The 144,179-nt window shown below is 37.6% G+C and overlaps 1 protein-coding gene across 1 annotated transcript; it reads left to right on the top strand.

Moving 5' to 3' along the window:
* Window positions 1-40,635: 40,635 nt before the first annotated feature.
* Window positions 40,636-119,785, top strand: L3MBTL3 (L3MBTL histone methyl-lysine binding protein 3). The gene is made up of 22 exons (XM_070952654.1): window positions 40,636-40,642; window positions 58,635-58,746; window positions 65,734-65,845; window positions 68,759-68,918; window positions 70,285-70,408; window positions 71,263-71,347; window positions 72,768-72,859; window positions 75,582-75,686; window positions 76,094-76,229; window positions 82,282-82,373; window positions 84,497-84,648; window positions 87,562-87,638; window positions 88,961-89,046; window positions 90,982-91,092; window positions 92,497-92,611; window positions 93,217-93,319; window positions 100,923-101,072; window positions 102,573-102,710; window positions 110,970-111,058; window positions 113,083-113,246; window positions 117,636-117,698; window positions 119,212-119,785. Exons 2-22 carry the CDS (start codon window positions 58,645-58,647, stop codon window positions 119,353-119,355), a joined length of 2,400 nt encoding a protein of 799 aa, XP_070808755.1. The 5' UTR covers window positions 40,636-40,642; window positions 58,635-58,644; the 3' UTR covers window positions 119,356-119,785.
* Window positions 119,786-144,179: the final 24,394 nt, after the last annotated feature.

Genomic DNA, 144,179 nt, shown 5'->3' with positions numbered 1-144,179 from the left:
ACTAAGTCTATAATTTATCGCTTTGATAATCACTATTTATATGTAATCTTCTTCGTTTTACAGTTTTGTTTTAAACTAGGTTTAACTTCAAAAACTACTATTAATTCAGTCAGTTTCTTAGGCCATTGTCAGATGTATATCAGATCTGTCAGAGAAGCAGGCTAAGCATAGTGGTGGGTTGCCCCCGGTTCGGACCGGTTCGCAAGAACTGGTAGTAAAAACGGTGGGAGGCCCCACCCACCGCCCCGGTTGTTGTCATTGGCAATCACGCGCGCAATCCCATTCCGAACCAGTAGTAAAGGTAAGTAGAACCCACCCCTGGCTAAGCATCCTTCCTCCACAGAGTAACTAATTATGTTTCCACATCTTTAAAATAAAGCTGTTAAAACCGGGTACAATTTCAAATGTCTCATAAACCCAGAACCAGCTGAGATCTTGGTTGAAAAAGAACTTCACTTAGTTTCAGCCCTACATCAAGAGGAAGTATATGCGGAGGATTCCCAACTTGCACACCTTCCGCTGGGCCCTCAAGATGCTTTTATTTCAACAAGCCGGGCTGGCCTTAAATTTAAATTTTAATTGTTAATTCTTTTTTAAACATTAAATTGGGTTGTTTATTTTAATTATGGGCCAAACTATTTAATATTTTTAAATTGTTTTTAAATTTTATATTTGTGGGTTTTATGCTGGCTGTACACCGCCCTGAGTCCCTTTGGGAGAAGGGCGGTATATTAACTAACTAACTAACTAACTAACTAACTAACTAACTAACTAAATAACTAAATAACTAAATAACTAAATAAATAATACCGGGCTCTGGAATAAAAACACCAATTCATGCCAATGCAAATTTTATCCACACCATGGGCATGTTGTGTGACAAACCCCGGCATAGAGAGTAAGGGAGGACACCTTGATAGAAAAAGTCAAGAACTGTTATATAAGGAAAAAGGGCTGAAATATTTCTTAAGGCCTGGGAAGCAAGATAACATTCAGAAGTGACTTACTGCCTGATTCAGTGGATTGTAAGGGGGGCAGGCAGTAAAGTCCAATCGAACTTTCAAGATTCTGTTATTATAGTCTATCTCAAAGTAGATAGATTGTCCCCCTTTAGCAATTGCCTCATTTGGTATCCATTTGCAGTTACGAAGGTGATGAAAAAGTAACTTTATGACCAATACTTGCATTTACGACCTTTGCAGATCTGTAAAGCAAAGGAAAGCTGAAGGGGGATCATAAGCACTTAGCAACCACTTTGCTCAACTGAACTGCTGATCCCAATTATGGTCATTAAATGAGGACTACCTCTAGTTCTAATCTTCATGAAGAGTTGATTTTCTGGTCTGGTCTACCTTGTGGCGCTCACATCATGTCAATCAACAAGGGGGAGAGCCTTCTCTGTGGGGGCACCTACCCTCTGGAATCAGCTGCCCCCAGAGATAAGGAGAATCCAAGACCTCAGTGCCTTCCGCCGTGCCCTTAAAACCCACTTTTTCCAGCAAGCCGGGCTGGCTTAGGAAGAAATTTTTTAAAATTTTTAAATGTTTAATTGGTTTGTGGTTTTTTAAATTTTGGGCCAAATTTATATAGATTTTAATTGTTTTTAATATTTGTATTTCATGTTTTTAATTCTGGCTGTGCACCGCCCTGAGTCCTCAGGGAGAAGGGCGGTATATAAATTGAAAATAAATAAAAAAATAAATAAAATAAAAAGTTAATAAGATGAAAAGGGCAGTGAACAAAAACTCAACAGAACTTCTCTCATAACTCAAGGTAGATGTTATAGTTGGGTATCATCAGCACAGTAATGATGCCATCCCCCAAACTGCTGAATGACCTCCCCAATTTCATGTAGATAGAGATGAGGACTGACTCCTGTGGTATCCCATAAGTTAGGGAGCATAAGATTGACTTCTCGCCCGTGGCAATAGGCTGAAACCTCCCATAGAGTGAAAAGGGATACTTACTAGACTGGCTGTGGAGATTGGGGGTGCTGTTTTAAACTACTGCAAAATAGCACCCCAACTCTCTGCAGCCAGTCTAGTATCTTCCCCTGCCAGGCTCCAATATACGAAGATGAGAAGACACCTGATCATTGTTAATGAGATCATTGATGTTTTGCCTTAAATACATTGTGTTCATGGTTTAGTACGGTATTAATGTATAGATAACCTTAAATATTCCAGTTCACCTCTTTTAATATATTTAGTTTTTTAAAAAATCCTGACTGGAATTAATCGTACTGAATATTGGTTAATATTCAAAAACTATTTGTAAGGAAGCCATCTTTCAGGCATGTGAATTACCTTGCACTATGTGATTTTGAGGGATGCGGTGGCTCAGTGGCTAAGATGCTGAGCTTGTTGATCGAAAGGTCGGCAGTTGGAATGTATGGGTTTTAATGTTTTCTTTTTAACTTTTGTATGGGATATTGTTCGCATTGTTTTATTCTTTGTTGTTAGCCACCCAGAGTCCCTCAGGAGTTGGGCGGCATAAAAATGGTCAGTGGTTCGAATCCCTAATGCTGCGTAACAGGGTGAGCTCCCATTACTTGTCCCAGCTTCTGCCAACCTAGCAGTTCGAAAGCACATAAAAAATGCAAGTAGATCAGACAAGAAAATATCAAATAGCTTATGAATGAATGTTAAGTATTAGAAGTATTATGTTATCTATAATGGAGTTAAGGTTTCAGGGGTGGAGTTAGTAGTCTGAGGATAGGTAGGTTAATTTAGCTTATGATTGTTAATTGAAATACCTTGTATTTTGCTCTGGGAAGTCTGGGGGGGAGGGTGGGGTGAGGGGAGGGAAAGGGTGGTGGGAATATTGGGGGGGAAATTCTTTTTTTCTGTAAAACTTTTTAATAAAAAAAAATGCAAGTAGAAAAATAGGGACAGCATTCCATGCGCCTTTGTCATTTAGTCATGCCAGCCACATGACCACGGAGTCGTCTTTGGACAGCGCTGGCTCTTCGGCTTAGAAACGGAGATGAGCACCACCCCCTAGAGTCGGGAATGACTAGCATATATGTGCAAGGGGAACTTTTACCTTTATCTTTATGTGATTTTGAAAAATTCCCTACTGACTTGCTCAGGGATGGACTCAATGCACATACAATCAATGGTGGTGAGAGTTGAATAGAATCTATTACAGATGAAATGAGTAAAATAAGGTACACTGTTGTTTGGTCAGCTACATGATAAAATGTATCCCCGAAAACAGACAATAAATAATGACACACATCATACCTTTGATGTAGTTCAAAAGATGGGATCTTGGAGCTGTGTGCTGTAAAAACAATTGATACCGGAAGTATTCTCTACAGCAGGGTTTCCCAAACCTTGGCAACTTTAAGATATTTGGATTTCAACATCAAGGGTGGCTGGGGAAATCTGGGAGTTGAAGTCCACATATCTTAAAGTTACCAAGGTTGGGAAAACCCTGCTCTTAGAGTAAGTGGTAATCAAAGGTATCTGCCAGGGAAGTTGCAAAAAAATAAAAATAAAATAAAGATGGTTGTTTTTTATAGTCACATCATGGCATCCAACTTCACTTCTTTTATAATTCTGCAAAATAGCAATAGCACATATGCTTCCACAGCAATGCCAGGATCAATCCATTATTTGAACTGTGTCAGCTATCTTGGGCTTCCAAAATGCCCAATCTCCGGGCTCCAAGTGATTAGCTTGATGGGTATTGAGTGAGCTGGCCCAGCATATTTTACTGTGAAAAATGGCCTCCGGAGGGGGTGCTTATTAATGTTTGTGTCTACAATCCACAATCTAAAGCTCTGCAGAGCAAACTATGTAATACAGACCATTGAAGAATGAAACCCAAATAGGAATATGAAACTATCAATATCCATAAGGTTCACACCATGGAGAGAAAAATTCTTATGGAGAAATAATCTCAGTATTTTTAGAGTGATTTACCCCTGATTAAACATTATTTTGTTAATGATGTGACTTGGGACTATGTAAAGGAATGCAGTCTTATCGAATAATCCCATTCATGCCTACTCAGAAGTCACTCCTTTTATATTGAATGCGAATTACTGTAATGTCAGTAGGAATAGGACTGCAGATTTAGTCATACATGTGTTTATACACCCATATGTAAAATTGAAATATACATTTCTACCAAAGGTATTATTCAGCTGGTTCGCACTGGTTCGCACGAACTGTTGGTAGAAATTTGGCCAAGGTCACTGAACCGATAGCGATGGCCGGCTGGCCATGCCCCCGAACCGGTCCCCCGGTCACTGTTTGCTCACCCCGCCCGCCATGTTCGTTGTTGCCATGTTCTTCATGCACGTGCATCCATTGCCTTAGAAGTCCAATAGGATGCGCATGCACAAAGAACATGGCAGTGACGGCAGCAGTTTTTTCGGTGATCTCTGGTACTTTTTGGCAGCCTGTGGCCAGCTGCTGCAAACACAAAGCTTGGGCATGGCTGGGTGGGGGTGTCATTTGACTGAATGGGCATGGTGTGAGTGACGTCCAGTTGGCCACACCCACACCCACTCATCCCTCCACCTAGCCACAAGCACCAAACCGGTGGCAAAAATTTTTGAAACCCATCACTGATTTCTACTTCAGCTTTCCAGTAAAAATAGTATAAAGCATCCAGCAACAGTGATGCAATTAAAACAGAGTAATAAACTATAACAATCCAATTAAAGCATAAAATCATGGAAGGTGAAAGTTTAGTCATCAGTACTTTCTATATGGAAGTAGACTACATTACAGAAAAAACAACATAGAAAGTCAGTTAAAACCAACTTCAGTATGGTTACAAGTCTGCTTATAAGCAAAGATGATCTCTGGAGGAAAAAATCTTTACTAAGGAAATGAGTTTAGTGGAGATGGGTCTATCTTGAGTCTATGGCAATTCACCATGGCCAACTTGCTACAGCCAACTTGCCGCAGGACAACTTGCCATGACCAACTCACCACGGGACCATTTGCTGTGGGACAAGAGTTACGCTAATATCAAAGAAAAGGTGGAATCGAATCAGTAAAGAAAGGATGCAAAAGGAGGGATTGAATGAAATGTGAATGACAAAAATTAAAATATTTTTTATTTATTTTGAATAATTAAATTTAATTGTTAAATTGTCCTGCGGCTAGTTGACCAGTGGCAAGTTGGCCATGGCGAGTTGGCTCTGGCAAATTGGCTCTGGTGCAACGAGTTTACTTTGGCAACTTGTCCCATTTAGGGCTATCTTATGCAGTAATAAAATGCACTTACCTTCGCTACCAGTTCGGGAATGTGAGCACGTGTGCTTGCTATGCTCGCACGCGCCTCTTCTGCGCATGCGCAGAGCCTGTGCAGTGTACCAGTAGCGCTGGCAGTACACTGCGCAGGCTTTGGATGTAAAACAGGATGCAATGACGTCCCGGGAGGTGGGCGGAGCCTCCTGCCGCCAGCGCTACCAGTTCGCGCAATCTGGATAGATCTGGCCAGATTTCACCGCTGATCTTATGCCTTCCTAGTCAAAGCCATCCAGAGCCTAAGAGCAACCAATGAAAAGGCCTTCTCTTCAGGTCTTGTCAAATATGCTTTTAGTTGGTGACAGACTAGATAAAGAGCTTTTTTCTGAGAATTCCAATACACTCCGTCCCGAGTCACATCATTAACAAAATAATACTTTGAGAAATCCCTAGAAGTATATTTATGGGGTTAATCAAATGTTCATGCCCTACTTTTCTGAAAATTGTTCACGGGCTTGCAAATACAATATCAATAAGCCTGATAAAGACAAAAGCAAAAGCCGTACATTAAAAAAAAAAAAAAAGCCAGCAGCAGTACAGCTTTAAAGCAGAAATGACCCACTTAAAAATAAAAGTTATAGAGATAAGTTAAACATTGAGAGACTGTTAGAAATGACTCAGTAGACATCAGAGGCTGACTTCCAGACTGTAGGCTGTCAGGATAAATGAACAATTTTCATAGGATAGAAGTAAAAAGAAAGCAAGCTAATTGCAGATCCTTATCAATTCCTGTAGTGGGAATAGAAGGGCCATATAGGTGGAAGCGAAAAGGCAGTAAAAGATCCGGAACCTAATGATTTATGACTATATATTCCTTTAAGGGGATGTGCTCTGTAAGAACTGTATAAAAGGAACTCAACTTGAAATGAGCAACATGCTTGATTTGGAATCTATTCCAGAGCATCAACTATTCTGAACAGAATAATGCAAAAATATCTATATCTGGTGTCATGGAGAACACCAGTGTCCCTGGGACAACAATTTTGTCAGCAAAAAACAACCACAAAAAAACTCCACCTCTTTTGACAGTAGACTGTATCTACTATAGTGGAGAATTTACTCTCTTTAATGCCACCACCATGGAGCCCTGACACTAAACCACAGTATCTGTTCTTACGTGTGATAAAAACAAGGGTCAGCTAAACCATAAAGTTAAATAAGCACTGGATCCCACCTAATACATATTTAGCAAATTTTACATCATTACAAATCTGAATTTTATTATAGACAACCTGATATTGATAACTATAAATAAATAAATAGTGGCTATGGAAATAAAGCAGAAAAGAGACATGGTGGCGCAGTGGTTAGAGTGCAGTACTGCAGGCTATTTCTGCTGACTGCTGATTGCCAGCAGTTCGGCAGTTCAAGTCTCACCGGCTCAAGGTTGGCTCAGCCTTCCATCCTTCTGAGGTGGGTAAAATGAGGACCAAGATTGTTGGGGCAATAGGCTGACTCTGTAAACCTCTTAGACAGGGCTGTAAAAAGCTCTGTGAAGCGGTAGATAACTCTAAGTGCTATTGCTATTGCTATGTGGCTATGCTTTATTTTTTAATAATCCAAAATATTTCACCAGAGGGATAAATTCAATATTATTCAACTAAGTTTCTGTTTTTTTGTAGCAGAAGCTTCCTTTTCCAACTTCCATGTTTCCGTTTCCCAAATCTCATCCAAAGGATTCTTATATCCATGGAAACAAATCTGGGAGTGTCACCTGAGAAGCTGTATGTGGGGAAAGGAATTAAACGTATCTGTTCAACCCAATAACATCCATTTCTCATTAATATTTATTTACAATAAATTTCCATGTTGGGATTATTGCTGTTATCTTCCTGCATCTGATCACTTACTGAAATACAGTTGTGGAAGGAGCCTTATTAATCTTTTGCAGAAAAGCAACAAATGGTTCTCTAGTATTTTAAAGACTAACAGCTATATTGAGGCATAAATACAGCTTTAAGGACTAGTGATGACTTTATCTGGCCAAGTGGATTGTAGTGCTTGAACGCTTATGTCACCTTACATTTGTTAATCTTTAAGGAATTCATCTCCTTGTTCTTAGGCAATTTAAATCAAAATTATTTCTTTGCATTTGCCAAACCCACATGGAATCCTTAAAGCAAGGGATTTTTACTCTTTGCCCGCAAAATACAATTTTCTTCTGAAAGCTCCATTCTATTTATGTTTTTAATAGGGACCAGGTCACCCAATCATAAAGTACGATTTACAAACAAATAGATCATAAAAGTGTCCCATTTTAAAACAGTAGCTATTTTCATTCAACTAAATCTTGGCTTGAAGTATTCATTCATTCTTTAGAATCACTGAATGCATTTTGTACATGTTTTTAGAAATGTAGGATGGATAGCAATTTCTTTTATTATCAGTTTGCATGGAGGTGGTGAAGAGAAAAGAAGGGAAGGGATTTTTGTTGTTCCAAGACTTGCCGTGGCCTGGAGCAGGGCACTGATTGAATTTTATTTTGTTTTGCACTCTTCTTATTGATCAACTGGTGGGAATGCATTGATTGACTTGCGGTGTTCTCTGTTTCTTCTGTGTGAAGATGAAAAAACAATGCCATGTTGCATATTTATTTTTTGAGTATGAGATGCATATCCTAATATGGTTTCAATTTAGTCAAATCAGTTAATTTAATAATCATATGCATATTATGTTACATCTAATTAATTAGGTTTTCTCAGTTGTTCATTGTTCAAATAATGAGCCAGGGAAGATGATAATATAAATCTGGCCCTTCTAACTTTCTGTTACTTCAAAATGATATATTCCAGCTGTGCTTACTATTAGCTTTTAACCGAGAAGCTGGGTTTTTATTGTTTTGTACCCATCCGATTACGGAATGCTCAAGAAATTCAGTGCTATCCTTTTTTCCTTCTAGGATCAGTCCATATTCAACTATCAGTCTTCCTTTCTGAATCCAAAAATCCAATATTATGGGAGAACTTGATCTTTGTGTGCAGACCAGGGGTGCCAAACCCGATTTCATTGAGGGCCACATCAGGGTTGTGTTTGACCTCGGAGGGCTGGGGGGAGCGTGGCCGGGGGCATGGCTGGGGGACAGGGCATGGACAGCTCAACAGCACTAATCAAGACTCCGTTTTTGGCTGCGGCGCCTCCTGAAGCCCTCTGCCAGCGAAAATGGAGCTCAGGGAGGCCACGCGTGGCCTGCTTGAGCTTTGTTTTTGCTGGCAGAGGCACCGTGGGCTGGTCCTTCACTGTTTCCAGGGTCGGCTCGCCGGCCAAATCTAAGCACCCTGCGGGCTAGATCTTTGAGTTTGACACCCCTATTGTAGACCATCCATCTACTATTTTGCTGGATTGTTAGCATTTTGTCATATTTTGTTGTTTGTATTGCATCAACTAATTTGTTTAGAATTTTGATACAGGTAGTCCTCAATTTACGACCACAATTGAGCCCAAAATTTTTGTTGCTAATTAAGATATTGGTTAAATGAATTTTGCCCCATTTTACGACCTTCCTTTTGCCATGGTTGTTAAGTGAATCACTGCAGTTGTTAAGTTAGTAACACGGTTGTTAAGCGAATCTGGCTTCCCTGTTGACTTTGCTTGTCAGAAGTTTGCAAAACGGGATCACGCAAAGCCAGGACACTGCAACTGTCATAAATATGAGTCAGTTGCCAAGCATCTGAATTTTGATCACATGACCATGGAGATGCTACGATGGACGTAAATGTGAAAAAGGGTTATAAGTCACTTTTTGCAGTGCAGTTGTAACTTTGAACGGTTATTAAACAAAGTCTTGTTAAGTCACGGACTACCTGTAGTCTGTTTTATTATATTCTTTTCCCTTTCTCAGTCTTCCCAATCTGTATTTGAACTCTTGGCAATGAGAAACAATGGTAAAAGTTTCTTTCTTGGTTTGAGAATACGTTTGTTGTGCAGTGTCAGTTCTTAAATCAGATAATCCACAGGAAGCCTTTTTTTTTTGTCAATACAACTCTTTCTCACCATCAAGGATCTATTGACCTTTAGCACTGTTCCTCTGCTTGCATCAGAGTATTTTGCCCTTGCTCCTTGTGCGAGGGTAGCTTTCTTTACTTCAAATATTTAGCTAATATTATGGTCTTGGGGCAATTTACAATTTTTTCTTTCAAATCTCTGAGAAGAATTATGATGTCTACTAACAGGCTATAAATCTGAAGAACTGTGAGACATGACATGCTTTGCCTCTAGTTTTTTGGAGGCAATTGCTACCTTTGACTGTGTCGGGCCTTCCATATTAGGTGAATTTTGATGTTCATTGTGCTTCTTTTCAGGATAAGGCCCAAATAACTAACTTCTTCTTTGTGTTTATGTATTCATTCATTTGATTTATACTCTGCTTTTCTACACTAAACAGAAGCAAAAACAGACTACAAAATAATTAAAACACAGTATTAAAATTGATAATAAAATGATTATTAAAACCATTAACTATCCATCTTGCTTTCTGTTCTAGCTTAATTTTGTTGTTGTTGTATTCTCTGTTATCCTGTTATTGGTGCCTTAAACCTCTTGTCACGAGCTTGCATCTTGTTATTCAAGGAGGTAAAAAATAGCTTATTTAGCTAGGCTGATTATACGTATTGATTTAATTTGGATCCTGTTTCTGTGACTATTATTATTTTTGTGACTTCCTTTGTTTCCCCTATATTCCCCCTTTTGCAATAAACTCCTATTATACCTATAGAGCTGCTTTATTGGCTTTAGAAGGAAATTTCTCATTTAAAACTTCCTTGTTTACAAAACTGCATGATTACATAACTACTACTTACGTTTCAGGACCAGTACAGTACAAAATTTGTCAAGATTTGGGCAGAAAAATTCAAATTGCCTTCCTTCTTTTAATTAGAGTTAGGTTCAAGGGAAAAGCTCTGGATAAAATAGCTAAGAATTCTCCACATCAAGGGAACAGCGGCTTCCTATAATCCCTTACAAGGAAACTCTAGGAAAAAGAGATACATCAGGGAGTTTTTAAATTACTTTTCTTCCAACTCATAAAAAAATGTCTGCAACTGCTGGGATATATTTTTAAGATTTTACAAAAACTCCAAATGGCTAGTGGGAACTAAAACAAGGTTTCCAAAATAACTTGGGAATTGGAAAGGCAAACCCATAGGCAGCAATGAGTGATGTGTGTGTGTGTGTGTGTGTGTGTGTGTGTGTGTGTGTGTTTGTGTTGGTTTTAATCATAATGGAAATTAGGAAGAATAGAATGGACATGCGAAGAATCCATGGCATGTCCAAGATGGTGCTTTGTCGCTAGATCCGCGACTTTTGAGGTGATGTCCTGGCCTAGGGAGGCTTCAGGGAGGCCAGTCTGACCATCTATGGCCCCCTGCCCGGGTAGAGAAACGTCCAGGGAATGTTTTGAGGGCTTTTTCCGCCCTCTGGGTCATCCCGGCGCTGAGAGGGATGGCGTTTTGGTGGAGACGGTTGTTCGAGCTTACCAGCGGCTGGCAGGATGACGGGACGATGGCGCCCGACGATGGCGGCGCCAAGGTGCTCCCGTTGGGGCTTTCCATTCCCCTGGATGCCTCGGAAAAGATCTGTAGAGGCTAGGGGAGGCTATGGAAGACGTTGAGAGGGCTGATGGCTTCGATTCATCCAGGTACTGGATGAATGGGGGTTGGAGGCACCGGGTTGCGGTGGTTCTCCTCCTTTCTCTCCAACTGGTTGCAGTCTGTGTTGACAGGGGGACAGAAGTCAACCCCAAGGTCCCTTGTATGTAGGGTGCCACAAGGATCGGTCCTCTCGCCCATTCTGTTCAACATTTACGTGAAGCCGCTGGGCGAGATCATCCGTGGTTTTGGGATGAAGTACCACCAGTACGCTGATGACACTCAGCTGTACATCTCCACCCCGGATCACCCCAATGATGCCCTTGAAGTGATGTCCCGGTGCCTGGAGGCTGTGCGGATCTGGATGGGGAGAAACAGACTCAGACTCAACCCATCCAAGACCGAGTGGCTGTGGTTTCCGACGTCCCGATATAGTCAGTTGGTGCCATCACTGACTATTGGGGGCAAGTCGTTGGCCCCCACAGATAGGGCTCACAACTTGGGTGTCCTCCTGGACTCACGGCTGTCTTTAGAAGATCATTTATTTATTTATTTATTATTTATTTATTATTCAAATTTCTATACTGCCCTTCTCCTTTCGGACTCAGGGCGGTGAACAGCCAAGATAAAAACATCTATACAAACATCACAGTTAAAAAATAAAGTTAAAATAATTTATAAATTTGGCCCATAATTTAAAACTTGTCAATTAAAATCAATATTAAAATATTAAAACTAACCCTAAAATCAAGACAAACCGGCTAACTGAAAAAAATAAGTTTTTAGGGCCCGACGAAAAATCCGAAGATCGGAGATCACTCGTATCTCTGGGGGTAGATTGTTCCATAGGGTAGGTGCCATTTGACAGAAGTGGCCGGGAGGACTTTTTATCAGGTCCGCCTGATTCGCCAGTTGCGTCCCTTTCTGGATCGGGACTCGTTACGTACAGTCACTCATGCCCTCGTCACCTCACGCCTGGACTACTGTAATGCTCTCTACATGGGGCTCCCCTTGAGGAGCACCCGGAGACTCCAGCTGGTCCAGAATGCAGCCATGCGGGTGGTTATGGGAGCAACATGGCGCTCCCATGTGACTCCCCTCCTGCGCAAGCTGCACTGGCTCCTGGTGGTCTTCCGGGTGCACTTCAAGGTTTTGGTCACCATCTTTAGAGCGCTCCATGGCTTAGGACCAGGGTACTTACGAGACCGCCTTCTGCCACCAGTAGCCTCTCACCGACCAGTATGCTCCCATAGAGAGGGACTCCTCAGGGTGCTGTCGGCTGAACAGTGTCGACTGGCGGCCCCCAGGGGGAGAGCCTTCTCTGTGGGGACACCTGCCATCTGGAATGAGCTCCCCCCGGAGATACGGAGGATCCCAGATTTACGCACTTTCCGCCACGCCCTCAAAGCATTTTTATTCCAGGAGGCTGATCTGGCTTGACTCTCCCTTTTAATTTGCTTTTAAGTTTTATACAAATTGGGTGTTTTTAAATTTGTTTTTTTTGGGCCAAAATTATTTAATATACTTTTAAATGGTTTTTAACTTTTGTATGATGTATTTTTATCTTGTGGCTGTTCACCGCCCTGAGTCCTTCGGGAGTAGGGCGGTATATAAATTAAATTAAATTAAATAAATAAAATAAATAAATAGACATGGAAAATAGATCTGCTGTGGTCCAGCTTCCAATGGAATCAAAAAAAGGAATATAATATTCTTTAGAAATACAACTGCGAAAGGAAGAATTAAGAAAGCAGGTTAAAAAAAAGAAGACAGAGAACAAAGACGAAAGGTAGCAAAATGAAAGAACAATTCAGCTATAAAAGAAAAAGACTTGCTACATCATAGCACATCATGTGCTACATTCACATGATCTACTAACTGCAGCATGAAGTAAAAAAACAAAACAAAACCCAAGGAAAAGGAGTCCCTGCGGATTTTACTCCACTAGTTGTTGCCAACTATAGCGGTGGTGTTTATTACCATTTCAAGGCCATTGAGCCCGTGCTGTCTGAAGGTATTTCTACGGCCATGTGGTGGGCCATAGGCGCTGTTACCTTCCCACCGAAGTGGTACCTATTTATCTTCTTGCATTTGTCGGCTTTCAAATTGCTAGGTTGGCAGAAGCTGGAACAAGGATGGGAGCTCACGCCATTGTGTGGAACTCAGGTCTCGAACCTGGGCTGCCAGCTTTCCAGCCAACAAGCCCGGCATCTTATCACTGAGTCATTGTGCCACCTGCAGCGTGAAGATGCCCTGCTAAATATTTCTAAAGGACATGGTCTCAGGATGTTGTCTTTGTCCCATTCAACAGATAGCTGCAGAAGCAGCTTAAAGCAGCTTTAAAGCAGTTCAAGTTTTAAAGAAGTGTTTTCCCTTTCTTCCACAAGACAGATCTTGTCATTGATACAATCTACAATGCTTCACTGGTGATGATGGTGATGATGAACTCAGAACTGGGATCTGCCCAGCTCCAACTGGTCAGTTGATTCTCCTGGAGTTTGCCTTTTCTTCACTGGCCATTATCCCTGTAGCCATTTTGACATAAACTGCAATACAGACCCACACCTGACTCCTGACTTCTGAGGCATCAACCCATGTCAAGCTCTTAACATTAATCAGACAGCATTAAAATGTGCTGATCAGCCATTTTATGGGTTCCCTGTAGGTATGGCTTCAGATGGCTGTACCCTTCTGAACAAGGGCTAAATTGGGTTTTAAATATGTGTTTAGTGTAGTTTTAAAAAGCTCTGAACTAATGTTTGTAAAACTAGACTTATGTTCTTTTGTGAGATGAATTATCCTGCAAGGCAGAAGAAGTCAATCTAAACTAGGAATCTGTAGAGATTCTCAGTCATCCTGGTCGTGGTTGTCCCAAAGATGCTTTTTCAGGAGGCAACTGGACTTTCTGGTTTTTTCTTTTGAAGACGTTTCACTTCTCATCCAAGAAGCTTCTTCAGTTCCAACAGGATTTCCCACTATCCTGTCCAAGCTGAAGAAGCTTCTTGGATGAGAATCAAAACGTCTTCAAAAAAAAAAAAAAATGAAGTCCAGTTGCCTCCTGGAAAAGCACCTTTGGGACTAAACTAGGAATGATGGTTAGGTGATGCCAGCTGGTTCTGTTACCAAGGAACACATTATTGGTTCGGAACAGATCGTTGGTTCTTTTGATAGCATGTTTTACAATGGCCATGTTTATTTTTATTATTTCAAGGTACTGTTTTGTCCATTCTTGCAATATTTTATTCTTCTCCATGCTACTTTTACTCCTAATCACTCATTGCCATCACTTTCTTGTTTCCAATGTTCTTTCATTACACTATAGAGCCTGAAATTAATTCCCAAAGAAATATAGTCTAATTTCATACTATACACTTACTTTAGCTATCTTACTGATGAATTCTTTTTGTATCATACCTCTGTTAGGAAATGATTAGTATTAATAAAATTGCTACTAAAGAAAACTAGGCTTCGATGTGGAGATATGTGATGCCACAACAAGGATTTGAGAGAGTGACTGTTTGCTGATAACGGGAATAGATGCAACTCAGGTTTTGTTTCTCAAAGGGCCCAGATTTTGCTTTTCTATCTTCACCAGGGTCTTCTCCATAGCTCTTAGGTAACTTCCTCTTTGCTGGTTTGATCCAGAACATCATAAATGGAACATTAGACTTGACTGTACAAAGTCTTCCCCTAAAGGCTGACTTTCATTTATCCCTTTTGCTCATTCTGTAAAGCTGAAAATAAATACTCAGAGAGCGGGAAAAAGACCTACCTAGGAAATCTATGCAGAAGGCCAAGATGAATGTCTTCAACTCTCTAAAAGATGCTTAGTGCTATGCCAAAAGAGGGCTGAATCCATGTTTAATTACAGCCTGAACAATAGTTGACACCAGAAATGGTATTCAGCCAGTTCTGACAGGTTCTGAAGAACTAGTAGCGGAAACTTTGAGTAGTTCAGAGAACTGGCAAATACCACCTCTGGCTGGCCCCGCCCCCAATCTATTCGCTGCCTCCCAAGTCCCAGCTGATCGGCTGGATCTTCTTTTGTTGTCCTGCACAGGAGAACGGAACTGGAAAGCAGATTAGTGGGGTGGGGAGGGAATGGGGATTTTGCAGTATCCTTCCCCTGGAGTGGGGTGGAAATGGAGATTTTGCAGTATCCTTCTCCTGCCACGCCCACCAAGCCATGCCCACAGAACCGGTAGTAAAAAAAATTGAATCCCACCACTGGTTGACACACACAAGGAGACTTGCACTATGAAGCAGCAAAGAAAAAGATGATTATCAATCTCTTCCTCTTTACCTTGCAGGTCACCCATCCTTCAATTGTATCAGCTCCACTAGATAGACAACCAGATCAAGAAATCAGCTTCATATGAGAGCTAAGACTACTGTTATTGAGATTGTTTACAATAACAATCTCAGAACCTATGACCCATCCTCCAGCCTATTTCAGAACACGAGTCTTGTTATCACAATTTACATGAAGAGGAGTTCTTGAGAGCCTGAAAGGCTGCACACACTCTGTCTGATTTTTGAGTCTAATAAAAGTATTATCCAACAGTTATAATTTTTTTTTATAAACTACAGGTAGTCCTCAACTTACAACCTTTCATTTACAACTGTTCAAGTTACAATGGCATTGAAAAAAAAGTGACTTATGATTGTCCTCATGATTATCGCAGCATCTCCAAAGTGACCAAAATTTGGGCACTTGGCATATATTTTTGACAGTTGCAGCATTCTGGGGTCATGGGTTCACCATTTGTGACCTTCCCAGATGGCCTCTGATCAGCAAAGTCCATGGGGGAAGCTGGATTCACTTAACGACAGCATGATTCACTTAACAACTGCAACAGTGGTGGGTTCCTCCCGGTTTTCCCGAGTCGGTAGCGGTGATGATATGATGTCACCGAACCGCTTCTGCCCCCCCTGCTCCCCGCGCCCCCCGCCTATCCCCCGTGTTATTCTTACCTTTTATTTGGCCCTGTTGCAATATTTTCAGGATCAGACTCAATAAGATTAGTGAGAGTTAGAGGTTTGAATATATTTTCTTTTATTTACAGCAGGCATTCTATATTCACTGAATATTCACAGATAGAAGCAAGGAAAAAGATGCAGACAGCTCCTTATATATACAATGGGAGGAGCTAGATGTGGGAGTGGTGAATTATGAATACATTAAGGAGTGAAGAATAAATTAACCCCTGATACCCCGTTCATATACTATTTACACATTGGAGAATAAGGCATTTACATCTGACAAATCCCCCTCTAAATGCCGATTCGTTATGCAACACCAATTACATTCAGATTCAGGACAATACAAAACATACAATTTAGAAGTTAAATATTTGTGCTGCTTAGAAGGTAAAGGCTTTGTCAATATGTCAGCTAATTGTTCTGAAGTATCACAATGCACTGCTTTAATAAATCCATCCTGAGATAATTGTCTCACATGTTTAAATTTTATATCTATGTGTCTGGACCTTTGTCCAATGGCGTCAGATCTGGATATTTCAATGGCTGCTTTGTTGTCTTCATGCATAACAAAAGGCAAAGCAGGTTTTTTCCAAACATCTGAAATTAAATCATTAAACCATACAAGGTTATTTGCAGCTTTGGATAAACAAACATATTCTGCTTCTGTCGTTGAAGTGGCCACTAGTTCTTGTTTACCAGTGTACCAGTAAACTGGACAGTCATTTAAGAGGAATATATAGCCAGATGTGCTTTTTCTACATGAGGTGTCTCCAGCCCAGTCCGCATCTGCGTAACATGTAAGCTTTGGTTCTTTATTATCGTTAGGTTCTAACATTAAACAAAAGTCTAGTGTACTTTTCAGATATCTTAAAATTCTTTTAACAGCTTCCCAGTGATACATTGTTGGCTTGCTGACATGTCTGGATAATAAATTGAGTGGTAAAGCGATATCTGGTCTTGTCCAATTAGATATATAAAGAAGTGAACCTATGATTGATCTATAAAATGTGTTATCTTTGAATTCGGGAGAAGATTCATCAGTATTTCTTAGAAAGTCAGTTTGCATAGGAGTATCACAAGGTTTGGCATTATTTAGATTGCATTTATTTAAAAGTTCTATGATCTTATCTCTCTGAGTAAGTTTGAATCCTCTTTTAGTCTTATTAATTTGAACACCAAGATATTTGTTTACTTTGCCTAGAGATTTTAACGAGAAATGTTCATTTAGCTTAGTTACAAAAGTTTCTCTTCTCTCTTTATGGTTTCCTATGTATAAAATGTCATCCACATAAATCAATACAAATTCTATGTAATCATCACCCTTTTTGACAAAGAAACAGTTATCAGCAGTGGTAGCATTGAAGTCCATGGTTTTAAGTACTTTTACTAAACAATCATACCATTGTTTACCAGATTGTTTTAACCCGTATAAACTCTTGTTTAACAACCAAATCTCATTTTTGTTTGTGTATTGACTGTGAGGTGCTCTTACATATATTTCCTTATCTAGTTTTGCGTGTAGATACGCAGTCTGTATGTCATATTGGAATACATCAAGATTGAGTGCTGATGCTACCACTAGAGCTGTTTTGACACTCTCTGTTCTTACTGTGGGGGAATACGTGTCAGTATAGTCCTCCGGATATTTCTGTGCATAACCTTGTGCAACTAGTCTAGCTTTGTATAGGGTATTGCCTCCCTCTAAGTTCTTAATTTTATATATCCACCTGGTACCAATAATTGTTTTATCTTTAGGTGCAATTGCAGGTGTAAATACATTTAGTCCTTGTAAACTTTCCATCTCTTTTTTCATCGCTAATTCCCATTTTTCTTTTTCTTTACTAGGGAGTTTTAACACTTCCTCATATGTATTAGGTGTTGTTGGCTCACCATCCATATGCATTATATAATCCTTGTATTTATTTGGTATTTGATTTCTGGTGTTTCTAATAGTTTTTTTAGGTTTACTATCGTTATCATGCAAATATCTTGCTTCCTTTTTTGTTAGTGTATCTGTTTTTATTTTGTGTTGGCTATTTGTCCATGTTTTGGTTTTGTTTTTATATTTGCTGATATCTTGCTTTTCTATAGTCTCTTCCTCATGAGATTTTGTATCTTTGTTGTTATTTGGAAATATTTCGTTAAGATGTATTTTAGACCAGTTGGCCTGTTCATGGAACACAGCTGTTCTGGAGATTATAAATTTGTTATTATTATCAATGAATCTGTATCCTTTAGTGCCTGTCTCGTAACCCATAAATCTGAGTCTTCTGGATACGTTTTCTCCCTTTCTTCTTAATTGCTTAGGTATGTGTACGTCTGCAGTGACTCCAAATATGTGCATGTGTGCTAATTTTGGTTTCCTATTATACATCACTTCATATGGTGTCTTATTTACAATGCTGGACCAGGTTCTATTCTGTGTGTAATTTGAATAATGTAAGGCTTCTGACCAGAATTGTTTGCTTAAGCCAGCATCTTCCAATGTGCATCTAATCATGGTTTGTAATGTTGAGTTCTTCCTCTCCGCAATCCCGTTCTGGAATGCAGAAAATGGGCTAGATGTGTAATGTAACATTCCTTTGTCTTTTAACCATTGGGAGAATTCTTTAGACATGAATTCACATCCCCTATCTGTCATAATTTGTTTTATTTTGATATTGTGTTGTGTTTCTATGCGTTTGTAAAATTCTTTAAATTTTTGAAAGGTTTCATCTTTGTGTTTTAATGTATAAACAAATCCATAGCGGCTATAATCGTCTACTATTGTCAAGAAGTAACGTTTTCTATAAGTGATTGATGGAGTTAATGGACCAACTAAGTCCATGTGTACTAAATCAAAAATTTTGTTGGTTGATCTAGTAGATTTTCTTGGTCTGGGACTAGTTTTTAGTTTTGTAGATTTACATACTGAGCATTCCAAATAGTTTTCACAATTTTTTATTTTAACACCTTCTGCGTGTTCAGTCATTTTTTGTACTACAGGAAAACTGGCATGTCCTAACTTCCTATGTAAGATGTGAGCACACTCATCATGAATTGGTTTACCTATTTTTGGTTTTTTTTCATTGTGTGTATCTATGTGATCATGAGATATTTTACATTCATCATTGTCACTGTTGCTAATATTTTCATTATCTACTTCAATACAATCTTCCATATTTGAATCAATGTTATGCAACCATTTTTCCTTTGTTATCAGATAAGGTAGGCCTCCTTTAATCATCACAGTGCCTATATTTATTTTATTCTTCTCCAAAGTCGCTTTTCCTTTAGAAAAAACAATGTTAATGTCAGAATCTCTACTTAGTTTTATGGCACTTAGTATGTTATGAGGTATTTCAGGTATTAACAATACCCCCTCTATTTTTCCTAGACCAGGCAGGGTTACATTCCCTCTACCTAATACTTGAACCTTTTCTTGGTTAGCTACCTTTATTACAAATTTATCTTCTATAAATGAAGACAATATATTTTTGTTATTAGTGGTGTGATTAGTTGCTCCAGAATCAATAAGCCAATTATTGTTCTCATTTTGCTGTATGTTAGTGTTGTCTTGTTTATTTAATCCATTTAGTGAACCAGATTTTCTATCCTTTGAATTATCTCTGCCCCCTCTATTCTCTTTGTAATTTGGTGGGCTCCTATATCTATGTCTATCTGTGGAAGACTGTCTATAATTGTATTTGTTTCTATATTCTGACCTATGTCTTTCTTTTGAAATCTTGGGGCAATCTCTCCTATTGTGTTCCCTGGATCCACAGTTATGACATTTAAATGTTTCATTATATTTTTCTTGGAAAGCTACTTTCCTATATGGTTTGTGTTCTATGTGATTGTTAGAACGATTCCTTCTTGAATTGTCTTCTGCTATTAATTTATTGGATAGACTTTCTATGGATAAGTATCCTAGATTGATTGTGTCTAAATGTGTTATATAATTGTCCCATGATGGATCAAGTGAGTTGATAATAACACTTTTCATTGTTTGGTCTGAAATCACCTCCCCCCTCAAATGCAGCTCAGCTCTTATTTTGTTTAAAGATATTAAGTGCTCACTTATGGAAACCCCTGGTTTTATCCTAGATGAAAAGAAATCTTTAGACATCCTTGTGGTGGTAGCTACACTGTCACTGTGAAACAAATTAAACATGCATTGAATAATTTCTGAAACAGTCAGATTTGGCTTAATGCTGTGATACATTGCAGGAGACACACTAGATATTAATAAGAAAAATGCTCTATGGTGTAAATAATCTATTTTTAGAGTCCAAGGTCTTTTGGGGGGACTAGTGATAAAAAACAGTAAGTTTTCCTTCATAAAGACAACCTGGAGCTGTTGATACCATTCTTGCAAATTAATGCCATCTACCCTTAGCTTTGGGAAGTCACTGGGTAAATTTCCGACATTATTAGGTCCATTACTTACAACCTGAGGTAATCCGTGGTCTCGTAAATGCAGAAAGTTACAAAACGGCATGGGGATGCTCGCAACGAGCCTGCACGGTCTCCTCGCCAGTTCATGTCTTCCCGGGCCGTCTGCGTAGTCTTGCACATGCGCGTTGTCCATTTCTTCCTTGGAGTCGTCGTGAAAGGTTCTCCTCACCGCGGCTCGCTCGTTCCGCTCCTCCTCAGATGAATCGGTCTCTGGTTCGATTTTGGGAGTCCTGACGACGGCGGCTGTTCTTCCTTTTCTTCTGAGGGCGTTGGTGCTTGCTTCGGTCTGTGGCGTGGGGCGGTATCGGCAGGGCTCTCTGGGTTCGGGCGTCGGCGCTCTCGTAGTCAGGATGGGAGCGGGCAGGTCTTGAGGCATTGGCTTGCTCGCTCGCTTCTTCGTTAGCTTTTTAGTAATTTTTAGTTTTGGCCCAAATGCAGCAAAAAGCGTTTTCATTGCTGATTTTATTTGGTAGTTTGTTGAATCACCTTCACTTTCTGATTCTGATTCTTCTGAGGAGTTTGAATCTTCTTTTTCATTTTCGTTGTCTGATAACGTTTTTCGCACCAGAAATTTTGAATTGAGCTTTTTGATTGGCTCTGCTTCGCTCACCTTGGAGGCCTGTTGAAACCAAGATGGCTGCCATTCAAAATTTCGCGCTGGATCACCGTTTTTCTTCTTCACAATATTTTTTTCTGCAGTCATATCACTCACTGTTTTTGGGTCTTTAGACTTTTCATTAGTGATGTTTTTCTCTCTCGCTGCTCCGCTGTTCTTCAGCATATCTTGGAGGTTCGCGATGAGGCTTTCATCGTTCTTCTGGCTCTTTAATAGTTTTAATATTTCTGACCTGAGTTCGTTATTCTCTATTTCGATTTCCTCCTGGTCATCATTTTCATCTATAATTTCTTCGTCTTCAGTGGTGTATTCTTCGGATTCTCTCGAAATTGCGTTTGTGGATTCGTTGATTATTTCTTGTTCTGTTTCCATTTCTTTGCTGTATGCCCTGGTGTTGGGCCTATCTTTCTTAGACATTTTTAAGTTTTTATTGAGTCAATTAACCATCCTCTGCTACCAGCTTGTTGCAATATTTTCAGGATCAGACTCAATAAGATTAGTGAGAGTTAGAGGTTTGAATATATTTTCTTTTATTTACAGCAGGCATTCTATATTCACTGAATATTCACAGATAGAAGCAAGGAAAAAGATGCAGACAGCTCCTTATATATACAATGGGAGGAGCTAGATGTGGGAGTGGTGAATTATGAATACATTAAGGAGTGAAGAATAAATTAACCCCTGATACCCCGTTCATATACTATTTACACATTGGAGAATAAGGCATTTACATCTGACAGGCCCCACCCCCAATCTATTGCTGCCTCCTGAGTCCCAGATGATGGCTAGAGGGAAAAAAAACTGTTTAAACTCTTGCCGCGGGGCTTCAAAGGGCCGCCCTACAGCTGATCAGTGTTAAAAGAAAACAAATGAGTAGACCAGTGCCTGAAAAAATACATGGGTAGACCAGTGCCTGCAAAAATACATGAGTAGATCAGTGCCTGCAAAAATACATGAGTAGACCAGTGCCTGCAAAAATACATGAGTAGACCAATGCCTGCAAAAATACATGGGTAGATGGGTTCAGTTTTGCAAGCAGTTAAAAGCCTGATTGACCAGTATCTCTGTTAAATCCTAAATAATTGTCACATGACCATCAAGCCATGCCCATAAAATAAGCCACGCCCACAGAACCAGTAGTAAAAAAATTTAGAACCCATCCCTGAACTGCAACGATGCACTAAGCGACTGTGGCAAAAAGGGTTGTAAAGTTGGTGTGACTGACTTAACAGCCATCTTGGTTAGCAATGGGCATTCTGGTCCCAACTGTGGTCGTATGTAGAGGATTACCTATATTGAGAATTTAATGCAGGAATCGAGGGATACGGTTGTTACTTTTGTGTATATGTAATTAGTTAGGATATCTGAATCAATGTCCTTTAAAGTATTCAGCATTTGGCAATGTGAGAAAAATCCTTAGTATTCTTATCGGGGTAGTCTAGTGCTTTCCATCCATGAATGGATGTTTTAAAAGCAATCGAGAGCAAAATAGCTATAGCCCTGTAAGAAGTCAACGCATCAGTAAATGGTACAATTACAGGAATGACTCACTGAAAAACTGGCTTAAAGGGTTGAAGAAAAAGAATCTGGAGGAGATGATACTACTAACTGATGGACACCAAACTCCAGAGCAGTTCCAGAACATCAACTACTTAGGAATCCTGGCCAGGTTATAATGCATTAATCATTCTCATTCAGAGTAATAAAACTGGATAGCACAAGCATTAAGATGGCCCTTTGCAATAGCTTCAGTTAATAGGAAATATGTTCAATCTTTACATGCATATGCAAACCATTTAAATCAATATTGATGCAATAAATAGGATTGTCATTACTAGGCTCTGATAGGGGATACATCTACAAACATTCATTAGTGAATGTTATGTGTTTTCTGCAAGCCCTTTTGTGGTGGCTATGAGAAAACTGATGATTGATTCTTAGAATTTTCTGCAAATGTATTCTGGTCACAGAATTTGTAAAATTGTGTATTGCTCAATTTTTTAAAAAGGCATAGAGTGTGCTTGCCTATGTGTCTGCTCAGGAATGAATCCCCACTGAATTTAAAATTGCAGCCATTGCAGGTCAATTAATTTCTGGAATAGTAGTCAATAAATTAAATTATCAATTAAATTTGTGTAGATATAAGATCAGGATTCCTGATTTTAAAAATTACACTTCTTTACTCGAATGAATGATATCAATGTTCCGTTCCATATTTTTTAATACCTAATTCTGGTCTCTCTTATTTTGAAGGTTACTGATGAAGAGGAAGGCACAGCTGAAACATATTTGATAAAAAGAAGTTCTTTGGGTTTAACCTGAGATAAGGCTTGGTTTTGGAATAAAACCAGTCACACTTATGACCTTTTTAGGGAGGGAGAAAGAATATGACCATATTGATTTTCCTTAATCTCTTGATGACTTTTGGTGGTCATGACTACAATAGTTACCTAGATCAGCTCTGCAAAAGGCATGATTTTCACAATGCTTCTGCTCCTACCCATATCACAGTATTCAGAGGATAATGCAAGGTGATTGTGCCCGAATCCCACGGCAATTAGATTCCATTTTGTTCCCAAAGTTGTCATATCCAGATGACATTGCTGAAGGAGGTTTCAGCAGTATGTTGAAGATTCCCCACTTATTATTTTTAATATCATCTGAATAAGAACATTTTATGCATTCCTGGACACTGTGATGGGGACAATAAATTGAATCTGAGTTTTGATCAATTAGACTTTTCCACCTTCTTTTTTTCCAATAATTGGGAAGGTGAAATTGAAGATTGCACTCTCTTTGAAAAACCAGGAGTTTTATGTGGAGTAACTCTATTGATGGGAGCTTAAATGGCCTTTTTCCAGGTAAGGCTGTTTATCAGCTATATAACTTGCTCTCAGTGATCTCTACACTGGAAGTCTTCATCCTGGTTTATTGCTGTGTGCTGTATACGGGTTAGCATGAGAATGGTATCCAATGTAAAATGCAATGCAAAGTTTTAAAGAGTGCAGTCTGTTGCAAGCAAATACAGTGCTTATTCTAAAGACATTTTTCTGGCTGGTGATTTGCTGCCTAGTTTTGTTCAGAATACTTACAAAATTGTAAAGTATTAACCAGTAGTGAAATGTAAAATTTGTAACTACCGGTTCTGTGGGCGTGGCTTGGTGGAGGGGGGATTAATATGACTGAGTGGGCGTGGCCCACTTTTTTTTTTTTTTTTACTTTTAAAACCATTTTTTTCTACAACCTCTTCGGCTGAAGAGGTTATTAAAAAAATGCTTTTAAAGCCTCTGATGATCCCAGCTGACTTGCCTGATTGGCAGAGGCTTTCTTTTTTTTTTTTTAAAGCCTCTGACGATCCCAGCTGAGCCACACGATCATCAGAGGCTTTTTTTTTTTTTACTTTTAAAAGCATTTTTTCGGTCAAAGAGGTTGTAGAAAAAATGCTTTTTAAAATAAAAAAAAAGCCTCTGATGATTGCGCAGCTCAGCTGGGCAATGGTGGGGGCAGGAATTTTTGCTATCGGTTCTCCGAACCATCTACCTCCATCGCTACCGGATCGGGCGATCTGGTCCGAACTGGGAGCATTTCACCCCTGGAATTAACCACTTGGACCAGTAGTGGGATTCACTTACCTCTGCTACTGGTTCGTAAATGTGAGCACATGCATGCACAGAACCTTCTGCGCATGCGCAAAGCATCCGTGATGATGTCCTGCTGGGTGGGAGGAACTTCCTGCTGACGCCGCTACTGATTCACCCGAACCAGGTAGAACCAGTAGAAACCCACCACTGACTTGGACAACAAAAGGAGTCCTCCTTCTTGCCCATCAACAAAGATTTACTGGTGACTTCTCTTGAAAATTCTGCATTTGCCAATGCATCTGCTATGCAAGAATTTGACTCTGGACATTCTCGGTGCAAGTCTCGGCGCAATCCACCTCTCTGAGACATTTCCTGCCTAGTGAGTTATTTTTTGATTCCTCCTTAAAATCCATCCGGTCCCTAGTGTTCAGTTATACTACCTTACTGTATTTCTGAAGAAGTTTGGTATTCTCCTGCATCGTAGCTTTTAAGCAGTTCACGGCCTCAAGCATGGTATTTTAGAGGCTCTTTATTGAATTATTTATATTTTAATTGTACTTAATTTATTGTTAATGGTTTCCTTCTTTGAGATCGGTTTATGGAAAGTGGGTTAAAATGTCCCAAATAAAGTTTCGTTGGAAGAAAGCAAAATGCCTGACTGCTATTTTCAACACTATGTACTGTACATTGAAGCTAATGTCATACAGCTATGTCGTTGCTCGAGTTGGCCTGATCCCAACCGTGTCTGGCCAAATGTATGGAGTTTTTAATTCAGTGATATGGTTTCCCTGTGACATTTGGGTTAGAAGAAAGAGAGTAGTGTTTCACTTCCCCATTTATTTGTTAATAAGTAGGGGTTTTAAAACTTTAGGTTATGACCCCACAGAGGGGTAGTTAGATTGGAAGGCTAGTTTTGCCTCAGGCATGGTAATAGAAATTGGACTTTTAAGTATTGCTAAACTAAAGTATTGGTTTTCCACTTACCAGCCTTTCTTAATAAAATGACTGTAGCTACCCACATTAATGCAATGTTATTTGTGTGCTTTAAGTACCTCTTCAGCTGTAGCATGCAGAAGTATATCCATAGTCTTCTGAAGAATATAGAGATGTCTATATAATTGAAGCTCAGTATTTCCATCCATTATTTTTTGTTATTATTTCTAGTTTTAAATGGAAAAGGTTTTGTTGGGTAGTAAAAGAAAAATAGGGCAAGTATCATCAATAGTGATGATAAAGCTACGGCTAAGTCAAAGCAATAGGAATAAAATCATTTATCTTTTTATTCCACAAGTGTTTTTGCCACAGGAGAAAAACAACCTTAGTGCATTATTTGTCAAAACAACATCAACAGCAAATCACTGTCCATTGACAATATGAAGCCAAACAGACCAAAACCATCCATATGTAGAAACAAGTTCATGCCAAAATAATAAGATGATATTATTGTTATCTGAAACTGATTAAATGTAATAATTAAAAGTAAAGTGTGTATTTTATTTTGCTTAGACCTAATCCCAATAAAATCATTAGTTTAGTTTGGAGAAGGGTGGGAGAGTTTGCACACATTCTTTTATCCTTTTAAGAAGATATTATCCCACAACCTTTGAGAAGTCCTGCACTAGAGTGTAACTGTAGGGGTTCATAATTTACTCACATTTCTAATATTTCTTGTCTTTTAGACTATCCTAATGTTTTTGTTACAAAATTAAATTGGAAGGAACATTATATTGCTTTGAGAAAGATTGAGAAAAAGGATATAAGAGAGATATACATGCTAATTTGATGATAAATTGTGGCTGTTGTCTTTGAACTAATTAGGATCCAGAGTATAAAAACACTTACATTATCACTAGCTATTGAAGTAAACTCGTGTTCATAATAAATTATTAATACTGAATAAAACAGGCTTGACTATATGCACATTAAAACATGATGTACATACTAATTTCTGAAACTGAGAAAACTACATAATCAGCAGTTCTGCAGAAAAATGTTTGCCAGGACTCTGAACATTCTCATGCTTACTAATTAAAATGTCTGTGAATTATTATTTTTTTTACAAAATGTTTGTGAATATGACAAAGAAGAAGTTTAATGATATTTTGAATGCTGCAAAATGAAAGTAATTGAGGCCGAACAGAATAGCGAAAGCAAAACTTCACATTCATATATTGTAAAAGTCACTTGTGATGATCGACTTGAAGCAAATGATTGGTTTTTCATCCATGTTAGGCTATATAAATTAATTATCCTGAAAGCATAAGTGGACTGTTCTCTCCCTTTCTAGCTGATAGGGACAAAGAAATCTTTGGTAAACAAAAAAAAAAAACCCTTCACTTCTGAAATAAGTGAATGGAAATAACTAGGATCCCAACTGACGGAACAAGCAATGATCAAACCCTTTATGAAAAGACTCTTAGAATACAATTTGGATCTTTAGGCAATTCTGGTACCAAACCTATAGATTTATGTAAACACTATAGCTCAAGAATAACTTGTACTGCAGTAATATATGGATCCAACTTGCGATATTAATTACAATCAATTTTGAAACATGCTCCAAGTTAATCTTTGTACATAAAGTTATAGTAGCTATTTCTTATAATGGAGGATAAGTTCTTGAAACAATGCAGCTTTGGCAAGCACTGTTTCCTCTATTAAGACCCCATACAACTATTGTTGTCTATTTTTGAGTCAATGCTATAGCCTTGAGCTTCAATAGTTCTAATGTGAAAAGACGAGTGATATATTTTATTTATTGGCTACTTACATATAAAATCTTCCGGATGATAAAAGCAGCATAATGCTGAAAAATCCACCACTTTTGGATGAGAATGAGATGTTGTGACGCATTTAGAAAAGAGATTGGTTTTCATCAGTCTGGCACATCTTGCCAGATGTGGCAAGGGAGGGGGGATGGACAAATATTTTTTGTATGTCACTATATTATTTTTATATGTCACTATATTAAAAAGTTACCTGGATAATTTACTTTATTAGTTAAGAGTTCAGTTAATTAATTTGAGTTCAGTCTACAATAGACTATAACACTGTACCAAAAAGTACCAATTCCACCCCACCTAAACAAAGCCATACATATTTTTATAAAAAAACAACAACTGAGAGGCCCAGAATATATGACTTATTCAAAAAGTTTCAGTGACAGTCAACTCTTCACCTAGTTTTCAAAAAAGCTGTCAAACGCCTTGGAAATCAGGAGATTCAGGCAGTTCAAATGAATATAAAGATTTATTGCAAGCTCTCTACAAGAATCTGACCAACTAATGGTCAAAAAAAATGAGCGGGAGATAAGAAAGGCATTCAAGGTGGGCTGGATCTCTTGCAGGCACACAGGCAGTCATGATTTATGATGCTTAAATCTGGCCCATGGGTTGCCCTGGAAACAGCAAAGGACCGACCCACTCTGCTTCTGCCACTGAAAACTGAGCTCGGGAGCCTGTTTTTACTGGCAGAGTGTCACCACAACCGTGATGAGTGACACAACATGAGTGACATTGAGCTGGTCACGCCCACCCTGGCCACACCCACACCCCCAAGTCAAGTACAACCCTTATGTGGCTCTCAATGAAATCAAGTTTGACACCCTGATCTAGACAAAAAGGTTTTGGGAAGTCTTACTCATATCTGGTCTACTACTGAAAAGCTCTCTCTGAAGTTGTTTCTCACTCAGTTCCTTCAGCAAGCACAGCTAGAATAGAAACCCTGACAAAACTCTTACCATTCAGGAAGTTATGATAGGACAGAAGACATGTTTCTTGAAACCTGATTCAAGCTGATCAGATTTCTGAACTAGTGCATCTGAAAAAGTGCAGAAGTAATATTACAATTATCAATTAGAGTTGTAGAATTCCGGATGACTACTAGAGATAGGTAACTCCTTCCTCATCCATGTCTTTCACACGATCTAATGATCAGATGGATTATTGCAGATCAGATCTGATAATCTGCTAAAATAGATAAAATATCTACATCTGGTTAATCTGATAGTCCTGTTCTGGAACAAGTGTAGTTTCCAGACCATGTTTAAAAAGGATCCCATATAAAAGACACTGAGATGGTTCCATTGAATTAACATACAGTTCCATGCTAGTGTGTCCCTATATTTTTTCCCCTTTGGAAATTGTCTTTTTTTCATCTGTTCCTTCCCTTTTATGCAGAATCCACACCATCTTATTGTTACTCTCTTGCAGTTTCATTTCTCTAAATATTTTTCCTTTGTTGTTTCAGTCTTTATTTGTAGCAATCTTTTTGTGATAAGATACAGCTGCAGCTGCAACCTGTGCTGAGATTTTCAAGGCTCATGTCATTGTGATTTCAAATCAAGCACTTCTTATTTTCAAGTTCACAGCCCATGCATTATTTGCTGCTGATCCTAGTAAGGTGAACTAGTGGTAATTTGCCCCTGAAAAGTCTTTTTATTGTCACAATGTCAGTGGCAGTTGTGGTGGTGGCAGCTGCTTTAATTACTGACTTATTTTCCTTTCCCCCTTTTTAATGGCAAAATAGTGTCATAAAAACAGTAAATAACTATCTTAAAGGAAAACAGTGAGAGGAAATGATTAATTTCGCCTCCCTGCTAGGAAGAAAATCTGGATGAGACAATTTGCAGGTGGCAAATGAGAGGCTATTTCTCATTCATTCTCTAATTCTCACCTGATCAAGGGAAGAAATAAAAAAAAAGGACTGAAGCACAAACAAGAAGCTTTCATTTAGCATTTGAAAGGATATTTACTGAATAGAAGGGCATTTACTGAGAAGACATTAAGAATCTTAGGTGGTTAGAGGGAAGCAAAGCTGGATAAAATTGAAGAGATTAAGAGCTGTATAAGCCATCCATTTAGATTCTACTTGGACCTAAGTGGGAAAAATTGCACAGACTGCTAGTAAAACTGAAGGTAGAAAGCCACAGTGCAAAATGCTTGAACAATATCTGAAGTTGTGATGTTACACAGTTAACCAAATGAGTACTTGCTACAGGTCTTCCCATTTTTTCCCAGCACAATGGCAGTGTTTCTAAGAGTATTTATCATACAGTGCAATTTCAAATCTGAATTTCCCCCCAACTCTGACTGCGTGAACTTTGAATGGAAACCTCTTGAAATAAATGTGAAACGCCCACTTGCAAGTCTAAGGAGCTTGGTTCTTAAAGCAGCAAAATTTATAGAGAAAAACCAAGCTTTCCTAAAAATACATTTTCAAGGCTGTTTCAAAGTATTTCTGACTGAGACAAAAAACAAAATGTTGCTTTCTCTCTCATTTCACAAAAGCAACTGCTGTGGTAGCTGAATCTTAGTTCAATCCTAAGGATAGGAAGATATTCTTTAATGTATCATATTTGAAGGTAGCAGATACAGTTGAGTTGCAGGAGTTGAGTATGAATTTGCCTGTCACATCTTGTTCAGACATCAGCTATCTGCTTCTAATGCGGTGTTTCTCAAAGTTGGCTACTTTAAGATACGTGGACCAGGGGTGAAATCCAGCAGGTTCTGACAGGTTCTGAAGAACCAGTAGTGGAAATTCTGAGCAGTTCAGAGAACCGGCAAATACCACTTCTGGCTGGCCCCAAAGTGAGGAGGAAATGGGGATTTTGCAGTATCTTTCTCCTGGAGTAGGGTGGGAATGGAGATTTTGCAGTATCCTTCCCCTGCCATGACCACCAAGCCACACCCACCAAGCCATGCCCACAGAGCCGGTAGTAAAAAAAATTGGATTTCACCCTGATGTGGACAATGCTAGCTGGGGAATTCTGGGAGTTGAAATCTTCATATCTTGACTTAAAAGTTGCCAGGGCTGAGAAACACTGCTCTAATGAATGAAATGCTTTGATAGCCAAATAATTATAAAAATAAAAGCCAGTCATTCAGAATATTATGATTCCCCATCTTAAAGTATATACTCTGGAGGTCTGATGTGTAATTTTACTGATTGGTAAAATCAGTAAAATCAAATGGTTTGATGGTGGCCTCATACCTGGCCCACAATTGTATAGAGAAGCTATGTATGTACAGTGTGAACGTTCTTTTTTACAATATTGTCTTTTTAGAAGATATTGAGCCCAGACAGTTTTCTGCCTCTTGGTTTATTTTTTATTTTTTGTCACAGACTGAATCTGAAAATACTTTCCATTTCCTTCAGTTTCCAGTCTAGCAGCAAATATTCGGTCACTTTAAATACGCATTTTAAATAAAATATCTACATTGGAAATAGTAAACATATATATTAGACCTTGGTGCTCTCTGAGCTTGTTTGCTTGCAGATGATTCATTACCAACTAGGTAACATCATCAGTGCTGGTAAGAGTGGGATTTGTTATCTGTTTATGTACATATATGCTAGGCAGGGAAACTAAAAGTGACATGAGGAATTGTACAAAGTAGTTTCTTAATAGACAGAATCTTGCCAGACTAAATCGCATTCTGCATAAATATCTGATAAGTGATGTGAAGAATTAGGGAGGATCCTTTCTATGTCTCTTCCTGCATAGCAATGATTCAAGGCTGATGTGTCTCTTTGATCCTCCCTCCCATAACTAAGCACCAGATTCCACCACACTATATACTTATAGAATATAGAAATGTATAGCTATATACTTATACACATGTATATTCACAGTAGTTTTCCCAGTCAGTGTTGGTGGGGATGTGGTTTTCTCCTTGGTGATTTCTTAATCAGGGTATTATTTTTTGCTTGATTGTTTGTCTGGAATTAATCTATGTTTATCTAGGTGTTGATTGCTGAAGACATACCCTCTACAATTCCAACCAGCTCCTCAGAGATTAAAATCAAGGAAAAGCTTCCTTAGATCGCAGGAAGAATTTGATAAATTTAAAAGTGGGGTGGACTTATGGAAAGCTACAAAAGATCAATACTGGATGAATCCTGCAGAGGAGCTGGCACCTGGCCATGAAGAAAACTGGGAAGTTTGGCAATCACTAAATAGACTGTGGATAGATACAGCAAGATCAAGAGATATCTTGAATAAATGGGGTTACTTGGTGACTTCTGCCTACTGTGAATGTGCAGGCCTGCAGACAGACTACTACACACATGTACACCTGACCCCTTGAGGACCTTATGAACACACAACAGAATGCAATCAAAGTTGCACGCTTCTGGGCAAGCACTACTTTAGGCTTTTATATATTTTAAATTTTATGTTTGTATGTTTGTATGTTTGTATTTATACTTAACACATAAAATTTAATAATGTGCTTCTAACACAAATAAATAATACATAAATAAATTGCTGAGGTTGATGTGTTTTTGTGTTTTTTGTATGCAACAGGAATAAGGAAATATATATATGTATATGTATATGTATATATATGTATATGTATATATGTATATATATATACATACATATATATATGTATGTATTTCTCTTTAGCCAGAAGAAAAAAAAGCCCAGAAACTAGTGAATTGTGATTTCACTGAACTAGGGCTGCATAATATCTTAGTTTACGTAGGTAGAACCTGGCTAAAGAGAAATACACATAAAACCTACGAAAAATAAAGGAAAAACAAATATATATATATATATATGTTAGTTTTCTTTTAGATATTATATATGATGTTTTTCTATTTTATGATTTCTTGATTTTTTTAAAATGATAAGTATAATGTTTGGAGTCAGGCAACCTCTAAATTGTATATAACAAAGAAACACCATAAGGTATTTGTTCCTTTCTTCAAAGGACTGCTCTATTTAGTTATTTGACATCTTTAATTGAGGTGAGGATGTGGAGAGATAGTATCATGAATTCATTCCAATCTAGCCAAAGGTCTCAGACAAGTAACCAGAGAGAGCTACAGTATTTCCATGTGGTCAGCTAAATTGTCTATATTTCTGGGGGAGGGAGGTGCTAACTTCTCTGCCAGCCAGGAGGAGAGAAAATGACCTAGATAGGACCTACAAAAATGGAGCCTCTCTAGGCATCTCATTTCCATGGCTATTTTTATTGTGAGCGTCTGTAGCTAGGGGACGAGGGTGGGGGAGAGGCAGAACTGGTAGAAATGGACAAACAGCTGTAAAGTTGTTGATCCCCATACCTGTTTTTTCCTAGTAGAAGAATGTGAGAAAGGATCCAGTCTCTGAGCCTTCTCTATGGCAGTTGGGAGGACCTTAAAGAGGATATTGTCTCAAAGCATTTACCAATAGGCCAATTTGATTCACTCTTTTCTTATCCTTTACTCTGAAAGATACTTTTGGATTTAGAATAGAATAGAATAGAATAGAATAGAATAGAATAGAATAGAATAGAATAGAAGAATTGGAAGGGACCTTGGAGGTCTTCTAGTCCAACCCCCGGTTTAGGCAGAAAATCCTATACCATTTTAGACAAATGGTTATCCAATCTCTTTAGATCTTAAATAGGGCTGAACACAATCGGGACATCTTTAATAGTGCCAGTGCATGGAAGTGAGATAAAAAAAAGTTGGGAAAAATGAAATATCTTCATCACTTGTGTCATGTCAACTTCTATAAAGGCATAAAAACATTTCCTATTACATATTTCTATCCATTTCTATTCAGTTTCTAGTTTCAGTTTTTTGTCGGCATTCATGATTCCCACTCTGTCAAATATTAGTTACTTTTACTGAAAGAATGTGCTTCATTGGCATAACCACATTTTTCACCTTTATTAGAACTGTGCCGCTTTGAAACTCTTTAAATAAAGTATGGACTTTATTTCAGCAGTTCATGTAGGTTGGTGAGATTAGAGAAAGGGGCTCTTAAATTTAACCACAACCACGTTTGCTGAGTAGTAGAAAAAAATCACTCACTATTAACCCTATTATGTTTTTGTGATTACCTAGTTATGAAGTGCCAGTGTTTGCAACTGGTTGTGGATTGCAGGAAGAGCATTTGCTTATTGGTTTTCAAATTTTGTAGTAAGAGAGCAGGGAATTCCTCATAAGCAACCGAGCAGTTTCCTGATGAAAAGAAATGATAATCATGCTTTTTCGAAAGGCTTGTCTACCATTCTTGATCTTTTCCATTACATGTATTTCAAATCTCCCTGCTATTCATTGTGAGGATTTCTCTTCATTCTGTTACCTTGACGAAGATGCATTCATAAAACTGCATTTTCTGAAATAGAAACTGGATTCACATTCTATGCTAAACGTAAGTATCTCTTACAAACCATGGGGATGTCCTGCACATCATCATGCTATTGCAGGTGTGTCAAAGTCACGGCTGTGGGCCAGATCCAGCCCTTGGAGTGCTTAGATCTTGCCTGAGGGGCTGCCCTGGAAACAGCGGACTGGCCCGCAGTGCCTCTGCCAGCAAAAACGGAGTTCCTGAGGGATGCGCTCGGCCCTCCCAGACTCTGTTTTTGCTGGCAGAGTGCTAGTAAAACAAACTACTAGCAAAAGTGGCATTTGATCCCGAGTGATGTGAGCTGGCGATGCCCACCCTGGCGAAGGCCACTTCAGCCCCCCAAGGTCAAACACAATCCTTATGCGGCCCTCAATGAAATCAAGTTTGACATCCCTGTGCTATTGTATAATTAATGTGAGTTTAGTAATTGGCATCATTTTCTTGAGATTTTAACATGCATGATGTTACTTGCACTGCCCCCTCACCCATATGGTAAGTTATAATATGATTTTGTTGGTTTTGACTTAGTATGTTGTAGAATCCCAGCCTTTGTGATTAGAAAACTATGCCTTATAACTTCAGCTGTGCTCACATGATATTTTTAAGTCAAGATTTATTTGATCGTTGGTTTATTAAAAAAACAACAACCCATAGTTAGCTGCGTTCATACAACATACTAAGTCAAACCAAGCACTATCTCATTATTGCTTGCTTTTGTGTGTAAACCCAATCAATTACGACTTGCTCACTAAACTGATTAAACAAACCTGTCAGTATAAAACAGTATTATATGTCTCATTTATGTGAAGGCGACATTGGAGAGACATCTTTGGATTCTTCTGGTTTATTGCTTTCTGTTTAGTTTTTATTGGCTTTTATAATTTTAACTGCTTTGACGTTTTAGGCTGTAAATTGATGGAAGTCATTTTTGTTAAATCTGGTAGTATAGAAACAAAATACTCTGAAGGTCATTTTATCCAGTTTATTTCAGATTCTGTATCTTGACAAAAAGAAACATTCCATATAATAATGTGTTATAACTAACTTTAAGGCCTGGTATGTATATTCATGCCATACCATAATGCAATGTAGTTGTCCTGTCTTGCAGAGGGAAGCTTGCCATTACATAACAGCTATTGAAACGTTATTTATGATTTAGAATTTTGTCTGAAGGCATTGATTTATTTAAAATATTATTTCATGTTAACTGTACATCCTGCCTAAAGGTGCTTATAGCAGTGTCCATAGAGAAAATAAAAAAACCTCAAAATGGCAGCCACAACCATGTGAATGAAACTCTGTATGTTTTACATGCATAACAATCGTGGCATGGTTGTGGCTGCCATTTTGAGATTTTTTTTTAAACCCCCTTTTGAAAAACAAGCCATCTTAATGGCTTACAAAAAATAATTGTAATGTGTTCAATAAACCAGGGTTAAAGGAGTAGTATAAGGTATAAGGTATGAGCCCAGTCCACCTGCAGCATTCAGCATATAAAAGCTCTTTTCCTAGCCTAAAAACACAAAGACCTCTGACAAGCATTAGCATTCTGCAGTAAAGTCAGGCTGCTGAGCGGCCAACATCACTGACACTGCCAGCCTTGCTCTTCTTCTTTTCCCTTGCAAATTCTTCACATTTTATCAAATTTTTCTATAGTGGAGAGATAAAATAAACGATGAATGTATATTTCTAAAAATGAATGCATGTTCCCATGCTGCTTTAAAACATTTATAAAGAGATAGACAATACATGGCTAAGATTCAATATTGTCAGCATTTTGGGACTTTCGTTTATATCCAAGTACATGTGTGAGATAAATGGTGAAGTTGGATTGGCAATCCTGTAACAAAATATTCCCCAGTGTTGTTAAAAGCTACTTTTTTATTTATCTTGCTCAAATAACATACATTTTGACCAGCATATTTACTTTAGTTCATAGCCTCAGAGTTGTGTTTTGAGTCTGTACTGGCAGAGAAGGCCTGAAGCAAATAATCTATCTAGCCTTGTTACAGAACTAACTTTATGAAGAAACAACAAAAACAACAAGACGCTCTGACTTCATGTGATCAGCACTTAATTCATCAGACTGCCGTGTGACCAGAGTTTGAGATGCCATGGAGTGCATACATGCTTTTCAAGATTTAAATTTAAAAAGATAGAACGTATTTCATCTTGGCCTTTTGGCTGGGCCTATAACCATATCTTGGCAAGAACAATTGTTGTGCTTTATTACATGTTACACAAGAACTAACTGATTTTAAAAACAAGAATTATGATATCCTTTTTATAGAAGTATTATTCTGTGTTTTGTGCATGCATGGTATCAGGTTGCTCCAACAAAATAGTCATCCCATATGGTAGCCAAAAGATTACAAATATATAGGTTGAATTCGGTGGCTTTAAAGGCAGAGGGCTAAATCTTTGTTATGAGGGTCAAAAGTAGAAAGGTGAGAATGATGACTGTGTGTGCAGTGAGATTCAGAAAAATATTCCCATTGTTGTAATCAAAATTTCATTATTCTAATATCCCTCTCATGATTAATTGCTTATTTATGACTTTTTGTTTCCATTACAGTTTTATACAAAAATGCAATTTTTCCTAGGTGTTCTGTTTAACATGTTTGTTGTTAGTATTCAGCTAAGTTCCTCAACAGTAATTTTGAATCCCATGTTTGTGAACATAAAAATCCCATGTATAACATACAAAATTCTTGCTTAGGCCTATTTTTTTCCTTCCAAGAAGACCTGGGAAGGAATGGGATATATGTCCAGAATTAGTAGACCATGAATGACCAAGTTTCTTCATAGTCCAAATGGCTGGATTTACATGAGGTTTTAAAGCACTTTCTAACACAGGGGTCCCCAAATCCAGGCCACAGCCCACTACCGGGCCTTGACCTGTTCGGAAACAGGCCGCAGAAGCCAGGGGTGGGTTCTACTTTCCTTTACTACCGGTTCACAATGGGATCATGCGCATGCATCTTTTGCGTGTGCGCATGTTCAGATCGCTTCTGATGACGTCGGGGTCAGTGGGCGGAGCCTCCCGCCGGTTTTACTATTGGTTCTATAGAATCGGTCCGAATCGGGGGCAACCCACCACTGGTGGAAGTGGTGGGCAAGTGCAAAGTGGATGCATGTGCCCACCGCTTGAGCAAATGGAGCTGTACGTGTGCGCGCACTTGCCCGCCACTCACACAGAACCATCCTCTCTCCCTCCCCTCAAGCCAGTCCATCATATCTTGTGTGAACCCAGTTAAAGGAGTCTGGGGAATGAATTTGAAGCAATGTATGTTTTAGGGATTTTTACATATAGTACTAAGTACAGGTAATCTTCGATTTACAACTATTAGTTTAGTGACTGAAGTTACAATGGCTCTGAAAAAAAGTGACTTATGACTGTTTTTCACACTTACAACCATTGCAGCATCCCCATGGTCATGTGATTTGCAGTGTTCTGGGGTCACGTGATCACCTTTTGCGACCTTCTAATAAGCAAAGTCAATGAGGAAGTCAGATTCACTCAACAACAGTATTACTAACTTAACTGCAGTGATTCACTTAACTGTGGCAAGAAAGCTCATAAAATGGGGCAAAATTGACTTAACAACTGTCTTGTTTAGCAATGGAAATTTTGGGCTCAATTATGATCATGAGTCAAGACTACCTATATGCCTTTTTGCAAAGGTTATTAATATGTGGCATCATGCACTAAAATGAATAGATTTTTAAATTTTTTACAATAATTTAAATATGAGTTTATTTGTGTGGACACATTCACATAATTTGGCAATGTGTTAAATATATTTCTTAATGACAAACATTTAAACGTACAGTTTATTATATAGAGATAGTTTTTCATACTTTCAACATTCTGGCATTTCTGTTTATGCTTTTTAAATCAGATACAGTAGTGACAGTCTGCACTGATATAATCTTTGATGAGAAGATTAATAATAACTCTGATTCTACTGTGTCTAGAAATAAATCATGCTATTAAAACTCCACCCATTATTTCTAGGAAACAGTGTTTTGATCCTTTTTTCTTTGATGCTACGGAGTAATTCAGATTTCAGATCTAATAAATAACTTATTACATGGAAAATTTAGATGGAAGGTAGGATTTATACTTTGGATCAAATAGTAGGTGAAAATGTTTTTTTTTATCCTTTTCCACTATAAAGGACAAATATTATTTGCCTGGTATGGCACAGTATAGTAATTGTACATCTACTACAACTAATTCTTGATTTATAACAATTCATTTAGTGACCATTTGAAGTTACAATGGCATTGAAAAAAGTGATTTATGACTATTTTTCACACTTATGACCATTGCAGCATCCCCATGGTCACGTGATTTACATTCAGACACTTGACAACTAGTTCATATTTATGACGGTTGCAGTGTCCTGGGGTCACGAGATCCCCTTTTGTGACCTTCTGACAAGCAAAATCAATGGGGAAGCCAGAATCACTTAACAACCATGTTACTAATTTAACAACCGCAGTGATTCACTTACCAACTGGCAAGAAAAGTCATAAAATGGGGCAAAACGTACTTAACAAATTTCTCACTTAGCAACATAAATTCTGGGCTCCTTTGTGATGGTAAGTTGAGGACTATCTGATAATGCTATCCCAGTTTGGATATGTCATTTTCAACCTCAGAAACATCTAATCTACCTCAATTGATGATGAAATCCAATGGCACAACATTTCGTACAAATTACTCTTTATAAAATTCTGTTGGCATCCAATCATTTTCGTATGAAAAGTTTAATGGCAAAATGGAATAAAGAGTTAAAGATTCTGTTTTGTCTAGACTCTAGACAATGAGAACAGTTAATTTTAATAGCAAGAATTGAAGAAGATCTTAGAACGTGTCTTACTTAACAAAAATAGTGTTTTGAATTTATTGGGCACTGCCTATGTAGAAAAGACACATGAAAAGTGTTCTTTGAAGATGCAGTGAAATTGATGTTTCTTTTAAACATCTTGGTAGTGTATTATTAGAGTTCCATTTTGGGAGGAAGTTATTACATATATAACCTTTGAAACAAGGTTTAGCATTTTCACATGTTTAGATCTTACTGCATGAAAACTGACATCTGAACAAAAAAAAAAGTGGATTCTCCATGCTGAATTCATAGATAAAACAATTATTTTTCAGCCCAAGAAAGACATGAACCCAAGTACACAATGGATTGTAGAGTCAATGTCATTCATACATGTTTGAGTTGCCGTTTGGGGGAAAATAGGGACTATTATGTTCATTTGCGGCCTTGAGTTAATTATAAAGTAATAAAGACAGGATAAAAGAAAATCTAAGAAAGAAATAAAGAGTGTAATTAAATATGGCTAGGACTTTTTATGTAGTTCAGGAATACGTGCTCCATTTTTTTTTAATTTGTCTGGTTTTTGTTTTTCTTGCTTTTTTCTTTCTAACTTTATGGGACTGTTTGCTTTTCTTCCTCTTTTTTGGGGGGGAGGGGAGGGGGTGGAAGGTATCCAATCAATACAAGCAAAATAAATAAATAAATAATGCAATCCACCGCTCCAAACTGCGGGAGAGGGAGTTCAAGGCTGCCTTGCCCCTCCGACGTTTTCCCCTCTTGTTTGCTCTTCCACGGGTTTCCATTCTATCGCTATTGCTCCCGACGCACCTTTGAAGATGGTGATCTTGGCGGATCGGAGCGGCGACGCGGTGAGGGGGAAGGGGAAAAAAAGAAGAAAAAAAAAAAAACCACCCAAGATTACGGCTATCGCCCGCCTGCCTGCCTGCCTTTCCCAGAGTCTGAGACATAAAAGCGAAGGGAAGAAAAGCCACTCCGGCGGCGGCGGCAGCAGCAGCAACAGCGGCGGCGGCGGCGGCGGCAGCAGCAGCAGTTTCCCCTTTCCCCAGCCCTGACTCTACGGGCGCATGCTCACTTGCGCCCGCAGCCCTGGACCATATTTGTCAGGACTACTCGAGAGACGGAGAAAAAAAATAAAGAGAGAGAGAGAGGATTTGGGGGGGTAAGGAAGCGGCTGCTTCGGATCCGATTGCTAACCCATTAACTGCAATTGCACAATGCTTAGGATGGCTTTAAAAAATTGCTTCCGTTCCTTCGCTGGGGATGAAAGTTGAGAGAGAGAGGGAGAAGGAGATAAAGGAAGGCAAGCGCACCTCCTCTACCTCCCTCATGAAACGGGCAAAAGGGGGGCGGGCGGGTTGGTTTTTTTTTTTTTTAATTCTTATTCTTATTTAAGGAATTGGGAGGGAAGGCTCCCCTCCCTTCCACACACCAAGCGAAGGAAATGGAAGTAATCTGGGGAAAGTGGCCAGATGACTCTGAAGTGGCCGAGGAGTGGGTGGGTGGGTCGCGGGGAAGGGGGGGGGATCTTTCCTAAAATCCTAAGTGCGTGAGAGTGAAAGAGGAACAAAAGAGCGAGCGAAGGAAGAGGGTGCCTTCGCCTTCTGCGCCCCCCCCCTCCTCCTTCCCCGCCCGGGCTCTGCTTTTTCCCCCGCCCGAATTCTTGACGGGCATCGGGAGCGGAAGGGGGCAGAAGTGGCCGGGAAATAAGGAATCGGGCAATCCACAGTCGCCCACATATTGATGTGGGAGGGTTGTAGGGGTGGGTGAGCGATTTGCGGCGTCCTGCCCTACCGCTGGTGAGCCGCTGCCAGGGAATTCTTGACACTTCCCCAGGAATGCCGGTGAGGGGGGGGGAGGGAAAAAAAAGGGGGTGCCGCCACAAAGATTTGGGGTGTCGGGCGAGAGGGGACGGACGGGGATCCTGCATCCCAGCGCTCACTCTGTTTTGTTTCAGGGGATCCCTCGGGAGAGAGAGAGAGAGAGGATAATGGCTTGGGAAGGAAGCACCCAGGTTCGGCTTGCCCGTGGGATATACCGGTTGAATGTGTAGCATGTGTTGTGTCTCCTTTTGCAGAAGGGAGGGAAGGGGGAGGGAGGGAGGAGAAAAAAAAAAAGGCCTGTTCCGATCAGCGCGTAGCAGCCGCCGCCGCCGCCGCCAGCTTCGGAAGGGAGGATTTGTCCGCGAATTAGGGGGTAATTTCGCTTCCTTGTCTCCCTTGTGCAGCTTATGGACTTTGTGGCGTTGGGAGTGCGCGCGTGGCGGTGCACCCGTGTGCGCGTGTCTCGGGCTATAGAAATATAATACCGAGCTCCCCAATTCCGCCATTTTGGGCAAACTTTGCACACGCACGCACACACCACACGCGCAGAGAGAGAGAGAGAGAGACGCGCCTAGCAGTTTGTAGTGAGAGGGAGGCGCGCGCGGGGGCGCGCGCGCGGAGCGGGCGTGTGTGTGTGTGTGGGGGGGGGAGAGAGGGAGAGAAAGCCTCTTGATTCCTGTGCATGTCTTTCGCTAAGTGTAAACATGTGTATATGTGTGTGTGGGGTGGGAAGCGGGGCTCTTCCCGAGGGAGAAGAGTGCAATTCGAAGGTTGTCAGCAAACACACACACACAAACCCGGCCGGTGAAAGATACGGCGGATCGCTGCGTAATTTTCGAGGCAGTGAGAAGATGCCTCGTGTGAATTCCGCTTTGCCACTCGCACCTGGGTGCCCCTCGCGCTCTCCAACTTTGCTTGCCCGCCTCGCCTTTAAAAGCGTCTGCGCTTCCTGGGAAGCCTATGAATGAAACGGGAGCTGGAGACTCGCGTTGCACACTTGTTCGCCGCTCGTTGCGGGGGTGAGTGGGTGGGTGGCTGGCTTTCCTTCTGAAGCTCACTGCGAGGGTTTGAGAGAACCCGGGCCCGATGTGGGGCGCGCAAGGATAGAGAAAATAACAGAAATGCGTGCGTCTTTATGCGTGGGCGCTCCTGCGGCCCCTTCTGTTTTCTTCCTAGTCGCTTATATGGCAAGAGGAGGGAGGAGGGTGACGGGAAAAGTTTGAAAGGAGTCAGCGGTCCCCAGAGGGAAGACCCCTCTGTCCGCCCTCTTTTCCCGGCCTCAGGTTTGAGGCCGGGCTAAGGAGACCGGGGAGTGCGAGCCGTCTCCTCTCTCCCGGAGGGGGAATTTGGAGTCCGCCCAGGAGAAGCCTGTATCAAGTGAAGGGGGGGGGGGGGAAGAGAAAAAAGCCTTGACCCCCTTTTTTCTCCTTGGAGTCGAAGAGGGACCTGGGTCTCCCCCCCCACTCCCCAGGATGTGGGGAACGTGGAAGGGTGTTTCTAAAATGAGGAGGGGACAAAAGGCTTCTTGAGCTTGCTCTCGGCAGCCTCCCCTTCCCGGTTTCCGTCGCAGCCGCCGTAAGAAAAACGGGACTCGATTAACAAACAAGAGCCTTTCATTATGCAACTTCCTCAGTCCAGCGCCCGGTTTCTCTCCTCTCACTCCTGCCCCGCGTACACCTTGTTCTCCCCCCCACTTTTCGCCCGCCGTGCAACAATCGAGCCTCCCTTTCGGGCATTTCCCTGAAGATGGGAAGGAGGCCGATCGTAAAAAGTTATTTCGGGCGTCCCAGGGCGAGCTGATCCGAGCTACTTTTCATTTCTAAGGAGAGGGAGGGAAGGAAAACAGATCCCGCTGCAGCCTGAAGGTAGGCTTGCGCGGGTGTGGTGGGGGTGGAGGAAGACACTTGGGGAAGATGCAGGCAAAAGACGACACTTTTTCGACTTTCCCCCTCCCCCCGCCGCTCTTCATTTTAGAAAAAGTCGGGGTGGGGGGGAGGATCTGACGGGCTGATCGCAATATTTCTTCAGGAAAGTTTCAAGTGCAGCAAAAATGTAGTTCAAAACTGGCCAAGGAGGGACCCCTACTGGTCAGACGTAGGCATTCACCTTGGGGAGCAAAGTTCAAATTTAATCCTCAAGTTTTTACAGACTGTTTTTTGCTGGGTATGAACCGGCAGAGAACTAGGCAAACAGTTTGAAAAGCATGTCTTTATCTTCTCTTGTTTCCACAGTTTCTGTTTTGTATTTCAAGTATTAAAAGTAAGGAAGAGTGATTGCTATTTAAGAACTTGCAACTGCTAAAGGCTTAACAGGTAAATTTATCTTGCAGTTAGATACAATTGTAGCTACGAGCTTCTATTTTCTATTTAGGTTCCTTGTTAGTACTGGTCAATTTCATCCTTGTTTCTAATGCTAACAGTGATAGAAGACACCCCTAAAACAGTTTTGTTTTGTTCATTAATATAAATTTAGGCAAAATTATGAGATGCTCATTGCAAATGCACAAAGTTATTTATCAATTGAAACTTAGATTTCCTTATAAAAGTTGGAAGTAAGGTAAAAGTTATGTCTTCTGTATAGTTTGAAAGTGCATTGGTAGAAATGCTGAAACTAAAAGCTGGTTTGGCAAAAAGCTTAGGCAATGAAATTCTGTAAGGTAGAAAATTAAAAAATTGATGGAATATTTGTGACAAATCTAATCGTGTGGATTGTAACTCTTTAAAAGGCCTATTCTATGGATATAATGCGAAGAAGCTGTTCTCAGGCCATTTCCCTAGTAACTTAGTACCTTCAAGCACCATTCCAGCTATCTTTGACATAATATAAAGCCTGTTTATACTGAGGATACTGACTTTACTCAACTGGTTGATTAAAGCTAGCTGTTTAGATGGTGTTGAAATGAAGAAATTTTGTGAGATTGTTGTAAAATGCCAGAATCATAAAAAACATTTAGTCTCTGTTCTTCCTGTAATATTATTTACCATCCTTCCAGTTGTTCATTTTACTAAACAGAGTTTGTTTCATTCTATTTGGGCATTTCCAGTAATTGTACATGTGAAAAATCTGATGGGATAGTGGAAAATGGGGCCACTGAATGAATATTCCCAGGAGATGGCACTACAGACTTGCTGCTTGCCCCTTGGCCATTATGGGATTCTGGCCTTTATGCTTTTAGCATCTTTTTAAAGCTGATTTAGGAGGTCACTTGGTTCATGTCACTATAGCTGATTATGCCTAGGTCTAGTCTTCTTTCAACCAATGCTCTATTGACCACTGAAATCTTGAAAATGCTAAATGGACTATTGAAGATGAGTTCAGGTGAGACTATTATTTCCATTGATAGACCAAAAAGAGATTGAAGGAACATTTTGCTTTAGTTGGAAGGGTTCTACGTAGTTCATGCTTTGGGAAGGAAGGAATTATTGTTGTGTCTACCAATGCCATGGTTGGTGCAGAAGTTGAAGAAGAAAATTAAGGCTGACAAGGGTTGATTTTAGCAATATAGGGGTCCATGGCACAATACTGTAATCTTTTGTGAGGCTGCAGTTGATGAGTTACATAAAGTGCAGTTACTATCAATATATAATTCCTATTGCAACCAATTATATGAACATAACTAGTTTAAATTTTGCTTCACATTCTATTGTATATTTCACTGTGCAGAAATCTAGTTAGTGGGGACATAAAAGAAGGCCTTTTCAATGGCTACAATTAGTTTGTGGAGTTATGTCTGTAAAGAGTACAGATTGCCTCATTTTTGTTTGGTTTTGTGTGTATGCTTAAGGATTTCCTCTTTTCAGTGATTCAGTGATTTCAGATATGATTAGTTCTACTCTTTGATAATGATTATTTTTTTTGCTGTTGTTTTTTGGGAGGATATTTTAAACACCTTTAAACTGAATATTGTCTTGGGAGCTTTTTGGTGAAAAAGGGCAAGTCTTAAATAATCTAATAAATTAATATAAAATGTTTGAAACATTTCAAATTTGGTTATTAGAAGGCCTTTTTTAACAAATTTCTCCAGATGCATTTATTTATTTAAATTTATATGCTACTCTAAGCCAAACAATGCTATAAGCAGCTAATGATCCAGAGTTAGTAATCTCATTTTTCACCTATTCATTCTTAATTGGGAGAGATAGCCTTTCAATTGTAAGGATGGTATATTCTCATGAGGATGATACAATATAGGGAGATTTCCTTCCTCTTATTTCCATGAGATGCATTTTAGCTCATTGTAACTCTTGACAGTGCTGGGAATATTGCTAGTCCCTGACAAGTAGTATGACTTAATTTACTCTCCATTTAGCTCATTACTAAATCAATTAAATAAATTACATTAGGATAGCTTTTTCACATAGTCCGATGTATGTATTAGGAAGTTTCATGGCATAGTTGTTATTTTAAAATTTGTTTCATTGAATCACTCTGATTCAAACAGTACATTTCAACAGTATATTAAGTTGCGATCAGTTTTGGAAACGAGATTACTTGAATACAAGATAGTGTTTAATATGTTTTATTTAAGAGCTTGGCCTTGAGCTGTTCTTGAGTTGAAATGAACAGACTTCTCCTGATGCATGTTGACAAAAACAGTTTTCTGGTTGATAATAAGAATGTATTTCTTTCTACACATTGCTTATTTTACCTTCTCAGAATAGTCTGAATAGTGCTATTGCAAAACATATGTATTGATTAATGTTGAAAGGTTAAGCAATACTATCTCATTTAAAACTTGAGGAACAAGCTAATTGGCTGTAGAACAAATCTGTAAGTGCCTTAGTAATTCGGTAAATTAGATGCTTAAGAACAAAATAACTAATGCTAGAATTATTTTATCAATTTATTTCCAAATAAACTGTCTTTAGAATGAATTTATAAGATTTATGCTGAACACCAGACCAATGTAGCAGAATGGGATAACTAACTGAAGGATTCTATACATAACAGTGTGATTCCATAGCATAATATATGATCTATGAAAAAAAATGTTATTTATTTTATTAGTCATATTTCTATGCCGCCCACCCTCTGAGGACTCTGGGCGGCTTACACCAAAGACAGTATACTAAATAGCATATTGCCTCCTAACAATCTGGGTCCTTGAATGTTCATTGAGGATCTTTTGTTTTTTCTTTTTCCAAATGTGAATTTTTAGTCTTGTGATTGCTGTTACATACTGTCCTAAACTCTTGTCCATAGCTTGAGGGACTATCTAGTTAACTGTATTTTTGCACTAGGATGAATTGGATTGTGTATTAGCTGGCTTGCTGAACTGAAATTGTTATTGCAGCGGAGACCTTCATTCAACTTCAGAATCAAATATATTTCTGCTACAGTATAAGTGCTATGAAAATGTTTTTATGAATCCGTAGTTAATTTCTGATTTGATTATTGTTAGTTATCCATAGTATGCTATAAGCAAATCTATTCATCTCCCCCCCCCCCTTTATCTTAACAATATATATAAACAAAGGAAAGAGAAGAGATTAGCCAATACTCTTGTCTACAACTCAGAGGAGTTCCTTGATTACCTAACACAAGCCTTAGGCATGCAGGATACAGTAAAAAGAAAATTAATGGCATTTATACTGAAGCCAAATATACTGAAGACTCTGAGGGCTGGAAGCATTCCAGACTAAAATGGGGCAGCTTGCACTGTTGACATGCTTTCAGGTGAAAGAGTTATATCTGTGAGTGATAGCTTCTCATTTGACTATCTAGGACCAAAAGTTTTGGATTATGTGTACAGTGTGATTCTGTGCAGACTGCTTTGAAAATAAATACAGGTAGTCCTCCAGTTACAACAATTCATTTAATCACCGTTCAAAGTTACAATGGCGCTGAAACAAGTGACTTATGACCATTTCTCACAGTTACAACCTTTGTAGCATCCCCATGATCATGTGATTAAAATTCAGATGCTTGGCAACTGGTTCATACTTGGAACCGTTGCTGTATCCTGGAGTCACGTGATCTCCTTTTGCGATCTTCTGACAAGCAAAGTCAATGGGGAAGCCCGATTCACTTAACCACCGAGTTATTAACTGATCAACTGCAATTATTCACTTAACAACTGTGGCAGGAAAGGTCATAAAATGAGTCAAAACTCGCTTAACAAATGTCTCAATTAACAACAGAAATTTTGGGCTCAGTTGTGGTCGTAAGTCGAGGATTACATGTACCACTGAATGACATTCATCTTATTGCTAAACAAATAGTTGTAAGCGCTTTCCTAAAATAGATTGCCAAAAATAATGAAACTAATTATGACTATGCGCCATCAACTTCTGCGACGATGTACTGGTAGATCCCTTTTCTCCAGGATGATTGTTCCCAATCTGGTCTTTCTAACCTTCCAACAGCGTACACATTGCTGCTGTAATTGAGTTCTCTTGCTTGCCCTCTTGTTCATGTTCATTCTGCCTTTCCCAGATTTAGAGAGAGACAAGAAAATTAGGTCTCTGCCTAATGTGTCCAAATATGATAATTTGAGCCTGTTCATTTGTGCCTCAAGTCAGAACCCTGGGTTGATTTGTTTAATGATTCATCTGTTTGTTTTGTTGACTTCACCGCAGTTCCAAAACATCAATACTGTTTCTTCAAAGTCCAACTTTCATAGAGTGTCCCACGCAAAACCTCTGCCTGCACAGTTCTAATCTTTATAGGTATAGACCTAGGTCAGCTCCACTGTGTATAATATATCACATCAAAAAAGTAACTCCAAAGCATGGTTAAAAGTACTTTATTATATTGCCAATAGTAACAAAATCTCTGTGCTTTATTTCTGCAATCCCCAATCTCCTGCAATGCTGTGAAAGTTGTTTCCTTCTCTCTTCAGATTGTTATGGACTTGAGCTTTTTGCCTCATTCCATTAGGAACAGATCAGGATTGAACGGTTTGAAGATTGAAGATCAAGTACGGTTGCAGGAACTGGCTTTGTCTAGTTTAATGAGAAGAAGAACTAGGGGAGACATGATAGCAATGTTCCAAATATCTCAGGGGCTGCCACAAAGAAGAGGGAGTCAAGCTATTCTCCAAAGCACCTGAAGGCAGGACAAGAAGCAATGGGTGGAAACTAATCAAGGAGAGAAGCAACTTAGAACTAAGGAGAAATTTCCTGACAGTTAGAACAATTAATCAGTGGAACAACTTGCCTCCAGAAGTTGTGAGCACTCCAACACTGGAAGTTTTTAAGAAGAGATTGGATAATCATTTGTCTGAAGTGGTGTAGGGTTTCCTGCCTAAGCAAGGGCTGGACTAGAAGACCTCCAAAGTACCTTCCAACTCTTATTCTATTTCTTTTTTTCAAGCAATCAAGGTAATAGACATTACCACGTGTTATGGCAATAATTTCCAGATACTACGGTAGATATGCCCTTTGTGAATGATCATCTTCTTTATTTATTTATTTATTTGTTTAAATTTCTATACCGCCCTTCTCCAAATAGGACTCAGGGCGGTGCACAGCCTAAGTAAAAACAAAGCATACAAAATTTAAAAAACAGTATTAAAATAATTAGATATTCTGGCCGTAAATTAAAACAACCCAATTTAAAATCAATTTAAAATTTAGCTCAAGCCAGCCCAGCTAGTTGAAATAAATAAGTTTTCAGGGCCCGACGAAAAATCCGGAGGTCTGTTATTATACGTAACTCTGGGGGAAGGTTATTCCAGAGGGTGGGCGCCGTCACAGAGAAGGCTCTCCCCCTGGGGGTTGCCAGCCGACATTGTCTGGCGGACGGCACCCTGAGGAGGCCCACTCTGTGCGAGCGTACTGGCCGGTGGGAGGCTATTGGTGGCAGTAGGCGGTCTCGTAAGTACCCCGGCCCTAAGCCATGGAGCGCTTTAAAGGTGGTCACCAACACCTTGAAGCGCACCCGGAAGACCACCGGGAGCCAGTGCAGCTCGCGCAGGAGAGGTGTCACATGGGAGCGCCTCGTCGCCCCCATAATCCCCCGCGCGGCCGCGTTCTGGACCAGCTGGAGCCTCCGGGTGCACCCCAGGGGGAGCCCCATGTAGAGAGCGTTGCAGTAGTCCAGGCGGGAAGTGACTAGTGCCTGAGTGACTGTGCGTAGAGAGTCCCGATCTAGAAAGGGGCGCAACTGGCGTATCAGGCGAACCTGATAAAAAGCCCCCCTGGCCACGGCCGTCAAATGGTCTTCTAGAGACAGCCGTGCGTCCAGGAGGATGCCCAAGTTGCGAGCCCTCACCGTGGGGGCGAGTGATTCGCCCCCAATAGCCAGCGATGGCGTTTACTTTCTACATCATCATAGTATCTCTTTTTCAAGGCCATTGAACATCTGAGGCTTATTTCTTGACTGCTGGGTCTTTGATTGTTGACAGTCAGCCTGAAAAAGCAGGAGCTATCTATACTTCATCATCAGTTCTGGCTGCTTATACCTGTTCTCTATTAGTTTGATCTTTTTACTATGTGATTTTAGCCCCATGTTTTCACTTTGCTCCTTGACTTTCAGTACTAGATCCGGCAGTTCCTTTACAGCTGTGAGCATAATACAGTTTAATGTTAAGTCATGCTCTTCTTTTTTGAGTCCAGCCTCCATCAGGTTGAATAAACAGGGGGAGAACTCATAGCCTTGTCTCACTCCTTTTCTGATCTGGAGCCAGGCCGTATTGCCATTTTCCATCTGGAGTCAGGCTTCCTATCCTACATGCAGGGTTTTACACAATGATAATGAGATGTTCTGGGACTCCCATACACACATACACATCTATAGACATTCTAGAGCTTGACATGGTTGACACAAAGGCCTTTCTATAATCAGTGAAGCACATAATTGACTTATTTTTTCTTTTTCTTTTTCTTTTATTGAATTCTGAGTTATCCCAGTCTGAATCAGCAATCATATCTTTTATTTCTTGCCTTTTCTAAAGCCAGCTTGAACATCTGGCACTTCCCTTCCCATTTAGGACTTTAATCTGCATTGAATGATCCTGAGCATTATTTTACTAACATGTGACACTAAGGAATATTGTATGACAGTCTGCACACACTTTTAAATCTATCTTTTATATTGGTGCCTTCAGATGTCTTCAGATATTTTAGCTGTTATATTGTTCTACAGATTTGCTTCCATAATTTGAATAGAATTTTACAGATTCTTCTTTTGTGACTTACCACAAATTTCTACTCTGTCAATTCCTGTAGTCTTATGACAGTAATTATTTAACTGATCAAACTTCATTTTCTAGTACTAGAGGTTATTGTAAATACTGCAGGGATTATCTGCTAAAGTATTTGGGAGGTGGATATTTCTATTGTACAGAATGTCAGTATATTTGTTACACTTTTGCTTTGTCTTGTTTGAATCAGTTGCTATCTGTCCTATCCTATAGCATACAATTTGAAGTTGGAATTCTTTCTGAGATCAGAGATAGTTTGGAAGACACCCCCCCATCTATTTCCATCCTCGATGTTTTTATAGATGCCATTGTAATGCTGCATGTTGTCTCTTCCAATAACTCTGAAATTTCTTTGTCTTTCTTAGCTTGGACTTCTTTCTTCTTCTTAGCAATGTCCACCCTTTATTCCTGAAATCTAGTTTTCTGTTCTGTTCTTTGGCAGTCTCTTTTTCACATCTATCCTTATCAATTTCGTTGATTTCATTCCATAATTTTGGTCCCCTCTCTACCCCTGTAGTGATAAAATGAAGGACAAAGGCCTATGGTTGAAAGGTTGATTGAATTAAAACTCTTATTTATTGCTGATTATCTTGAATTAAGAAGAAAGGAATAATTCTACGAGAAATCTGCAAGACAATCAATACTGGGAGGTTTTTTTTATAATTGCCTATGGACTAAGCAGGCAGTATAAAAACCTGACTTTTGAATCAGCCTGTAAGGGAAGGAAAAATAAAAGAGATGAGATTTTTCTTATCCATCTAAAGTTGAGATCATTCAAGGGAAACTAGTAATTGGGAGTCCAGCTCTGAGCTTTCATCCTTCTGGCAAGCTTTTCTTTATGCCAGGAAACTTTTCTGAACAATCAGAAAAGCTATATCTCTGTAACAGACTGGATTTGAGCCTGGCCAGTTTGACCATGAAGTGGGCAGTTGGATTTGCAATTAAGCCTAAAGAAGGTAATTGGGCCATGGAGGATTAAAGTTAGCTCCTCCTATAAATTACCATTTTAGCCCTGAGAAACACAATGGGATTCTACAGCCTTGTTGCTTGCAGTTTTTTTTTGCTGAATTTCTATAACAATGAGAAAACCAGATTATTTTTGTCCAAATATTTAATTATACAATCAATTATATTATAATATATGTATCTTCCCATAGTGGAACAGGTCACGAAGTTGTCATGTGCCAGTTGTCACTTGAAGCAAAAATGACCAGGCTCAAATTATTCTACTTCAGACACATTACGCTAACATCTAAGACCTAATAAGGCTCTAATGCTTGGAAAATTGGAAAGAAAGAGAAGAGGACAATCAGCAGTAAAATAAATGAACTTGGTTACAATGGTGATGGATACACAGTTTGAAAATCTGAAGAATCGGGTTAGTGGATTGTCATGGAGGAAATCTATGTACAGGTAGCCCTTGATTTATAACCACAGTGGAGCCCTAAATTTTTGTTGCTAAGTGAAACAGTGAAGTGAGGATTGCCCTATTTTACAACCTTTCTTGCCATAGTTATTAAGCGAGTCAATGTAGTTAAGTTAGTATCAGCGTTGTTAAGTGAATCTGGCTCCCCCATTGATTTACCTTGTCAGAAAGTTGCGAAAGGCAATCACATGACCCCGGAACAGTGCAGTCATTGTAACTATGAGTCACAGTAGTCAAGTGTCTGAATTTTGGTCAGGTGACCATGGGGATATTGCGACAGTCATAAGTGTGGAAAAATGGTCATAACTTACTTTTTTCAGTGCGGTTGTAAACTTCGAATGGTCACTAAATGAACTGTTATAAGTTGAAGATTACCTGTATTTAGGTGGTTGCTAACAGTCAATACTGACTGGATAACACATAATTTACTTGTATGGAAGTTGTTTTTAACTCAGTGGTTCTTTTGATGAACAGGTTGCTAGAGCAATTAGTTAATTTTATATCTTTGTTTTCAGTTCAAGCCCAGTCATTTCTTGGAGATAAAATTGTGCCACAGCAACACAATTTTTTTGTATGTGTACATACACATACATACTTGTATGTGGAATTGCACTGGAAAACAGTGTGAAGTTGCGACTAAGTGTAACTATTGCTATGAATCCCCTTATGTGAATAACATTTCGCAAATATGTTTGAGTGATTTTTGTTATACACAGGGCAGATAACCAACATAGTTCTAGACTTAATTCAGGTTATTGATGTAATCCTATACAGATAGTCCTCGATGTACAACCACAATGAAACTCAACATTTCCACTGCTAAACAAGACGGTTGTTAAGTGAGTTGTGCCCCATTTTATGACCCTTTTTGCTACAAGTGAATCATGTGGTTCTTAAGTGAATCTGGCTTCCCCCATTGACTTTGCTTGTCTGAAGTCGGTTGGAAAGGTTACAAATGGTGACCACATGATCCTGGGATTCTGCAGCCATCATAAATAATGTCTGTTGCCAAGCATCCAAATTTTGATCACGTGACCACAGGGATGGTGCAGTGGTCGTAAGTATGAAAACTGGTGTTAAGTCACTGTTTTCAGTGCTGTTGTAATTTTGAACAGTCACTAAACAAATGGTTGTAAATCAAGGACTACCTGTAATGTCTTTCATCATCTGGTTCTCAAATATTTTGAAGAATAACTATCACTCTTGTTTTACTTGTCTTCTTAAACTTACCTTCCAATCTTATCTTTAGGCAAAATAAAATAGTGGTGAGCAAATGGCTTTCATCTCAATCAGTTCATGGCCTTGGATCAGATCCAGATTCTACACTATATTGGCCCTATGGAGGATGTACTTTGGCTTGACCCTTTAATTCAGCTGCTTACTGATTTTAGGGGTGTTTTTTTATTAATACATTTTTATTGACTTACATTGTTTACTTACATTGCTTTTATTTTATGACAGTCCTGGGAACCTTCAAGACCAGGGGTGTCAAACTCAAGGCCCAGGGCCCAGATCTGGTCTGCTGGAGCTTAGATCTGGCCCGGAGGGCCACCTTGGAAACATTGAAGGACCAGCCTGCAGTGCCTCTGCCAGCAAAAATGGAGCTCAGGAGGACCGCACGCCACCTTCCCAAGCTCTGTTTTCGCTGGCAGATCGCTGCAGGAGGCCGTCGCAGCCAAAAATGGAGCTCGGGACCGAGGGGTCCCAGTGCTCTGGGAGCTTGAGGGCCAGGCTAGGTGCTTGCCCACTGTTGCCTAGGGCTCTGAACAGCCTGCGCCGCCATCCAGGGTCCTCTGCATGGCCTGAGAGGGATAGGGAGGCTCCTCTGGAGGACAAGGGTTTGGTGCTCTCCCTGGTCTTGCCTTCCTCCGCTGGAGACAGTGGATTCCCCCAGCCCCGCCCAGGCCACCAGAGTCCCCCCCTGACATGAGTGACATTGAGCTGGCCACGCTCACCCTGGCCATGCCCACCTGGCCCCCTGAGGTCAAACACAACCCTAATGTGGCCCTCAATGAAATTGAGTTTGACAGCCCTGTTCAAGACAGTTAAGGAATAGATTAAATACAGTTTTAGCCAAGGAATCCTTTAGATGGTGATGCTAACAAAATTCTTCACCTATTCTGTATAGCAAGTATTAAATAATATGCTTGACCGTATCAAAGACATATTATCTAGTAAGCGAGATTTGCTTTCATACATAAGGCTGGCACTGTCTCTCCACTTTTCTGCCTTGATCTTGAAGATATGGCTAGTCCAGTGTGCCATAGTTGATCTGATTCACACCACTGAGGTTTTGTTTCAGATGGTCTTTTTCTTTAAGCTTAAATATTTAATGTTTAAGTATTTAAACATTATGTTTAAGTATTTAAACTCTAAGACATAATAGCACTGGCTGAAATTGATGAGATCTTGGCTAATGAGGATGGCTTTTCAGTCATTGGAACCCTATTCCTTGGTAATAACACTATATTGCCGTATCTCACTTGGGAATCTCATTCTTTTCATACTGAGTTTTTGAAGTTGGCATATTAAAACAACCTTACCCATTGGGGAAAACGCATTGGGCTATGAGTCCCAGAATTCCCACTTCATTGTTAATTGATACGGAATTTCTCTTTGTTCTCTGGATACTTCTAAACAAATGGCACCAGAATTCTGCATTTGCAATCATGCTTAGCTCACCTGTTCAGGACACAAGTAACTTGTTTACTGTAATCATTTGCATCCATAATTAATGCAACTATATAACTTAGCAAGAAATGCCAATTTGGTGCATGATCTTTAAAGAGCAAATGCTTTGGTTGACAAATCTATTTCATTATTTTATATTTGTGGGATACATATTATTTACTGTATCTGTATTTACTCATCTGAGCATACGACAGCAGCCAAATTATGTAATTTATTATCTTTAACATTTCTGTAGTTTGTAATATTTTAGAATATGTGTCCCTTACAGATATTTCTTTCATTTACTCAATGTTTTATCCATATGTTTTGGAATGAAGCTTGGCAACTATTTAGCGCGTCACAAAATTCAGATGACTCCCACACCACAATGTAAGAATAAAACGAAAGTACAATTTAAAATCAAAATGGAACCAACATGGATAGTTTAGGTAGGCCATATGGTTCATTGGGGGCACCATTATGTCCCATGGACAGCAGTATGTCCCATGACCTACTTCCCTTGGTACTTATTACTTTATATTGAAATTTTGAAGAGCATCAAAAGGTACTGTCGGGACATAAATATGGTACATGTTTTTGATTATTGTATTTAAGCACATTTGATTTTAGGTATGTCTGTGTACCTTTAAAAAGCAGTGGGGGGGATGTAGGTGATAGAGAGCATCTGTGATGGCTAGGAACAGTGACACTATTATCTCATTCACAATGAAAACAACTTGCATAGCTTTTAAGAATTGTTGATTTTGAACTACTGGACTTTAAGTGTTGCAGGAAGTTATTATGAGCCCTGATGGTGTAGTAGTTAGAATGTAGTATTGTAGCCTGACTGCCCACAACCTGAAGTTTGAACCTGATGGGGCTGAAAGTTGACTCGGCCTTCCATCTTTCCAAGGTCACTAAAATGAGAACCCAGATTGTTGGGGGCAATATGCCAACATTATAAACTGCCCCAAGAGTGCTGTAAAGCACTAAGGGGCAGTATATAAGTCTAAGTGCTATTGATACTTTATTGCTATTATATATAGTATATACAGAAATGATACTAAATTGAAGAATGAATTTTTTTAAAAATAAATATTTTACAGTAGGCATTTGTTAGAACACAATTGGGTTGGATGCACATACTGTATATATGGATTCACCTTCTGCTGTTTATACCTGTAATTATACAGAGTGAGTTCCTCATCTTAAAGCCTGGGCCCAAAATTTGAGAACATAGAAGGGAATTAGGGTACCACAGATTTTCAAGGCAGGAACTAATTCTTATTCACATCCACTTATGATATTGATCCAGACTATTAGGTCAAACTGTTTCTATGCACTGTATTAGCCATTATGATACAGACCTAAAACACCAATCACAGAAAAGTGATTGAGAGAGTGAGCTTTTGTGTGTTAATAGTTTGGCTGGATGTCATATTTTGTCTGTTGGTAATGAAAGAAATGTGAGAGGTCATTAACTTACATGATTTGTTCTTGTGAATTATTGATATCTTTTTGGAACAATATTTTAATGTATATATGTTTTTAATTAGAGGGAAAATAGGAGGGAGGAATACTATATTAGATAAGTTTCTGTGTGTGTGTGTGAGAGAGAGAGAGAGAGAGAAAGAGAGAGATTGTAGATGGATGGGATAAAAATGTAATAATCTCTTAATATTACAGATGTTAATTTTATGTGGAATACTCTTAGTCAGTTTCTTTTGGGTTGTTAGTCTAAAACTAGTGTTATACATGCACCTGTATGTGAGATAAAAAACACTTTGAAAACAGAATCTTGGACTGACAGTATTTTGATCTGATGCAGCTTTTTTTTCTCTATATGTTAAGGTTTATTTTCCTGCAAGTGTCGTTAGTTTCCCTACTGTAAGAGCCAGTTGATATTGTTTTGAAGGGTGATAGCTCCTTTTATTTATTTAATTTTTTTTGGCAAATTGCTTCATGGAGGTAAATCTGGTCAATCATATAATTAATTATGACAAGTTCTATAATTTAGTTAGTTTTAATTTTAAATGTTCGAAATCATGGCACGCTGAAGTTCTCAAGATCATTGCTTTTGTGATCATACAACAGAATAAATATTTGACTATGATTTGGATTGTAAACATCAATAAACATTTAATTTGGTTTATGTAATTATCATAAATACCTTCAATTTTGAAACTGTGTCCTAGATTTTAAAAAACCTATATTTTTGTACTTGTTGAAACCAATGAATTCATTATAATGATGGGTTCATAGCTAAAGGATATGTCCTGTTAAATTCTTGGTGAAATCTTTCTTACAAGGAAGGATTATTGTATCTCAGTTCATTATCTATATCTAAATCTATATCTTTTGGATCTGACTGAAATAAAAATAAAATAGATTAAATCTATATTTATGTCTCTTGTTCTTACAGCATCTGAAATTATAAATTAAGCAGTTGCATAATTAGTATCCTCTACTTACGAGGCAAAAGTTAAAATGGAGATTTTGGAATTAAGAATATTGGCTAGGATTGATGATGTTTTTTAAAAAAAATTCTTTTAAATATTTTTATAGCACTTCTCATGCCAAGCATCTGCCAGCTTTCTGTGCATTAAAATACTGTGTTTGCAATAAAACTCATAAAACCATTTAAAAATTTATACTTTATAAAGTATATAAAGTTATTATTGTAGCAGTGTTATTAGAAGGCATCAAATGCCAGGGTAAATGTTTTTATCGTTTAAAAAATATCCCCAAATAATATTAGGTAGGTTCAGGACTTCGGGGGAAGAAACAGCAAAACGAAGAGAGAACGGAGCCAATGACTATGGCAAAATGAAGAGCTGGTGAGTGAACCAGCTCTTCAGAATAGTTTTACAGTCGGGGAGATGACTTGGGATTGCATAAAAGTGATCTTCAGAAGGTTTATACCTCTGAGAGATAACAGAAGGTTATCTTGATCCAAACCAAGGCCTGTGCCTTTATGGACCTAGGATTTTCGTACTTCCTATTCTAATAACTTTATGAAATTGTTAACTGCTTTTCAGATTTTAGGAACCTTTGAAATGAGAAGAGTTATAGCCTTGAATGAGTTTCCTTTAATTCTTAGAGAAAGAAACTTTAAATATAAGTTTAAGGATTTTAAAAAAATTCTCTCTTTTTTGGAATAAACTGCAAAAGAGCGATCAATTTTGAAAAATTACAAATGGACTAAGTTGACATGGATTTGAAATAAAACTTTGGAATTAATTATATGAATGCTTCTCATGGGGAAAAAGCTATTGTTTTGAATTCTTTAAAAAAAAGATGGAACTTTCAAAGTTAGATGCACGCAGGGGAACTAAAGATAAGTAAAGATTACAATAAAGGACGAGAATATTTAAATTTGGTTTACTAAAACAGAATGGAGCAAAATACTTCAACATTGGATTTATTGTGAGATATTGGAAATAATGGACCCAGAAGTTAATTTCAAGAGTATTTGCCATTGCAAACAAACAGTGTTTTAAAAAAAGTTATGAAAGAAAAAGTTTTACTGGACAAGACTGAAACTGATTTGAAAGTAAATGACAGGTTATAACTATGATATAGAAAAGATTCTGCAGTGGATATACAAACCAGGTGATATCTTAAAAATTAAAAATTAATAACAAACCTAAAGAGTGATCTAGATAACTTTCCAAAATTGGATTTCCAATAGAGACTAGTTATAGTTTTGAAGAGTTTTGTGAGAAAGCATATAGAAAAAATAAAAATAAGTCAACTTCGAAGACATTAAAGATCAAAATTGTAAAAAAGTAAAACAAAGGAATATAAAGCAGATATTTGATCAAGCTTGAAATAGATACGTTATCTCTGGTAACTGTTAATGGACTTTGGCTCATCAGGACTGAACAACCAGGTTTTAAGGATTTCTTTACAGATAAGGGATGAAATATAGTAAGAAGAGATCTCCTGTTTTACTTTAAGATAAAGTGATAAGTTACTAAAATGTTTATATTTGTGATAAAGGGAGAATTTCTTTTCTTTTTCTTTCTTTTCTATTCTGTATATTTCTTAATTTTTGGCACTTTCTATTTTTTTCTTTTTATTCTTTTTCTTAGTTTGCATTTTTTCTTTTTAATTGAAATGTTTAATAAAATTATAATTAAAAAATAATAACAATAGCTTGGTCCACTAGGCTGTTTACAATTCTTTATGTGTTTTATTAAGTTGTTTCTTATAATGAGCCGTGGTGGTACAGTGGTTAGAATGGAGTATTGCAGGCTAATTCACTGTTGACTTCCAGGAGTTCGATCTTGACTGGCTGAAGGTTGACTCAGCCTTCCATCCTTCCGAGGTCGGTAAAATGAGGGCTTAGATTGTTGGGGGCTATATACTGACTCTGGAAACTGCTCAGAGTGGGCTGTAAAGCACTGTAAAGTGATATATAAGTCTAAATGCTATTGCTATTCATAGTACTTGGTTTCTGGCTTTAAAAAAAAATCAGATTCCTTGATAAATTAGCAGTTTTTATATCAGTAAAGTTGAAAATTAATTTTAATTGTTATATTGAATCATTTTGCGTAATGATCAAGGTAGTTTTTTATATCTTGAAAATATACACATGGATATGATTTATTGGGTTAGGGATTTTCTGTTTCCACTGTGAGTTGTATTGTGTTGGGGGGGGGTGCACTGAGGGAGCCCCACCAATCTCATTGTACATATGTTGTGCAGTGACAATAAAGGTTATTATTATTATTATAATGTTAAGGTCTTTATTCTAGCAGTGATAGGTAAATTTAACTTTTGGATAATTTCCATTAAACTCAGTGGGGCTTACTTCTGAGTAAGTATGCATGTTCTATCTTCTTTGCATTATGTTTTGACAGTCTCTGTGAATACAGACTTTTCCCAGGCACTCAATTGGATTAGTATCCAAGATGGTGAAGAATCCTAGTCAACTGAGAAGTTTCAAACTGTGACATTTTCCTGGCTTCTAAAGGGGTTTTGTGAATTTTGGAATCATGTAAAACTTGTTATTAAATAATATCGAACAGATGATTTAAAAAAAAAATCTGATAATGCAGTTTTTAGATAAAAAAATATGAAATTGAATTAGAGATATAACCTTCCTGGTTTATTTTACAGGGAATCCACCATGAATGAACCAGCTTGTAGTGGAAATGGGCAAGATTTTGATGTATTTAGTGTAATGGACTGGAAGGATGGAATTGGTACCTTGCCTGGAAGTGATTTGAAGGTACTGTAATTGCAGAGATGTACAATGTTTTATTAAAAGGTGTGATTATTTTAATTAGAGAACAAAAAAGTATGTTTAATTGTAAAATATTACGTAACAGTAAAATAACAGTAAAGGGAACGGTGCATAATATAAAAAAAGCAAACAAATCATCTAGTAAAAACAAGAACAGCATATTAAACTTAAGTCTTAACTTTAGCATCTTAATTTCAAAGTGTTAAAAGTAACAAGCTTTGGAAAGAAACTCTGATAGTTGGAATATCCCCACACAACTACAACTGTCCCAGCATATCTACGTGACATGATAAAAATTCTGGCAACTGGCATGTATTTAGAAGGGCTGCAGCATCCTGGACTCATATGATCTCCATTTGCAACTTTCCCAGTCTGCTTCCGACAAGCAAAGTCAAATGCGGGAAGCTAGATTTGCGTCATGACCATCACTTAACAATTGCAATGATTTGCTAACTAACTATGGCAAAAGTCATAAAATTGGGTGTGACGACTCATCTAATAACTGTCTTGCTTAGCAATGGAAATTCTGTGGTTGTAAATTAAGGACTCCCTGTAAGGATGTCACGTTCAAAACAAATTGAACATCATTTCTTATTCCTTCAAATCATCACAGTTTCTCAACTGTGAATGATTTTCAGCTTATATAGTTGAGTTTGCTTCCTGGAGTTTTATTAAGATGTTGCATAATATGGAGCACAAAGAAGGCTCTGTGACTTTCTCATCCATTGGACAATACAAAAGCTGCACGAATTCCTAATTCCTGACCCTTGTAGCTGATCTGAAAAGATAGCATGAATTCTTTTTTTTTTTTTAACTTTTATGAAATTTCTATACATATTAGTTAAGGATATTGAAAACTGGTAGAATTGAGGCAAATTGCCCATGAGCTATCCCTTCCTTCTTGCCATTTATTTTATATAATTTAGCTGCTTTAAGTGCTCTATTTAGAAAGCATTATATGAGATTAATTAAGATATTTTCATCAACAGCATCATCTTTCAATCATATCACACAGAAATTTGTGTGATATTAGTCAGCACTTCAATAAAGGAGGTTAAAATCTGGACGATACTGTTTTGAAAATTTTTGATAGCTTCTTTGTGTGTGAATTTTCTCTCTTTCCTCCAGTGATGGAAGATGATTTTGATTTTGTACTGGCTTTAGGTTGTTCTTTCTGCTTCCTCTAATTAGATAATTGTGCTAGTACTTCTGATACAAAAATGAATATTCCTCTCTTTGATTTCTCCGTTTTATGCTTTAGAAGCATTTCTAGTATGTTAAAATAAAATCAAAATTGTATCTTTCTAATAAATTCCTATAATAAAGTATACATTGGAAAGTGCACATCTATGCATCTATGAACCACTCATAGAAAGTTTGCTGGCCCAGTAACATGAGCATGATTTTTTAAGATTGAATTGCAATTATATGCAAGCTCCAACCAAACCATAAAGACATTCATTGTTATTTCATGGATTAAGGAACTGTTATATGAATGAAAATATTGAACAGGTACTCATTGGGAAAATGATGATAAATGGGATTGTAAAATGACATGGTTGTAAAACACAATGTCACATGACTGCTGACTTTTGACAGCAATTCTGAAGTTCCAGTTGCAGTCGTTAGGTGAATCCTGCATGGTCATCAGATGTGATGTCACGGGATTGCTATTTGCAGTCTCCTGCCAGCTTTCTAACTGATTTTGTTCATTGGAAGATGGCAGTAAAGGTTGCAAATGGTGATCATGTGACCATGGGACACTTGCAACCCTTGAAATTGAAAGCCAGTTGCCAAGGACTTGAATCACAGTCACATGACTGCAACATTGAGTCATGTGGCTGCAACATTGAGGATTGGCCATAGATCTCATTTAATGTCATCATAATTTCTAATGGTTGCTGAACAAATGATAGTTAACTGAGGGCTAAACCCTAGAAGTCACATCTCTGTATGCTGATATAAAGAATCATCTCCAATAAACACTGCAAAGAGAGTAACTTGTCAAATGTATCTTTTGATCACAAACAATAATAAAGAAATACATTTGTTTCATATTTATTTGGGGGTATATACAAAGATATAGTGCTTAAAACAATTCCAGTGAATAGCTGGATAGAGATTTGATTCCAAATTGTCTCCTCAGCTCTAATTCTACTTCTAGACTGCTGTACAACATTTCCATGCTCAGCGTTCAGAATGTTTAATTGAGGGAAATGAAATGTGTCCTATTAAGTTTTCAAGGATCATGCTGTTTTGCCTCTGGTGCTTTCATCTTCTCTCCTTCCATTTCTTGTTCTCTTCTTTCTAAGCTGAAACTTAAGTTTAGTGTTAGTCCTTTTGAATTTCTGAACAAATAAAGAGAGGATGTTTCACATCTATGTTTTATTCTTTTAAATAAGATGTAGGTGTGTGTTTGAGAAAAAAGCTTGGGCTCACCAGCTTCTTCCTGTTCAGAAAGGGCACATTTTAAAGACAGATTTTAACTTTCTGTTCTTTGTTGCCTTCCTTGTGCTGAGGAAATGACTTCTTCCTTCTATCTGCTTGCTTACATTTTGGAAAGGGGCTTTCTAACTAAAATGACTTGGGGTTTCCATTGGAAAAGGGATCAATGCAGCTATAATGCCAGAAGATTTTGTTATTAATTTATTATTTCTCCAAGTTGTTTTAAAACGTGACCAAGTCTAAATGTAGACCAAATGCACATTTTTTTTTTCTCGGAACACTCCTCCCACACATTCAATGCATAGAAAATATCTTACTTAAGCATTAGAATTTTTTGATTTTTCTACAGCACCTACAGTTTGTCATTGCTCATTCTTCTCTGGCTCCAGAATTTGTATTCAACTGCTTCTTCCCACCTAAATACACTTCGTACTTTACTCATACTGTACTAATCATGCACAACGCCTCTCTTATATTAATATCAGTTTTCTTTAACTAGGAAGATGTGGGAGGAACTCTCCTGCTTTCGAATAACAATAGTTTGGGAAAATCTTATTAGTAATGATATTAGATGAAAGATGTTACCCCTTGTTCAGCGGTAAAGGTATCATTACTTACAATACTCAAGGAAGTGGATCAATTTTATTTGGATTGCTCCACATTGCAAAATGCCAGGGCAGTTTTCAGGATAGAACTTTAAAAATGAATAGTTTGGAGAGGTTCTTTTTTTTTAAAGCTTTGTATCAAAGCTAGAGGCTCTTTTATTTTGAATATTTTATTTATACATTTTTATAAACAAAAAATTCAATGTCTACATGAACATTGTGTTGTCTGAGTACAGTTAATTTTGAGAAATAGTAATAATAGTAACAATCTTCATAACAGTCACATATTTGCTTATCCATTTCAATAAACCTTCCTTATATAATTAATCATTCTCTTTAAAATTCCAACTTCTGTTTCTGTTAGTTAGCCATTGATAAAATGAATCCCATGTTTAAAAATATTCTGTTTCTTCCTTCTCCTTAATTTTAAGTGTTAATCTATCCATTTCTACACATGCTAGTATTTTTTTTAAAATTACACTTTCTTCTGTAGTTTGGAGAGGATCTTAAGGCAATTCTATGAACTTTAAATCCTTAACTTGATTCACAACAGGTTGCTTTTGATAATTGAAATAGTGAATTAAGATTTGTATTAAGTGAGAAGGCTTAGAATCACACCAACAACAATCCTATTTGGTATATGCAAATTCTTCCTAACCACAAAAGAAAAGAGATCAAACAGAGGGTCATTCCAGAAAAAAATATTTATTAGTAGTACATTAAAATACAGGTCCCTTGAATTATCTAAAGCAATTCACACTGCACTATTGTTTTTCTTATTTTTAGTATAAAAGGGTGGATTATTTTTAGAAAGCAATTTCATACATGAGCCATTTTTTACAAGTGAAGACTGCCTGCAAGAAAATTGGTCTTTCATTCATTATTCAGATTTGTTTCAGACATTGTATGTTACAAAATATTTCAACATCCAAACTTGTTTACTAAAACATTCAGACAAAATGAAATAAAAATGCTGCAGCAGTCTGGCATTTAATGCAATAAGTAACTTTCATCTGCCGTGGAGTTTCAAGGCTTGGGACTTTTCCATTTGTCAGGCAAAGCAGTATGTTCAAATCAGAAACACTTCAGCATATTAAAATCGCTGTGAACTGTGTAGAGAACTTAAAAGTTGATACCTTCCAAACTGAAGGGCATATATAAAAGTGAAGGACCCTGCTTTACTGAATCACTCTGATGAGTACATACAATCACCTTTGGATTCAAGTGCTCCAATCAAATTGGATAAGCTGCAATAATTTAAAATTACTTCCTGGTAAAGTAGCAGTATGTGGAACACTTTTTTTAAAAAAATAATTGTGCTTGTGTGTTTTTCAAGTGCCCTGTTTTCAAAGTGACGTTACAAGTATGCCTGGTACATTGTTATTGCTAACTAAACAAGTGAAGGCATCTATTTTAAAAAGCATTCTGAAAATAGATATAGCTGAGCCTGGGAATACATTCAGAAAGGATGTGTGCCAGAACCTAATGGCCAAATAGAGCTAGCCAGGAATAAATCTATTATCAAATCTGGTTTGCAACAATCTGAAAGTGCCTTAAATTATTCCATTTCCTTACTTGGAATCTGTATTCCATTTACAAGCAGTTCCCATTGCCATTGTGTGATGCAGGGGTGCCAGAGATTTAAGGCTTGGAGGTGCTATTTTGATTATATGTAGAACCTAAGGTAGCAAACAGGAACCAGCTGCAAAAAACAATGCCCTTAGAATGCTGAGCCCCAGAGGATTCTGCCCCTCAAAGCAAATATCGGAGGATGGATCCTCTTCAGGATCACAGCAGGAGAGAAAATAATTAAATTCTCCCATCTATTTCTGCAGCTGTCTTAATCCACTCTCCCAGCTGCTGCTATTTCCATTTTTAACCACCTGCATGTTAAGTGCAGTTGTCACAGATATGCCTTGCTTTGAGAGTCCACTTTCAAAGTAATTTTTGCACGTGAACAGAAGCAGGTAAAGGCACCAGTTTGAGGACCACTAGCCTCTTATCCATGCTTTGCAACTCACAAAGCAAGACTTCTCTTTATGAAACACTGAAATGGATTGGGTCTGCTTTCCATATCCCTAGAAACACACATTTAATTTCATTTGGATCTCTCTTAAGAGCATAAACTCAATGCAAGTAGAAATTTATCAGGAAAGCAATAAAATTTGGCACAATAGTGAAGAAACATAATATCAAAAATGTTTATGTAATCTAGCATTGGCTGAAATGACACTAATACCAAACCAATTTTTATATCTACGATGTTGATATTATGCGTAACATGAGCGAATAGCACATAAAAGATTTTCAAACTTTTTGAATACCGTTCATTCTTGAACTACATAAAAATGTTAGTATGTATGTACAGAGCAGAAAATAGCCTCTAGCTCTAAGGCAGGGGTGTCAAACTTCATGTCATTGAGGGCTGCATCCGGGTTGTGTTTGACCTAAGGGGGCCAGGGTGGGTGTAGCTAGTTCAATGTCACTCATGTCGGGAGCACCTGTGGGCACCTCCCAAGCTCCATTTTCGGCTGTGACGGCCTCCTGCAACCCTCTACCAGCGAAAACGGATCTTGGGAGGGACGCGGGTGGCCCTCCCGAGCTTCGTTTTTGCTGACACAGGCCGGTTCTTAGCTGTTTCCAGGGCAGCCCTGCGGGCCAAATCTAAGCACCCCCCCAGGCCGGATCCGGCCCCTGGGCCTTGAGTTCGACACTCCTGCTCTAAGGTTTTTATTATCAAAAATTCACTGCAGGGGAAACAAAAGGGAAAGGAAAGGGTAGCAGAGACAGGAGTTTACAGTATGCACTTGTCTTTGAAAAAGTGCTGGTACAGTATCTTGAAAAATTGTTGTATTTTTTGTTGTTGAAAAATGAAACTGCATAAAACCATTCAGTCCCATTCAGAAAGTTCATTTTCAAAGGTATTTTCAATGGAATTATACGTGACCACTAGATGGTACTGGCATTCTACTGTTTTTTTTCTTTCAATAGCCTTCCTTAATTTTACTACCATTTAATTATATAGCTTTGTTTATTTTATGTTCATACTTTCTGTAATTTTCCCCAACACTTTCATCTTTGATATGCGTGCTATCCTGAGAATTCTGGTCCTTGTTCAGTCTAAAATTGAAACAAACGTTTAAAGAATAAATAGAAAACAGCTCAGGTATACGTTCACTGAGACAGATGCACTCAGGGATAAGCAGGCTTTGCCTTTTATTTCAATTCATGTGGGTGAGACTGTTATTTTTAAAATTCAGAAGATAATATAAAAATTAGATACCGAATGGGGTACAGCAGCATAAGTGAATCAGTCAGTACCCCCATTAATTTTGCTTGCCGGAAGACAGTTTGTAAGTTGCAAATGGCAATCAAATCTCACTAGCTCAAGGTTGACTCAGCCTTCCATCCTTCCGAAGTGGGTTAAATGAGGACCTAGATTGTTGGGGCAATATGTTGACTCTGTAAACCGCTTAGAGAGGGCTGTAAAAGCACTATGAAGTGATATATAAACCTAAGTGCTATTGCTATTGCTATGGAACACCAGAATGCTACAACCATTGTAAATATGTACCAGTTGCCAAGTGTCTGAATTTTGAACATGTGACCATAAGGATGCAGCAATAGAAGTAAGGGTGAGAAGTTGTAAGTCACTGTTTTCAGTGCTGTTGAAATTTGACTGGTTGGTAAACAATGGCTATAAGTCAAAGACTGGCTGTATATGTAGCAATATAAAAGCTACTTCTTATTTTATTGTCTAAAATCAAATCCATTGGCAATTAAAATAAGTAATGAGATAATTAAGGAGCCAATATGATGAAGAATAAATCTCACTTTTTGTGTGTGTGTGTATTTGTGTAAAATATACAAATTATAATTGATGCTAAACTTTTCATATTATTTTTTCACATTTTAAAATCAGTTTTGTGTGAATGAATTTGGAGCTCTAGAAGTGATCACTGATGTAACAGAGATGGAAAGTGTTAAGAAGGCTACAGCTACCACAACTTGGATGGTGCCAACTGTCCAAGAAGGTCAGTACGGTTATTTTAATTTTGTTTCTTGGCATCACAATTTCATATGGATATCAGTGTGTCTAGCTGTCGTAAGCAAGTTATAATTTTTGTTGTGCATACATTTTAAATAAGAGGTGGCATCTGAGCAGAATTGTTCTACAAATACTCTAAAATTTGTGTTAAAGAATGAATCACGATGTTAGTGTAATTTCCCACTTTTAAAACAGTTTGGGGTAGCAAGTAATGGGGGGGGGAAGGGGGAAGTGAAGCTCAAGACCAGAGATATGCATTTGACGCAGGGCTGTCTTAATGCGTGGGCCTGATGGGTACTTGCCCGTGGGTCCCACGAGCATAGGGTTCCCATACTAATCTGTGTGTGTTAACCCTTCAATGCACCTTGTATCGTATAAATACAGCAACATATTTATTACATTTTACTGCATTTTTTATTAATACTAACATGAAAATATATGTTTAATTTTATCGACCATTTACATTTTTATTCCTGTGAGTAGTTGTTGTACGGGCCCCAGTAAACTGCTTTGCCCGGGGCCCATAATGATGTTAAAACGGCCCTGATTTGGCATAATCCAAGCATTCTTCCTAAAAAAAACCCATGCTATTCTACCTTCCCTGCTATTGCCACAAGGGAAAGAAAGGACTAGACCTGTTTGTCTGCTAGATGGGCCCCCAATCTTGATCAAGTGCTTGCTCTCATGGCCTGGAAACAATAGTCATGTTAAATGCAGTTAAAACATTCATATAAACGTTGGCGCTAAATCAACAGGATTTTTATTAAAAATTTAAAAAAGTTACTGTTAACGGATTTTGCTTAGAAGAAGGTTGTAGCTTCTGCTTTCTTGTAATATACAACACTATCTCTTCGCTCACAGAATCACATTTTGTCTCTTGAAGTTAAGCCATAATCCGAAGACAGAACTAAAAATAAAAGTGGCACCAGATAAAAGGATCAGAGAAGGCAGTTCCATACATTGTTTAAAGTTTTTGTGGTTCCTATATATTTGTCTGTGGTGAAGCTAAAACACAATCATCTTCTTCTTAAGCCCATGGAAAACTAATAAGAACCAATTAAGAACTAGGTGATAGGATTCTGAATATTTCAGAAAAGATCTGCTGCTGCATTAAATTGTGTTCTGGGCTGAACAGTTTCTAGCCTCAGGGATGTATAAGGCTGTGTGGGAAGCCCTGGAAATGGTATTGTAAGCCCCAAAGTGGCCTTAACTCAATTTAGGAAAAAAGACAAATTACTGTAGTTGACTTAAGCTCTGCCCACTCATTTCCCTGCTCACTATGGTTTCACCCTCCCCCAAATTTTATATTTGATTCCCCAATAACGAGAAGATTGCCCATTCCTGCTCTAAATGCTGGATATATACAGCCTTATGCTTCCAGGAAAAGGAGCTTATCTTTCATTTATGAAAGAGACCAGGTTCAGCAAAATCTTACCAATAGAGAAAGTCTAAAGGAGATTTAATTTGTGAATTCTCTTGTTTCCTTGCGGCTGTCATGCTGCTCCACAGTCCTCTGGAGCATCTGTGCAGGAAAATGGCAAATTCATCAAAAATCACTTGTCCTTATTTCTCTTGTGAGTTCCAGTGAGCAGAATTTTGTTCATCTGGGATCCAGTCCAATAGCTTTTATATATTGAAATCTGTTTGATAGAATATTTTTTCCAAAGTTCTTAAACTTGCAAACCACTTGATATAAGTTGTAATTTAAATGTTGGCTAGTAAGAACTTAAGAAGTGTTTTACTGGATTAGACTGTTGGTCAATCTATGTAATTCATCTATCTGTCTTCTCAGTGGCCAACCAGTTACACAAGAAAGAATTCTTCCGTGAATTTGGCCAATCCTTTTTTGAATCCAGCTAAGTTGGTAGCTACTATTATATCTCATAGCTCCAAATTCCAAAGTTTAATTATTGATGGTGTAAAAATACTTTGTTTTGTCTTGCTGGATTCTTCCAAGATTCAGTTTCATAAACATCTGCATCTAGTATTTTGGGAAGGGAAAAACAGCTTCTCCTTATCCATATCATGTACAGTTTTGTACACCTTATTCATGTCCTCTTTTGTTGGCTTTCTTTCTAAAATAAGCGGCCCCCAAACTTGCAACAGTTCCTTGTAAGATGCAGTCCTTTGATCAACTTACCGGTAGTTTCTTTCCTCTGAACTTTCTCTAGTTCCACTATTTTTAAGATGTGGTAACCAAAACTACACACTATAATCTATATATGGCTGCAACATTGATTTATATAAGATCTTTATTTATTTATTAATCTGTTTCTTTATATATTAAAGTTTTATGCTACCCATCTCCACTGTAAGACAACTTTGGAACTATTAAAACTATACAGATTAAAAAATTTAAACTACACAAAAACCAAAGCTATGGTTTTATGATATTGGCTTCTCTACTTTCAGTACAAATTCTTATTATCCTTGACATGCAGTTGACTTTTACAGCAAATGCACACTCTATTGAAATCTTTATTGAATTGTTCACCATCATTCAGAGAAATAAACTTGTTGTTGAATAAATGGTTTAGATGAAGCCTGTAAGATTTTGCTAAAGTGTCAGCTTGTGGGAAGCCTGAAATCAACTGATAAATGTGCATTAGTAATTAAAGAGGTGCAGGAGGTTGAACTCAAAAGCAAAAAGATGCTTTGCAGCATGAAAGTTCTAACGCATCAGCTAAATATGTTTTCTGTCTATAGATTGTTCTACAGCTGCAAAAGCAGCCACACAATCCTGGGTAAAGATATAGCTGCTTTAAGGAATGACAGACATGTGCTAGATGTGTTTCCCAGCTGAAACTCTTGGTCATTTTGTTTGACATAATTCATTAATATCTTTTTTCCCCCACCTGTATGTCATCCTGAGAATCACTGCTTTCTTTCTTCTGTGTAGCATTCTCAGAAAAAACAGAAGTACCACCAAAATTGAAGGAAACTGCAAAGGCAGATGGGCTTCATTTTTGTGAAAATTGTTTTCAGTCTGGAACATCGGTGGAGTTTGTAGCTGGAGAAAGAAATTGCAGCCAAAAATGTGCCCATCTGTTTAAAAACAAGTAAGAGTTAATATAATACATATAACACAATATCATGGCAAGTACAAATTCTGTTGTCGCCTAAGGGAACACTGGATAAAAATACTTGCTGAGCTGTCAGTTGATTTTTTAAAAATGGAATTATGTTGTATTATTGTTGCTAATTACTGCTGGGTTTGTGAAGCAAAGGAGAAAAAGTACGGGGATATTCGAGACAGGTGCCATCAGGCAGTCCTGTATAGTAGTTGCAGGTGAAACCATCCACCCTTAACAAATTACAGGGTTAGAACAAAGGTGATCTCACAAGAATTCAAACATGTATTTATTAAGAATGCTTCTATGTGACTTCTTTAATGCCATTAATGTACATAGGGTAGAGCTTTTGATACCGCATTATTGACCCCTATTCAGTTATACAAAACAAGGCAAATGCTTTTTACAATTATTTAAATAAGTTTATAAATAAAAGAATCCTCAAGAGCTTGAAACAGTATTGACCTTACACATCTCAGAGAAGCCATATTTTTCTCGGTAATTACCACTGTTGGTTTGTGAGCATAATATAAATCTGCCAGAATAGTCATGCGTTTGATTACCATTCAGTATAATTCATAGCTAAGTGTCAACAGGATGCAGTCTTGGGTGCAATCTTGTGTACATTAGGGCATTCTTTGAAAGAGAACAGGAGCATAAGATATTCAGAAGCAGTCTTAAAAGAAGCAGCTGAAGTAAACCTGCAAAAGAAAAACACATGGCTGTCAAAGATAGCTGCTTCATTCACATTCCTGAGTGCTATAAGAATTTGAACAGTTCTGATACATATCTATTAAAAATAAATCCCAGTAAGTTTGACTTCTAGTTAAAGATTGCAGCACCAGTATTTATTCATAGAATTTTACTTAGTATATGAGCATATGATAAAAAAAGTTTGCATTATTCACTTTGATTTTATAAAAGTTCTATTTAAATGCAATCCAGTATATTGGAATTTATGGCAGGAAAGTCATGTATTTTTGTTCAGGACCATGCATTAACTTAAAAAGGGAAAGACTGCATATTTTCTGTTTTCTTCTCTGTTAGTAATAGTGTAGTTCAATTTATCACTAATGCAAATAATTATTGCACCGTTGCTTTTACTGTGCTCATTTGAGAAATTTATTTTACTGTCTTACATAATGATCTCTTCAAACTTTCAATGGATGGCAGTCTTTCTATTATTCCACTTGACAGCATTCAAATTTGCTATTTCTTTTCTTTTAAAATGCCCTTTTAAAGTATGCACTTTGAGAAGAAATAGGAAAGGAAAGTTTTGAAAGATGCAAAGTCTTGTTTTGTGAATCATAACTTTTTCCTTGTGATAATTAATGCAATTTAATTCTCCTTCTAGGGAATCAAAGGAGGAAAAAGAAGTGTCAGAATGCAGTGACGAAGACTATTCTAAGGGCATTCAAAAGAGAAAAAGCAAACTGCCATCCAAAGGAGAGGTTATTGAAGAAAAAGATAAAGAAACAGTTAGTATTTTTCAGTTCTAGATTAGACCATTTCTTGTAGTTTTAGTACTGTTCAGTAGTCCCTGCTTGTAAAACTTGTGCATTTTAAGCCTGTTGCCAATCATAATTTGTTCAGTGGTTGATTGAACAAACCATAAATGGAGTGGTACATTTAAATCTAAATTTAACTGATTTGCCCCAGTCTCATGAGATTTCTGGACTATGTGATATTTCAGCAGTCTCAAATAACTCCCCTTCCCCGAATTTTATGAACTTGATTTTTTATTAGAAATCTTATAAGATATAAGAATATTGAAATCTTGTAAAATTCAGCAATATCATGGCATTCCAATTATTTGATTGATAGAGAAACAATCATTTAATTTTGTTATTGACAAATGTTGTGAATGCCCAATTAGATGTTGGGAGTTGGGGTTGGGCTGGTGTTAAAGAAATATATACCATTCTTCTGACTGTTGCATTTATTTTCATGTAGATAGAATGAGAATAGTAAATTATATATCTGGTCTACAGTGTAGTCATTTTCTTAAAGAGTCTTACAGAAAGCCTATTGCTATTCTTCTCTTTTGTATTGAGAGAATAATTAGGAAAGTCCTGTATTGTAGTTCACTGTTAATATTGCAAATCAAAATTGATTCATACATCTTGTTTCAGGTGTACTTAAGTTGTTCATAATACTATCTTCCTAGTTTAATCAAACACCACTCTGCAGGTTGGAACTTCATTCTCCATTGATTTTTACATGAACTGAATTCATATTTAAATATTCAAAATACTGTCAGAACAGGAACTTCTTTGTTTGATAATCATAAATGATAATTATGCCAGTCACAATATTTAATTTTGCAATTTAGGAAGAGAACTCTGAAGGAAGAATACTGAGAGTATCTCAAAGAGCCACACGGAAAAGGAAACGAGAGGTGGCAATTTTAAAACAAAGTAAGTTGATTTATAATACTTTATAATACTTAGCAGAATAAAGTTTTCCTTCAGTTCCTCAAAAAACTTAAAATATGTCTTGAGGTAAATGGATGGATTAAGTGTACAATCATAAGTGAGCAACCATATTATATGAATCTGTGAATTTTACATATTTATACTGTTTGCAAATATATTCTGGTCATTGATTTTTCATAATGCCATAATGAGCATTCCCATTGTATCTTTGGTTGATAAAATTAACGTAGCCCCCACCTTCTGGAACATCATTTCCCCCCCCCCCCCTCGCCCCTGAGGTGAGATTGAACCCAATTCTGTTAGTTTTCCAGCAAGCTCTTAAAACAGGGGAGGGCAACTATGGTAACTTTATGACCTGTGGACTTCAACTCCCCTGATGGCTTAGAAATTCTGGGAGTTGAAGTCCACTGAAGTCCACAAGTTGTAAAAGTTGTCATAGTTGTCCAACCCTGCCTTCCAACCTAGCTTTATCAACTAGCTTAGTGATGCTATGATATAGTGGAGCCTGTTAGATGGTTATATGACAGTTAATGGATTCACTCTGTTTTATGTCATTGCTTTTTTAAATTTGATTTATTTTGTTTTTATTTTAATTTAAATTGATTGTTTTCAATCAGTTTTTATACATTCTTAATTATTAGGTATGCTGCCCAGAGTCACTAAAGTTGGATAGATGGCTATACAAATATTAAATTAATTAATTAAAAGAATATACTATTATATTTAGTCAATGGTATCACTTTATTATAATAACTATGCTGTACATAGCAAAACATTCAGTACTTTGTAAAAGCAAAAATTGAACAGCATCGCCCTTCAAGTGCTTACATTTTATTGTTTTATTAAAAGCTTCAAATATTCTGTCTCTAATGTTTCCCATTCCATAGGAAAGTTTAAAGTAGAAGTATAAATGAAATTAAGATTATTCTCTTTCCTGAACACTGATGGGGATTTCTATTCCACATAGGTGAAATTGTTCAACTATTTTTTGGGAATCTGTAGAAAATTAAGTGTTAAATACTTTAAAAAGTAACAAATCCAAAATATTAACTAAGCAGTAAAATGTTATTACTGTGGAGTCAGTTTCCTAAAAGAGTGAATATGCTTCTTTAAAGAAAATAATAAGATTAGGCAGTTTTAGTTACCTGTAAACTGATCTATAATTTTCACTTTGATGGAAATCATCTACTATTCCTGCTGTCTTAATTAACAGCAAGCTGTTGTTGTGCTGTTCACACAAATACAGATAGTCCTGGATTTACCACCATCCTATACTTGGTGATAAGATGCTTTTCAGGAGTTTGAAAGCAAAACATGGACAGTTACCTGAGTGCAGATAGCAGCTTACACATGTCTTCTGAGAATAGATTTTATTTTCTAATCGTTTGATTTCTAATTTCAGCTTTAATGTCAAAGGGAAAGAAAGCATGGAGTTGGTCTTCATATTTGGAAGAAGAAAAGGCTACAGCAGCACCTCCTAAGATTTTTAAAGAGGTAAGCTCTCCTGTAAAATCCTAATTAATTGGTTTGAGGAATATATACTTTGCTAGATAATTGTCTTAAATAAAGGTGAATTTAAAATTTTGACATGGCTGATAAGGTTATGTTAGTTCCCTTACTTACGAAAGGCAGTTCACAGATGTTACTATGTTTATATGTAATAACTGATGTAGAGGAGATCATCCCAGGTGTTGTTTTGTTATAGGTAACCCGCATATAAGTGGGCAGGTTTTCATAGTGACACCATAGTTCTGGAGTTCTAGTTGTATTGTATTTAACTCTTCTAAACATTTTGTAACAGCAGCTGAAAACCTGTTTTTTTCCCAGCAGGCTTTAAATGTTGATGTTGATTTAGCTAAGCAAGCTGTTGTCTCCGTTTAAAACTATTATGCATAACGTTTGAATTGTTATTTCATACTTCCTTATATTTTTGTACTGATCGATGTATTTAAAATTATTTCTGTATGCAACTAAATGCCCAATTCCAAAACATTGCAATAAGAATTCATTGGTGTTATTACTGCTGGCAGCCTGAAGTTAGAAGCTAGGTGTATGCATTTGTGCTTGGTTTTGGTTTGTACACTGGTGAAGATAAGTTTTTAACCTGTTTTCCCTACCCCAAATTCTGAGATAGGTTAGCTATGTCCATTTGGAATACAATGTTCCTTTTTAAATAGGTTTTTTTTGGTTCACCCATTATGTTTATTCTCTTTTGCTTTATTTTAGCAATTGTGTGGGGTTTTTTAAACGCATGCAGCTTAGAGTCAGTAATGAGTTGGAGGAGGGGCTTATATATCTAAATTATGTATATAAAAAAAATTGGAGCGCATAGTGTGAACAATCCTGAATAGAAAAGAAACATTTCAATAGTTGTAATAGTTAGATAATAGTTAATGACTTTTTAAATGGACATTATGTAGAATATTTTTGTATAGACTAAAATAAAGATTGTGTCAGAGAATCAATAAACATAAATCTCATAATTTTATAGTCAGTTAAAGAATTCTCGATTATATCATTTTGGCATTCAAAAACAATACTCTTTATATGCAACATTTCTCTGCCTCTTTTTTTTCATACTGTATCCATTCCCAGTATTCTTCTAATGCATATATAGATGCTGTTATTATTATACATACAATTTTGGTTCTGTGAAAATAGTAATTTATTATGGAGCAAATTTAGTAAGAATTACAAGAAGGACTGTACAACCATAGCAATAGCAATACTTTAAGTTGAATGCATGTGGATCCTGTGTATTTTGACAGGATCAATGGTTACAGCCTTGATAACCAGAAACCTTTGGTGAGAAGCTTCAATTGAGGTAGTTGTACATCAATAATTTGATGGAAGTAATCCTAATTAACCACAGTTAATGCCATTAAAATAGACAAAAAGGAGTGGTGAGACTTGGGCTCCTAGGAAAAGATTAACAGAAAGTTGTATATAATCTTGTGGGCACCTCCCCTGCCCCCACCCACAGACACACATAGACACACATTGCTTCTTAATTGTGATTTCTTTTGCCTGGACCATTGACTTGTTTTGCTGTATGTCAGTCAGTTTCAAAGAGCGAAACAATAACGCCTGTCGGAAATTTGCAAGTCCATTCATTCTTACACTCATTTTAGTACAAGCAGTAATGCAAAATTCTGCTTGTAAAATTATTCTTTAAAGTAAATTGATTTTTGCATGGTTATATCTTCATTCGATAACTAGAAAAATCATTGTGGAAGAAGCAGCTACTTTTCACAATTTATTTCAGCATTTATTTAACTTCATATAAGAAATTTGTCAAAATCTTAGTATTAAAATTAGCTTTAGCACTGTGGTAGAAAAACTTTGGCAATAAATACCAATCACTGGAGAGGATCCAAAGAGTCATTTATTTTTCAAAGCTAGCAGGTTACTACTGGCAGTCATTAGGGTTTTTTTTTACCCAGATGAACCAAGAATAAGAACTACTAGGTTACATAAGTCTTAAAGAGAATGTTGATCATAGACAATTTGACAATGTGTATACATTAATAGGAGGTGCCAGTAGAATTATTTTACAATGGTTAAAGAAAACGATAACAGAAAGGAAGACATGAGTATCTTTCATTGTATGAAAACATAGAGATGCATTTTTTGAAAGGCAGCTTACTTATATATATGGCTTATACGAAATCTTTTAATTATTATTCCGGCAAGCAATTCCTGGGCTTTGCTGCAGAGAGAGATAAGGAAACACAGCTCTACTCAGCCTTGTATTTACTATCTCTGCTTAAGGCACAAACTTTAAAATCAATTAGAAACTAAAAGGCATAACTGACACAGTAAAGAAAACCCCATTCTTAAAGGTCATGCAGACATATATGCAATATTGTATTGCATAATGAAGCATATGATGACATAATTACTTAACCTAAGTTCAAAATACAACTCGCACAGCAGGAATGTAATAGATGAGAGAGGCAGAGCCATTAATCCGGAAATATATTAACATATTTATTACTTAGGGAATGCATAATGTACTTTATCCTGAAGATTTTGATCTAGTCCGTATAGTTGCTTTTTAAAAAAAAAAAAAAAATGGAGGTGGGGAAAAAAGTTTCATTAGCTGGTATCAGTGTGGAAGATCTGGATTTTCTTCTTAACGGAGAAAAATAAGATATCTATCTTGGCGTATTTTAGAAATACTTATGTTAAATAAAACTTGACATTTTACTTCTAGTACCAGTCCTTCCCATACAACAAAAATGGATTCAAAGTTGGAATGAAACTAGAAGGAGTGGATCCTGAGCATCAGTCAATGTACTGTGTGCTTACAATAGCAGAGGTGAGTGCCAGAATGATAAAACAAGAAACTTGATTTTAGCAATATTATCTATACATTTATCTGTATTAAAAACAAGTTATAGCAGGCAGTGAGAAAATAACACCATCCCATCATTTAGAGCCAGGTAACAGAATTATAAGCTATAAATAAGAATGTAAGAAGAGCTTTGTTGTAAAGTCATACTTTCTGGCATTTCTGTAAAGCCTTTTAATTATTCTAAGTTTCTAAATTTATCTAAATTCGTAACCAGTACAACTTTTATTAAACGTTGTATGATTCAACTTCTGAATGATTATGCAATCTAAAGTTTGTTTGAGAATTGTTCCCCTATTCAATAATTGACTCTTAAGGCCCATGAGGAGATGCACTTCTACTCATATGTATATTTTTATATACTCTGATTTTAGATTTGTGGCTATAGAATTAGACTTCATTTTGATGAATACCCAGATTGTTATGATTTTTGGCTGAATGCTGATTCTTCAGATATTCACCCTGTTGGGTGGTGTGAGAAAACTGGGCATAAACTTCATCCACCAAAAGGTACTATGTTATACATAAACAATTTATGACCTTTTTTTTTAATTGTGTTAAGGCAGCATAGGTAAACTTTTATAGTGAGAGACTTAGGAATCTATAAGTAAAATTGTATACTGGCTAGAGTAAAAAAAAGTGGTACATATTTTCTTTTCATGTTTTCTTACATTATAAAATACAAGTGAATTCTGAAAAATTTAAATTCCAGGATCTAAAAATGTCGACTGTATATTTTTTATGTTCAAAGACAGAAATTATCCTTTGACCAATGCTTTAATGATTGAACAGCTAACAAATAAAATTACACAGTACTCTCAAAAAAAAGCTTCATGATGAAGTTTTAATAACTACATCAGTTTAACATTAGGATGCTTGATGAGGATATCAGTAGTTCCAAAAAGGTATAAACTTAAATATTTTTCTCTTTCTTAGAAGGAAGAAGAAAAAAGAAATAATACATAGTTGAAAGCATTGCATCTTCATTATTGTCAATGTGCATCAGATTCTGGTTTGTGCCTACCCTGAATCTGTAGCAGATGAGATTTTGGAGAAAGGCTTCTCCTGCTGCACATGCTCACAGACAAAATTCTGGTATCAACTTCTCAGAACATTCAAAAGTTACCAAAAAGAGTCTTTGTCCACTGATGCTTAGGCAATCCATAGATGGGATAAGAAGACCGAAAAGCTAAAAGATACCAGGACACAAAAGAATTACTGTTCAGAAAAATAAATGGGTTGAAATCATCTTTATCAATGTCTTCTGCTGTTCTTGGGCCCATAGTGCCCCAGTTAATTAGATCAGTGTATCCTTTTTCTTACAATACTGCTGTCTACTCTTATGTAAGCTTTCTGATTCCAAAGGTCTCGAACCAACCTCAGAGGGTAGCATAAGGGACCTCTCTGTGTTACATGGAGTGGAATTTTTCTGATCAGTTGATGAGATTCAGGGGAACGTTGATGACATTTATCTCTTTTCTCTTCTCTGAGTCCATCCATATTCCATCATAAATACATGAACACTGATCAAAATAAAATCTGGTTATATTACCAGGTTAATGATTATTTTCCTTACAAATATTTATGTGCTTCCCAGCCAGCAGAACAATTAGCAGAAAAGTATTTGAAGTCAAATCAATCTCCTTCAAAGGAAAGGGAAAAAGACTTTTATTTTCGGTATTACTTTGTGTTGAGAAATATGGAGGAATATGATCTGTTTTGGATCTTCAAAATATTTGTTCACTTCAAAAGTGAACAATTGCATCCAGTTCAGATCAAACCTTTATAATCAATGCACAACATGTGTACAATGAGATAAAATGAGCCTCCCTTGGTGCAGCCCTCCCGTAACATGGAATACATCTTAATAACTCAATAAGTAAAAGAAAAAGAAATCCCTAAATTCAAATAAGTAATAACTAGCACACATTCCCATATACACATATGTATATAACATTATATTATATTACACTGGTATGAACATGTTGAACGTTGCGCTGGCCCTACAAATCTATCATATTAAACCTAATTGTGCTGTTATGTTGTGTTCAGAAGTCTGATGGCCCATGGATAAAAGCTATTTTTCAGCCTATTCATTCAGCTGGCTATGCTCCTATATCTCCTGGCCAATGGTAGGAGAGTAAAGAAGTGCTGACCAGGATGTGAATCCTCCCTGAGGATTTTCCTCACTCTGCTAAGGCAATTTCGTCCAATGAGGTCAGGGGGCAGCCCATGATTTTTTGTGCTGTGCTCATCACCCTCTGTAATGCTTTTCTGTCTGCGGATGTCAAGCCAGCATACCATACCGTAGCACAATATGTGAGAATGCTTGCTATTGTAGACCGATAAAAGGAAGTCAGTTGTTGTTCCACCTGATTTTTTTGCAAGACCCTAAAGAAATGGAGTCTCTGTTGAGTCTTCCTGACCATCTGGAACATGTTATTTTTCCAGGTAAGATCTTGGCTAAGGTGGACTCCCAGGAATTTGAAAGAGGAGACCCTTTCCACACAGCCCCCTCTTTATGTAGAGTGGTTGTAGGACAGGTTCCTCTCTTTGCTTCCAGAAGTCTAGCACCATCTCTTTTGTCTTGCTGGTGTTTAGATGCAAGTTGTTTTCTGAGCACCATGTGGATAACTTCTGGATTTCTTCTCTGTATGCTAATTTGTTTCCTCCTGTAATAAGACCCAGTGCGGTGGTATCATCTACAAACTTTATTACCACATTAGATGGATCAGAAGATATGCAGTCGTATGTGTACAACTAGTACAGGTAGGGAATGAGCACACAGCCCTGAGGAGAGCCAGTGTTGAGCTTCAGGGAGGAGGATGTAAAAGACCCAGCCCTCACTGTTTGTGACCGGTCCATCAGAAAGTCTTTAATCCAATCACAGGTGAGAGAGGGGAAATTCAAGTCAGTCAACTTTTCAAAGAGAATGCCTGGCAAAATGGTGTTAAAAGCCAAGCTGTAGTCTATGAAAAGCATTCTGACGTAGTTCCCAGTTTTCTCTAGATGACTCACTACAGAATGTAGGGGAGTAGCAATGGCATCACCTATTGACCTATTTCCTCTGTAGGCAAATTGATATTGGTCAAAGTTTGATGGAAGGCAAGACCTGAGGTGTTGAAGAACCAGTCTCTCAAAGCATTTCATCACTACAGACGTTAGTGCAATGGGTCTGTAATCCTTCAGGCTGTTTATTGCTGTTTTCTTCAGGACTGGAATGATAGTGGCTGCTTTCAGACATGATGGAACACTGGCATTTTGCAGGGACATGTTAAAAATCCTTGTTAGGACCTCTGATAGTTGGTCAGCACAGGTTTTTAGCACTATCCCCAGCACCCCATCTGGACCTGCAGCTTTATTGGAATTCACGGTCTTCAATACAGCTCTCACTTGGTGTTCATGTAGGGTGAGTGGCTGGGAGTTGGAGAGCCGGCAGGCTGGGGCTACAGGGATAGGTCTCTTGACCTCATAGCGGGAGAAGAAGGTGTTCAGCTCCTCTACCAACGAGGCATCGGAGTTGACTGTCTTCATCGCATTGCCCTTATAGTTGGTTAGGTGCTGCAGTCCCTGCCACACCTGCCTCAAGTTGTTGTCTGCTAGATGGTTTTTCACCTTTCGTTTATATTTTTGTTTAGCTACCTTGATGCCTCTCTGTAGATTTGCCCTGGCCTCGTTGTATTTATCTCTGTCACCTGCCTTAAAGATGGCATTCTGGGCTCAGAAGTATCTGTACCTCTGCTGACATCCAGGGTTTACAATTCCCGTAGAGTCTGATGCGCTTGTTCACTGTTAGATTATCTGGGCACATTTTGATATATGAGAGTACAATGTCAGTGTATTCATGCAATTCTAGGTGTTAAAATATGCTCCACTCAGTGGTTTCAAAGCAATCCTGTAACTGACTGAGTTCACCCTCTGGCCAGATTTTAACAGTTTTCATGACTGGCTGTGTTCTTTTCCTAAGAGGGACATACTTTGGGCATAACAGCAGAGAGAGATGATCGGACATGCCCAGGGAGGGGAATTGCTCTGTATGCCTGTTTTAAGTTTGAGTACATAGGGTCTAAAGTGATCTTCCCTCTGGTTGGGCACTGCACATACTGCGCAAACTTAGGAAGAACAGTCTTTAGACAAGCTTGGTTAAAGCTTGGTTCAGAAATTCCAAATAATGGTTCTACAGAATATCTTGGCATTATTCCATTAATAGGAGTATTTTGTTTCCATAGATTTCAAAGATGTGATGTTCAACCTCACTCAGGGATTCACCTTCATTTCCCTCCCAAATAGTCAGCACAGATTGGTCAGTGAACTGTACCATTGTAATATTTTGGCCACAGAATTGCCAAGAGTCATCTCTATATTAGCTGCCCAATTTTTTTCACTATTCTGAACATCTTCTAAGCTTTTGAATCCAATTCTTTGCAATCAGATCTTACAGGTTGAGTTGAAGAGTATCATTATGGTGTGTTCAACATCAACAAGCAAAGGAATACTGCTGTGCTTTGTAATTTGAGAATTACCTAACATTTTTTTTCCTTTTCTGATTCATGTTGTGATGGATCTTCTAAACTGTGATCATAAAAGACTCATTTAATGAATGCTTTATCATGGAATGACTCTCTTCAATTTTTAGCACCCAATTCTAGCATTGTTAGCAATTCTATTTTCTTGTGCCACTGCAAGAGACATTTTCTGAGGTGTATTTCTAATATTGATATAATCCCCTGTTCCTGCTTGGTATTGCTTTCATTTTAACAGACAAATATTTGTGTGTATCTGTATACATACAAATTCTGTATAAATAACACACAGGGGTTTTTTTTGGTGGCACTCTTCTCTTTGTATAGATCCTATGTTTTATTTCAAGAAGGTAGGCCTGCCTTGTGACCTCATCTTGCTCCCTAAAGTAGCATCTGACTTTTGCCTCAGTGAAACTATTCTCTTTCTCTCTTATTCTATATTGAAGTTGGAATTGAATTGTTCTTTTCACTTCTGTTTGTCACGTCTTGGCTTTTTGTGTACTCACAGTAACTTCCCATACAACATTGTAGTTATTTTTTTTACTCTGGAAAAAAGAAAGATTTCTACTTCCTCTTAGCAATTTGATCACTGGATTAGGGACACCAGTGATTAACTGGCAACCCTCTTGCTTGTTAATGTTTATGGAGTCACTATTATCCATCCTGGTTGGAGAGTGAGGCATTGGCCCCAGTTCCAAGTAAGGTTTGCTGTACAGTTGCTTATCTGTAACTGCCATCCCTAAAAAATACTCTGCATTCACAGCATGCTTGAACCATCCTTTCTGCAGGTGCTTACATTCATGGATATTCCTAAACCCAGTATTGGATGGGAACACAGATGTCTCTGTGCAGATTTCCACCAACATTTTTATAGCTGTAGAAGGTTCTAGAGAAGGCTGCAGCATAGGCATAACACCCATAGAATTCATTTAAAAAACCACAGTCAGGGGTAAGCAATTGGTTCTTTGTACATCACTTCCATTGGAGATGTTATGGGGCAAAATTTAGTTTTTTCAAGTAATATCCAAAAAAAGTTTGGATTTAATTGAGGGAAATAAGTGTATAAGATGCAATGTCATCTTTAGTAAAAGGGCATCTTCAACTTTGAATACATTTGGTCCACGCTTCCATTCTGGTAGAAGATACTTCTTTATTTATCTCGATGCAAAACATGTTTCTCTGGGACAGACCACAAAATCAAAACAAGAAAAATAGAGGGGCATTTGGTAACAGCCAAAGCTTTTGATCTTTAAAAATGGTTTAAATACCATAGGTTTCTTTACATGTAATGTTTAAGCCATGCTTTGTTACAATGTTCAACTTTGCACTAATTAAGTTTTCTTGGCACACTGTTTTTCATTTATTTATTTTTTTGCCTTTGTAGACATAGTTACAATGAAATCATCAACTATAGTTCATATTGTACGTTTATACCAGGGGTGGGTTCTACTTACCTTTACTACTGGTTCGCAACAGGGCTGCGTGTGTGTGCTTGCTTTGTTCACACGTGCTCGCGCTCTTCTGCGCATGTGCAGAAGCGTTTTGATGACATCGGCGTCGGTGGGCGGAGCCTCCCGCCGGTTTTACTACCAGTTCTACAGAACCGGTGTGAACCGGGGGCAACCCACTACTGGTTTATACCAGGATTATAAACTTTTGCTATTTTCACTTCACAAAATGATAAAATGCTGGACTTGTTAGTTACAAGAACTAGACAGACTTTCAGTGCGCATCATCTGCAAATACTGCATTTGTACCTTACCTCTGTTAGAAAAGATATATGTGTGATTTCTGAAGACAAGCTGGTGCTTTTGGAGTTTTCAGGAGAAAAGATATTACTGACTGGTCTTGTTTTAAATTATATGGTACCTATAATTATATTCTCAAGGGGCTTTTAAAAGTTAAATGTTTTCAGTTTGTCCTTGAAATGGACAGTTTGGCAGACACTGAATGGTGATACTGACAGAAACAGCTGCAATTAAAGTAAGTGCACCTCAAACTAAAAGAATATTTGTTTTATTCTTCTTTATGGTTTCCAGGATATAAAGAAGATGAATTTAATTGGCCTGCATATCTGAAGAAATGTAAGGCTCAAGCTGCTCCTAAATCCTTGTTTGAAAACCAAAACACAGTAAGTTTTTTCCTTATATTTATCTGTGTTCACATTAGCATTTTGATGTGCCCAATCTAGTTGAAAATGTAATGGATTTTATCAATGTAAAAAATCAACTTCTTACAGTAAATTTATATAATAAATCTGTACATGTACATTACCTATGTATTTACTTATCTTCAGGAGGTATTTTTTAAAAAAAATTTCTACATCTTTTTTCTGTGCCACTTGATATTAATTCAATTACTTGAAAGTGTGTTTTAAAAGCTTTAAATTTTTATTTAAAACATTTTTAAAAAGCATTAGAATAGTATTTTCCTATATGGGTAGAGGAAGGCAGCCATTAAATTCTGCTTTGCATGCCTTTTGTACTATAAATGTAAATGTTATTAACGTTTTAAAAAGAATATGAAATCTAAGAAGAACTATTACAAAGTAAAGGAAAAAAAGAAAAAAAGAGAAAAGTCCAGAATTTGCCCGTTTGATGTAAGGTTCCAACTTAGAAAACAGAGACTGCGAGTTCTAGTCCTGCCTTAGGTATGAAAGTGGCTAGGTGGATAAATTTAATAATTATTAAAATAATAATTGATATTTATATCAAGCCTGAGTAAGAATTAATGTGACCTTGTAAGATTTACATGAGGTTTTTCAAACATCCTTTTTTGACTGGCTGACACCCACTGTCCCCTCTTTCAATATCCAAGTAAATTAAATATAAAAGAAGATGATGTAGGGGATTACAAAATGGATGAGACTGAAATAAAAGAAGTCTGAATTCATTTTTTTCAAAATAATCCAACTATTTGATTTAGGAAATAAGAGTTTATCTTATCCCCAAGACAATGTGATATAAATTATAAGATACAGACATCTTTAAGACATGGTCACCCACAGTGGTGGGATTCAAATAATTTAACAACTAGTTCTCTCTGCCCTAATGACCAGCTGGATGGGCGTAGCCATAGTGGGCATGGCCAAGGGGTATGACAGGCAGCACTCGGCCTCCTGCACTCCCCTGAGAGCAAAAACAGGGTGTGAGGGAGGGGGCGCAGCGCCCCCCCTCGCACCCCGTTTTGGGCCTAGTAGGCCTCTCTGTAGACTCCTGGGAGCAAAAACGGGCGCCCTGTTTGGGGCCTAGTAGGTCTCCCTGCAGCCTCCTGGGAGCAAAAGCGGGCCACAGGAGGGTGCTGCACTGCGGCGCGCCCTATTTTGGGCCTAGTAGACCTCCCTGCACTTACCTGCAAGCCAAAATGGAGCATGTGAGGACTCCTGGAAGGGGTGGGGCCAGCCAGCAATTTAACTACCGATTCGCCTGAACCGGCTGAATCCCACCACTGGTCACACACCTCATTGACTTCACTTAAGTCCTAATTTGTCTGAGTGATTACATATTCACTGTCAGGTGCAAGAAGCCAGGAACAGGAATAGAGTTCAAAGCACAAAACATTTATTTCATTCTACCTGTACACAAGAATCTGATCTACTAACAATCAAGCCAATTTGGCTCTAGATAAAGATCAGCAGAATTCACAGGAGTCTGGATTTAGCTCCCCTGTGGGAATGTAATGACTGTATGTTTCATTTCATAACAAACTAGGAAAGACAATTTTATTTTGAAAAGTCTATGAAAGGTTACACAGTTTTAAAAGTATACCATGTAGAAAGATAGGCAGTCAATAAAATAAAATAATAAAATAAAATAGATAATTTAGAACTTTTTTTTTTTTAAAAAATTCAAGATTATGTAAAGTCAGAAGAAATTGAAGATGTAGAACAGAGTTCCCCAACCTTTCCAGTTTTGTGGACTGATGGTGGGGGGGAGGGGAGAAGAGGGGATGGTTATACACCAGTGGCCGGCAAGTATACACAAATGGAGCACTCACTCGCGCAGATGGGGATGAGTACACTTCCGTGGCCCGATTCCGAATGGCTCATGGCCCAGGAGTGGGCCACGGTCCAGGGATTGGGGATCCCTGATGTAGATTCTTTTTTAAAAAATTAATTTGCAGTGTTATGTTTGATGTTTGTCTTTTTATTGATCTGCAGCTTTCTGTCTTATGTTTGCTTTGTGCTGTCTTGCTTTATGTGGTTCAATAGCCAACCTTCTACTCAACATTATTTTTGAACCTCTCTTTGGTTAGACTGTGATCCCATCAGGATTTCGAGTAGGGATGAAGCTTGAAGCAGTAGACAAAAAGAATCCTGCTTTCATATGTGTTGCTACAGTAACTGACATGGTGGACAACCGTTTCCTGGTTCATTTTGACAACTGGGATGAAAGCTACGACTACTGGTACAAGTGTTTTGATGATAGAATTTTAGAAATGCTATCATTTCTCTCTCCACCCCCCCCCCCCTTTATATTGTTTTATTTTGTCATTTTTCTATTTAACTAGGATGGTTAGTTTTTTTTTAAATCACTTCTCTTCTAGAATAATTTTATATGTTACAGATCCCCTTAAAGAGATGTAGGTGTTGGTAGCAGTGTAAATAATAAAGGCCTAATAAATGTGAAAGTCGGAAAGAAAATAATCTGAAAGTTGGAAAAAAATACAGGCTAGAATACAAGAAAATATACTTGAAGTCATAGGAAAGTTTTTGAAAACTTTTATGTGGTCCTCCTAGGGTTAAGAAGTGGATGTGGAAAGGCAGAAACACACAAATAATGAAGCTGCTAACCTTTTGCAGTCTGCTGATGAAGCCTGGTACATTGTTAAGCGAAAAGGGTTGAGAGACACAGGGCACTTTTTGAACCTGATGAGTAGACAGTCTGTAGAGATTCTCAGTCATCCAGGTCATGGTTGATGGGTAGACAACAATTGAGAGTTGTTTCTGCCTCAGTTCAGATGGTTTCCTTCTTTACTTCCATCTCCTGCATACACCATCCAGTAAGAATTTTAGGAAGGGCCTTTTCAAGACACAAGGAACTGCTAGGAACCCCAACCACATTACAGGTAGTCCTCAACTTACAACAGTTCATTTAGTTACAGCATCACTGACAAAAATGACTTATAATATTTTTTTACACTTACGACCGTTGTAGCATCCCCATGGTCACGATGCTTGACAACTGACTCACATTTATGACAGTTGCAGTGTCTAGGAGTCATGCAATCCCCTTTTGCAACCTTCTGACAAGCAAAGTCAGTGTGGGAAACCAGATTCAATTAACAACCATGTCTTTAATTTAACTACTGCAGTGATTCACTTAAGAAATTTGGCAAGATAAGCCGTAAAATGAGGCAAAACTCACTTAACAAATTTCTTACTTAACAACACAATTTTTTGGCTCAGTTGTAGTCATAAGTTGAGGACTAATCTGTATGTACAGTGATTGCAATGGTAGATTTGAATTGGATTTGCCAAGGGGATTGCTTTCCCATTGATTCACTCCATGGAATGGCTTTAATTTATAAAAGAGGCACCTGGTAACTCATGGGTTGGCAGAGTCTCAGAAGTCCTTAATATGACATTGTGACAGCTGGAGAACTTTTGAGATGCTTCCAAGGCAAAGCTTTGAAAGGGCAAAGTCTATGACTCCCTGGAAAACTATATTATAATTCAAAAAATACAAACAACCAGCCTATAATTTAAAGATTAATCCCAGCACCCTTCATAAAATGAGGACAGAAATTGCAAGAGCCAATTAAAATCTAAGGTAAATAGGGTCACACTTATTTCTTTAACAGAACCCCATTATGGCAGTAAAACTGATAAGCTGGCTCTTTAAAAGCTGCGATGGCACCATGAAATGAACTCCACAGAAAATATTCATCTTGTGCTATTAATGCTTAAATTTCTCTTTGTGAATAGCCTTCCTATCCTCTTCTTCACATTCTTCTCCCTATCTACAAGTACTTTTTCTTCTGGAAAGCAGCTGCAGATACCTTCAGATTTTAGGAAGAGGTAAAAGAAAGGTCATTTAACCTTTCTCGGCAGTATATCCACTCAAATTCCTTTTATTTTGCCACAATTCACTCTCTCAGACTGAGGAAAAAACCTTTGTTTTGGGGTGATTTGGATGCAAAAAAAAATAATAACTGGTCATAATTTGCAATTAATATATGAGTTTAATTCAATATTGCATTTAACTACATTCCTGGTTGTGAATATATAGAATTCCAAAATCAAGAGTCATTTGTCCTGTTCCAATTTACTCTGTTTCTTTTCTGGCTGCAAGTGAAATGAGCTTTCCTAGTTGGTGCAGCCTACAGAACATTCAACAAATACGCATTTTACTTCTAAGGCAATATCTCCCATAAGTCAAAGAGAGGCAAAAAGAAAAAGGAAAACCTTTGTCAAGGTGTTTTTTTGTTTTTTGTTTACCTTTGGGAGATAAAAATGGACTGCTAACAAAACGGCTTCCTTTAACACAAAACATGTATGGCTTGTAAAGTTTCTCCTCTGAACACAAGATGGGGCTATAAGATGATCTGTATATTTTAAGATGGGTATCCTTTAAATATAAACCAACAAAAATATTTAGTTGATAATATTTATGAACTATCCTAATTTAAAAAATGAACAATAGCATGGGTAAGAGAAAAACACAGGCAGAAATTGCATTGTTTTTGTTTACTAATGCTGTAATAACTTTTTTAAAAAAGCAAACTATTAAAACTAGTATTTTGTATATAGTTTACTATTTTATTGTATTTATTTCTACATTTCATTATCTTCCTAACTTGTACTTACCTATGACACAGCTTTTTATAGAACAAAGACATGTAATATAATGCAATTTTAATATTCATTTTTCACTTCTCTGTATACTTAAGTGTACTAGTGTACTAGTGTCTAAAAAGATGTTTATGAAATATAATAAATACAATAACAAAATTCAGTAACAGTAAAATAAATTAGTTTCAAGTAATAAAAATATTCAGCTGCATCCAATGATGTGTGAAGCATCCATACAGGGCATTCTTTCTGGATTAGAAACTTTAGAAGTATAATATTGTTTGTTAGATTGCCTTAAATCAAATGTTTTTATTTTTCAAGCTTTCCTAAATATGTGTACACACTCTCTCTCTCTGAAAAAGCATTCCAATATCATAATTAATTCATTCAGTGTCCCCATTTAACAAGCAATCCAGATGTTCATGTGTGCCCCACTGGCCTTGAACTATAATAGGAAAAAAATCTTAATTGCAATTAAGATATTTATAGGAAAGGTGCACAATTAATACAATATTTTTTCCTGCAGGTGTGAAGCAGCTAGTCCACATATTCATCCAGTTGGATGGTGCAAAGAACATAGAAAAACACTTGTAATTCCTCCAGGTCTGTATAATACATAACTACATATTTATTTCACTTATTTAACATTTTTAATGAGAAATTATTAGAGTGCCAAAATTTAAAAATATCTCAATTTAAGAGTGAGCTATATTATGATTGGACAAGCTAGTTTCACATGCATTTTGGATAATGGTTCAGTAAAAAGGAAAAGATTTTAATTCCATGCAGAACTTACATGAATGAGAAGTTCATATGAGCAAATGATATATGAAAAAAGTGAAAAAGTTACCAGGAAAGCACTAATAATTAGAAATAAACCGTATAAATTACAAATAACATTTTGTAGTTGTAAAATTAGAATGCAAATCCACTTATTGAACAACCTTTACATAAGCTATAAATATTTAACCTGTAAGTGAATTAATTGTAGTTTCTCAGGAACAAACTCTGTAATTTAGCCCACACATATCAATGGTGTAATTCATTGCCATAGTATGAGTCACTTGGAAAGGTGATACATTGAAAATTGTTACCTATTAACAGGACACGTTTTATCAACACAGGAAACTTGAAATAGGCCTACTAGCATTAACAACTTTTCTCCCATTATAGCATTTAATATAAAACTTATATTAACGTTTATATACAGTCTTCACAGAAATTTTGTTTAGTTGAGCTTTGCTAAGAAATGGCTTTCCCTGTGAATATCTATACCTGTATTTCTCCGAAAATAAGACCCTGTCTTATTTTTTTTTTTGCCACCAAAAAAGGCACCAGGTCTTATTTTGGGGGAGGGGGGGTCTACTGACTCACCTCACTTGCGCGCATCACCCCCGGCTGCCTTTTTGCTGTCGGAAGCCTTCAGGAACTGTTGTGGCCCGTCAGCGGCCAGCAGAGCTGGCAGCAGAGTCAGACAGTTGAGGAAGTTGGAGAGGAACTTGGGCCAGTCCTGGGGGCTGGGGAAAGCTTGATGAGGCCTCTGCATCAGAGGCAGAGAGGGAGATAGACAGCTGTGAGGCAGAGGAACAGCTGGAGCCCGTTTCCAGTGTGCGCATGCGCAGAGGTGCCAGAAGACAAGATCAAAGAGTGAAAGAGGTATTTATCTCTCAAGAAGTGAGAGTTCCAGGAACAACTTCTGGAACTTAAACTGTTTCAGACTAGTAGATCTAGAGGGATTTTTTGGGAACTATCTAATGGTTGTACAGAATTTTGCAGTCCAGATTTGGTAAATTGATTCCACTAAAGAAAACTCTTTGTAGAATACTTTGCAGTCAGAATAACATCCCTGCAGACGTTAGTGAATGGCAATTGAATACATCCAGTGCATGATATATTTAAATTTTGTATCATTATTTATCAATTAGACTACCCTCATGGCAAACATTTTTCTTGGGAAAAATATTTGGAAGAAACCAGTTCTTTACCTGCACCTGCTAGAGCTTTTAAAGTGGTAAGAAACATCTATTGTTTTTTTCATACTTATTCTGCTTATTATCTACCATCACTATTGCTGCTGTGATCAATATTAATATCTAACCTTATGACCTTGTTGCTTTGACTTTAGATAATATTTTCCCCATGTTTAGAATTCAGCAGTAATTGGTCTTCAGCCAGATCCAACACCCTGACAATATCTGGATATATATATATATTTTATTTATATGCCACCCTTCTCCGGAGACTCAGGGCGGTTTACAATGCGTTAAGCAATAGCCTTCATACTTTTGTATATTTTATACAAAGTCTGCTTATTGCCCCCACAAACCGGGTTCTCATTTTACCTACCTTAGAAAGGATGGAAGGCTGAGTCAACCTTGAGCCTGGTGAGAATTGAACTCGCTATAATTGCAGGCAGCTGGAAGTTAAATACTACCTTTAACAGTAGCATTAGTCTGCTGCGCCACTCAGGCTCTATTTAAGATATTAAGACAATATCTTAACTTTTCTTTCTTCACTTTTTATCCTTTAATGATATTTCATGAAAGGAGAATGGAGGAAATGCACTACCTAAACATGGCTTATTTTCAGTCGATAGGTAGTTCTTGATTATGACCACAATTCATCCCCAAATTTCTGTTGCTAAGCAAACAGTTATTAAGTGAGGTTTGCCCCACTTTATGACCTTTCTTATCACTGTTGTTAAGTGAACCATTACAATTGTTAAGTTAGTAATGGTTGTTAAGTGAATCTGACTTTCCCATTGACTTTGCTTGTCAGAAAGTTGTAAAAGGTGATCACATGACCCCGGGACACAGCAACTGTCATAAATACATGCCAATTGTACATGCCAATAATTGGTTACATGCCAATTGTAACCATGGGGATTCTGCAACAGTCATAAGTGTGGAAAACAGTCATAAGTCACTTTTTTTATTGTCATAACTTTGTCACTAAATGAATGGTTGTAAGTTGAAGATTACTTCTACCACTTTGCTTCCTGAACCAACACAAGAAAAAAGAGGACTTGTTAACTACTAGATACATGGCTTATTTTATTTTTATTTATTTATTTTATTTTTATTTATTTACTGGATTAAAAGCAATATATCTAAATAAGGTTTTTTTAAAAAATGTATATTATATTTACATAAATGTTAACATAAAACCGGGAGAAATATTCAAAAGAATAAAACAATTTCTTACTTGGGAGGGATAATTACAGTGAACCAATCTCAATGGTTTGATAGACAATCAAAATTTTCACTAATTTCCTGAAAGCCATGAGAGAGTGGCTACTTTGGTGTTGGTTGGAGCTGATATTCATTGATGGAAGAGGGCAACAACTGAGAAGGCATAATTTCATGGTCCCTGAAGATGGCAGTCTTTGATAGAGGGACACAACCTCCTACATCTTATCAGACGGACAGATGTTGCTAGGAGAAGATGATTCTGCAGAAACCCAAGCCTTGAATCATATCAGATTTTTAAATGTAATAGATAGCAACTGGAAGCTAACCAGTGTAACTCCTAGGCTAAAGGTGTTATGTGGGTACCATGAAATGCACATATAATTGCTTGACTTACTGTATTTTGGAACAATTGTAGCATCCAAATGCCCTTCAAGGGCCATGTAGAGTGTATTCCAATATTATAGTCCAATTAAGAAATCACTAATGCATGAGTGACAATGAGTAAGTGCCAGGGCCCTGTTGGCCACAGTTACTACCTGTTTTTTAAGAGTCCAAGGGATCCCAAATTGTCAATCAACTCAATAATGATTTTATACAGTTAATTAATATTTTATAGAATATCGTCATCATCGGTTTCTTTCTCGTGAAGCACATAGAACAGCAAGCTTCTTCCAGTGAATCTTATCCTTGGCATAGAACATTGTGGATTAAATAATAGATACAAATTAAACTAAAAGTACTTTCCTCTGTTGTAGAAACTTTCTCATGGATTTCAGAAGAATATGAAACTTGAAGCTGTTGACAAGAGGAATCCTGCGCTTATCAGAGTAGCTACTGTGGTTGAAACAGAAGATCACAGAATTAAAGTAATTTATATTCTTTTTTTTAATCTTTTGATTTTTAAACAGGAGCATCTATTACCTGCTGAACAATTATAAATGATAATACCTTATTACAATACTACTCTGATTTCTCTATTTACTTCATTGAATAGGAGGAATGTAGCTTCATCCTGTTGAATTTGTCCCCATTCTGATAAAGTCTATAACAATTTTAAGTTCCATGATTAGATATGAAAGTGTTTTTTTTTATTTGTGGTGGACTGATCTCAGATATATTACTCACCAGTTTTAACTCATCACCATGTGATGAGACATGATGCTCTCGCACATTCACAAGGCACCCTATAAATTTGCACTCTAAATCTCCAATAAACACATAAGCAAGAGAAAAGCACTTTCTTTCTGTCTTTGTCAGTTTGCATGGATTGTGAGGTTTGCATCCTGTGGTGATACCATATTACACTTCACTCCTAATTGCACTGTTAATTTGTGCTGTCAGTAGTTGAAGAAAGAATCAACTGTTTTCAGTGTTAATCCAAATGTGATTGTACCAGCTGTTTCCACTGTTATACTAACGCGAAGGAAGTGACCCCTTAGTTTGCTAATTTGGTAAATTAACCATGGTTTGTGATTTCAGACCTACCAAGTCAATCAACATCATCATGACTTTTATCCAGAATTTAATCTCTTTTCAGTTATATTCTTAGCTCATAATTACTAAGTATTATGATTAGGATAAATCATAATGACAAATGACAGTGATTAGGATAAAGGGATTTCAGGATCTAAACATTTGATGCTTTGCTTTGGAATAGTTTGAATACAATTTGGAACAATTTAGTTAAGAGAAATTTCAAGTAGTCTCAACTTACCACTGGTTGCTTAGTGACTGTTCAAAATTACAACTGACCACCCAAAAGGTACTTATGATTGGATATGGGTGGGTGGGGGGGGGAGTACCTGTATTTGCAACATCCTTCAGTCACATGACCATATTTTACTATGTTTTTGCCAAAAACGGGCATTTACTGCTGGGTTTTGGCCGAAGCACCCCATAGCAAACCTTATACCATTTCTGACATTTGTTATAACCTATTCCAATTCTGATGAGCATTTGGCAGGCTTCAGAAAAAAAATGGGCTGAGCTGCATTTAGCATTGGGATTGAAACATCATTGAAGATTGAATTTGGAAACATCTGAAAACTTTAAACTCATGCATTAAAACTTTAAAGGGTTTGTTAAAATATAACTGGAATTGTTATCTTGGCAAAATAAATATAAAGCCATAATAATTAGTACAAACACAATTTTGTGTCATTTTTTCTTTATAAAGCTTTAATATAAAAATAAATAACCTAATTTTGATATAAAAAAGAAAGTAGTCTGAAACTACAAGGATCTCAACATTCTATATCTTTCTGTTTTAGATCCACTTTGATGGCTGGGATAGTATTTATGACTATTGGATTGATGCAGATAACCCAGACATACATCCTGCAGGCTGGTGTGCAAAAACAGGACATCCTCTTCAGCCCCCTCTTAGTAAGACAATAAAAATGCAAAAATACAATAAATATTTACCAGTCTGTTTTCTTCTGCCTTGACAAAATAATGTGCTGTGACAGAGCCAAGTTGTGTACTAAATCATTCATAGAGTGATTGCAAAGTCTATGGAAATCAGTGGATATCTTGCAAAACACTTGATAATTGAATTTAATATTTGTGGGTATTCTGATTTTCAAGAAGAAAAAATGTATACATGTTTACTAACCCATGACAAGAATTCCAGGTGGATTTCTTCAAAGTCATAGAAATCATTCTTTTATCTATACTCAGATGATTTGATTGAATAGGCAGTCCCATTGTTGCAATGTAATTCAAATATTTTATGTTCACTTGGACTCTCTTTAGCATTTAAAAAGAGTTCAAAGGTTTCCCCCCCCCCCCCCATCATTTATATTCTCTTGTAGACTTGGGCATTTTATGGCCCACATCCAACCCTTCACTACGGAAGGAGGGGCAGGATGACGGTCCTCCACAACGGGGCCGTTTCTCATGTGTCACCATAGGAAAATTAATTGCCCACCCCTGTGTTTTGAGTAAATATGAAGCTAATGTTGAAGTTGGTTTTTGTATTGTTTGTCTAGGTCCACTGGAATTAGTAGAAGCTTTAGAACAAGGAGGGTGCCCTACAGCAGGCTGCAGGGGAGTTGGACACATAAAAAGAGCCAGGCATATGGGCCATCACAGGTATGTGTTATGAAGAACTGGTGCTTCAGTAGCTCAGCAAGAGGTGCCCCATTAGAATAAGGCTGTGAATTTGATTTAATTGCTGTCCATGAGACAAGATGTTATTGCAAAAAAAAAGGACAATCAAGTATTCATTTATTTAGATTGCTATGGTGATCTTCACTCAATTGCATGACTTCATTGTGACCAGAATATAAAACCTGATTAAGTGAATGCTTACCATAGATCAATGATGTTTTAACTAATATGATGCTCCCTAGTAAGAGATTTCTCCTTAACATTCAGTTAGGTATATTTGCCTGTTGAATATGGTCCTTATTTTGGGTGGAGCTGTTAGTTTGATTCCTTAATGAAAATCAAAATCTCAGTGTGTATTGGCATTAAAGTTTTAATCTGGTAGCCTCACAATATAGTATTTTTTTCATAATTTTATTCTAAGTTATAAACCAAATATTTGAAGTCTATAGGTTATTATAAGTCAAAGTTCAACAAAATGTTTCAGCTGTATTGAAATTGATCAGTAAATATTATGCATTTGGCATTTGACTAAATCACAATTCCAGTATTTATCCAGTTTCAATATTTTACAATGAATATGAAAACTAATACTCTTCTTTAGCCTTCAGTTTTTCAGATCCTCTTATCTTTATGGGATATCAGAAAGAATACCTTTTTAAAAATTCTATCTGCATTTGCTTTTCGGTCAGGGCTGCCCCTTCCCCTTGGATGGGTCTTGACTAGAATACAGATTTTACCTTTTGCCTAAATACATGTTTATTTGTATTTGAATCATGAATGCCTGTAGACCAATAACCAAGAAAAATACATTCAATGACCAGGCATTATATTGATTCTAACTAACCCACTTGGCTAAATTAATAGTTTTGAAGAATTAGGCTTACTGGGTTTCATTTTTGCCTCTTAATAAATTGTGGGCTTAAATATTTTCCTTAAGATGGAGTGGAAAATAGCATGTGTAGAGGGAGTCAATAAATACATACTACATTTATTATTGTATTTTTTGATTATCAGTTCTAGGAAATAAGAGCAGAAGGGTGCTATTATCTTATGGGCTTCCTGTCAGCAACTAGATGGCTACTATGACTAAGAATGAGGAACTAAACTATTAAAAGCATGCTTTTATTTAAACCACAAAAATAATTGTAATAACTTGTATTTTCTGCTACTGTGGTTTGTAATTTAAAATGGTTACAAATTTGCTATATGAAAAGCATTGAAATATAAGAGTGTAAGTAGCACTCAGGGAACTAACATAATATTGATATCTCTCCCTGAGCAAATCCATTTTGTCCCTGAACTCTCAAATCGAAATTCCATTTGAATTAACAGAGGCAGGATAAAATGGGTATAGTCATTCACATCAGGCTTCAGTCCACTCTTTTTTTTTTTAAATCTCTGTTGAAACTTTTACTTAAATATACTTTTGGAAATGTTCATGACAAGGTGCATTTATGTTGTCAAGTAAATGTCTGAAAGCAGGTTGATCAGTCATTTTCTGATAGCACAATGCTTAAATTGGATGAAAATGTGCAATGACAAAGTATGACAGGGCTAAAATGAATGTCTTTTTAAATGCAAATGTTAATTGGGACCTCGGGGTTCTATAGTAATAAAAAAGATTCAGATTTGCATACAAATGAATTACTCAATATCTTGTGTTTCTTTATGAGAACTCCATATTATATGCTATATGGAGTAGAGTAGACGTGCCAGTTGTTTTGTAACTTAAGTTACTAAAGTTATTTAATAAGTTATTGTCAAGTTATTATCCAAGTTATTAAACTACATACAAATTATCCACAAAGACAAAACGACAAAAATAAGAATATTTTCAATTGTCTGGGCCTACCAGTAGTTAGCAATAGCATATACAAGAGCCAACATGCAAGATGGAATATAGGTAATCCTTGTATTGAGCTCAGAATTTTGGTCATAAGTCATTTGAATTGTAGATCAAGTCGCCATATGACCAGACTAAACTTTACAACCATCTTTACAATGGTTGTTAAACAAGTCATGTGGTTGTCGCTCCAAATCCAACTCATCCAATGATTTTTTTTCCCCCAAAAAAAAATCTATCCAAAAAACTATCCAAGGAGCCTGGATAGCTCTGCAGACAAGGCACTGTAATTTAACACCAGCTGTCTGCAATTAAAGTAAGTTCGAATCTTGCCAGACTCAAGGTTGACTCAGCCTTCCATCCTTTCTAAGGTAGGTAAATTGAGGACCCAGTTTGTGGGGGCAATAAGCTGACTTTGTATAAAATATACAAAAGTATGAAGGTTATTGCTTAACGCACTGTAAGCCGCCCTGAGTCTCCGGAAAAGGGCGGCATATAAATCAAATTAAAACAAAAACAAAAACAAAAACCCCAAGCCTGTAAAACCCCCCATAAAATGTGATTGCAGGATGCTGCAATTGGTTGTAAATGCTAGCTAGGTGCTAAATGCCTCAAATATGATCCCATGACCATAAGGTCATACGGCAATCAATAGCTTTGAGTCCAGGTCATAAGTACAATTTTTCAAGTCTGTCATAACTTAAACAGTTGTTAAGCAACCAGTTGTAAGTCAGTGATTACCTGTATCGCATAATTTAAAATATTTGGAAGAAAAAATGGGCCATATCATGGATACCAAATTACCTTCTCTTGGGAGGACATTCCACATTTAAGCTTCATTATTAAACATTATTTTAACTGCAATTTTCCATATTTGATGAGGGTATGTGGGAAAAGGACACTCACTGAACATTGCTTGAGATTTTAGCAAGACATAACCGCAGATAGTCTTTAATTATATAATTTGTCTTCTGAGTTTTCAGACTCATACTGGAGCCCATCCTCAGGGAATTTCTCCCAAAAGAGTGGGTGCTTGACTATTCTGTATTCTGTGGATATGAATACTACACACAGAATAGCCCAAAGCACACACTCTGCTAGAGAGAAATTCCCTGTGGATGGGCTTCAGTACAAGTTTGAAAGATCAGACGATTAAACTTCCAGTCCCAGTAGTTGACTCAGATTGGATCCTGCTATAATATTGATTTTTATTTTTCTCATTATCCTCTCCCAATTTCTCATTTTGGTCCTATTCCTGTATTATGTTTTAAGGGAATCCCCCAACAGTAAACTAGCAGAGTGTGAATAGCTTCCGTGTTTTCCCCAAAATAAGGCCTAACCGGAAAAAAAGCCTTAGCATGATTTTTCAGGATGCTTGTAATATAAACCCTACCCCAAAAATAAGCCCGTTAAGATCATCAGCCAAACAGATGCATTTAGTACCTGTATTTCCCTGAAAATAAGACCTAATGGGAAATTAACCTTAATGTGTCTTTTGGAGCAAAAATTAATATAAAACCCGAATTTATTTTCAGGGAAACATGGTATAACAAGAGTTCATTTGGTAGACTTCTAGATATTCTATTAATCTGAGTAAATCAAAATCTGTGCATCAAGTTGCAAGAATCTTTCAAAATGCAAATATAACCTTTTAGAAGAAAGCCATTCAATCCAAAGCGGCCAGATAATGGACAAAGCACTATAATCAATATCTCTACAATAGTAGTGGGTTGATTTCTTTTCTTTTTATCCTCCATCCATCTGAGTGTAATCAACATATTGGTGACCTCTTAACATAATGAATAGAAATAGGAATTAGAATAGAATAGAATAGAATACTTTATTGCCACTAATTGGCATACATTAAAATTAAATTATGTTGCATACACTAGAAATCTCCCAATAATTTCATGTAGATGTTGAAATTTCACTTTGTTTTGAGAAATTAAGTCTCCATTTCAGGGAGGGTGGATGGGTCAGGAACAGGTATGGGAGAAAGGCTGATGCACAAGATTCTATTACAGTTGTTAAGAGGTTTTTCCCTCACATTTGTTCCTGTCGCTCTATTTTTATTTGGAAGAATTAATCCATTCATTCCCCATTTTTCTAGTATTTCTTAGTTTTGCTTAGTGCTCTTAGAAATGTACAGTGTATGTACACTGCAATAAAGTTCTCAAAGAGTTAATACAGAAATACTGTTGTTTCTTTTGCTTTGTATTGCATTGAAACTAGGCGATAACATTAAGAGCTCTATTATTCTATTAAGCATGCTTACGATCTGTGTAGTACTTACTTAAATTTAAATCCTAAAAGCCTGAAAAATCCCTTCTTTAGCAAAATTGCTGTCAAGCGAATTGTATAACTTCTTATTCTTCACAAACATCCAATGTTCATGTTTTACTTGAAGGGGATATCCAATCCCATTGTGTTCAAAGGCTCTGCTTCAATTTATGGAGTAAATCAATTCACATTCACTCATTAATAAAAGGCTTGTTATATAGAGGCTTGGAGCCTGTCTTTACTCACTGTTTTTAAAAAAACTGTTGGCTTCAAAGGATAGACAGAATGGAAAATGGTGGTTGATGGCTAATAGTCCATTGAGCTAATAGCCAGGGATTAAGATAAGTGAAGTCAATAGTAGATGGAACTAATTAATTCTACTTTTCTTTCCATTCTGCATCATTGCAAAATCATTAAGAACTTTTCTATGTATACGCAATCAAAACTGAAGGTCTTTATTTCAAATGTTGCTTCTATCCTACAGGGCTGCAAATTTATATATAATAAAATGAACGTAATTCTCTTGTTCACAATGAGGCTTTTATCTTTAATACAATAGACAGGATTGAAAAAATAGCATATTAACTGTGTGAGGAAAATCCCAGGTTAAGCATCATAATGGAGATAGAAAACCTACTGCACATGCACAGGTCAGCAGGGAACTATGGAAGAAAGAAATAATAGAACTTTTATACTGCTTGGCTAATTGAAACCCACCACATAATGCATATTATATTATAGCAGGGACTATAATACCCTGGTCTCAGGGTATGTATATTCAAGACTGCATACATGTTTGTGCATATAGACATGTGACTCCCATGCAACTACATACACATATTGGGCTGAGTTGCTGTATTTATGTTTATCATGTTGATTTTACACCTCATGAAGAAAGCTAGTTCAGTAGAACAAAGGCAGTTCCCAAAGTCCTAAGTCTAGTCTTTATCCCTTCCAGACTTGTGGTACAATACTGATTTTGTTTGGCATGAATTTAGTTGCTTGCCCTTCCTTCCTTCCTTCCTTCCTTCCTTACTTACTTACTTACTTACTTACTTACTTAAATTTATATGGCCACCTACTCTGGGCGGTTTATAAGCAGAAAAACACATTATAAAAACAAAAACGATAATACCTCCCCCCCCCCCCCCCCAGAACAACACACAGTCAAATGAGCCACTTGATAGGCTCCATCCCACTTTGGGTTCCCAAGTCTTCAACGCCTTTTGAAATAGTGTCAAAGTGGGAGCTAATTTCGTGAAGGGATGATGTGCCAAAGGGAGGGAGCCACCACTTTATGAGTCTTTAGCAACACAGGCTTGCTGACTTAGGAGTCTAAGAATTTAACATCTGACTTTCTGCATGCAATTATTTATCAAACAGTGATTTCCATGCCTCATTCCAAGGTTGCTATTCAGCAGGTTCTGACAGGTTCTGGAGAACTGGTAGTGGAAATTTTGAGTAGTTTGGAGAACCAGCAAATACCACCTCTGGCTGGTCAAAATGAAGATTTTGCAATATCCTTCCCCCAGGAGTGGGGAGGGAATGGAGATTTTACCGTATCCTTCCCATGCCACGCCCACCAAGCCACGCCCACAGAACCTGTAGTAAAAAAAATGAATTCCACCACTGCCTCATTCATATTATTGAACTTAAATAAACGGGCATGCCTCTTTTGAGCATAAAATGATCAGGATGAAAAGGATCCACTGACTTGTAAGAAAGTGACAAAATATATTGACTCTTTGTGGCTGATGAAAGTCAGTGAAATGATAAATATGTCTTCTTTGAAAAGAAGGCATAATGCTCAAATCTTCAAATAATTGCAGAAAAATGGTATGAGCAAAAATATATTAATATGCGAATGAAAGTTTTCTTGAATGCACAGCTTTAATTTAAACCTCAAAAAGCATAGTGTTATGGTCTATTAAAAATGAGCTAAACATTACACAAACTAGACTGCTTTTGTGGCTAACGTTTCATAATGAATAGGCATTTGGTTAGGATTCTCAAGATAATTTTGTCACAATGAGTGAAATGTCAGATAGTTTGTGGAAAAATGTCAATGGCTTTGGGAGAAAAAGAAACAGCAGATAAAATGTTAGGATTTTTTTAAAAAATTATATGAAGAAAGGCCTTCTTGGGTGGAAAAGAATTAACATATTTCATGAAATCAAGTGCTTCAGTTTATTGTCTAAGAAAAACCTTACTGAAATGTTTAATAAACCCAGTAAAAACTAATGCAAACTAAACTGGGAAAAGGTCCAGAAAAAAGAAAAGGAAAAGGATAAAAACAACAACAACAAAGACTATAATAAAGAATTGGCTTCCAACGTTTATGACACTGAGCATAAACTAATTTCTGCTCATTTTAATAATTTCCTGACTTCAGAAAAGAATATTGAAGGAAGGCAAGTAGGCAACAGTAAAATCTTTGGATTCAGTAATATTATGGTATCTTTGCTGATTTCATAAACAGGGTTATCTTTTCAAAAGTTCGGGGAAAATAAAGCTGGCTGCTTTTATCCGAAGAAGCTAAATTGAGGAATAGAGATACTGAAGATTAGTATCTCATGGAACAATAGGATGGAGGTGAGATTTTTAAACTGTCTTTTGGGGAACCTTCAGATTCCTCGAGCAGTTAATGAGGTTCCATGAAAGACTAAAAAAATGTATTCCCTTGAAGATTGCCAGTTTTCTATTAAGAGCTTTGCCTCTTGATCAGATTAAAGTGGGTTTTTTTTTAATGAACAGCTCCACAACCTGAAAGTTTGAAAAACCTGAGATAGACTGTGATCCTTACACTGATATTTGTAATTACTTTTCTTTCCTCTTAGGAGAACTTATAAAATGCAAGACATCTGTTTCATATATTTTTCTTGTCATGTGGTACAACAGGGCAATAACATTTAGCTAAAATAACAAGCTTCTCTCTCCCCTTCCCTCCCTCTCTCTCTCTTTCTGTGTATGTATGTACAGTGTGTATGTGTATGTATGTGTGTATGTATATGTGTGTGTGTGTGTATATACACACACACACATACATACATATATACACACACACTCACTCAATAGTATTAATGGTCCAACAAAAAAGAAAGGAAAAGGAGAAACAACCAATTTGTATTCATAATTCTTGCTATCCTGTCAGAGTACTGCATTATTTTGCTCATTCCCTTAACCTATTGACCCTTGAGAATATGGCTTTCTTATTTCTAATAATAAAGAAAATATTTGTCTTTAAATTATAAATATCCATCACAAATATAATATGCTTCATAACAAGCTTCTCCAAAAATAAACATTGTATGCTTCAACATACTTGGCAGAAAGTGATGCTGCTGTTAGGAACACAATTCCAAGTAATTGCAGAGAAATTGTAACCAGTATGATGTTTGTTTCAACTAGGAAGTGCTTTAATGTCTAATCTTCTGTTTTTTCTTCTCTGTCTCTAATTTTCAGTGTGATCAACTGCCCATATTCTGAAATAAACCTGAACAAAGAGCATACTCTGTCGGACCGTTTAAGTGGGGAGACCCCTCTAAATAATCCACCTATGCATTGGAATCGAAAGTCAGAAATAAATGAAAGATCAGCCTCTCCTATAATCAAGTAATTGTCAATGAAATTATGCTCAAATTATTTATTGTACTGTATGTGTTTTACTGTGGCAGAACCTGAAGCACATATGTCGTCTTGTGTGGTGTTGGTTTCAGGATACAGAGACAAACTCAAAAGGCCGTAACTGATTTTTTTTTTAATGTGAATTATTTAAGTAAGTTCATTTTGTACTTGTGAGAACAACTTAGAAGTTCTTTTGATTCATCAGTATGTATTTCTAAAACTGAAATTTAGAGAAGTGCTTTAGGTCTCTTGTAAGGTTCTAGTTATTCCCAGGGGATTTCGGTTTTTTTCTTCCTCTTGAGCAGCTTAATCCCATATGTCATCAGAACATGTGTTTGAATCTTTCTACATTTCGAAAAGAAAAACCATGGGGAATTGCTGTTCAAGAAATAACAACTCCAAATTCCATTGGGCATTGGGAACAAATTGCAGTGATTTCAATCCTGATAAGTATAAATGTCTTTTGTTGATGGCATATACCGATTATACACATGCTTATATTTATAATGCATGGTTTTATTGAAGACAAATCCTTCACCCAGAGGCACCCAAAGCTGGGGAATTGAGTTACACATTTTCTCTTTTTGTGAGAGTAAATGTATATGTTAAGGCAGTAGTTCTTTACCATGGATCCCCTTTAAATACCTTTCGTGGCCATGATCCATGGCCACGGACCACCAAGACACTTAACTCAAGAGCTAAATGATAACATTTCTTCAAGTCTTTGTGAACCCTCTGTGATGACATCGCAGACCCCCCAGGAATCCACAGACCACAAGTTGAGAACCACTGTGTTAAAATAGAGAATCAATAGAGCAGAGCCATGCATGGAAGTGCAGTGCTTAGAATGCAGTATTGCAGGCTAATTCTGCCGACTGTTGGCAGTTTGATTCTTACTGGCTCAAGGCTGACTCAGTCTTCCATCTTTCTGACTTTGGTAAAATGAGGACCCAGATTTATTATTTGCTTTAACATTCAGTTGACGGGCATTTCTTAATTATCATTGAATTTTCTTTTATTACTTGCACTTGTTTTTAAATAAAATAGATTTGAGATGCGAATGAATACGTGGAAAATGATACGTAAGGCCTTGAAAATCTGACTATGTGGACGGGCCTAGATCCCCGAGTGTGTAAAGGACCCTATTTTCTGCTTATATCACCATGAATGAATTATATCTCCTGGCTGCTATATATAATTTCTGTTTTTGTATTGTGTTTTAACTTTTTTATTGTTTGTATGATTGTTTGCTACCCAGAGTCATTGGTTTGATATGGGTAGCTATACAAAATGAATGAATGAATGAAATACTAGGTCAGTTTCTGAGATCTTGGATTTATAAATGCTTTTTAAAAATAGTCAGGTTAATGCTAATTATATTTAATTAATAAATAAGAGATACTCAGTAATATTCAGCTTTATTTTCCAGTTTAAGTTTTGCATCAATGCACGATTTTAAATAATTGCTCTTTTTTATATATATAACAGTAACAGAAAATGTCCCAGTCCCAGTCACACTGGAGTAAAGCCTGCACCCCATTTACAGTCTTCAAAGGAAGAAGATACAGATGTGAAACTTCTTTGCAAAAATCCTTTAATATGTGACGTCAAAGAAGAAAACTACAGGTATCTATCTGTTTCTCCCCCACCCGCCCACCCCTCCATAATGTATACTTTGGCTCTGATCTATGTAATCTGTATACCATTATTTGCCGCTTCCCAGAACAAAATCTTTTATTCAGGACCTTAATTGTATCATGTAAATGATCCAGCCTACAAATCCATTTGCTAATTTTTTGAAAGTCGTTCCTAAACGTTTTGTTGTAGGCTTATAAATGAGGATGATATCATTCACTACTAGATATTGTAGTATTTCTAGTTAGTACATAAGATTAAAGGATTTTGACTGGAGGGATCCAGGAAGAGAGCCTTTTCTGCCATTACCTTTACCCCCAGAAGTGACCCCCACCCCCACCCCACCGGGCCTTCAGAAAGAGTTTTAAGGTCTGGCTCTGCCAATTGGCATGTGAGTCACAGAGTGATGTGCAGTTATGGCGATGTTGGTATGAGGATGTTCTCTCCACCTTTGTAAATGTAACTTTTAATATTTTAACTCTAATCTTTTTAACTGTTTTTACCTTTGTTCTTATTTATGATTTTATATCATGATAGCTTTTTTATTGTAAACTGTCCAGGGTCACTTAGATGAGTTGGCTGGTGTAGAAATGCGATGGATAGATGGATAGTTGAATGAATGAATCAATGAATATAAGGATAACTTATCAAATGCTTATCAAGTACTTAGGAAGCAAGGGCTTGGCAGAACAAGGAAACAACAGCCAATGGCTTAATAGCCAACCATCAACATCTCAATTCATAATCTAAAAACCCACATACAACAGGCACCATATAAATATCACACAAAGAATAGCCCAAAGCACACACTCTGCTAGAAAAAAGTTCTCTGAAGATGGGCTCCAATACCAGTCTGAAAACTCCGAAGGCCAAACCTCTGGTCCTGATGACCGACCCAGATTGAATCCTGGATATTCTGAAACCTTGAAGATCAGGAATACTTATATTTGCCATTTAAAATTATAAACACACAAACTAGTAACAACTTCATCAAGTTGTGTGCTTGTAGAAAGTCAGCTCCACAAATGACCTAATCCCTTAATCATTATAAAAAATGCAAGATGTAGTCAGACATATAGCATACGGGGGAAAAACCCTCTTTCCTAATATTAATCATTATGTGACGATAGAGTGCAGTGCAGTGCATTGAAGTGATGCAGGAAACCCTATAAAGACATTAGCAAGTTTTATGAATAACTATTTGTTAAAAATAGATAAAATTAGGCTCCTGATAATGTCTTTAACATCAGTCTAACTAGCAGGGGCAATCAGAGAGAGGATCCTAAAAGTCAAGGGTACAGCTGTGACCATTCAATCAATTGTATTGGCAAGAAGTCAGTTTGGTGTTTGTGACCTTATAATTAAAGCCTCATTCTATTTTATGTTCATTGCACATGTAATGCAACATCAAAAACAAACAAATAAATAAAAGAGTGGGGCTTCACTTTCCAGGTTGACCATTTTGACTTAGTTGACCACGCCCTTTGCACTAAGTTTGAGCAATATTATCATGTATAAACGGGCATAGAATCAAGATCATGTGAGGTATTAGTGCCGCTTTACAAAACCCTAGTAAGACCACACCTGGAATACTGCAACCGGGTTTGGTCACTATACTACAAAAAAGATGTTGAGACTTTGGAAAAAGTCCAGAGAAGAACAATTAAGGTGATCAAAGGCCTGGAGACTAAACCATCTGAAGAATGGCTGCAGGTTTTGGGTCTGGCTAGTCTAAAGAAAAGAAGAATTAGGGGCAACATGCTAGCAGTATTCCAGTATTTGAGGAGCTGCCACAAAGAAGAGGGGGTCAAATTATTTTATAAAGCTCCAGAGGGCAGGACAAGAAACAATGGTTGGAAACTAATCAAGGAGAGAAGTAACTTGGAATTAAGGGGAAACTTCCTAACAATGAGAACAATTGGCCAGTGGAACAGCTTGCCTTCAGAAATTGTGGGTGCTCCATCACTGGAGGTTTTTAAGAAGAGATTAGACAGTCACTTGTCTGAGATGGTATAGGTTCTCCTGTTTGAGCAGGGGGCTGGACTAGAAGACCTCCAAGGTCCCTTCCAGCTTCTATTCTATTCTATTCTATTCTATTCTATTCTATTCTATTCTATTCTATTCTATTCTATTCTATTCTATTCTATTCTATTCTATTCTATTCTATTCATCACAATTCCATTCTTAAAAGAAATGTATTGTAGTCCTTCATTTACCTATAGAAAGTCTTCTGCCTTTTTTTCTGCAGGTACAGAGGTTTATTGCTTTAATTTAAAAAAACAATTCTTTGTGTATGAAAGAAAAAACAAAATAATATCACAGCACTAATAGCAATAAAGACAGAGGAAAATCGCTGCTTGAGAATTTGATGTGGTTATTATGCTACAGATAGTATAATGAAATATCCCACAGTTAATATTAAAATGTACTATATTCATAACATCCATAGTATTAACTAGTTATAACAACCTATGACTAGGGAGAAAGCATCGGGTTGGGAAAGTTAATTGCATGCAGTTCATATTTCACAGCACTGTCTGGATTACTGTAGCATCATATTTAATTAAAAAGCAATTCAATCCCTTGAAACCTGGATTAAATTATTTTCAGTAATTATAATGTCTAGAAGCTTATTTTTCAATATTAGTGTCCTCCTAGAAAGGAGAACAGAAGAACCAAAAATGAATATTCAGTCTTTTCCTAATTATTAGGACATTCTGCAGACCAATGGCAAGTACTATCACAGAAGTTCTGTGTTCATTTTAAAACTTCATTAAAAAGTGTCTTTACCATTTTAATGCTAATATTCTATTTATATCTTTCGTTTCTTTTTGCATTTCCATATTCAGAAGGTAAAATATCTCATTCTTCCTGTCACATTTGTTTTTCAAGTCTAGACTATTTTTAAATGCACATCAAATATCTTTGAAAAAGGTGTAACATAGCTAGAAATAAGAAAAATATTAAGGATTAATTGGCACCTAAAGTAGTAGCACTTTTTAAAGTAATCAATAGCTTAACAATGACTACATTTTCCTGGAATAAGTGTCTTAGTCTCCAGAAGTCAGATGCTTCACAAATGTGAAGAAGAAGTGCAACCCAAACACTTCTTTTTTATTAGTTGAACCAGCCAAACCTTTTGAGGATTTCATGTGCTGCTTAGAAAGTGAAGCTTCAGAAACTGAAGCAACCACGAGTCTTAAACCAGTGTTGGCTACTTTGAAGGGTTGAAGAGAGATGCTTTATTTGCAGTTCTCTGTCCTGCAAAGTCCAGAGAATTGCAAATAAAGCAACTGCCCAGCCCTATTACATGGCTGGGTAGTACAGTTTTTACAGGTGATTCCAAATTGCCTTGCCCTTCCCAACATACATGGATGCACTTAATTCCCTTCATATATGCATAACCAGAAACTGCTTCCCTGAAACTGGTACATGTAAATGTTCACAGATGAACAGCCACTCAACATTCATTCATACATCACATTAAATCATATTAGACCGTATTAAACCATGCTTAAGAATTAGGTAGGGTCACAACACATTAAGTTACAAACAATGATTTATAGTTCACAGTAACCAACTTCACGCAACATTCTAAGCAAAAATCAAAGTCAGTGAATTGATATTGAAGTTTCCTTCACTGTATTTTGAACATTATTGAATTAAATATTAAAAATGAATGTGATCTTGCATTGCCACAAATGATAGTGGGTCATATCTAACTGTCTTATTTTGTTTTGTCCAGTTTCTCTTAACTGTTTTCATTGCTCCAGAATATAGATATTGCTCAACTTAAAGGAAATCTAGTCCTAAATCATTGTGGTCATAAATTAAGGCACCTATCAGTCTGGATCCATTTTTCTGACACTTTTCACAGTGATTAAAAAAAAGTTCAGCAAACCCATTCTTTTGAATGGGCAGGGTTTGGGTTTTTTTTACCAGAAACTGGCAAAAATGCTGGAAACAAACAAAAACATCACCAATTGGTCTCATGACCATGGGATAGTGCAATCTGTTGTAAAGTGCAGTCATGTGTCCACTGGGAGGTGTGTGAGACATATTTCAGTGGGCGGAAGTGCTTTATAATAATAAAGCATCCATCCTGAGGTCTTCGTAACTGCAAACTTTCACAAAATGACCAGCGTTAAAGACTACCTGCTTCATATTTTTCAGTGTTGCACATTTCAATATTGCAACAATACTTATGATTCTAAATTTAAATAGTGGACTTACTGACAGCGGATTAATTGACAGTTACATGCATGTTTTTCCAATAAGCGCTCATCTGACTAGTTTCTATTGCAGTTATTTCTTTAAAACTGTACCCAATTCTTTACATTATTACTGACATTAGGTAACTCTTAAGTATCTTCTATATTTCAACATGGAGCATCTAATAATTAAAATTTAATTAAGTGCATCTTTATTTCTTAAATTATAGAATTGTTGGTCAATCCGCCCTTTAATCATGCTTGTTTGTTTTTTTCACATAATTGCAGTTGCAAAAGGAGGTATAGCTAACCAGTTTTATTTTTACTTACAAACACAGGAAAATAAAGTAAATGAATCCGAGGAACAACATTTTTTTATACAAGAAGTTCATGTCCTAATTCATTTTATACTCCTTAGTCGCTTTTATCACAATTATCATTTAAAAATCAAAGAGGTATTTCTGTTGCTAGCAAGCATGTCAAAAGTGAGTTGGTGAAGAGTCCTGCTGTTGTACAGCTGGATAGCCTGCTGTTGAGATAAAAACGTCTTCTTTTTCAGCATATTTTAGTTTAATGCATTTCCACATTAAATGAAGGACACAGAACCCTTAGGGCACTCTCCTTTCAGGCTGAGCAGCAAATGGTTTCTTTATCTAGTGGCACCTTGCTATAGGCTCATATGTGGAGCTTGCAAATAAATATGATAGTTGCGCTGCTCACACAGCAATGCTAGCCAAAATTGTTAAAGAAAAAATAATGGTTTGGTTCAGCTGTAACATAATTCCCCAGGCTAATCTATAAAGATAAAAAATTGCTTTATGACTTAGTCTTGTGTGTCACCAGATCCATTGATACCAAACACAGAATTCCAATATAACTTGCCTTTTTGCTTGATATGTTTGAATATAATTTTTTTCTCTCCCGATAAACATCTAAATGTACCACCTGCCAGCAGACGCTGGCAAGAAACTGCTTTTTGCCCACATTCTTACTTCATCTGCATGGCTAATTAAAAAGGAATGACACTTCGGTATGAAACAGCTTATGGCTTGGCATAATTTCCTAGGCTTGAAAATAGTTCAGTCATTTTTCTGGAGTGTAATGGGATACTGTAAATTTAACTGGAGGATCTGAAATGTCTTACGTTTGACAGCTGTGCAGTAGAATATATCGTGTAAAGGTGGCAGGAAAATTATTATGTACAAATTATCCTGAAAAATGCTAGTTTTTCCTCACTTGTTTTCAAGGTTGTCAACTCTATGCATCTTTAGTAGTCATACACCAAAGTTTTCTGTTTGACATTACTTCGTTATGAAGTTACTCATTCAGAGAATGATAATGACTCCCCACTGTTCTTCAGTATTTCCTCTCTCTGAAACCAATTCCAGTTAGTAGTGATAGGGTGGAGAGACATCCAGCCCTAACTTTCTACTTTGTAGTGTGCCAGAGGAGATGATTTTCCCCCTACTCCTGTTGTACATGTACATGAAACTGTCATCCATCAGGGTCATCCCTCAGCATGGGGATAAATGTCATCAGTACAATGATAATACTTAGTTGTACACCTCTATCCCAGATCATCCAAATGAGGTATTTTCCTAATGCCTGGAGGAAGTATTTATTTATTTATATTTATTAATTTAATTTCTATACCGCCCTCCTCCCGAAGGACTCGGGGCGGTGTACAGCCAACTAAAACATAATATATATACATCAATTTAAAAACCAATTAAAAGTAAATAATTTTGGCTCAGAATTAAAACCTAATTAAAACACCCAATTTAAAATCATTCACAAAGATAGCCCAGCCCAGTAGGTTTTTAAGAGCGCAGCGAAATACACGGAGATCAGAAATCTTACGTATTTCCAGGGGCAGTTCGTTCCAAAGGGCAGGAGCACCCACAGAGAAGGCCCTCCCCCTGGGTGTCGCCAGCCAACTTGGCCGATGGCACCCTGAGGAGCCCCTCTCTGTGGGAGCGAACTGGCCGGTGGGAGGCTACTGGTGGCAGAAGTCGGTCTCAGAGGTACCCAGACCCTAAGCCATGGAGCGCTTTAAAGGTGGTAACCAACACCTTGAATCGCACCCGGAAGACCACTGGGAGCCAGTGCAGCTCGCGCAGGAGAGGTTTTATATGGACGTAACGGGTCGCACCCATAACTACCCGCGCGGCCGCATTCTGGACCAGTTGGAGCCTCTGAGTGCTCTTCAAGGGGAGCCCCATGTAGAGAGTCTGGGTCTGGTTGCAGAAATCTTGGCTTCAGATCAACCCTTGCTGTACAGTCCCTCAATTTGCCATCATTAAGTCTGAATAGGGTTACACTGCCATAGGCAGAGTTGATGCACCGCAAGAGGTTTCTACCAGATTTATGACTCCAGCTTGAGGAGTTTTTGTATAAATATATATTGTTCACATGTTGCATCTGTTCCTAAATTGAAAGGCATTGCTCGCAGCCACTCACATTTTAGTTGTTTCTTGGAAAAACTGTTGCAATGTATTCCATGTGAGGCTGCCTTTGAAGACCACTTGGAAGTTTCAGCTGGTCCAGGACATAGCAACAGCTGTAATTTTGAGCGTATCATGGTATGTCCATATAACACTGCTACTATATAGATTCCACTGCTTCCCAGTAGGCTTCTGGCTAACGGTCACTTTTAAAGACCTACATGCCACGGGGCCAGACTCCCCAATTCCAGTGGTTTCTGCCCATCTCACAATATCTGGCACAGTGAGTGTGTTCTGGGTCCCCTAGTGAAGCAGTGTCACTGCTGGGTCCCAGAAAGTATGCTTTCTCTGTCATGGCAGCTGCCCAATGAAGCAGTTTCCCCTGATGTGTAGATAGTCTCCTTTAGAAGGCTGTGAAGCAGTGGTGAAATTCAATTTTTTTTACTACCGGTTCTGTGGGCATGGTGTGGTGTGGCTTGGTGGGCGTGGCAGGGGAAGGATACTGCAAAATCCCCATTCCCTCCCCACTCCTGGGGGAAGGATATTGCAAAATCTCCATTTCCACCCCATTCTGGGACCAGCCAGAGGTGGTATTTGCCGGTTCTCCGAACTACTCAAAAATTCCGCTACCAGTTCTCCAGAACCAGCTGGATTTCACCCCTGCTGTGAAGACTCTTTCTCCAGGTATTGGGACAGGTTGTTAATTCTGGAGTTCTGGTGTGAATGTATGTGATAAATGGGAATTAAGATTTTTTATTGAAACCCCAATTGGTTTCTTTTTAGTTTTAATAGAATGTTAGATTTTACTTTGTTCACTGCCCAGAGGTTGTTGTTTTTTAGATGGATGGGAGGTCATATATATTGGATGGATGGATAAATTCCCTATAATTTCTAGATTAGGAATATACAACGCTTCTAGTTTTTGATTGCGGAAAACAGGTTTTTTTATTTTACATCTACAGCTCCCTACTTTTATTGAGTGACTTTCATCTTTTCAGACAGTTTCTCCAATGGCTTCAAATATAGTCATATTATCATTTGATGGCTTCAGGCTTTTTAAAATTTCTTACACGTTTGAGCAAGTAATATGATTTGTAGATCAGAAGGTGTTGTCAATTCCATTTGCTAGAACTATGATATCACATCCTTTTGGGGTTTTATATGCCTGATGTGCATTCCGTGGAATCAATTATCTTTGGACTCATCATTTAATACTTAATAAAATTGTAGAAGGAATTCAAAGTAACTTTATATAATGTTCCACTTTAAAGAAAACATCTTGCCTTCTAGAGATCTAAAGATATCATTGTTATAGAAGACAATGGAAATGGAAATATGTTGGTTTTTGGTTTTGTACCATTTTATATAGTAGCCAGCAAATTGATTATGCAAGTTAATATTACATTATGAAACCAGACTTCTTGTTAATGTTTTGTCTTGAGAAATAATTTGATTTTGATTTCTATATTTTATTTTACATACAATACATTATAATTTGTATTATACATCTTATAAAATGTTTAGCTAGAAGTGAAAAAAACCCTATATTATTATCATTACCAGATAATTAAATGTGAAGCTTTTTTATTATTTAGGGGAGAGCACACCAAGGAACTCACTGGGAAAGATGGCTGTGAAGAAAGAAAAATGGAAAATGAAGTATTATCTATAAATGAAACCAAAGGTAGCTGTTATTTCATGCTATATGTGCTGTACAAGAGTTTCACTAGTGACACAAATTAATACTTTCAATTGGCTTTATGGAATAATTTCATTAATGAAGCATTTTATGAAAAATCAGAACCACACTAGGTTGCCTTCATAAGACTGTTTGGTTTTAGACTGCCTTTAGGGGGTTTAGGCAATGTCCCTCTGAATTCTCCTACGGAGTTCACAGTGGTAAAAAAAAAATAATCAAGATATAAGTAAACATAGAAATAATGATTAATACTAAGTGACTAAAGGTGGAATTTACTTACTTATTTTTTATTTTAAAACGTAGGATTATTTTAAATCCCAGGAGACCAGTGGTGAAATCTGAATCAGTTTACTACCAATTTGCTGGCCGTGCATGTGTGCGCACATGCGTAATGCGCACCAAACGAGAGAAACGGTTGTAAAAAAATGCTAAAAAAGTAAAAAAAAAAAAAAAAAGTTCTGACGATCGCATGTCGCTCAGCTGATCGTCAGAACTTTTTTTTTTTTACGTTTTTTACTACCAGTTCGACGAACCAGTAGCATTTTTTACTACTGGTTCAGGCAAACCGGCCCGTACCGGTAGCATTTCACCCCTGCAGGGGACTCTAGGCAGTTTACAAAATACAGACATGCTGACAAAGTGGATGTCATCATCATCTTTATTATCATCAAATTAGTAATTGTAGACAAAAAAAGAATGCAGAATTCAGCCTGTAAAAATGGAAGGAAAAGCAGTCTCACATAGATGAAAGTAGAGGTAAAGCTTTCATTTGTGTTAGGTGAGTTGTGAGTGACCAGCTATAAGTTGCAGTGAATTGTTCAGCCAGGACTAGTGTGTGGTGGGTTTGTGAAACTGGCATTTATGGACAACCATAAAAAGGAGATAAATTGAAGAAAATATTATACTGGAGTGCCCAGTGAGAGATTTCAGGTTTAGGGTTAAAAAAAAACAACAACCAGTGACCATCACAGCATTTATATAGCTGCCCATCTTATAACAAATTCTGGGTGGCTTCAGAACAAAAATTAAAACAACACAAAAGCCATATTAAAACCAAAAACAAAATCCTGGCACCAAGTCAAGCTTCCAATGTGCAGTCCCTTCATCCCAGTGTTTGTGGGTCCGCCCCAGATCCTTAATGCTTTACAGAAGACTAGGAGGGTAGATCTTCAGGAGGCAAAGTGTTCCATAGCGCAGGGGCTACCAAATGAAAAGACACACTTCCTAGCTCCCATAAGATGGCAATATTTAAGGGAAGGCACTAGGAACATTCCACCTACCATTGGGAGCTGAAGCAATGATATAGTTTTTTAAAAATGCGGGGGGAAATTATGGCTGAACAGTTTCCATTGTTTTTCATGGCAGGTAAGTGCATAAGGTAGTTTAAACTGTGTTCAAGAAAATGTAGTTATGTATCTATCTCAGACATAATTAGTAGAGATTAGAGTGTTTCTTATACTCTATAGCAGGGGTCTGCAATAGGGTCTGTGGCTCTGGAGCCACATATGATTATTTCATCCCTCTGCTGCAGCTTCCTGTCACTCAAAACATGCGTCAGAACCGCCAATGTGCGACACCCGCTGGCACGCGATTTATTGAGCTTTTCGACCCATTTTTTTTTCAGAGTTCAAAATGTGTTTGTTGCATGCAGAAATAAAAAAAAAATTTTTTTCTCTGTAGCTGTTCATTGAGTACATAAATGCAACACACTATCATTTTTTTATACATAGCATAAAGGTAAGAAACAATATATGTAGTGTTATTTTCATTTTAGATGTCAAAAGGTTTTTGTGGCTCCCAGTGTTTTCTTTTCTGTGGGAAACAGGTTCAAATGGCTCTTTGAGTGTTTAAGGTTGCCGACCCCTGCTCTATAGAGTATTCATTAATTAATGCCATTTAGTAATAATAAGTCAAATGGGCCAAATATGTTATACTGAACATACCTTTCCTTTACAAGTGTGGTCATATCACGCATACAATAATAAAACTTGTGTTATTATTGCTTGCAGACAGCAAGGAAACCAATAGCAGAAGTTCCCATCTGCAGCCAGTCATTTTATCTTCCAAGCTCACAATTCCTGCATTTCCATTGCGATGGGAACAGCACAGTAAGCTCCTTCCTACAGTGGCTGGGATTCCTGCCAGTAAAGTTTCTAAATGGAGCACAGATGAGGTATGACTTAAAATTTTATTTTCACTTTAAAAAACTGGAAAACTTTAATAGACTTTTTGCTAAAGAAAAAAACCCCCTGAAACAATGATTTATGGATTTAATTATTGAGACGAGTAAGAATTAAATAAGGGGATGAAGGGATTTCTGGAAGATTTAAGAGGCAGGGGAGACAGTGGGTTTGTTAATAACTTTTGAAAAGAAGGACAGAAGTCATCTATTTTAGTTTTCTTAGTTGTTTTCCTTCCTTCCTTTCCTCTTCTTCTCTTCTTTCTTGAATGTTTTTATATATTTCATAAAAAATATTTTTAAAAATGGAATTTTCATTCACCATCAGCTAATGTTGCTTGATAGAGTTCTATTAGAATAGAATATAACATAATCTATTGTGATGATATATTCATTGTGTATTTCTATTTCAATTTTGCCTTTATATTTATATTAGGAGGTGATGCTATTATCTATCATAATAAAGTAGGCTAGTGAAAGTGAATACTGATCTGTTTATAGGGTATTTTTTCTACTTTTGTCGGGAGAAAGGTATTTTGTATTGTCCTTTTTATTGATTTGCTAGATTTACTTCCCACCTGTTAGTCAGCACTCAAGATAGCATACAAAGCATTCCCCCTATTTTTTTTCCATTCAGACACAGCCTAGTGAAATAGGTCAGGCTCAGAGTGAGAGAGCACATCAATTCCACTACTGACCTTCTATATCAAACTATTTCATTGAGGGTCGCATGAGGGTTGTGTTTGACCTCAGGGTGCTGTGGTGGGTGTGGCCAGGGTGGTATGGCCAGTTCGATGTCACTCATGTCGGGGGCATCTGTGCAGGGGTGAAATCCAGCCGGTTCTGACAGGTTCTGGAAAACTTGTAGTGGAAATTTTGAATAGTTCGGAGAACTGGTAGCAGAAATTTTGAGTAGTTCGGAGAACCGGCAAATGCCACCTCTGGCTGGCCCCAGAGTGGGGTGGGAATGGAGATTTTAAAATACCCTTCCCCAAGGAGTGGGGAGGGAATGGAGATTTTGCAGTATCCTTCCCCTGCCACGCCCACCAAGCCACACCCACAGAACCGGTAGTAAAAGAATTTGGATTTCACCACTGCGTCTGTGGCCCGAGCTCTCTGCCAGCAAAAATGCAGCTGTTTTCACTGGCCTCTGCCAGTGGCAGGAGGCCACTCCTGAGCTCTGTTTTTGCTGGCACAGGCATTGCGGGCCAGTCCTTTGCTGTTCCCAGGGCGACCCCACAGGCCAGATCTAAGCACCCCATGGGCCAGATCCAGCCCCCAGTTTGACACCCCTGTTTTATGGTGTCTCTCTGCTCCTAGAACCTCTGCAAACACATCCACTTTATAAATATGCTTTCAAGCTAACTTGCTCCCATTTTTTCCCCCCCTCTGTTACTGCGATAGAATAGAGATTCCAATGCCTGGTTCCTTTGCCTTGAGTGCACGGTCTCATAGATATGTGTGTTAGTGCTTTGGCTCTGCGTTTGCCTCTTTATGGCTCATCCTAATTTCAGTAAACTGAATTTGAAGTTTATTGGCAGACTATATTCATTTTGTACCTTATCTTAAGATAATATTAGTACATGTCACAAAGATAAGTATCTTCTTCGGGAGATTCAAACTTCTTTCTAGGCATGTCTAACACTATTCTAGAGATATTTTAGGGAACATTGGAATGCTCTATGTCTCCTCCAGACCATTTTACTCTGAATGTTCCTGCATATTGGAAGCAATGCAGACTGTTCCGTACATGGTGTTTTGAATGAAACAGGCCTGTTTTGTTGCTTGACTCTCTGCAATGTTCTGTTCCCAGATTTACTCAATTTTTCCTTCCCCCCCTTTTTTCATGTTTTGAGTAGTGAAGAGTATGATCCATTTCATTTTGCTGGTGCCATAGATGTCAACAAACAGTCCATTCATGTCGTCTTTCATTGTATTCAGCTTTCTTATGTTCTTGCTTTTCTTTTCTTTTTCTTTTTTTAATTTTTTTTTATTTTTATTTCTCATAAACACATTTACATGTACAGTCATTTGCATCATTTTTCATCATCTTTTTTAACTTTCATTTTTCATTTTTACTTTTTCAGGGCTGCTCTTTTACCTTTACCTTTACTCCAACCTTTCTTCTTCACCTCCCCTTCTTTTCCCCCTTCTTTCTTCTCCTACTTCCTTCATTCTTTCTCTCCTTCTCTTTCCTACTTCTCCTTCTCTTCCCCTGCTTCTCTCTTCTTCCCCCCTTCTAACCTTCTCCTCTACCCCTCTTTCCCCTCCCTTTCTTCCTCTCCTTTTCCCTTTCTTCTTTCTCCTCTCCTCTCTTCTCCCTTCTGCTCTCTCTACTCCTTCCCCTCTCTCCTGTTGTTTCCCTTTTCAGTTCAATCTAAAGTGGTGTTCGAGGATGTTCTTGCTTTTCTTAAATTCCACGTTTCCACCACAGATTTTTGCAGCTTTGAATTTTCTTTTCCTGGATGTCGGCATCAGTAACTAGAGTCCTGAAAGCTTTATTCTAGCTGTTTACTAATCAACATTAAGTCTTGAAAAGATTGTCAATAGTGTATTGAGGGCCACCCAACCTGGGAGGCCCTCAGCCGACATTATCTCATCAATCACTTTATTTTGTGTTTCAGTTTAATATTCTTGGTAAAATATAGGTTGGTCTATCATTGCTTTCTCCCATTCACTATGATTTTGCTATTGTCAGTGAGCCTCCCATCTCCAATATCTTCCTACATTGCTGTTACTTGATATAGGTGCCTGTATGTCTTAGCTGGGCAGCAGAGATGACCTTCATGGCTTGACTGATCCCACTAGAACAGGGCTGTCAAACTCCTGGCCCATGGGCTGGATGCGTCACATGCTGACCATGTCCATGCCTGGTTTATCGAAGGCGGAAAAAGTCCCAATACGCCATGTGATGCTGCTGTGACGACATGGGTTTGACACCCCTGCACTAGAATTATTTACTTTTAAGTTATACTCCCACTGTTCTTTGCTCATTCGTCCCAGGAATACCGCTATGCTTCTGTGAAGCAGCATAGATGGAGTGGGATGGGGCTTAGAGTCTAAATGCTAAGCAATCTTGCTTCATCAACATCAGTCAATAAAATTGAAGAGGCAGAATATATGACTTGTAGACGAAATGCTGTTACAGATAGTACAGCTACAGCTACAGCTCCCCAATTATGGTTATAAGTAACGACCTACGACCATAATTGAGCCCAAAATTTCTGTTACTAAGCAAAGTAGTGGTGTCCCATTTTATGAACTTTTTGCCACAAGTAAGTGAATCATGCAATCATTAAGTGAATTTGGCTTCTTCATTAACTTGGCTTGTCGAAAGCCAGCTGAGAAGGTTGCAAATGGTGATCACGTGATCCTGGGACTGTCATAAATACATGCCAGTTGCCAACCAAATCTTGATCACATGACCATGAAGATGCTGCAGTGGTCAAAAGTGACAAAACCCGCCACAAGTCACTTTTTTCAGTGCCATTGTAACTTCAAAGAGTCACTAAGGTAAAGGTTCCCCTCGCACATATATGCTAGTTGTTCCTGACTCTAGGGAAATAGGTGGTCCCTATTTTTCTACTTGCATTTTTTACCTGCTTTCGAACTGCTAGGTTGGCAGAAGCTAACCCCGGGAGCTCACCCCATTAACGTGGCACTAGGGATTCGAACCGCTGAACTGCCAACCTTTTGATCGACAAGCTCAGCGTCTTAGCTATTGAGCCACTGTGTCCCTAAAGGGTCATTAAAAATAGTTATAAATCAAGAACTTAAAACAGGACTAAAAAAGGTTGTCAGCGTTCCAAGTAATGCACCCATTGAAAGCAGAACTTTGAGGCAGGTAGATTCCTCAAAGAACATGTTTATTTGATACATCATATCAGCACAGCTGATGAAAACCAACTCTGAAAGTTCCCACAGTTTTCACCTAATTGAAAGAGTAAAAATCCCCCCTTCCAGGTGTCACTGGTCACATTGTCCAATGAATAGAGCTGGCAGGCTCCTCTCCTCCTTCAACAGCCACATGTTACGATGACATGTGGCTGAAAACAGCTAAACTTTTTGTTTTGACTGTTAGCCAGGCTATCTACTTCCTCCCTCCCTTCCGCCTCTCAGGCTTTGTGGCAACTATAAGGCAGCACAAGATGGCTTCAGCCAGGTTCACGTCAGAGTTGACAAAGGTTAAGTGGAATATAGGGTTTAGACAGCTTGACCATTGCTGTTTATAAAATTGGAAGAAGGCATTGTACCCTTGCCATCTTTTGAAACAAGCATTTGCTGATTTTTTTTTCCTAGTTCCTATCACTTAGAAGCAAAATGAAGAGATAGACAGTTATTCTATTATTCTTACTTCTTTATTTTGTTAAAATTGATTGGCAGGTCTCAGAGTTCATTCGGAGTTTGCCAGGTTGTGAGGAGCATGGCAAAGTATTCAAAGATGAGGTGAGTATAATAGATCAGTCCTTTGGTGATCAAGGGTTTCATATAATGTTTAATTGGCAAAAGATAACATGTCTACATTAAATCAGCCCTGTTTTAATTTCATTTCTGAAGACAGTCTCTCAGCATGGTTTTCATCAAATTGTCTTAAAACTGACTTCAGTGAAATTAAATGTGTAATTAATTTTGCCCTAGAAATTCAAGTGGAATTGTAGTTCTTTCTCGAATCAAGAAAGGCATTGTTCGATCGAATATTTAAAATGTTACTTTAAATTACGTGACAATGTTATATGCATGTGGCAATGTCTAATGCCTGGCAAGTTCAAAGTTTCAATGTGACATACATTTCAGGGAGTGTAATTATTCTTCAAAGCGAGGCGTTCAGTAAAAAGAAATTGGGCATTGATACTAACCTCCTTTTTTAATCAATTTTGCCCATTTAATATATTGGGATGTTATTTTCTGCATGGATAACAGACTTGTGAATTTTTAAATGTTGCTAATCTAGTTCCAGTCCAAGCAGCATGGTAAGCAGTGCTCATAATTGTATTTCAATGTTATCAGGAAAACGTCAAGTTTTCCATCCCTATTTATTGCTTGCAAAGTAATGAAAAAAAGGGGAAGACTAAACTAACCCAGTGGCTTTGATGCTATTGTGATCTTGATTAATATAAAGAGAATGTTTAGGAAAACAAAAATATTTCTATACCACCGTAATTTAAAATACCAGGATTTCTTTAAAGGGATATAATATAATAACTTTACTATGGATACTATTTAAACCCAACTAGTGACTTATAGTTGGTATGCAGGAATTTGCATATAATCATTGTGACAGATTTCCAAAACTACATATGAAGGCTGTGATAATCCTTTGAAAAGAGGCTTTGGAACCAACACAAATATCTCATCTTGAATTTGCTGGAAGTGATTATGTCCTCGTACACATGCAAAAGAAATTACAGACAGCTTCAGCAGCAGTGATGCAACTTTTTTGAAGAATGCATAAAGAGCTTTGTACATCTTCCAGCATATTTCAGAGCACTTCTGAAGCCTTTTCACAAACCTCCTACATACAGCAAACAACATGCTTCTGGCTTGCTTCTGTATTTTAGAAGATAAATCATTCCTATTAGCTTCACATCCCTTTAATCCTTTGACACAAGTTAAAAGAAACTTGAGCTGAACAGGTGCTCAAAGAATTCTGGAATAGATTTTTGTTTTGTTTTTTCTACGAAACCCATCCTGACCTCTGTTCTTATAGCTGAATCACTTATGCTAACTAAAGAGGCAGAAGAGATGGCAGTCTTGGAGGGGAAAGTTGATAAGCACCACTGAGGAATATTTCTCATGCAATAAAAAAGGGAGAATTCAATTCACTTTTAAGATTAACAAATTCCATTTCACTATATCTGTAGTGAATAGTTTGGTCCCATTTTAAATTATTGTTATAGAGTTGAGAGTACATTCATAACTGTGTGGAGTCATTAACGTGTAGATTTTTTTTTCCTTTCAGCAAATCGATGGGGAAGCTTTTCTTCTAATGACTCAAGCAGACATTGTCAAAATAATGAGTATTAAACTGGGACCAGCCCTAAAAATCTTCAATTCTATCCTGATGTTCAAAGCTGCTGATAAAAACTCTCATAATGAACTCTGATAAAAGGTCTACAAGACAACTTCTGCACTCCAGCCAATGTTTTACCCAAAGCACAAAGATACCGAAAGATAACCTAGGATGAACATTTCAAAGGGAAAAAGTCTTAAGTGCATGAAATAAAGATATTTTCCCAAAACTAGGGCAACTGTACACTTCTGAGAAGTGCTTAAGGTTTTTAGCAAGATAAAAATTTAGTAGAGCAGGTACGTAAAGTTTGCCAACCTGGTGGTTTTAATTTTCCTACAATTAGCCACCTTAATTTAATTGGGGAACCAGTAACTACGGGAACATATTAAAATCATGGTTATATTAGCCTTTTTAAAGGAGTCACAAAATATATACTTTGTGAATTTACCCATTGGGTTTAGTTAATCTCTTTGTCCTATTTGACCATTTTCATAAGAAATTGTTAACAATTTAAAAATATTTGAGGTGCAATTAGTTAATGGAAATGGTTAACTCTTTAATTTTGCACTACACTGAAAACTGCTGTGGACTCTGGTTGGTTTATTCTAAGAAAACATTGCTGAAGATCAGTGCTGTTTTTTTTAATTATTTTTGCATGGTTAAAAGAAAAAGAAATACTTCCAGTACTGGTAGCATATTTGGTATGAAATTATTAATAAGAACTACAAAAGGTTAATGTAATTATATTTCATGTTGCATTATATTACTTTACTTCATTCTATTAAAAGAGATACAAATTAAATGTGCATATGCAGAATAAAAATCCTGCATATAAAAAAAAACACCTTTTTATAAAGAATTAGATTGGTTGAACAGGAATATTAACTCAATCTAAAAATAGCAGTGAGGGAAAAGTTAAAACAGTTCTATCCAATTTGTAAAAGTTAGGTCACTTGACTTTAACATGTGCAATAGAAAACAATGTGAAACAAGATCATCAAGGGTTATATTGCATTGTTCTGTTCAGTCTTTTTTATAAATGTTGCATCTTTTATATTTTGTTCTGACTTTTTACACTTAAATTTGCATTTAAAATTGTTATGCTTCATAACTGCCAAAATGTGGAAGAACTTTTGTATGACTCATTTTTCATGCAGTTGGTTTGTATCAATATTAGTACAGTCATATTTTTTCCACTTGTCTTAGTTTTCACTGAAGGTTGTGGTGAACAGTTTGCTTCAAAGATGAGAAAAGCCAAAGCATTTAAGTGAGTTGCAGAGTTTTGGGGGAAATTGAATTCCAAAGACCAGTTGGAAGCAAGAAGACCAGCAAGAGCTATGGCTCAGCTTCTCCCAAAGAACATTTACTTACTTACACAGCGTGCGCACACATATATTAAATGGACATTATATTTCTAGCACTGCTTTTTCACACTTTCACCTGGTTTAGAAAAGCATCCGTAAACATCTGCTTACACAAATCCTGACATGACTTGCATAAATGAAAAATTATGAACGTCACCATTCTCTCAAGTCATCATTCGAGAGCATCATTTCTCTTGGCAGAGAAATAGTGGCCTACCCCTCCTTTAGCCCATGTTGTTTACTTTGTGAGTCTGCCTGCAAGGATATGTGAATTGGTCGTAGCTTTCTCCCACCATGCTCTCTGGAAAATTCCTGGCATGAGATGATTCAGGGCAAGGAGAATAGCATGAAGATAGCCGTTTTGCCAATTTTCAGCCTACAAAAACAGGCAGCAGGTTCAGCATCCAACCTTTATCCCCCTAATTAATTTATCAACTGTGTGTGTGTATGCCTTGAGTCAGTTTTAACTCCTGACAACCTGCACTTTTTCATGGCAACATTTTCAGAAAGAGTTTGCTCTTGCCTTCTTCCCAGGGCTGAGAACTCATATTCATCCAATTTCTAGCCTGATACTATCAATCGTTACACTAAACTGACTCTTTATGATCTTTCTTTTGGAGGAGGGGGGTACCTTTGAGTCAGTGTTGACCCCTACAGTTTTCCTGACGAGGTTTCTCAGGAATGGTTTGTCCTTGCTTGCTTCCTAGGGTTGAGAATGAATGTCTGGCCAAGGTCACCCAACTGGCTGTGTGCCTAAAGCTGGACTAGAACTCAGTCTCCCAATTTCTAGCATTGTGCCTTAGAAGAAAGTTCTGGATTCAGATCTAGGCCAGGTCCTCCATAGAACACAGAGGCCAAATTACTTGGAACAGAGGCAGATGTTATTTCAACAGGGTAAAGTGCAAAATAACAGTCAAAAGATTAGCTAGGAACTTAAAGGTTTGTGGTAGTTACCTTTATAGTGAATCCTTTCTTTTGCTCCTTCCAGGATTAGCATCTGACCTCTAGGAATTGATAAAGGAGAATATTTGAAGCTCAAGGTTGAAATGAGGGGGCCTTGCTCAAAGCAAGGACCCTTCTAAGAAATATTGGAAACTAATTAGCTGGATTGACAAATGGGGTGCTTGGTTAGACACCCTGTTGAGCTTGTGTGGGTTTTTTCACTCATTTACCCTATCAACTAGCTTCCTGCTTAATTAACATTGCAGCTGGAGGTGGCAGTCACATAGAGGCAAGGATCTTTTGTTTTTAAATGGGTATAATTTCTGGTATCCTGAAAGAAATGTTTACCTGAGTGGACTGTCACCTTGGCCAGTTTTATCATCTTTGTATGGCTTGTGTTGGATCTTGGGTGATGAGTCCAGGTTTGGGGAATCTTACTATGTTTGTAAAGGATTTCCATATCCTAAGGAGATTTCTTAGGATTTGGTTGACTTACTGATGCCTGCCAACTTCCTATCAGTTTCCTCCAAAACATCAAACTTGACTTAAAGGCTCAGTGGTTCTTTAAGTTTGTGAGTTGGATTTTCCTGGAGGCAGGCATGGTCAAGATTACAGTGTTATTTGTCTAAAACAGACCTGGGCATTTTACGGTCTGTGGGCCATACCCAGGCATACCTGTCCCCATACCTTCTAACAGTACAATTCCATAAATTCTAACAGCAACTGACTCTCTTTACAAGTATTTGGCACTTTGTATGGAACTATTACTACCCCTGAGAGAACAATTACATTCTGAAATGTCAGAAGCAAAAGCAGTCTTTATGTCAGAAAAAGCAGCTCTTTCCTTGGTGCTTATCATTTAACCCAGGAATGACAGCTCAAGAATTCAAATTGAAAAAGCAGGCTAAGTAATAAGATTATTACCAAACAGGAGACTGAACTGCTGACTCTCGTATTTAATACTAAGCAATTAATTATTGCTTAGAATTTCAGAAAGGTAACTGTCAAAGAGCATATAAGGAAAACAATCTCCACATATTTGCAGTGATTTAATGACCTATATCGTTCCCCTAAGATGTTATCTAAGAAAAAATAGTGTATTGTTCTCTGGGCCAAGGGTCCCCAACCCCCCGGGGCCACGGACCGGAACTGGGCCACACAATTGGAGGTGAGTGGCAAGTGAGTGAAGTTTCATCTAAATTTTCAACTTCTCCCCAGCACTAGCATCACTGCCTCAGCTCCACCTCAGATCATTAGGCATTAGATTAAATTAGAAGCACGAAGCCTACTATAAACGGCACAAATATGCAAGGGATCTAGGTTGCAAACTCCCTGCTTCCTGGTCTGTGGAAAAATTATCTTCCACAAAACTGGTCCCTAGTGCCAAAAAGGTTACAAATCTGCTCTAGGCTACCCACCAAATATTCAGCTCTACATATCTCCTCGTTAATACCAGGTCAGAAAAGCAACTTTTTTCCCCAATACATTAGAAGTGAAGGCATACCTGTCATTTTCATATCTGGCAAATATTTTTTTGTGGGGGAGGGTGAGAAATTATTCCAGGATTACATCAGTACTCAAAAATGTTCAAGAATAAGTGTCATAGCAGAATAAATTTGGAAATTTTCCTTAGTGCTTAATATAATAAGATAGGAAATTGTTTTCATATTGTTAACGTGACATATCTTTAGAATGAAAAATTAAACTTTTTTTTCAAATTCTATAGAATCAAGATTTTTCAGATTTGGCAACTTTTAAGATGTTTGGATCTCAACTCCCAGAATGCCATAGCCAGCATTCTGGGAGTTTTAAGTCCACACATCTTAAAAGTTGCCAAGTTTGAAAAACACCGGTTTAGACTTTACCTTTTCAATTCAACCTTTATTGTCAAGTTGCACAACATGTGTACAATGAGATTGGCTGAGCTTCCCTTTGTGCACCCCACCCCAACATACATATCAATAACTCACAGTGAAAGAAAGAAAAACCCTAACCCAATAAATTATACTAATAAGACACAATCCTCTACACCAGAGATGGGTTTCAGCAGGTTCTGACCAATTCTGAGTAGTTCGGAGAACCAGTAGTAAAAATTCTGACTGGCCCCACCCCCATCTATTCTTTGCCTCCCAAGTCCCAGCTGATAGGGAGGAAATGGGGATTTTGCAGTAACCTTACCTGGATTGGGGAAGGAATGGAGATTTTACAGTATCGTTCCCCTGCTACGCCCACCAAGCCACACCTACCAAGCCATGCGACACCTACCAAGCCATGCCACACCCACCAAGCCACATCCACAGAACCGGTAGTAAAAATTTTTGAAACCCACCACTGCTCTATACATATATATGTGTAACATTACATTATAATATATTGCCCCAATATGAACCTGTTGCGCCGGCCCTGCAAGTCTATCATACTACATGCTTATGATATGTTGCATTCAGGAGTCTGACAGCCCATGGATAACAGCTGTTTTTCAGCCTGTTCATACGACTGGCTATGCTTCATATCTCCTACCCAATGCTAGGAGAGTAAAGAAGTGCTGACCAGGGTGTGAATCGTCCCTGAGGATTTTCCTCATTTTACTTAGAATCCAATATAATGAATCTGGGATGAAAAGCTATTCCCCAATGCCCTTTTGGAGGTGAAGTTAATTTTAGATTTCTAAAATTATGATTGAATGTTGTTCATTTAAAGTTTTAAATTCCAAACTGCTATACCATTTCCAAATGACTTCATATATTTCCAAATGTATTATTTCAGACTTGTTTTTTTTTTACATAGAACAACATCAATTTGAATGTTCCTCACCCAGTGTGTTGTTAATTGTGTTCTCTGCATATAGTTCCAAATTCTCAAGGGCTTTCTTATAAATACCCTGGTACATTAGAAACTGAAACTCTGTAAATAGTTAAAGGGAGGGAGGAAGAGAACATAATTCAGAAAAAGGGTTTTAAGAAAGTTTTCCTATTCAAGAAAAAGGCATGCTTAAAGATTCACTCTTCAGTTACTGTTTTAAGCAGCAGGCACAACCTGAATGTCAGCTGAGAGGCCACAAAAAGAAGTTATATAAGGATCACTATCTTGGCAGGATAACATAACAAGAAATACAAGGTAGGATGAAGTGTATAGCACCAAGTTTTTTTGTTATCCAAAAAGCCCAGAAATAGATGGTGTGGCCAATACAGTGTGATAACGATAGTGGTGTAGAGATCTAATTATTTTTGCACTACATTAATCAATTGGAAGTGGGAAGCAATGGTCAGTGACCCAAACCATTTAAATTGCCAACAATAAAATGCTAGGGCAACAAATTTGACTTCTGCTAGAAAAATCACACTTGAAGTGTACATTATTCTAATAAGCACAAAAGATTTGTAATAAACATGCTGAAGCATGAACTGTACAGTAATAATTAGGAAGGGGGCCTTGCAGAATTCTTGAAGTTGGAATACTCTGAGGATTTTTCATTTTTCCCTAGCCATTTTATTATTCTATCCTTCTCTCATCCCATGAATTTCAAATCAAGCCTTCATTTATTCCAGTGTCAGATTCGTCACTGTGAACATTGTTAATTTACTGAACTGTGCATTAGTTAATTTTACCAAAATGCATTTTTTTTTAGAGTGGTCCCAAGTGGGAAAATAGCAATGTAACCCTAAATCAAAGGCGGCTTTACTATTAAATGAAATGAAGTGTTACTGCGGCTCTAAGCAATGGAGAGGGATAGGTGCTAAAGTAGGATCCTGCCCCCACCAACTGTCCTTCCAATCCACCATTTGGATATGTATTTATGTATTTATCAGATTTACATGTTGCCCATCTCACAGAAACATGACTGGGCAATGTGCAATAAAATAAAATAATAATTAGAAAATATTAAAACATAAACATTATTGTAATTAAAAAAACCTAAAAGGTATGGATAGCATCAGGGGTGGGTTCTAAATTTTTTTACTACCGGTTCTGTGGGCGTGGCTTATTTTGTGGGTGTGGCTTGGAGGTCATGTGACTAAGTGGGCGTGGCTAGCTGGTCAGAGTCATTTCTGAAAGTCCTCGCACTTACGACCAGTCCTCGCACTTACGACCCGACTCATTTGTTTGCTTTTAACACTGATCAGCTGTAGGACGGCCCTTTGAAGCCCAGCAGCAAGAGTTTAAACAGTTTTTTCCCCTCTAGTCATCAGCTGGGACTCAGGAGGCAGCAAAGGATTGGAGGTGGGACCAAATAAAAGGTAAGAATAACATGGGGGGGGAGTGGGGGGGCGGGGGGGAGAACCAGTTCGGTGACATCATATCGTCACCGCTACCGGCTCTGCTGAACCGGACCGAACCGGGAGGAACCCACCACTGGATAGCATAGATGTTACAATCAATGTAGCCATTTCATTAAACCCCCATTTTGGTGAAACCTCCAAGTCTGTTGACAAAACCAAGTTTTAAAGGACTTCCAGAAGGACATCAAGGAGGGTGTCAGTCTCACTGGGGAAGCAATGGGCTGGCACAATCACCTGGGTCCTGCCAAATGTAGATTTTTAGCAGACAAAGGCATCCTTTTGTAAGCATTTTTCTATCCATAATATCACTGGAAAACTGAAGCCCTTAAGTACATTCCAGAGAATTAAAAACTCTACTTATTTATCATTATCTCCTGGACCAGAAATGCCTTATTTGATGCCAATTTGGTGCCTATTTAGTTATGCATTTAATTATCTGGAGAAAGAATCCCTCCTAATCACCACAATTAAGTAATTTAAACATTGGTTTGAGCAATTGATAAATCTACTAAAAAAGATTATTACAGTGTTACTAACTAAAGCTAATCTCACAAGTAACTACAGGATAATACAACTAGCAATTATCAAGAGTAGCTTTAAAACTGAATTAGCATACATGAAAAACACAGGATTAAGTTTCTTAAAACTTAAAACTATGTACTTTTTTTTAAAAGATAAACTAAGACTGTAGGTAGATTCTTAGAGTACACTGCAACCAATCAAATGTATTAAGACCAACATTTCATTCAAAACTAATATGATTAACTCCAGTTTCCTTATAGCTTTCTTTATATAAATCAAATTGCAAAAAAAAAAAAAAAAAGGATACATTGGTAATATTTTAGCACAATCTGGGTATCTTCCAGATGGAGATTGTAATTTCCAGAATTCTCTGTTATTTTAGCCATTGTGGAAGTACTTCCAAAACCTGGATAATTTATCCAAAATTTGGTACAAACTCATTACGTAATCATAACAGGGATATTTAAATTCATAAAGTGTTTTACCTACATTGGGTAAAAGGGATTTTCTAATAAGCAGCTTTGGATAATAAAGGAAAATGTTTGGGAAGCACTGTATTCAACACACCTGGAAATTATCAGGTAGAGGAAAGCTAGGCTGTCTTCTATTTATTAATTCCAGGACTATATTCCATAGAATATCTTTCTATGAAAGTGCTATCATTTCTAAGCATTCAAACTTTGGTTGCATTGGCACCTCATCCCTCAGCTCAGAGCTATTCTATTCATCAGACACTTCCCTTATTTGCACATATGCCAATAAAATGAAGTCACACAAAGGCATTGATATATAAATGACTATCTACTAGAAAACATCTAAGAGTCCCAGAATGTGGCAACACCTGCTAGACGTTGTCTGAGCTTGAAACTAAGCAGAGTCTGGCTTTGTTGGTGTTTGAGTGGGAATTCTCTAGAAAATACCAGGATGTAAGATATATTGGGAAGTTGAAAAACATGCTGGGAAAGGCCCATGGCAAATCATTGTGACCAAGGAAACTCTGTGGTTGTGTCGAATAACAGCATTTACCAAGGACAAATTCAACTCTTCAGAACAACCGAGAGACATATCTTCAATTACTGTCCATGCAGAATTAATTAAGAATGTTGAAAACATTAAGGTCAAGTTTATGGAACAGAATGTCCTCTTCTTTTTGAGGTCCTCCCCCTTCTCCTGCATTCTCTCACAAATTAAAATTTGGAGTACTAGAATGGCATATACTGGGGTGGGATGAAATAATGATTCCAAATCAAATATGGATCAAAAAATGTAATTTCATTTAAAGACATTTATGGAAGAAATGAGAGGGACATGGTGGTTCAATGGCTAAGACGCTGAGCTTGTTGATCGAAAGGTCGGCAGTTCCGCAGTTCGAATCCCTAGTGCCGCATAACGAGGTGAGCTCCCATTACTTGTCCCAGCTTCTGCCAACCTAGCAGTTCAAAAGCACATAAAAAAAGCAAGTAGAAAAATAGGGACCACCTTTGGTGGGAAGGTAATAGTGCTCAATGCGCCTTTGGCATTTAGTCATGCCAGCCACATGACCACGGAGACGTCTTCGGTGTTGGCTCTTCAGCTTTGAAATGGAGATGAGCACACCGCCCTGTAGAGTTGGGAACGACTAGCACATATGTACGAGGGGAACCTTTACTTTTACCTTATGGAAGAAATATGATCAACTTTCCTCCTACCTCTTAAGTCGCTCTGTATCCATCTCTTTTCATTTAAGAAGGCTTTCCTTCCTGAGTTTTAAGTCATTATTAGAAAGATGATCCACTGAAATCAATGAAATTTTAGAATTCAATCTTAAATTCCTTTTTGGAAATCAAAAGAAGACTCATCATTCTCAATTGAGTAAAATGGCTGCTTTGGTTGGAGGTGGGTTTTTATTTGGTTCAATAAAAAAAGATCCAGCCTTTTCCTTCTCCAGCACAGACAGCAAAAATGGGTCTGACCATTAGTACTTTCTATTTTCTGACCCCCTCATAAAATGGATGAGAAGAGCAAGATGTCTTTTTCTTTTTTTTAAAATTTGATTTATATGCCGCCCTTCTCCGGAGACTCAGGGCGGCTTATAATGCGTTAAGCAATAGCTTCATACTTTTGTATATTTATACAAAGTCATCTTATTGTCCCCATAATCTGGGTCCTCATTTGACCTACCTTAGAAAGGATGGAAGGCTGAGTCAACCTTGAGCCTGGTGAGATATGAACTTCCCAATTCCACCATTATCTTCTCATTTACTTCTGAGCCGCCTTCTTACTAAGATGAGAGAGCAAGATAGAGGCATTAGTTTTGTCGTTCACGCATAATACTGTATCCTCAGGATCCGTTCTAGGCATTCAACAGAACCTAAGCAGATTAACTTTAATTACTCTACTCAATTCCAATAGAGCAGGGGTGTCAAACTAAGGGTGCCATAGTGGCATCATGTGATGTCTCAGGACTTTTTCCCGGTTTGCTAATCCGGGCATGGGCGTGGCTAGCGCATGATGCATCCAGCCTGTGGGTCGGGAGTTTGACAGCCCTAGCAACAGAACTTCTACTCAACTCCAGGCTAAGGGTTGACAAAAATCTAGAAAAGGCTAAAGTACTTTTTTTAAAGGAATGTAATTCCAGCCCATGAACAAACTATTAGATTATTTCCTACATTTAGTGTATCCCAATTTTAAAACTGAAGGTTAATGTAGAATGTGTGTGGGAAGGGGGAGTTTATAAATGAATAAATGAAAACCCAGTCTATTGCATCTCTTCCATAAAAATGTAATTGCCTATTTAATTCAAGAGGATAACCATAAAATAGAACTGCATTCATTTTAATATTCAGAAATCCATTTTTGTCGTTATCAAGGAAAGAGTATGCCTGCAGCAAACAACTCACTACATTGTTCTACTGCTAAATGATAGGATGTACTGTATATGTTCATCTTGTGTGCACAGACAAGTCAACTTGTTTAAAATTCTTTACTTTTTTAACTTCAATTTATTTAAATTTCTTAAATGCAAAAGAAAAAAGAAAAAGAGAAATGGCATTAAAATCAATGTTTTTTCTGGCTGGCTTTCTATCTGAACCAGTTGCCAGGAAAACTGCAGGAACACTTGTCCAGGCAGTCTCTGAGACATTATTGAACAGAAAGAATATATATAGTATATGTACCTTATATGTATATATAGAAAAGCAGACTATTTGACTCTTTTAAAATCTATTGCTTAAGTATTGATTTAGCTTCTGCTTTCAGAGGGTCCTCTAGTCAGAATAAATTATCTAAGCACCCAGGCTACATCTATCAGAAATAAGTAAAAAGAACCCTCTTATCTCTAAGTTTTCTTTATTTGTTGTAAAGTAATCTTCTGAAATACTCTTAAGGTAGCTTTCGCACATGTTGAAATACATTTCTTGTAATTCATGCCATCCAGCAGGTCTGGAGAATAGCAGATGGTGAAAGTTATCATAAAAAAATAAAAAGTTATAGAAAAGTTATCATAATACAATATGAGACCATTTTCTCATGTTTCCTACATGTTAAACTTATCTCATTATCTCACTATTTCTAATAATAGATTATGTTTCCTCTACCAAACAGCTCCATCCCAGTTGATAGTAGGTATCTTTCAATTCACCTGATTGCTGGTCACATCAGGGATGCATCTGGGTAAAAGTGGTTTGCATTGCTTCTTCCAGGATGATTCTTTTACTTCCTGGTCTAATCTGCAACATCAGTATTCCCTAATTATCTTCTATCCAAGTCCTTACTACCCTGCTTAGATTCTAGATTGCCAGATAAATTTGGGTAGGGCAATGTTGTCTACCTCAGCTGATCGGGAATTCTGGGAGTTAAAGTCAATATATCTTAAAAGTAGCTGAGAAACATTGGGCTAAGGGGTACTACCTATGGTTCATTTGGTATCAACTGAAACACCTGTGAATAAAATTTGTTATCACTGAACTTTCAGTATGATATTGACTATCAGGCTACACATCTTTGATGTGATGCCAGGTGTTACTTAAGAAATATTTTGGATACTACCCATCAGTTTTCTTCTTCATGCCTTATTACTAAAGTTAATTTAAAATCTTGCAAATTGGCAACATTTGCAGAATGCTATGCAGGCTGCCAATTATCTCAACATCTGCGATAGATTAGGCTAGGATAGAATGGTTAGGTCATTCTTCTTTTCTTCCTGGCTATCAGCTTGATATCTTTACCCTAAAGGAAGGGACCCTGTTAGAATTTGAGTTTACAGTACATATTTAGCACTATTAAATTTATGTTCCTTATGTTTCTATATTATTCTTAGTATGCTATATTACTCAAAGCATATAGCATAAATGAACAAATGAAACAAAATCTAAACACAATTGTCTCATGTGGGGAGTTAGCAGTTAGGTCCCTATTCTGGACTGCAAACAAATCCCTCGTATGTTTGAAGTTCAGCACTTCCAAAAGAGAATCACTGCTGTTTGATCATCCTGCAAAGCAGTTGAGAACATTCTTCATGCCTTTGTTTGTTTGTTTGTTTGTTTGTTTGTTTGTTTGTTTGTTTGTCAAACATGTAGAAGATAGCAGGTATGAATATGAACATGGACATGGACAAGGAAATGAATACAAATAAATGGAGACCGTAGGACAGGGACGATAGGCGCTTATGCACGCCCCCTTTACAGACCTCTTAGGAATGGGGTGAGGTCCACAGTAGACAGTTTGAGGTTGAAGCTGTGAGGGTTTGAGGATGTAACAACAGAGTTGGGTAAAGCATTCCAGGTGTTGACCACTCTGTTGCTGAAGTTGTATTTTCTGCCATCCAGTTTGGAGCGGTTTACCTTGAAGTTTTTATCTATTGTTTGCCTATGTATTATTGAGGTTGAAGCTGAAGAGTTGTTGACAGGTAAGACATTGGAGCAGACAATTTTGTGTACTATACTTAGATCAGATCACAGGCGGCACAGTTCCAGATTGTCCAAGCCCAAAATTTCAAGCCTGGTGGCATAAGGGATTCTCTTGTGAGCAGAGGAGTGGAGTACTCTTCTCGTGAAATACCTCTGGACCCGCTCAATCGTATTAATGTCTGATATACAGTGTCCTTTAATCATTCCCCTCTCCAATCCAACTGCTGTAAAAATTGGCACTTATAAGGTTATACATGCTTTCTCTACCATAGTGGCAGAAATTACATTATACTTACAAATTGGAAATAAAATAAAATTTAGTTTCATGATTGTATATGATAATACAATGGTGTTATTTTAAAGAATAAGATGCAGTCATTCATCTTCCCATTTCCAAAGAAAGAGTATATATTTTACCTGATCTGGAATTGATCTGGAACTTTAAGTTTAATCTTTCTCCGTTTATTACATCTTGCTGATCTGTACCACAGAAAAACCAAATCTATTCACCACATTGTTAGAGGCAAATACCTTTTGACCTTCCTAGGAATAGCACCTATATCTTATCTTGACTTCCATTTTACAGGTGAAGAAAAACATGTTTTTCCTATCTTCTTTCTAGCCCAGGACATATAATCCTGTTTCTCCTCTCCAATGTACATTGATGACTAGGAAGTTAAACCAAAATTTGTAGGCCATCATCCCCAGAATTTACCAAGTGGCTTTGCAAAAGAACAGAAGTAACAAATCGGTTAGATCCTGGTTCTCCTTCAGGCTTCCCCATTTGATTTCAGTTTCTTGCATTAATTACATCTTACCTCCAAGTCTCTTTCAAGATAAAGTTCACAGGCAAAGATCAATTTATTATCATCCTTATAGAAATTCACCTCACATCAGGCTTCTCCCACAAGGCAGAATGTTAAAAACAGCCATACAGTACTTACAGCAATCCATCACAGTACTTCATCATGTCAGCTTGCAAGAATTCAATTATCCAAATTCCCATATTATGGTCAGGGTAGTTCCCCTCTGCTAATATATTTGACATCATAAGGAAACACGGGCAGAATATGTGAATGGGTTCAGTGTAATACTTGCTATCTTGCTAAAACATGTTTCATGATTTTCTTTTTTCTATTAAGTGAAGAGGACACAACTCTTAATAGCTGTTTCATTGCTAACAGCCTGGGGATTTTTAAAAACTACTCCTGTCAGTTGCTTCTCTATAATCAAGGACAAACCAACCTTGATTATAAAACCAGGTCTTTACGTATGTTACCATAATTTGTTCTGCAGAAAGGTAAGGTGCATCTAATATTATTCCACAGATTCTACCCAGTCATCTGTATACAACGATGAGTTTCTTTTTCAAATTAATGTTCTTTATAAGAAATCATGCTTTCCTGTCATGCAAAGTTTGGACATGAAGTTATTAAAGCATTGTGCATTCATATTATGGATTCTGCAGGGTGTTCAGCAGAAGGTCAAAATATAATCTAATTCAATAAAGCCATTAGTGCAGAGTTAAAGTCAGGTGTAGAGATGACCTTAATTTCCAACATTTGTATTATGTTAAATGAATGCTCTTTCAGGCCTGTTCCTTACAACATATATATATATTTATTCAAGGCACAATAAGTCTTTTTTCTCCACCTTTTTCATCCCCAAAATATGTGTATAAATATTTCATTCTGTTGGGGCCTTCCTTAGGGTAAGATGTCTAAAGAGTCAAGTCACTATTCAATGATCAACAGCAACATATTAGTTTAAAATAGTTTAAACATAAGGTCCTCTTGACAATATTACAAATATTCAAATACTTTTACTTACTTTTATGTAGAATCAGCAGATTTTTCTCATTAATTCAGTTTTGTTTAAGAATTCTTTGGTGTTTTGTTGTTTTCATTAATAAGGAATGTATTCCTTTCTCTACAGCTGGCTGAATGCCAAGAGTCCTATGATAAAATCAAATATTGTTTATAACTTCTAGTTAAGCACAGTGATGTAATTAAGTTAATTATTTTATGGTGAGGAAGGCTAACCTCTGTCCTTATACTTTTTTTTATCTAGTAATATCTTTTTTCCCCCAAATCATTTAATATGTCCCTATATCTAATTATTTTAGTCCAATCTATTAAATTTGGATGCATTAATGTTTCGTTGGGGGAGATCCAAAACGGTATTCTTATATAGTGTTGCTTTTTGATTTTATTCCAAATTAATAATAATGAGTTTCTAATTATATCTTCTAAAATATCCATGGGTTTTATGTTTTTCACCCCATAAGAATGCATGCCATCCTATCTGTAAATCGTGACCTTCTATTGTTAATATTCTCTCTCTTTTTTTTAATCCAGTAATATCATCACAAGTACAATTTTAGTAACTTATCACTTTCTCTTAAAGTACAACAGATAATTTATTCTTCCCGTAGTCCATCTTTTATCAGTAAACAAATGCATAAAACCTCACCATTTCAGTCTTGATGTCAACAAAAGTTCCATTATGTGTTGCCAGAGAGAACAACATATCTATTCTAACCTTGATTAAATAAACCAACTTTATATTCCTTGTAGATAAAACTTTCAAAGTTCAGAAAACTTATGACTCTGAAATTATCAGTAAATGGAAGCTTAATTTAACAATTCTGTTATTCTATTGTTCTGTTATATGTCAGGGCATTTTTCTATTTGGAAGATAGTAAATGATATGCATTTCTGGCAATTTTATCAAGGAATTGTTATTAAATTATTTGTCAGAAAACTACCAATGTCCTTTATAGTTAATCAAATTTTATCATTAAATTTCTCATAAGAATATATCTGCCAAGCTGGAGGCCGATCAACATGTTTTGAACAATGCAAATGAAGAGAACTGCAAAAGGGAAGAGCATATTAAAAGGTATGTGGACTGCTAGGATGCTAGGATTCCTCCAATAGAGAAAGGTAAACATTTAATTTTGCTGCCATTTAATAAATAAACATCAAGAAGTAGATGTAGGTATATATATAGATAAATTCATTAGTTTTATTGAGTGGCATATGTGCTGGCTCTGATCTAGGTACAGGAATTGGTCAGGAGTATGCTGGGAGTCAATTAAACTGGAGTTCATCTAAAGTAATTCTCCCACAATACTGACAAAGCAATACTAAAGTACCTTATAAAACAAAGAAGCTTTTTAAAGCTTTTTTTTCTGTTTTCAAGTACATCAAGCAAAGAATATTCATTACATGTTTCACTAAGCTTTCAAACATATGGCTTTGGGAGGATTCTGTGAATGCAAATGAATGAGCATTACAATCCAGAAGTGATTTGCCTGCGGTGCCATTATTTCAGCTACTTTTTATAAGAAACTCCCCCACTAGTTGCTCCTGGTGACTCAGGAGAAAGCTGCTCAGAGAGAAGAGCCAGCAGCCTTCCCACCTCTGTTCGGTGCCTGTTGTTTTAATCATATCCATTGGCAATGCCTTCTTGACCAGCTCTTGGATCACCCTATCACTGAATGCCAAGAGAACACCTCTGCTCCCATCTTCCCTTGAGGAAAGAATCAAGTAATAATTACTCTTCTATTCCCTTTCACTTCTAGTAGGCAGATGTTTCAGACCAAAAGGCATTAAGAGTCTTTTTGCAGCAATTCAGAAACAGTGCTCTGTAAACTTTGCAATAAGCAATTGCTTGGGAACCACATATTGTTTCCATTTCATTACATCAGAGGACTAATCAATGTTCTTATAGTTATTAGCTTTTGGATCCAGTGAGCATAATTGCCAACATTTGCCAGGAATCTGGCAAAGGTCCCGTTTTGTATTTGCAGAACTCTTTCCTCCAATTCATAATCACTAAGCTCCACTTATCTAAAGAAAGTGAGAGTATATGAAGTGTCAATGTCCGAGAAAGCACGCCGTTCAAAGTGGCCACACTGTGCAGTTTCGGAGTTGCCACACAGGCGTAGGGGAGAGGGGAATGTATGGTGCCACAGATAGGTGTTGGGTGATGGGACTCACACTGGGAGAGAAGCCAGGAAGGCAAGGCAGCTGCGGTCCGTTCAGAAGCCATCCAGCCTCTGAAGAGTACTTGCTGGAGATAGCCAGAGAGCAACCGTGCTCGAAGAGTGCTTGCTGGAGCTGGGCCAAAAAAAGTAATTGCTGGAGCCAGCTGGGAACAACCAGGAACAGGAGGGTGGAGCGTGCTGAGTCTTTATAACCAGCTGGCTAGCAGAAATATTAACTGGAAGTAGCTGGCTAGCAGAGCTAGTAATGCTGGCTAAAAAACTCTTTTACTCTGTTGTTCACCATGTGCCAAGCTGAGACTCCAGGAAGGAGACTGTTCTCACAGTGTGTCTGGCCTCTTCTTTTGCTGGCTTGGTGTGGACCGTGACATGAAGATGAATACTATGTTTACACTAACTTCAAATATTTTATGACTGAGCCTTGGCAAATGAAAAAAGGTTTTGTGATAACTTCTTCGCTTACTTCGCTGTTCAAGTTTGGAAGCACAAATGTCTTTCCCAGACTCAGAAACCAACTCTCACAGCGGAAGAGCTATATTTACTTACCAAATGAATAATTTCAAATAGGGTTATACACAATGGACGCAGTGGCTCAGTGGCTGAGATGCTGAACTTGTCGATCGAAAGGTTGGCAGTTCAGTGGTTCGAATCCCTAGTGGCCGTAAAAGGGTGAGCTCCCATTACCTGTCCCAGCTTCTGCCAACCTAGCAGTTTGAAAGCACATACAAAATGCAAGCAGAAAAATAGGGACCACCTTTGGTGGGAAGGTAACAGCGATCCGTGTGCCTTTGGTGTTTAGTCATGCCGGCCACATGACCACGGAGACGTCTTCGGACAGCGCTGGCTCTTCATGTTTGAAACGGAGATGAGCATACTACCCCCCTAGAGTCAGGAACGACTAGCACATATATGAGGGGAACCTTTACCTCTGTACAATGGATCATTCAATATATATGACACTTATTTTATTGAACCCCTTGATTTATAGATGAAAACATATATATATATATACTTTTTATGTATTCTAGAATAAGTACAAGCTTACAAAGAGAAAGAAATATACCCTATTTTTTGGAAATTGATCGCCATTACCAATGATAGGTATACCAATCTACCTATCAGTTTTATCCTAGTGCTGACACTACCATTTAATTTAGGAACCAGGTCTCCCGAATTCATCTCATTGCAGACTTGGTAACAGTAATCAATTTCCATCTTCAGATAGTTTTCACAGTAGCTTGAAGAAAAATATATATTATTTTGAGTATCTCAGTTCCCCAAACAATCTGCATAGGAACTCTTTTTTGCAAGGCTAATCAAAACTTCTATCCCACAACATCAACATAATTCATGCCATTCATTTTTACATAGTATAATCATGCCTATTGAAAGCAGCTGGTTTCATGATGCTTTTTTCACTTTCTCTTAATATTCCAATCTTGTTTTTGTCTGTTCTAGACAGGAAGCATAATACTTCATACAGAGCACTCCCAAAGCCCACACCATTAACACTCTGGCTTCTATGAGTAATGAGAAACATGTGAAATTCACCATCACTACCATACTCATTAGGAAATGGCTGACATTTTGCAGAAGAGAGAGAGAGAGAGCACACACACACAAAGAAGAATCTTTCAAGTACAGTAGTTATTTATAACAAGTTTAGCACAGTAACCCTGTCTGCTCCATAAAAAAAGCTAGTCAAGTCAATTCTTTGGTCTAGAACAGGGGTGTCAAACTCAATTTCATTGAGGGCTGCATCAGGGTTGTGTTTGACCTTGGGGGGCTCTGGTGGGCGTGAACACAGTTGGCATGGCCAGCTCAACATCACTCGTGTCGGGGGTACCTGTGGCGGCCTGAGTGCTCTACCAGAGAAAATGGGCTCCCGAGCTTCATTTTCGCCTGCGATGCCCTCCTGCAACCCTCTGCCATCAAAACGGAGCTCGGCAGAGGCACCGTGGGCTGGTCCTTCTCTGTTTACAGGGCAACCCCGCGGGCCAGATCTAACACCCCCTGGGCTAGATCCAGCCCCTGGCCTTCAGTTTGACACCCCTGGTCTAGAGAGAAAACACAATGAGTGACATATGGTTTTTCTGAAATCTTCAGCATATGTTTCAAAAAACCAAGGATCTTTGTGGGCAATCTTTCTTCTCCTTAAAGGACTGAGCTGTTGGGGCCCAGTTCTCCCCATGCCACCATTTCGAGGAACAGTCCAGAGGAGTCAGAGAAAGAAAGAGGCAGTTGTCTCTCCTGTGACCAGCTGTCCAAAGACAGTCAACAAATATACAGTGGTATCTTTGGTCTTTGGTATGCAGGAAGTATTCTTAGCCTAATTCTTTTTGGTTTGATAATGTAGAAAAGGAGAGCATAACAAGGTAGCAGTAGATTCTTATCTGGTTTGTAGCTCAGAAGAGTTGTTACCATAGAGAGATTTTTAAGATGAAGAACTGTAAAGCTGTAAAGTTGTTTTGGTTGGCACCAAAAGCAAAATAAAAATATCAACTACCAAATTTTATCAGTTCTTGAAAAGCTATAATTGGAATATTTGGGGGGTGGGGAAGGAGCCATGCTGCTGCTCTTATTTTGATAGAAGAGCATCCAATTTATTTAAAAGATTTTTATGGCTGCCCATTGCTGCATGTCATGACTACCAGGCATCCTCACTCTACCACTGATTAAAAACCAGATCTTCATAACCTTTCAGGAAGCTTAAAGTAAGGGTGGATTGCTTGTTCAACAGGGGAGGATGTTCCACGAGATAGGGCAGCCTAGAAAAATGCACGCTTCTGAGGTCCTACTAGATTGCAAAGGAAGGACTGAACTGCGTCTAATCTGCCCAATCTAGTAGAATGGGTAGATACCATCAAGAGGACCTGTAAATAACCTTTTCCTGTCCACTTAGGGCTTTCAAGGGAATAACCAGCACCTTGAGGAGCTAGTGCAGCTCATGCAACAAAGGTGTAATATGAGCAAATCTAAATGCACCAAGACCTGTGCATGTTGCTGCATTCTGGAGGGAATTGGAGCACAATGGTTGGCATGATGCTCTAATCCATAAAGTAATCCCATAGGTTAAGTTTGCAGAAACCATCAGGTAAACTATGATTAACTAGTCTGTTGTTCAGGATAACATGCAGTTCAGCCAAAGAAACATTAAATGAGATGTTCTCCAGAACCATCAGAAAAGATTACTTCCTTGCCAAGAGGTTTCCCCCTCCCCACCACCCTCCTTAAGTAATATATTGAAGAATTGCGGTAGGAACTCAATTTTTTTTATTGTCATGAAAAAGAGGAACTACTAACACAAGGGGAGCAATCAATCTAGTTGAATTCAAGCAATTTAAGTTTGCTTACTTGTACATTTTAGAATATGTTGTCAGGCCTTGAAGAATCAAGAACGACACAAAAATGTCTCAAAGGTGCTTTTTCAAAATCAACTGGACTATGTTTTTTCCCTTGAGAGGAAAAAGATGTTTCATCAATTCTGGATGGATGGGGGGGGGGAATTGAACGATTAGTTCTGACCCTAATCCTTCCATGCCCCTCCCACCATCCAACCAGAAGTGACAAAGCTTCTTGGATGAAAACTTCAACTTCAACAACTTCAACTTCAACAACTTCAACTTCAACAACTTCAACTTCTTCCTTCTTCTTCTTCTTCTTCTTCTTCTTCTTCTTCTTCTTCTTCTTCTTCTTCTTCTTCTTCGCCTCCTCCTTCTTCCTTCCTCCCTCCTCCTCCTCCTCCTCCTCCTCCTCCTCCTCCTCCTCCTCCTCCTCCTCCTCCTCCTCCTCCTCCTCTTCCTCCTTCTTGTCCAGAAGCTTCTTCAGCTCTGACTGGATGGTGGCAAATGGAAGAATTTATATTCCTTGCAGACAGCTGGTCATTTGCATTCTTTTAGACAGTAGTTGAGGCCACCTGGAGGTTTATCTGTGTCATCAAGGTCACCTGAGTAGTGCAAATGGATGTGGAGCTTTCTTGAAACTGTTGAAAGGACGGTGTAGTAGATCCTTCCATTCCCCACTATCCAGTCAGAGCTGAAGAAGCTTCTTGGATGATAATGTCTTCAAAGAAAAACCAGAAAGTTCAGTTGCCTTTTGAAAAAACACCTTTGAGACAACCATGACATGGATGATTGAAATTCTCCATAGACAATGACACAAGGAATTTCTTCAGAGTAGTTTCTTTATTGTTGCTTGCTCAGGAGAGAGAAATCTTGCCAGACCAAAGCACTCATCTGCATAACTACTAGGGATACCCTGTAAACTGCTAAGGAGGGTATTCCTTTGCCCCTTTTCTGCATACAATACCAAAGATTCTAAGTTTCTTTGCCTCTTTACTTCCTGGGAAATAGCCCTTCCCTCTTGTGAACTCTGGTCTACATTCCACCAAGCTGTAATTTTATCCTGCTCCAGGGACTTTTCGAAATGAATGCCATTCCAAAGTGAAGTTGGCCAGTGGTGGGATTCAAGTAATTTAACAACCGGGTCTCTGCCCTAATAATTTCTTCCAACACCCAGTTTGCCAAACTGCTCAGAAAGTTAACAACTGGTTCTCCCAAAGTGGTGAGAACTGGCTGAATCCCACCACTGAAGTTGGCCCTCAGTATACAGACAACGTATATCCCTGATTTGTCATTACTACTTTATTTTATAAATCTAAAGCAATGCAATATCTTTCTTTAAAATTGTGGCAGCATATCTGACTAGTTGGGACAACAGAAGCCAGCACTTGTCCTGCAAGGAACAAGCCATAGCGGGTGTGAGAAATCATTTGCTGAGAATGTTGGTGCAAATTAAAAAAATCACACCTCACTGTTATACTCCTGGGTTCCTTAAATAGATAATGATTTTAAAAAATCAAACCCAAATATAAAACAGCATTTAACTGGAAAGAAACAGTAAATAAAGATGAATGCCTACCGTCCCTGTCCTACTGTCCTACTGTTCCCATTTTTTTGTACTCATTTATTATGTATATACCAGGAGTGAAATGCTACCAGTTCGCACCGGTTCAGGCAAACTGGTAGCAGTGGCGGGTGGTTTGGAGAACCAGTAGCGATGGCAGCGCAAGGCTCCGCCCACCCGCCCAGACATTGTTATTTCCTGCTTTTAACCAGGAAGTAACCTGTTTTTTATCCCCTGCGCATGCGCAAAGGGTCCAAAATTGCATGGTGCGCGCACTTCCAAACCAGTAGGGAAGGTAAGTAGATTTCACGCCTGGTATATACTTATACCTGTTTATACTTTTATGTTTATATGTTATGTTCATACTTATACTTGTTTTCTCATACATGCTTGACAAACTAAATAAAATAAAATAAAATAAACAAATAAACAAATAAATAAATCTTATTATACTTCTATGTTAACAGAGTAAAAACTCTATTGCTTTGAAATACCTATGTGGATATTTTAGTCCCTCATTCTTAAGACGTAGAATGGCTAGATTTAATATCACAACAAAGATCCCAAAGGTAGCAAAAGCTGAAGTCATAAGTGTACAGTATTTATTATTCTGTCATTGACAAATGCCATCAAACAGGTTTGCTCCATCCCCATGTTGCAAATATAACCTCTTAGCCATCTAGCACATTTTGGAAGTGTAACAGTGCACCCAGTGCATTTCTGACTCATGCCTGTGGCAGTTTTGTCAGGCCTGCACACAGTCCTCACCTGATCAGTTGTGGCAACCACCTCAAGTGACAAATGCTAGGAGGAACAACAGTAGTTTGATATGTATTTTTCTTCTGCATTTTCCTTTCTTGGAAGACTAGGTTGCATGTGACATGCTATCTGTTGTATGACTATTTAATTTAGCCTGTCGCCTTTGAGAGTCTAATTCCATTGCTAATGTTGACGTATAATAAATAATAAACTGATATATTTGGAATGGAAAGGGGCACTATTTTAACAAGGAACTCGGCTGACTGCTTTGAAGTATATTTCAAATTCCTTTTATTTATACTTTAAATTTTACAGTTCCTGGACAATAACGGTGTTATCTGCCAGTGCCTTTATTTGTAATTACTGACAAAATAATTTGAAATGCCATATATCTGGATGCAAAGAAAAGCACTCCATAATCTCAAAATTCTGCTCATAATGCAAATTTACTTAAAAGCTGTACATTTTTCACATCAGTATCCTTCAAGTTAACTTTACATAGACTTCTTTTACTGTGCTTTTACAGTACAAAATTGGTGATATGGATACAGAGAAATATTTCATATGATTTATATTTTCAAATGATCTAAGTGCCAAAGCCCACTATAACAACATCACCAAAAAGGCATTAAGGGTTGTAAACCTAATCTTACGTAGCTTCTTGTCTGGTAATATTACACTATTAAGCAGAGCATAGAAAACACTTGCTAGACCAATTCTCGAATACAGCTCATCTGTCTGGAACCCGCACTGCATATTGGACATTAATACAATTGAGCATGTCCAGAAATATTTCACAAGAAGAGTCCTCCACTCCTCTGCTCGTAATAAAATACCTTATGCCACCAGACTTGAAATTCTGGGTTTAGAAAATTTAGAATTATACTGCCTTTGGTATGACCTAAGCATAGCTCATAAAATCATCTGCTACAATGTCCTACCTGTCAATGACTACTTCAGCTTCAACCACAACAATACACGAGCACACAATAGATACAAACTTAAAGTGAACCTCTCCAAACTTGATTGCAGAAAATATGACTTCAGTAACAGAGTTGTTAATGCCTGGAATGCACTACCAGACTCTGTAGTCTCATCCCAAAATCCCCAAAACTTTAACCCAAAACTGTCTACTGTTGACCTCACCCCATTCCTAAGAGGTCTGTAAGGGGCGTGCATAAGAGCACCAGCGTGCCTACCATCTCTGTCCTAATGTTTCTTTTAATTGTATTCATTTTATGTATCCAATTCATGCTTATATATATTATCTAATATGTACTCGACAAAATAAAATAAATAAATAAATAAATTAAAATACTCAATATTATCATTCATTTTTGTATTTGATCCACATTCATTCTGCATTCACCTTATCTCCGTTCTACTTCACCTTATCTCGCGTTTTACTACATAAATTTATCATGTGCCACATTCCTATTAGTTCAACTTACTTTTATTTATCCTGAGGTATTCACTCTGATTTCCAAATAATAAGACGGGTAGAAGCAAGCTGGGGTTTTTCTTTTCTTTTTGCATGAATATGCATCATAAAGAATGCTGTGCAAGCTAATTACAGGTTCCTTGGGGAATATAGATTCAGAAATCTTCCACAGCCAAATTTTACTGGGGAAGACAAATTGTTGTCTTTTGCAGAAGTGAGATCTCTTTAGCTGATTTACCATTAAGAAACCCCTCATCAGCTCTGATGGCTCAAGAGGATTCTTCATAAGAGAATGTGAAAATCAGCATATTAAGACCACCTCCCCCCCCACCCCCCAATCTGTCTACCAGGAAGACTCTTGATACTGATTAAGAAACAATTGTTATCTTCTGAGTATTAGCTGTTCTGTGTTACTACAATTCCTGCAACAGTTGCTCTCAGGGTCTCTATTTTTCATTTTTCTGTTCCTGGGATTTGAGAAAATTTTGTAGTCTGATGAAAACCTGATAATTTCAGAAGAACAATTGTTCTTCTCTGAAGTTTAGAGGTTCCAGTAGGGCAATCAACACACACATGCTATTCACTAAAAAATGGAATCGTGGGGGAAAATAAAAGTGGGAAACCTGCATTTATCATAAATATGTGGTTGGAAATATCAAATCACAATTGCACCTTGGAATCCTGAACAGCTGGTCTCTTTAAAAACAACAACAATATTAAGCATTTAAAAGCCATCCGAAAAATGTCCTCAATCAGCAATACATCGCAACATTTGGCATATACAGAAACATGCTATATGTGCTTACTATTTAGAAATAAATTCCATTGAATGTTGATGGACTTAACACATTTAAAAGTGGGCAGTGAATTGCATTGCATTATTTCACCTGTGTGAAGGCATCTGGGATGACAATATGTCTTTACTGCCACCTGCAGCCAAGATAACAGAAGATAATCAGAAGAAGAAAAAATATTCCCGATCTTGAATTGGGAGGGAGAGACATTAACAAGGAAAGAAAATAATAACTTTGACAACTAACTGGATAACTGATAATTGTAAGAAAATGTGCTAATTATTTACTCTTTGTGACATATTGTTTCTTACTCTGTTCAAAAAAAATCATATGTTATAGTTATTATGGGCTATGCTGCTTTCTTTTTGCAGATACTAATAATTTGGGCAAATAATGCTAGTTGGTTTCAGTTTCTAGTTCATTCTGTTTTTCAGATGTTTCACTCCATTGATTACTGATGCGGCCCTCAATGAAATTGAGTTTGACACTCCTGCCCTATGACTTCTGATTTTACTTCTGCTCCATATATATTTTTGCAGCCTTATGCCTGCTTGATGCAATTGCCATACAGGTAAGAGCATTAATAGCATCCCCCTTCAGCTTTTCCATTCCAGGGAGGTTGGAGACTAATTTATTTATTTATTTTATTAGGCTTATATGCCGCCCTATCTCCAACAGACTCAGGGCGGCTCACAACAATAAAAACCACAATAATCTATTATACAAAGTTAAAATGCCTAATTAAATCAGATAAAGTTAAAAACCCGTATAAAACCCCATCAGTCCAGGCCAGGGGACTCAAATAACCAGGTTTTTAATTTGCAGTGAAAGGTGCGAAAGTCAGGGGCCAACCGGAGCCCCAAGGGGAGTTGATTCCAGAGGGTGGGCACGCCCACAGAGAAGGCTCTACCCCTGGGGGCCGCCAGCCGACATTGTCTCCCCGACGGCACCCTGAGCAGGCCCTCCCTATGGGCACGAACCGGGCGATGGGATGTTGTTGCTGGCTGTAGGTGGT

This window comes from Pituophis catenifer, unplaced genomic scaffold (genome assembly GCF_029215685.1).
Source record: "Pituophis catenifer annectens isolate HBS135680 unplaced genomic scaffold, rPitCat1.0.hap2 SCAF_1, whole genome shotgun sequence".
Taxonomy (NCBI): domain Eukaryota; kingdom Metazoa; phylum Chordata; class Lepidosauria; order Squamata; family Colubridae; genus Pituophis; species Pituophis catenifer.
This window is presented reverse-complemented; position numbering and strand designations above follow the sequence as displayed.

Excerpts from the sequence above, each read along its gene's own strand:
- L3MBTL3 (XM_070952654.1), top strand. The coding sequence starts at position 58,645 with ATGAATGAACCAGCTTGTAGTGGAAATGGGCAAGATTTTGATGTATTT. Across the intron at positions 68,919-70,284 it reads GCCCATCTGTTTAAAAACAA|GGAATCAAAGGAGGAAAAAG; the intron begins GTAAGAGTTAAT and ends TTCTCCTTCTAG. Across the intron at positions 82,374-84,496 it reads TGTTTGAAAACCAAAACACA|ACTGTGATCCCATCAGGATT; the intron begins GTAAGTTTTTTC and ends CTCTTTGGTTAG.